General features: G+C 50.1%; 1 protein-coding gene across 3 annotated transcripts; it reads right to left on the reverse strand.

Annotated features, from left to right (window-relative positions):
- Window positions 1-12,634: 12,634 nt before the first annotated feature.
- Window positions 12,635-116,267, reverse strand: KIRREL1 (kirre like nephrin family adhesion molecule 1). Of its 3 annotated transcripts, none has more exons than XM_061120439.1 (15): window positions 115,949-116,265; window positions 35,118-35,267; window positions 33,174-33,323; window positions 27,816-27,973; window positions 25,518-25,668; window positions 24,405-24,510; window positions 24,097-24,245; window positions 23,792-23,919; window positions 22,936-23,110; window positions 22,740-22,840; window positions 20,967-21,165; window positions 19,374-19,481; window positions 19,102-19,241; window positions 18,456-18,533; window positions 12,635-18,187 (listed from the first exon to the last, which is right to left on the reverse strand). In XM_061120439.1, exons 1-15 carry the CDS (start codon window positions 115,998-116,000, stop codon window positions 17,711-17,713), a joined length of 2,322 nt encoding a protein of 773 aa, XP_060976422.1. In that variant the 5' UTR covers window positions 116,001-116,265; the 3' UTR covers window positions 12,635-17,710. The 3 variants fall into 3 exon arrangements, with proteins under 3 accessions (XP_060976422.1, XP_060976423.1, XP_060976424.1); XM_061120440.1 differs by having other exon boundaries at window positions 22,936-23,062; window positions 115,949-116,263; XM_061120441.1 differs by lacking the exon at window positions 33,174-33,323 and having other exon boundaries at window positions 115,949-116,267.
- Between the last annotated feature and the right edge of the window lie 26,745 nt (window positions 116,268-143,012).

Genomic DNA, 143,012 nt, shown 5'->3' on the forward strand with positions numbered 1-143,012 from the left:
TCCCGCCGCCACACTCCAGCAGAAGCCATTACAGAGAACAAACTACCTTCTTGTCTCCGAGATGGGTCCCCGGGGCGGAAGGCAAATTGCCTGCCTCGTGCATAATAAACCAGGCGTGGAGAGGCGCACGGAGGAGGCCCCGGCTGCCGGCGGGCAGAGGCAGCCCCGCGGTGCCCACCGGGTCCGCTGCGCCGCCCGCCCCCACCGCCCCCGGAGCCTGCAGTCCCTATCCCAGCGTGGCTGGCTGCACCGGGTGCCCGAGAGGTCAAGGGCGCATGGGGATAGGTCTGGGAGAACCTCCAAACTCTGAACACCGGTTTGCACCCGTATGCGCATCTGCATCCAGTACACAGACAAGTTTTTGAATGTTGGCTGATCCCAGGGAAACGACACCAAGAGCTTCTGTCTTTGTCGGGTCACTTGCTTCTGCCTGGAATGCCTTTCTGCTTTTGAAAAAGCAGGCTTTCTCATCCTCCCAGTCCCTGTCAGAGGGCAGCAGTTCTCACTCTGAACCCCCCACAGTTACTAGCAATGGCTTTCTTCTTTGTGCTAAGGTGGCACTGTGTTCAGATTCCTGGTATTTGGCAGTTACATCACATACTACATTTACGTGCATACAGGTCTCTGTTATTTGACTGCACATTTCTGAAGGGCAGAAAGCTTTATTTACTTATCTGTATACCCCAGAGACTTAGCCCTGAATCACTGAATGAAACAATGAATGAGTGTAAAAAATGAAACTAGACATCCAAATCAATTTATCACAGGTTCTTTTCCGCCAGTTACTATTGGCTTCCTGCAATTTCTGTTCTGCCTTGAGATTCTATATAGGGCAGAGGAACTATACATAGATGTTACATATTGGGTGAACTTGAAACAGGAGGGAAGCGGGCAGGGCACCATCTTTGGGAGAATGACATAGCCACAGAACATGACAAAAACTGGTTGGAACCAAGTAGGTCCAAGATGATAGAAGATTTGACTTCCAGTGGACATTGAGCCTCATCACATGCTCATTGTAATACATTAGCATGCTAAGTGATACACCCACCAGCACCATGACAGTTACCAGGAGGGCCATCAAAGATCAAAACACGAGCAGTGGCCCAATTCCTGGAAATCTCTGCCCCTTCCTTGAAATAGTTGGAATAACCCTCCCACCTATTATTAGCCTATGAAATTATGTGCGTGCTATGTCGTTTCAGTCATGTCTGACTCTTTGTGACCCTATGGACCATAGGCCACCAGGCTCTTCTGTCCATGGGATTCTCCAGGCAAGAATATTGGAGTGAGTTGCCATGCCCTCCTCCAGGGGATTTTTCCAACACAGGGATCGAACCCGTAGCTCTTATGTCTCCTGCATTAGCAGGCAGGTTCTTTACCACTAGTGCCACCTGGGAAGCCCAGCCTATGAAATTACCTAGCCCATAAAAACTAACCACCCCGTATGAGGGGGCCTCTCACCTCCTGAAATGACACACACTCTATAGATCTCTCTAAACAGATTGACTTCTTACCTATCACTTGTCTTTCACTGAATTCTTTTCGGGCTGAGACATCAAGAACCTGAGTTTCAATAGGTCCTGAGATGAGGTGTGTGATCTCAGTTAAAAGACTGTGGATTCAAGTCCCAGTCTGAGTTACATGATCTCAAAACCTCCCCAGGGAAGATTAGCCAGTCTCAGAAAGTGTGTAGGAAGAAGACATTGAGAAGGGAAAGGGGTACGTATGGAGCCTAGGCCTTGACTGCAAGGAGCTCCCAGTCTCACGAGGAAGCCACTCAAATAAACAGTGACAAGCCAATGTGCCAAGTGCATAGAAAGAAAAAAGCAGGGGAGCCAGAGTTTTTCCTGAGATAGGCCAACAGTCACCAACCTGCCTGTGACTCTGGCTCCAGAGATGGGGGCACAGGAAAAGAGCACCTACGAGGAACGTATAACAAGACAGTGCAGGAGGAGAGAAAATCTCCAGGCAGGAGGCAAAGCCCAGGGGTTAGCTTAAAAAAGGTCAAGGGGGATAAACAAGAACAAGAGAGTTCTCTCTCTTTTCCAAGGAGAGAACCCATTCGAAGGAGGCAGGAAATGGCGTGGCCCACATGATGGGGAGCTGTAAGTAGACTCACAAGTGTTCTCCTAAAACCCTAGAAACGGACTGAACCAGACATGGGGCTCGACAGAGAGGGCCAGTTCATGGAGCCCTCGACTGACTTGTTAATGGGCTTAATTTTGTTCTGACCTTGACAGGGAGCCATTGTCAATGCAATGGGCTGGGGTTTGATCCCTGGTCAGGGAACTAGATCCCAAATGCTGCAAATAAGACCCAGTGCTGCCAAATAAATGAAACTTTTAAAGTGACACTATAACAGAAGAAAATAACTGAAAAGTGACCATTGGATCTGATGACTAGAGCAAGATCCGTTTGGAAGGTTTGGCAGGATCAGAAGATAGACTGTCGTGTGTTCAGGTGGTGAAGTGATAAAAGTGGGAAACCACAGGCCTTGGATTTCCCGAAACTTAGCTGGGAATGTAAGGAGAGAGTTTGGCTATTAGCTGGAGGGCACCATATTATGGAAAGGAAGAATTATTGTTTTGTTTGTTTGTTTATTTGCAGCTGGCAACACAATTCCTTTTTAAAGTGTCAATACTTTGGTAAACTGTGCTGGGTATAATAACAATGACAGAGGCACAGATGGAGGGGAGTGTATTGGGGGGGTGCTTCAGGATGACAAGCAAGGATCACTGATTTGTCATAGGAGTGGAGGTCTTCCCAGAAGAGATAACTCCTGATTTGAGTCTTCAAATATGAGTGAGTTGTCTTTTTGTCTTTTCTTTTCTTTTCTTTTTCTTTCCTGTGATTATGGAGGCCCAAGAATCAGAAATGTTGCACTAAGTCCATGCCAAGTATGAAGGAAACAAGTTCTGGTGGGAATTCTTTTTTTTTCCTTTTTCTTTCCTGTGATTATGGAGGCCCAAGAGTCAGAGATGTTGCACTAAGTCCATGCCAAGTATGAAGGAAACAAGTTCTGGTGGGAAAGACTTAGGGTCAAAAAGCTTCCATTCTTCCTCTTGCTACCACTGTGCCATAAATATTACACAGGAGCCAACGGTTCTGAATGGAAAACTGGAGAGGAGCATTTGGAAATGCACTGTCCTGAAAATCAGGTTGCTTCATTGCCACTAAGTTGGTATCCCTAGAAGATATCAGAATCATGGAATCCTAGTTGTTAGTTCTTAGAAGCAAACTCACAATTCAGTGGTCCAAATTCCCCCTGATTTTTCACAGATAAAAAGTGTGAAGATGTCAATGTCATCATCATCGACGGATCCCAGTTCCCTGATTCAGAGCACAAGCAGCCCACATGCCTGAACTCAAATATTAGACTTTTTGTCCACAACCTACCAGAATTCCCAAAGTATCTACATCTGCCCTAAGGTTTATCTACCTCCATGGAATTTTCTTTTTTCTTTCTCTCTCTCTTTTTTTTTTTTTGCCACATGGCTTGTGGGATTTTAGTTTCCTGACCAGGGATTGAACCCTGGACCCTTGGCAGTGACAGTGAAGAGTCCTAACCACTGGACCACCAGGGAATTCTCTTCCTCCCCATGGAGTTTCTAATCCAAGACAAATCTTTGCCCAGCACTGGGGGAGGCCATGCCCTCCCATAAGAAAGGGACAATTCTTGGGACTTCCCTGGTGGTCCAGTGGCCAAGACTCTGCAGTCCTAATGCAGGGGGCACAGGTTTGCTCCCTGGTCAGGGAATGATACCCTACACATTGCAACTAGGAGTTCAATTGCTTCAACTAAAGATTCAGCAAGCAACAGTGAAGATCAAAGATCCCTCATGCTGCAGCTAAGACCTGGTACAGCCAAATAAATAAATATTTTTTTAAAAGAGAAAGAAAGAGGTGGTTTTGAACAATGAGGTCTGTCTCTCTTTTCCTACCCTAGAGAGGGGCTGCCCTTTTAAAGGATGATCTGGCATTCCAGCTTCATTCTGTGACATGTGGTCAGACCAAAGGGACAGGCATGCAAAAAAAAAAAAATATTGCTTTAATAAGTGAAGAGACTGTTAATAGCCCTTTAGGTTATTAGAAGGAGAGAGCTGGAGGCCTGGGGGCTCTGAGGCTGGAAGTTTCTTGGGTTTATTTGCTGATCTTTTCTGAGCTGGCCCCGTGGGACCTGGGATGGAGAATGGGGAATTCCCTTTAAGGGTTGACTTCCAAGGCCCATTCTTCTGAACGTTGCATGTAATCACATTTATGAAAGTGTTTGGCACATTTACTTAATAAATGTTAGCTTCTTCACTACCCTGGTGGCTGAGACAATGAAGAATCTACCTGCAATACAGGAGACCAGGGTTCGATCCCTTGGTCAGGAAAATCCCTTGGAGAAGGGAATGACTACCTGCTCCAGTATTCTTGCCTGGAGAAAGCCATGGAATCCCTGCTGAGCTACAGTCCATGGGGTCACAAAAAGTCATACACAATTGAGCAACTAACACTTAGACTTTCCCTATCCTAAGCATACCCCAGGTAGTTTCTGGTACCCCAGAAGTACCCCAGCGTACTTCAGGTAGTTTCACTGAGAAAGGGATCCAGGGATCAAGAGAGCAAGGCTGGTGGAACTAGAGTGGTAACCAATCAATTGAGGATGGAGGTCGGCAGGAGCCAGGTAAGGTAGGGCCTGTTGGAAATGAGAGTGGATGCTATTCTAAGTGGAATAAGAAGCCACAAGGCCCAGAGCAAAGCAGTGAAGTGATGTGATTTACATTTTAAAATGATTACTCAGGTTGCATAATTTTAGTTAAAGTCTAATTTTTTATTATTGATGGTGAAACTAAGAAGAGATTCTTTTTCTCCCCAAGTAGGGTAACAATGGCTTCCCTGGTAGTAAAGAATCCACCTGCAATGCAGGAGACCTGGGTTTGATCCCTGGGTCGGGAAGATATCCTAGAGAAGGAAATGGCAACCCACTCCAGTATTCTTCTCTGGGAAATCACATGGGCAGAGGAGACTTGTGGGCTACACTCCATGGGGTTGCAAAGAGTAGGACATGACTGAGCACGCATGCATACAGGGTAACAGTTCCCTAGGGAATCACTGTCAATGCCCTGCTGCGGAGAACGGAATCTAGGGACACAAAGAATGGAAACAGAGAAAACATTTAGGCACTGCAGGGGTCTGGGCAGTGCTGAAGGACCAACTAGGGGATAGCAGTGAAGGCCAGGCCTCATGGTGGGTTTGGGGAAACATGCTTATTTAATATCCCATTGTGCTAGCTCTTCCCTCAGCTGATGACATAGGATCATTATTCCCATTTTATGGATAAGAAAATTGAGGCTCAGAAAGCTGCCATAACTAGACTTGAACCCATATCTCCTGATTCTCAAACTGAACACAGAAAGGAAGGGGACAGGGCACAATCTTTGAAAAAGAGAGAAATGACATAGCCCAAGGACATGACATGAAGTGATTAGAACCAACTAGGTCTAAGATGGCAGATGAGTCAATTTCCACTAGACCTTAAGCCTCAGTGCATACTCATTTTAACACTTCAGCAAGCTGACGCACCACAGGTGCCAGGACAGTTCCAAGACGGGCCATAAAGGTCAAAAAGTGGGTGGTGGCCCAGTTCCTGGAAATCCCCACCCCTTCCCCCAAATAGCTAGGACACTCCTCCCACTCATTAGCCTATGAAATTACCCGCCCCTATAAAAACACAACCCCATGCCCTGGTGCTGCTCTCACCGTCTGGTCTGGCCCACACTCTGTCTGTGAGTGTTTCTAACCCACTTCTTACCTATCACTTTGCCTCTGAATTCTTCCTGTAAGGAGACCAGGTGTGTGATCTCAGTTAAGAGGCCATGGATTCAAGTCCCAATCTGAGCTTCACGGTTTTGAAACCAGACAGCTAACAGATCTTAAATCCTAGAAGCCAAGCCTGAAACACTGTGATGCTAGCCATTAAAAAATTCCAAGCAGGCCATTCCAAGAATGTTGGCATTCCACACAGAGCATTCCAAGTTTTGGGGGACCCTGAAGAATCTAGGTTGAGGTGCCAGGCCTGGGAATCCCTCTTATTCCATCTTCTCGGGATTATTGTCTGAGAATCTGGTACTCTCACTGCAGTGGGGGGGTAGGACTCAGGGTCACTGAAAGGTTAAGGGGCCTCCACTCTCTTTTGGGGAAGAGTCAGGAGATACTGTCTGTACTTATTGACTGTAAGGAGGCGAAGGAACATAGAGAAACTTACTGGGTTGAGGTTGGGAACTGTCCCTCAGACTAGTGGGGCAAAGTGGGTAAGGTTATTTTCTAGCAGTTGTTCAAAACTCACTCAAAAGGGCAGATGTGGAAGAGTCAGGAAACCATATCATAAGAGAAAATTAAGAATCAGAAATATGTAACTTGGAAAAGAGGTATCTCGGAAGAAGCATGACATCCTGACAACTGCATTTCAATACCAAAAGAGTTGTTTGGGAAAACGGGGTGGTGAGTACAGACAGCGGTGCCCTAAAGGCAGAATTACAGCATTGGGAGAAAACTGCAAGGAGGCAGATTCGTGCTCAGTGGAAGGAAGAAATGTCTTTTAATTAATACTGCTGAAATAATAGAAAAACTTGGTTTCCTAAAAAAGTAGTAATAATAAATTAACAATACTGCATGAGGAGCCTGGCGGGCTACAGTTCATGGGGTTGAAAAGAGTTGGACATGGCTTAGCAACTAAAGAGCAATAGCAATGTTTACATCCATTGGGTTGAACCATATAAAATTGCTGATGTTTGACCATTGCTGATCTATGAAAACAGCAATCACATATGGCTTGATTTACTTCATTTTCCATCTCAGAATAATTTCCAAGGTCCTTTCAATGGCCTCCAAGTTCTCCTGGATCTGTTTGACTCCATCTTTCTCTCTGACAGGATCTCCTATCACCTCTCTCTACTCTCCCTGGACAGACTCCTTGCTGAGCCTTAAATCCTTTAAACTCATTTCTTGCCTCAGGATCTTCACAGCTGCTGTTCCCTCTGCCTAGAATATTCTTTTTCCAAGTTTACCTGTCCTCTTATAGAGGCTTTCTCTGACCACCCAACACAAAGTCCATCCCTCATGATCCCCTGTACTCAGCTCTGCGTCTCTTCAGAGTACTTACCATTATCTGACACACACTTCTCTGTTTATTGTCCCTTTCACATCATTAAAACATAAGCGCCACAAGAGCAGGGACTTTGCAATGTTCCATGCTGTAGCCCCAGGGTTTGAAATAATGCCAGACATATGGGGAATGTTCGATAAATATTTTTTGCATGAACGAAGGAACAATTTTTATCAGTGAGGAAACCGAGGCCCAAAGAGGTCAAATGATTTTCCCAAAGGCATCGGGCTGGTGCCTGGAAAAGCTGGAGGGAAGCCCAAACATTCGGATTCCAGAGCCCAGACTCCATAAAAAGCCACCCTGTTTTCCAGTCCCCGGACAGCCTTGACGCAAAGCCTGCTTGTCTCTGAGGCAGAATAGCGGCTCCTCCTTTGGGTCCGTAGTTGGCCCCAGAGATGCCTTCAATTTTTGAGATTCTCTTCTCCACAGGTAAGCATCTATTTTTGTGAGGGCTCTGAGAAGAGCAAGGTTTTGGTCATCCCTCAGGCTACAGTATCACTGAGCAGCCAGACTAGGAGGTTTGAGACTATTTGCAAAGAAGTCCCAACCTGTGTCTCTTCTGGGGAGATGGAACATTTATCTGAGCCTCAAAATATGAAATATTTCCCAGTTTGCAAATGAATGCAGGATGCGTTTGCAAAGCTACCACCAAGAGAGCAGTATTATGTGGAGAGGAACAAAAAGAAAAAGCTCTGGGTTCAGTTCTGGGAGCTGATGGCTCTGCTCTCCCCAGGAGGTTGCCTCTGTGTAGTTAATTACAATGAGTAAAGGAAATGGGAAAGTGAGTGCCATGAAGTGATCTCTCTCCTCCCCCAGGTTTCTGCTTTGCAGAAGGTTCTAGAACCTTGGGGACCATAAAGACGGGCTCTCTCGTCCCAGCTGGATGGGCACATGCTATCAATACCAGTATCTTGTGCACAAGGGTAGGGGCAGGGGTATGGTTGTAGGAGCAAGGTGTGTGGCATGCATGCTGCAGACAGTGGCGATGGGTGGGAGTGGGGTGCTAGAGTGTTAATCTACCCAAGTAATCAACTCACATTTGAATAGCTTTTAGCAATTTACAAAGGGTTTTTGTGTACCTCATCTCATTGAGTGTTCACAACATTTTACAGATAAAGAAAAGGCAGCTCAGAAAGATGTGCTGACCTGCCCTGAATCAGAGTTCCAGGAGACACTGCTGGGATGTTAACCTAAATCTTCTCATTCCAGAGGCCATGGTCTTTTCATAACCCTTTGGCAACTGTTGATATCTTTTGTGATATCTCTAAGGAAAAGGGGCAGAGGTGAAAGGGGTATATGCTCACTGCTCCCCTTTCTCTAGGCTAATACAAGCTAACATTTACTGAATACTCACTTGCTGGGAACTCTGCTAAGTACTTTATATGGGAAAAGGAACTACTAGTCCATTTCACAGGGAGAAAAGTGAGATGCAGAGAGATAAAGTAACTTGCTGTAGGGGAACAGAATTTGCCACCCTAAAATATGTTTTTGGCATCTTGTTTTAATCTGGGTGTTTTCTGTGAAACAGTAGACTTGGGAAGGGCTCTAAAGGACGTAGGAATTGCCCTATGGTAAGAAACCGTCCATGGGGTTGCAAAGAGTCGGACATGATTGAGCAGCTGAACAACAACAAGAAACATTTACACTTATAAGGGAAATCTCCACTTGTCAGAAAGTCTCCCTCCCCTTACTGCGAAGAGTAGGATGACCAAATCTCTAGAAGTTCTTACCAAGGAAGAAGACAAAAACTTAAACCTGTATCATAATCACCCTTGTTTGCTGGGTGACTATAACTTCCCATAACTGACTCTCCCCACCCTCAACCTCCTCTTTTGTCTTTAGCTGATCTCATGGTATTTGAGGATGGTATTTAAGGAAAGGGCTTTGGTCAAGTAAGCTACTCAGTTTTCCTGGATCTTTACCCTGTATACATGCCACTAATTTCTGGGTGATGTGCTCCTATGCCTCAGGTCAATTTAATTCTTAAACAAGTCAGGAGAACCTAGAAGGGTAAAAGAAAACTTCTTCATCCCCAACATTATCCAAGATTAAGCAGGAGCAGACGATGAAGCTCTGTACCAGTCAGGACAGGGCACAACAATGCCGCAGTAACAAACAGCTCCAAAACGTCAGTATCTTAACAAAACAAAGATTCGCTTCTCCCTCAAACTGCAAAAGGGTTCTGCTTCACATTATCACTCAGGGACCCAGGCCGAGAGGGACTTCCACTGAAGTTATACCATCTGGAATAAATGAGCTCCCGTTCCTATGGCAGGCAAAGAAAGAGCTGGAGGGTCTCACTAGCAATTAAATGCTTTGGTCTGGAAGTGACATGTCACTTCTGTTTACAGAACACTGGCCAAAACTAGTCAGGCTGGCCTTGCCCAATAGCCAGGGGACTCAAATAGAGGACTCAATATTAGTGAGTACTGGTAATGTCTGTCAGCCTGGCAGACTGACTTGAGAGCCCATGTTTTAATCACCATGCAATCCCACTTCATCAAAGATGGACTGCTCCAGGGTAAATTTCTTTTATGCATTATGTTGGTGCGTTGGGTTCCCTTCTCTCCATCCCTGTATTCCTTTAGCACATACTGAGCAACTATATGCCAGGGACTCTGTTGAGTGATAAGCATACTAAACAAACAAACAAAAAGATATAGGATCCCTGCCTTGAAATGCCCTTATTTTAAGAGGAAAATACTGATGTGTTATACACAAAACCCTGTGATCAAAGCAATCGGTCACAAATGAGATCAGTGAGATGTAGCCACCTGTCCTGAGACTTCCCAGGAGATAGAGAAGGTGAGCACATGATAAATCAGGCAGGGCTTCCTGGGAGAGATGGCCTTTGAGCTGGGCCATAAATAAAGGTAAAATTTGCAATAAGAAAGTCAAAGGACAAGGGCATTCCAAGCAAAAAAGGAGCCTGGACAAAAGCATAGAGGAAGCAAAGTGCAGAGGTTACTCCAAACGAGGCATGATTCCGTTAGACTGTGTTGAAATGTTGGGTAAGTGGAAGGGAGGGCTGAGTGATCTAAGGTGATCTTGGAGGACTTTGAAGTTCATGCTTTCAGTGTGAAAGTACAGACAGGAGCAGGTTTGTACCAAGGCCAAGAGCTCCTGTTGTGAGGCAGGAGACCTTTCAAGGAAAGAGGAGCCTATTAAACTCTGCAGACAGTGGTGGTAAAGGGGCTGTTGGTGTCATTCCTACCTGTCCTCAGGCTGCGAGTGACTTGAAGAAGGGCCTGGGCCCCTGCATGGGAAAAGGTCTAATACAGGAGACAGGCTCCTGTGGCCTAGATATGAATGGATTCCCCCTAAGACCGAGTCCCCCTGCCAAGCTTATGATTAATCTCGCCATCTAACACCTTATTCCATTTCTTGCCCCACCCACCCCTTTTCCCTTAAGGATTGAGGGATATCAAAGAAAAGGGGGACTTGAAACTGAAGAGGACCCTGCAGGACCCTCCTAGGGGCCTGTGTCCCCATTTCTTATTTGTCCTAGGGCTTCTCTGGGTTCTGAAGAGCAGACTCAAGCAGTTACTAATTAGGGAAGTGAGGGGATGTACAAACACAGGGAAAGCAGTCAAGAAACAATAGTTCAGTGATCAGAGTCCTAGTTCCTCTGGAGGGACATAGCTAATAATCAGACACACTTCTTTGAGTTGTTCTGTGAGAACTACGACCCCCCACCCAGGTGGAAGATGATGACTACATGCTGACCACAAATCCACAGACCCCAGACTGGTTGGAACCAGGAGGCTGGTGATTAAGATTCCTGAAACACCACACTGTCATCTACCACCAATCAAAAAGAAGGTTATGACCCCTACCACCCTCATTCCCCCCAAATCTTACACCTCAGCCAGCTAGTAAGATGACCCGAGACAAACCTACATCTCCTAAGTTCTGGGATGGTGTCTTCTTTCTCTGCTCCAAACTCCAGCATTTCAGTTTGGACCTAGCGCACACGAACTGTGGTGTGACAAGCAGCATGTGGCACCCTATACAGCTCCCAGACTTGTCCCCATGTGCCTGCTGACCCTGGGGTTGGGCTCTGGGGATGCAGAGACAAATAAAGTGCATCCCGAGCATACACACAGCACAGGAGATACCCTGCCTAACACTACTTAGCCTAACAGAATGCACTTGGGCCTCCATGATTGCATAAACTTGCTTCTCTCTCTCTTTTTTTTTTTCCCCCAACTCTCTTCTGTTTACTTCTGGATCTCAACTATCATGCCATATTTTACCTGTGCCAGTTCAACTTACCTGGCTGTAGACTCGAGATTCACACTGCCTGGGCCTCTCATCCTCACCCAGGTTGAATGCCCTGTGGGCTATCTACAGGCTCATGGTCCAGGATACACTGAAACTGCAGTCCCCACTGCATCCTGCCCCTCCCTCTGTAGTAGCTCTTGGTCATGCTCTACAACCTTCTTGGAAATGGGTTGCACTCTCTCAAGTATTTTTTTCAGCTCCTACGTCCCTATCTGTCTATGACTGTGTCTGTGTCCCTTGTGTACAAATAGGCTGCTGTGGACCATCTTTAGTTTGCTGGTCTCCTAACTGGATGAGGGAAATGTGTATGTGTTAGCTGCTCAGTCATGTCCGACTCTTTGCGACCCTATGGACTGCAACCTGCCAGACTCCTCTGTCCATGGGATTCTCTAAGCAAGAAGATTGGAGTGGGTTGCCATGTCCTCCTCCAGGGGATCTTCCCAACCCAGGGATTGAACCCAGGTGTCCCGCATTGCAGGCAGATTCTCTACCGTCTGAGCCATCAGGGAAGCCTGGATGAAGGAAATAAACCATTGTATTTCTTTGTGATTTATAGTTTTCAAAAACATTATCTGAAAACAATTTCTTTTTCTTTTTTCTTTTCTTTTTTTTTTTGCCAGTTATCCTCTAAGACTGCTGTGAAAAGAGCAAAGTAAAATCTCTGCAAATTCTACTAAACTTGAGGAATCCAGAATTTCTCACCAGGATGGTCTGTGTGTGTGTGTGTATACTGCTGCACCATCTGTTTTTTCATTCTGTCTCACTTCAAGTTCAAAGGGCTGGTGACCTGGCGATTTTGAACTTTTACCCAAACCACTGCATTTTTAAATAAATGAAATCAGTCCTGTTCACCCTCACACTCCCAAGTCCTTTGGGATTTGGATCCCAGATTCAGTCTCCCCTTCCTATCCCCATAATCAAATTTGGCACTGAACATTTGGATGCTGTGTTCCAAAAGCAGGGAGCCTCTGGCTGTTTGTCCCTGAACTGCCATAATTGGCCTCAGGCTTTTGCGGCACTCACAAACTGGTGAATAAAATGTGTTTGCCCCACGGCCTGGAGGTGACACAGATAAATAGTCTCTGCCATCTCAATCCAAAAATCGATCTTCTCCTCCAATTCAGATCATTTCACCCCAAATCAGGCAAGCTTTTAAGTAACTAGAGCTGCTTGTACATTAAACACCACAAAACATAGTACTTTTTAAAACATTTATATTTATATATATATAAAAAAATTAAATATATATAATATATAGTGTGTTTGAGACTAAAAATATAGTACATAATATTTAAAAAAAAAGGAAAATGAAAAAAGGCAGAATAGGAAAAGGTGTGAGGGACACACAGATACACATTGCTAAAAATCTACGATGGTTTGTCCTAACAAAAATAATATTTTTTTCCTCTTAATTATCATCATGGATCCATTTATTATCGGGGCTTGGGTGGAGAAAATTTAACTGGAGCCAGAAATGGAGGCTGTAATCCCAAGAGTGGGGTTAGAAAATGTGACTGCCGGGAGCCCTGGACCTCATTCTGGTGTGACTGGAGGCAGCCAACTCTCCTGGGTCACTATTGCTAGCAAGACTGTGTCAGAGTTTGACTGTATTGGCAACTTGGCTGCTCTCTCCCGAGTCAGGGGTACTCCCAGGAGACAGCATCTAAAAGTCTCCAGATGAGAAGAGAAGAACCCATTGGCCCACTAACACTTGCAAAGGCCAGTGGTTGGGGACAGCAAAAAGCCAGGATTAGGGGACAGGAGATTGGTAGGAATGAGTGACAGACAGCTCTATGCAAACGGAGTTATTATCATTACTGTTATTATTTTTAAGGGCAAGCTTGTACCAGAATCGCCCAGTATGGCCTGTGACTTTTGCGCAGCAATTATTCCTCCAGGGACAGGGCCTGGAGCTCCCTCACAGTGATGCAAGAAAATGTGATTCCCCCCCACCCACCCCATTCTGAAACCCTCCTGAGCTACACATCCTTCCATCCTCTCCAGCAGCCCAGAGGTGGAGTGTCAGGACCCAGCTGAAAAGTAAGGCCAATGCCTTTCAGAAACCAGGCTGGCCTCCAGGAAAGGAGCAGCAGTGATAAGGGGAAGGCCAGGAGAAGGGGATGGGATATTTAAATGCTAATTTTATAGCCTCTTCACAAAAATAAATGCCTTTCCAATTACATCGCTTGGTCTGCGCACTTCAGTGTTCTATTATCACCTCCTTACTGGTCCCACCAGGGTCGGAAGCTTCACTAATGCCTTTCAAGTGATTCCCCGCCATGCAGAAGGGCCTGGAGAGGCACAGAGTGGGTGACCTGGCTCATGGCACACAGCACTAAGCTGGCAGAGAAGCCAGGGTTTCTGAGGCCTGAGTCCTTCGCATACAGCAGTGGGGACAGAATCACCCTCTCAGCAAAGAGTGAGGAAGTGATGTCACTGAGCCAGTTCAGCACAGCTGGGGTAGGTCTTGTCTTTAACACGGCTTTCTCCAAACCCGAGTGGCCCGTGTACAACGGCAATGCACATGAGCCAAATACACTGAGACACCATCTGATTCCATCTGAGAAAGCCCAAGACATGTGGCTCCAGACAGCCAGCCACCCATTTAATGAGAGGGTACCAGGGCAAAAGAGACTCCAGGGCAGTGTGCTCCATCCTGTCAAGCAGAAAAGGCTGCCCTCAAAATTACCGGAAAAGCAGCACCTGGACAAGGAGAGGGCGCAGTGCTTGGAGACGTGAAGGGTTGGGGTGAGATCAGACTAACCTCTGTCATCCCAAGCAGACGAGGTATCTGTGTGAGCACTGCGCCACTTTCCTTTCTGACTTATGTTGGACTTTGCTTCATGCAAATATTGTGCCTAGACTTTGGTGGGGGATCCCGGATTTAGGATGCAAGCTGAACCCTCCACAAGGAGACGGTGGGTCACCCAGCATCACAAGGACCTCTTCAAGATGCAGAACTAGAGTCAATAACTGCTGGACTCCCTCACTACCACTTGCCCTTCTGAACTTCTCCAGAACAGACAGGTCAGTTGTTCTCACACCTTGCCCTCCAGCTCAAGATGCCTTAGCCTGAAGGCTTCCCCTTACTCTGGGACCAGCTTTCTGGGCCATGGGAGTGCTCCAGCAGACTGGGGCGGAGTGTGGCTGCTTTCATTTCTCCCCAAAGGTTACCTGGAACCTGGGGGTACAGTGAAGGAAAGTCACCATGCCCTGCCTTGGCCAGAGACACCTTTACAAACCTGTCAGGCTTCTGACTGGGGAGCAGCACAAGGTCCAAAGGATAATCCCACATCAATTTCACCGAAGTTTAGGATATTCTTTTTGCTTCTGTTTGACATTAAGGGGTTTTTAGTGGAAACTCATTCACAACACTTCTGACAAGAGGATGAAGTCCACAGTGAAAGCTTCTTTCAAGAGAAGAACCTTTCAATTTCCCCCCACCCATCCACCTGCTGTTACCAAATCCCTGCCAGGAACGGCAGGCCCTTCCACCTCACCAAATGAAAATATGCAAGAGTGGGACAATCTGAGGTTTGTACAATTCTCCCTTCTCATCTTAAAGACTAGAAAATAGTGGGCAATGAACCTAGAGGTTAGGCCAAGGTCACTCAGTAAACGGCAGCTTCAGAACTGGGTCCCAAGTCTCTGGATGCCTCGCTCTTCCCACCAACACCAGAATGTCGAAGGCAGTCAGGATCACCAAGGTGACCACATCAAGGGCCGAGGCACCATGCTGGAGGATTCTAGCCTTAGGTAAAAACCGTCCAAGCTCAAGGGCATCTACCACGCCCCAGAAAGGCAATTCCATTGGCTTAACAGGTTGGTCCCCACTCAGATTCTGATCAACCCAGAGTAAAAAGTGCACAGTCTTGAATGCTCACATCTCCCTGCGCCTTGCACGGTGCTCACTTGATACCCAGGTAATGCGTTAAGGAACAGAGAACAGGGAAATAACTATCTGGCTTCTGAAACCCATGGTCCCTGCAGTGTCAGCTGGGTTACCAGTGACCTCAGGGCCTCCTCCCCTCCACCAACAGAGTAGACCCAGGACTAAAACCAAAAAGGAGGAAACGAAAGAACGCGGCCAAACCCCAAACAAAAGTCAGTTGGAATGTTCCTGTTTAAAAAGCCACCATCTGTAGATTTTAACTGTTTAGATTACCCCATGGCTCCTGTGCAAATCATCAAAATATGCCTGAACAGGAACCCGCATCCTTATTAGACCTTATGTCACCAAACTCACAGAAAAGGACTGTGCAGGAGGGAGTCAGCTTCCAGGGGTAAGGGTGGAATAACTGCGAAACTAAATGAGGCCTCTGAAAGGGCCCGTTCATGGGACTTGCCCGTGCTGAAGTGGAGGAGGATGCAGATGCCGCCTGAGAGGCCAGAACTGGAGCTACAGGGTATGCGCTGTCCTTACTGCCAGGGGATGGCGAGGAATGTCACCCCACAGACCCATCTGCAAAGGTGGCGATGGCCCGTGGCTGATGAGCATGTAACTCATTAAAGCGAACATGACTAATGAATGGCGACCACGAGAAAGGGCAAAACGCATTCTGGGAATTGCAACAGAGGACCCTCCCGTTAGGGCTGAGCTAAGGAAAGAGCAGACCAGGCTTCTTGGGAAGGGAAGGCCGGGGCAGAGGAGGGAGTTCTCTTTGGAGCGCCCGTTCTCTTTGGTCAGGAGGTGGCGGCTGAGCATGTGGAATGCGTATGTGGGCGTGCGTGCAGGTGTGTGTATGGAGGTGAGGGTGGGCATGGGAGGCCTCATGGGCCGCGGCTGCCTGCAGTGCCTTTCCGTGTGACCTTACCGGGTCAGCCCTTTCTCTTACTAGGTCCCCTCGCCCGTCTGTCGCCTAAACTCTGCAACGCTCGGCAGTGAGTTTGCGCTGATAGTACCGGACCCCTATGCAGCCACCCACACAGGGCCGGTCAACCAAAGCCGTACACTCAAGGCACTGAAAGCGGAAGAAGCAATCTGACTGGTCCGGGGGGAGAGGGGGGGAAGCTAGGTAACAAACGAAAACCCGTCTAAAGAGAACATCTCCCACAGATGTCCCCCAGAAGGTGGCCTCTCTAACCAGCTGGTCAGCTCTGGGGTAGGACAGCAGAGCCTGACAGCCAGGCCCCCTTCCGGTCCGATAGAGCCCATCGGGTGACAGGTCTCATCACCTGAATGTTTAAAAATGGATTCAAAGTGCTTCGAGATTGAAAGAGTAATGGAAGGTACTGGAAATCTGATAGAGAACAGGTTCCCCCTTTCCTTTCCACTGGGACTTGTATTTGGGTGGGGAGCTCCCTACAGCTTCTTTTTATTTTTTTTCCCCAAGTGAGGTTTTTTTTAAAAAATTATCTTTTGTTGTCTTTGAAGAATAGCCAATAGCACCCCCGCTTTCACCAACACTCCCCAGGCAGGCTCATTAAAGCCAGGAAGTGGGGCCTGCTGGGGAGGAGAGGGGGCTTGGATGGGCTCCCTCTAGCGTGGGTTCTGGAAACTGCTATGTAGCGCTCTGCTGTCTTGCTGGTGACTCAACGTGGTTCCTGACCTTTCCTTCTCCATCACCACCCCCTGACCTACCGGCTGGCGCAGCACAGAGGAGGAGGAGGAGGAAAGGGCAGCGCTAGGGGAGATACCTGGGTCCCTCTGCAGGCAGAGAGACAGGTGTCCACAGCGGGCAGCCAAGATGACTTGGCATTTTAATCCCAGCTGAGCTGGATCTGAACTCGGTGCCAGGGCTAAAAAAAACAAATCCAAGGTCCCTTCTGCAGTCCCGAGGAGGGAGAGACGCACCCAAGGTATGAGGCGGACAACAGATGGGACGGGCCAGGCAAGCTATCTGTACCAGAGCCACCCACCCCGACACTCCGTGTCCCCTGGGCCAAAGTTTGCTCCTCCCCACGGGACCCCCCCTGTCCGCTCACGTGAGACCAGAGGGGCGGCATAGAAAGGGAATGCTAAAAAGTGTCCCCTCTGCTCTCCGCAACCTTCACTTTCCCAGTCCCCAGACTAGGGCCAGGCAAGAGTGCAGGTCAGAAGAGACACATCCTCCCGAAGAAGAGGGAAGGGCAGGCCCAGGAGGCTGGGGCATGCGCAGAGCACCATCCTCGGGACGGGGTGTTTCCGGGAGACCTGCTCCCTGCCTGCCGCGGTGGGAGGAGGAAGGCTGGTCCAGGACGGGAGCAACAACGGGCAATGTCCCTGAATATCAGGGAACAGCTGTGAGAGCCTTCTCCTCTGCCCCGCAGAGACGCCCCGGCCAGGCGCCGGCCCTACACATGCGTCTGCATGCGCTGCTGGAATCTCTGGCCGTAGTCCGAGTGCTGGGAGGTGTAGGAGAATCGCGTGGCGGTGGCGTACTTGCCAATGGGGTCGTATGCCTCGTACGGGGTCCGCTCCAGGCCGGATGGTGGGGCCTGGGGGTAGCCCAGTCGGTAGGTGGGGTACCCTGCTGCCCCGGGGAAGGGATGGGAATTGAACTTCTCATAGTTCTCGTAGGACAGCTGGCTGGCGGTGTCGTTGCCAGCGGGGGCAGCAGGACCAGGGGGCGTGGGCTCGGGGCCGTAGTCGGGGGCCGGGGCCCGGCTGTAGGTGTTGAGCTGGGCGTAGCCGCTGGAGTGGGAGAGGCGGGACGAGGGGCGGCCGTCGAAGCGGGCAGGGCCGGGGGCACGGTAGTCAGCATAGAGCACTGCCCTGGAAGACGGGCGGTCTTCGTGGGCACGCACGTTGTAGTAGCCATTGGTGGGGTCCTGGGTGGCAATGAGAGAAGAGGATGAGAAGGTGGGTCCATCTTGGGGAGGGGTGTGGAGTCTCATCGAGGCCCGCTGGGCCTCCTTCTCTGGCTCTGCCCGGGTTCTCAGCCAATAACTCTTCATCTCCTCTGTTCCCTCAGGAATCTCCTGACCCTGCCTCCGCACACCTGCCCTCACCTCCACTCTGCCCACCCCTGCAGCCCGCGAGCCATGCCCCGCGCCCCTCCAGGGGACCCTTGGGCGCTGGCCCTTCCCCGATCCGCACCTTCATCTCATACTCCTCCCGCGTGTCGATGGTGTCACAGCGCAGATCCTGCTTTAGGTCCACGTCATCCTTGAAGGACTGCAGAGGAGCAGGGGCTGGGCATCAGGAGACGGACGCCTGCTCTTGCCCGCCCTGCCCACCCCATCCACACACCCAGAGGCCGCCTGTTAAGAGGAAGGGTCTGGGCCAGGGGCAGACTTGAACCCTGCGTCCTCTCCCCGCAGAGACTCTGGAGTATAGTGGGAAGAGGCCAGAGATACGGGTTCTAGCACCAATTCTGTGATCACGCGCAGTGCTTGTGTTATATCCCTGTCCCTCTCTGCGGCTGTTCTTCATCTGATGGAGCACTGAGGCAGTTGGGCCAGAGAACTTCCAGTTGGGTCAAAAAACTCTTGACACGCTGTTGCGGGGAGAATGGGGTGAAGGAAGCCTGAGGTCCCACCCGCCTGTCCTCAAGAAAATTAGCCTGGGGAGCGTGCGCATGTTTATGGGTCTGTATGTATGAGAGTGAGTGTGGGGTGGAGGGGACAGGACCAAAGTAGGTCAGCTGAGGGGGCAGAGAGTGGCAGTTTTAGTGACCTGGGGTGGGGCTGGCCCCAAGAGTGTGAAGAAGAGGGTAGGCCGGCAGGGGGGAGCGGACGCTCACCGAGTAGATGGCCTTCATGACACGGGTCGCCGTGGAGACGCTGGCAGTGTCGTCCTCCCGGTCAGAATGCATCGTGAGCGGCTCCCGGTTCACGGTCTCCACTTTGATGTCCAGCTTCCTCAGGGTCACGTCTTTGCGACCTGGGGACAAGGGCCACAGCCTGGACCTACCTGGCCTGGAGCGCGCAGCTGCCAAGCCCTCCTCGCCCCTCCCCAGCCCTGCCTGTCAGAGGCCCTCGGGAGGGCCGTGGCCCCAGCAGGGCCCATACTCACTGCCTTTGCGGCGCCGGTAGAGGAAGAACACCAAGGCGATGAAGAAGAAGATGAGCAGGATGCCTGCACCAATGGTGGCCCCGGCGATGATGCCCACGGGTAACACCTCTTCAGATGGGGGAAGGAAAGGAGGAGGGTGAGGATGGGGTCACAGTGATGGCTGAAGCTCAGAGCAGCCGAGCTCCAGGCCCCTGGACTTTGCACAGGGTTATGTTTCAGCTGAGGTCAGTTAAAGTCAAGGTGGCATTTGAGAGGAGGTCTGCACTGTGTCTGGATTTAGACCTTCACTTCATCAGAGCTGGGATCGACTTGTCCCTGGCCATGGCGGTCTGTCTGTCCCTCTCTTGCAGCCCACCTGCCTGGGAGACTTGTCCCTCCTTCCTGGGCTGGGGTCTTGTCTGAGGTTGGCTGTCCCCAAACTTTCCCACTGCCACCTGGGTTTCCACCTGTCCCACTGCCTTCCTCATCCACACCATTGTGACTGCTCCATCTGCACCTGTCCTCCCAGGGCTCAGGCAGTGCTGGTTGGATCCCCCTGCTCCTTGGAGATGAGAAGGACCCAGGAATCCTGCCTCCAGTTTTCTCTCCCTTCCTGTCTGTCCTGGATGGATCAGATCCATGTAGGGCTCTTCCCTTTCAGAAGTGTTTCCTGCAGAGTCCTCCTCACTCTGTCTCCTCTGTTCTTTCCCACCAACTCCTTGCTCTTGCTGGTGCCCTTAGCTAACTAAGACAGACCTCCTCCCCCGCTCCACCTCCCCCCCAGTTATTTCTCCCCATCTCTCACATAAAATAGCTAGTTCTTACTTAAAAAAAAACCTCTTTTCCTCATCAGAGTTGGGAGCTTCCAAGAAACTCAAAAGCATTATGTCTGTTTTATCAGGCTAGAAATGCCTTAAGGGAGAGAATATGTGTCTCCTATCAGACTAAGGATTTATGAAAAGGTGTGTGTGTGTGTGTGTGTGTGTGTGTGTGTGTGCACTCGGTCATGTCTGACTCTTGCAACCCCATGGGCGTAGCCTGCCAGGTTCTTCTGTCCGTGGAATTTTCCAGGCAAGAATACTGGAGTGGGTTGCCATTTCTTTCTCCAGGGGATCTGCCCAATGCAAGGATCAAACCTGCATCTCCTGCATTGGCAGGCAGATTCTTTACCACTAGCGCCTCCTGGGAAGAGGTGGGAGAACCAAAGCTTCCTATGCTATTCCAAAGTACTCCATGAATATCTTCTCATTTAATCCTCATACCAACCCAGTGAAGTATGGAGTGTTAGTGCCTTTACAGATCATTTTATTTTTCTGCATCTGAAGTCATTTCCTGCCACTCTCTAGGTCCTCCACTAAACTGAAGGTTCCCGGATGGCAAGGATGGTGTTCATTTACATCTGTCCCTGCGGTTCCTAGTGCGGGGCCTGGCACAATGCAAATGCTCAATGAATGTTTAAAACAGTGAGTGGTTTCCCAGCTGAGCACCGAGACCAGGCTGGGGTGCGCAGGCCCAGGAGAGAGCAGTGTCTCTGAGCCATGCCCCTGGAGAGAAGAGGGAGCGGAGTCCCCAGGCTGCCCTGTGCCCTGGCGACACAGCCAGCGCCGCGGTTACCTCGCTCTTCCAGCTGGATGATGGCCGTGCCCGGCCCGAAGCTGTTCCAGGCGGTGCAGTTGTAGTGGGTCTGAAAGTCGGCCTCCATGACATTGTTGATGGTGAGCGTGGACAGGACCCCACTGCCCGAGTTGGTCCTCTCCACCGTGTAGCGTTCCAGGGTCCCCACCTCCAGGAAGTTCTCCTTCCATGCCCAGGCCTGGGGTGGGGAGGGCAGGATGGGATGAGGAAGAGGCAGGTGGTGGAAACACCTGACCCAAGGCAGACTCATAGCCTCACCCCGTGTGCCCTCCGGCCCAGACCCACACTCACCCTACAACAAGCCCAAGCCACACCTGCTGCCTCCAATCCTGGCATCAAACCTCCAGTCTAGGAGGAGCAGCAGCTCCCAAACGTGCTCGAGACACATGCTGTGACCATTCAGATAGGCGTAGGGACACTCTTTCACATGAGGATTGCTGGGGCTTAGCTCCTAAATATGACTCTCTAGGGCACAGGCCCAGGAATCTCTCTATTTGGTGGTGGTGGTTGTTGAGGCAAGGGAGAGCAATTTGATTCGGAAAGCCAGCAGACCTGGAAGATGGCAGACCAGTGTCCCAAAGACACATCATTCCCAAGTTAGAACTGAGGCTTCTCTTATGGGGAATCGCTATTTTTGTAACAATCCCAGCTGATCCAATGAGCCAGCAAGTGGGAACAAGTCCTGGCCAGACAGCCAAGAAGCCTGGGCTCTTGGCCTGGTCCTCCCTTTGGGCCCTGGGTGGCCACCCTCTTCCGTCTCTGGGCCTCAGCTTCCTCACCTATAAAAGGAGAGGACCAGGCTAGTGTAGATGGTGCTCCGGCTTCCCTCCAGCTCTGATAGTCTGAGACTCTAACTAAACCTAACTTCGGCCTTGCCTTTCACCACCCCACAGCCAGCCCCGCATGAACCCACCCAGGGGCTCTGGAGACCCATCCACAGACCCTTATAAATGAGTGGGCCTCTCCCGGGCTCCTCCATCCCCCGTCCCCCAGGCTGGGGCATGCCCCCTCCACTGTGTCCCCTCCCTCAGAATGGAGCCCCAGGGAGAGGGAGCCGCCGACAACTGGCTCTTTTCCAGGGATCAGTCCTCCTCGCTCTGAAAGCGAGGCCCCCCGGGAGCCGAGCCGCCCGCTGCCCACGCGGCCGTGGTAATGAAGTGTCCCTGGGCAGCCCTGGAGTTAGCCAAATGGTCATTAAATGTGATGAGGGGTTTGACGGTTAATGGTCACGGAAGGAATTAATGGCTCGTGGTGTGGGGGAGAGGGAGGGGTGGAGAGTGGCGGGCGCGGTGCTGGTAGGAGGAGGAAGGCAGGAGAAGGGAGGGGAGTGGACGGCTGGGTGGGATGGAACTGATGGGGCAGAGCTGGGGCAGAGGGCAGGGGAGGGGGCAAGGAAGAGATGGGGAGGCTGAGGAAGGAGGAGGAGATGAGGGAGAGGACAGAGCACGAGGGAAAGCCCAGGGGAACGAGCAGCGCATCCAAGGAGACTTCACCAGGACTTTCACACCTGTTGTGAAAGGCAACAGCAGCCCTGTTCAGTAGGGACCACTGCCCCCATTTTATGGATGAGGAAACTGAGGTTCCAAAGACCAAGTAACTGGCTCAGGGTCACCCAACAAGGAAGAGAGGAGGTGGCGTGTGAGCAAGGGGAGGAAGAGAGTCAGAGGATGAGAAGCACAGGGCCTAGAAAGGGCCTGGGGAGAGCGGGAGGGGAGGCTGAGGCAAGGCTGGCCCGAGGCCTGGCCCACTCACAATGCGGTCTGGGGGTGGCGTACTCCCGATGAAACACTCGACCTTGCCGCCGTCGCCCCTGACAGCGTACTGCACAGCCTCACTGGAGATGATGGGGGGCCCTGCAAGCAAGAGGACAGGGCCAGGGCCAGCTGGAACCTCCAGCAGCCTGCCCCCAGCACCGCCCCCCCACCACCGCCTTCATCAGGCCCCTCACCGTTCACGTAAAGCGGCACCTCCCGCTCAGCCACTCCGATCCGAGGCACAATGGCCCGGCAGGTGTAAGTGCCGGCGTCGGCCTGGGTCACCGACTTCAGCAGCAGCTGGTTGCTGTTACTCAGGACCTGGGCAGAGAGAGCAGCCTCGGGTGGGGAGCCAGGAGGCCTGGGCCCCTAGATCCGTGTGGGCCCCCGCATTGGAGGTATTGGAAAGAAAGCAGGAAGGGCCACAAGTGAATTCCCAGAAGGGAAGCAGAGTCCCGAGTCTATCTGGTCCATCCCTTGATTCTAAACAGGTTAGCATTTAGACACAGCATCTCTGTAAGAGTGGGCAGACCTGGGTGGAGGTGCATGAGGGCAGGTGAAGCTGCCGTGATTTTTAAAAGAGGACGCAGCCACTGCTGGTGGCCTCTCCTAGTGCTTCTCTTGCCAAATGAGGAAGTTTCACTCTAAAATCCCTCTTTCTGCAACTTTGGCCCAAACTGTCCCCTATCGGTCTCTGCAGAGCTGTAGAACTCAGCCTTCTCCCCTCTGGTGCACCACCCCAGCCACCCCGCCCTGCTACGCAGCATTCACCGCCCAGGTCTCTCGCTGCAGCAGCGGCTCCACTCCGGCCCCCCTTCCCCCTCCCACCCACAGGTCACTGTCCCTCTCACTGCCACGGAAGCAGCCAGCTGTCTGCCAAGGAGGGGTGGGGTTTACTGCCAGCACCGTCCTTCTCTTCCAAATCCAGAGAACTTGGAAATATCCCAGGTTCAACTTGAAAAAGAATGCTGTGCCTCCTGCGCCCCCTCTTCCCAATCCAAGGCCAGGCTCCTACCACCCAGTGTCCAGGAGAGGCGGAGAGCTTCTTACCATGTTTGAGTCCTTTTTGGTCCAGGTGAGGGTGAGGGGGGGATTCCCAACCCAGACACAGGTGAGGGTCACATCAGAGCCAATGTCTGTGGTCGTGGGTTTAGGGTCAACTACAATCCGAGGGGCAACTGAGGTAGAAAGGGACAAACAGATCATCAGGGTCCTGATCTCATCGGGGCCGGGGGTGGGGGGTGGCAATTCCAGTCCTCCTCCTGCCTTGCCCCCTCTCATGTCTCCTCAGCCCCAGAGAGCCTCCCCCAGCCCACTCCAGGTCCTTTAAAGCCCTCGCCCCTGCAGCTACTCACAGTGGACATTGACCAACGTGCTGACATTGGTGCTCCCCACTTTGTTGTGAACCTCACAGGACACGGGCTCCGTGAAGAAGGAATAATCGACATTTGTTTCATAGCGACTCTCATGGGCATCTTCAATCAGGAAGCCCCCCTTGGCCCACCTGGAGGAGGCAGCAGAGAGCAGGGTCAGGCCTTGGAGCCCTCTCTGGGACATCCCGTGGCCTGTCCTCCCCAGCGCCCCCCGCCCCCCAGCTCCGGATCTCAAGGGCCTCCCAGTATCCCTCCCCTGGGTGTGCCCGCCCCCGCCCCTCCCCTCCCACCTGTAGCCCAGGATCTCCGGGTTGGCCGTGGCCTGACAGGTAAAGACGACGCGCTCGCCCTCCTGCACCGTCTGGGGCTCGATAGACAGGGTCACTGTAGGGGGGTCTGCAAGGCAGAGGACGGCAGGTCAGGGCCTTTTCTGTCCCTCACATTTCTTTTTCTCTCTCTAGCACATACACTGAGACCTCACCCGTGTGGTGATCTGGGAATTTGAGTTTGCAGTGTACCAGCTCCAGTAAATAAGCTTTCCTCACCTTTATTCCAGGAGCCTCTAGGGGCCGGCTAGGGTGAGGACCAACGATGATACCAAAGGGACAAGTTAGGCAGACCATGTAGTGACCAGCTGTGACCACTAGGCGTCAGTGTGGGTTCGCCAGGCTCACTAGCCGGGATGGGGGTGGGGCGCCTCTCCAATTGCTGCCCACACTTGCACCCTTCCCTGGGCAGTGGGGATTTATTGAGCACTTACCCAGTAGCATACTCCATGTGAGATGCTCGTATACTAGATCTCACTTAACGCTCACAACCCTGAGAAGCAGGTACAGGCCATCACAATCCCTTATCTGAAACCCCCGGCATTAGATGTGTTTCAGAATTTGGAATTTTTCAAATGTTAGAAAGGTTATGGTGACCACAGACCATTTACTGTGCAAGACCCCCAGCAGAATCTGGGCAACATCCCATAGAAACACGCATTAATATATCTGCAGTGAAATGTACAGCTATTCCAGTTGAGTTATTAAATAAAAGACTACAAAGAGCTTCCGTTCAGGTTTTGCCACCCAATCACTTTTGGTTTGGAATTTCCGATAAGGAGCTGTAGGCCTGCGTTTTATTTTCTGCACATATTCAGAATTAGAAACTACGGCTCAGAGAGATTACGTCATTGCCCAAAGTCACACGGTTTAAACCCGGGAACTGCCTGGCTCACAGCTGATGCCTCTTGTGCCAGCTCTCAAAGCCTACGGTTCAAAGCAGGGAATCCAAGAGGACAAAGAAACAGAGCATCTGTCCTGGGGCCCCAGGGGATTCTTCTGTGCTTCCCAAGGGGTGCTGCCCCCCCAGGGTGCATGTTGCCCACCCCCTCGCCCCCACCCCGGGACCCTGCTCACGGTGCACATCGAGCTCAATGGACGTCTCCTTGCCACTCGGGATGGCCTCGTTCACGCTGCGGCAGGTGAAGACACGCCCAATGTCCAGGTCTGTAGGGTTGATGAGCAGCTGGCTAATGGTGGTCTCCCTCTTCCCATCCTTCAGCAGCTCCTGGGGTGGGAGGATGAGGTGGGGAATAAGAGTGGGAGACACGGTCAAGCTCAAAGCCCCTTCCTCTGCTCTTGGGGTGATCCACACAGAGCTAGGCTTGCTGGAGGGGCATTTAACCTGAAGCTCTGCCCTTCCCCTAGCCCCTACCTCCTCCCCAGGTTTAGGTTTGTTTTTAAACTAATAGACTTTATTTTTTAAGAGAAGTTTTAATTTTGCAGAAAAACTGAATAGAAAATACAGAGAGTTCCCATATATCCTCCTCCCCAACCCCAGCTCCCTCTATTGTTAACATGATGCACTAGTGTGATCCATGTTACACCTGATACATAAGACAAGTGATGCACCAACATTGATACCCTATTACTAACCAAGGCCATAGTTTACATTAGAGTTCAATCCGTGTTGTACAGTTTTCTCCATCCTTTTAAGTCTCGTTCCTGGAATTCCCTGAGTCCAACCCAAGCCCGTCCTTCTCTGGAAAGTCTTCCTTTGCTCATCCCAGCTCTCAGGACTCTCGCAGACTGAACCTGTGGCCCTCACAGGCAGTCTGTCCTCCGCACTGCCCTGGTCACATCGCCTTGCCGCTTAGGCAGCGGGCCTGTGTCTCAGGGCTGGGCCTCTCCTGCTAGACCATAAACTCCTTGAGGGCAGGGAAGGGAGTCACTGGCTCAAACTCTCACAATGGTACCCAACCAGACATGATCACAGCACCCTTGGGCTGTGGCCCACGGTTTAACAGCAGTACAAGCATCTTACTAGGCCTGATGCAGTGCTGGAGCAGCACCAGTCCAGTGCAGTAACACTGGCTTCCTCCTGCTGCTTCAGAGCTCCATCGTCTTCAATAAATATAAAAAAAAGGAAGGGGCAGTAGATGACAAATGGCCATTGACCAGTCAGCTTGTTTGGTTGCCAAAATACTTCAAAACATGTAACCACAGAGGGGAGAAGTGAGAGGGTTCTCGGTGGTGAGAAAGTTAAACACCACCGAAGCCAGACTGTTTGTCAAATGGTGAAATGAAGGCCAGAGAGACGTGAATTGTCCAAGGTGACACAGAGTGTGGAGGGCAGAGCAGACCCAGGCATTCCCTGGGGCCATACTCCAATGCGCACAGGTGAAAGGTCTCTCCCCTCAATGAGAAGTGTCTCCTGCAGGATCTAGCAAGGGGGGCTGGGTACACCTGTGCCTGTCCACAGCTGGCAAGAGGAGCTCCAAATAGGACCCCTAGATTCTAACTCCAGCTCCACCTCAACTTTGCCATGTGATCCTGGGCAAGTCATTTGATGTCCTTCTCAGCAATAGGTTGCTGCTGCTGCTGCTGCTAAGTCACTTCAGCCGTGTCCGACTCTCTGTGACCCCATAGAAGGCAGCCCACCAGGCTCCGCCATCCCTGGGATTCTCCAGGCAAGAACACTGGAGTGGGTTGCCATTTCCTTCTCCAATGCATGAAACTGAAAAGTGAAAGTGCAGTCACTCAGTCGTGTCCGACTCTTCGCAACCCCATGGACTGCAGCCCACCAGGCTCCTCTGCCCATGGGATTTTCCAGGTAAGAGTCCTGGAGTGGGGTGCCATTGCCTTCTCCCGGCAATAGGTTACTCATCTATAAAATGTCCACATAATCGCTGCTTACCCAAGCTCTTAGTTGTGCTGACTGGGAACATGCACCAGCTAGAGGATGGGGGAAGAAAGTTGAGAGGCTCAGTAGCAAGAGACTACATTCTGATCCAGGTATAAACCCCAGCTCTGCTGCATGTCAGCTGTGTGTGACCCTGGGCAAGTCACTCAACCTCTCTCTAAACATCAGTTCACTCTTTCTGAGTTGGAAGTAACAGCTAATTTATGAAACTCCTGTGAGGATTAAGAGACTGTCCATAGAGCTTAGCATGCACGGTGCCTGCTACACTGTAGGTGCTTAATGAGTGTAGCTATTCTCATAATTATTCTTACTCTCTGCTAACAACTGAATGGCCCTGAGAATTCTCGTCTGGACCTCAATTTGCCCAACTATTTAATGAGTGGATTGGACCACATGACTTCTAAGGCCCCTTTCCCCATCTGTGTCCCCCCGTCTGTGGTCAGATCCATGTGGGAAAGGAAAGGTGGCCTAGAGGGTGGCCTTCGAGGAGCTGGGGGGCAGCGGGGTCTCACCGTGCTGGCTACAGCACCCTCCTGCTGCGTCCCGTCCCGGAACCAGATGATGGTGGCGGCAGGCTTGGCGTTGAAGGCACGGCATGTGAGGTTGTGGGGGGTGCCTGCCTGCAGCAGGATCACAGGACTGCCATCAATCCTGGTGTCCTCTGGGGGGACTGTGGGGAAGAGCAGAGCAGAGTCAGTCCGGGATGTGGCCAACAGTGCCCTGATGACTGAAGCCCCTGCCCCTGGAAGCAACTCTCCTAACACATGTCCACCCTTTGCTGGGGCAGTGCCATGCTTACCCCCTAACTTACGATCACTGAATCTGCTGCTCCTGTGGTCTGGGGGACCTGGCACAGAAAGGTGGCTACCTCCAACGTAGCTTCTTATATCCATTCCCTCCTGTCTGCTCCTCCGCCCTGGAGCAGCTGGATGAGTGGGTCTATCACAGCAACCTCCCAAATAGACTCCCTGCCTCCAGCCCCTGCTGGCCTCAACCCATCCATCATGGCTGGCAGGTTACTTTCTCTACAGATCAGCCAAGTCTGTACCACTTCCCTGTTCAACCACCTTCCATGTCTACCAGCTGCCACGGGCACGAGTTGCAAGCCTCTCGACCTGCGACCAGTGTTCCCCAGGTCAAGTCCTGTACTTCCCCACCTCCTCTCATTTCTGCTCCCTTCCCTCACAGCTTCTCTTGAGCTGCTGTCCATCCTGTTCACATCCCAGCTCCAGCACTGGGCCTTCCATGCCACATCCCCCTCAACCGCCGCCTCTGTGCGTCCCAGCCAGTCACTCGAAGCTCCAAGCACCATCTATCAGTAGCTTGTCTTTGGGTTACTTATGAGGGTTATCTATGTCCCCTCCCCAACAAAACCATTATCCCTGGAAAAGCAGGAACTCCATCACATTAATATTTATATAGTCTCCGGTGCCTAGAACATGACCAAAGCAGGCTCTGGCTAAATGCTTAAGGAATCGAATCAGTCAGATGTCTGAAATATTAATAGGAAATAGTTCCCTGTCCTATACCCACAGGCTTCGAAACACTCAGGTGAACCAGACTGCAAGTTCCCTGGGAGCAGGGGCTGCTTCTTTTTTCTCTTAAAGCCCTAAGATCTAGTGCAGAGGCTGGTTGATAACTCATCCTTGGGGCTATTAGCAAAATAAGTGGTTGATGAGATAAAGACGGAAGGGTTTTGATTATAATTTTGATATATGGTCTACCTCATGCTCATCAGCCAGCAATGTGAAAGGGTTTCGTTTGCTTTTTTGCTGGGAAGACCAGAGAAATGCAGAAGGGGCTTTCCAAGGGAGCCCTTGAGAGAAGACCCTGGGACGCCCACGGGGCCAGGCGTGGGCAGGGCTGTCCTGGAGTTTATGAGATGACGGCCTCCATTTTCAGGGTTTCCGGGGAGAGGAACCTCTTGCAGCCCATCCCAGCATTTTGCTCAGCTGGTGCACGCAGAGTGGGAGGGTGGGGACAGCACAGGATATAGAAGCAGGCTGCCCTGGTTTCAAGTCCCGGCTCCTGTATTCATCTGTCAAGTGACCTCGGGTGAGGCTGTCAAGTCAGTTTCTTCAACAGGGGCATACGATGCCCATTCGCAGGGTCCTCGGGCAGGCTAGATGAGGGCGGAAGAGGGGCTGTCACGTGCGACACGCGCCTGTGTTTACGTTAGTGCTCAGACAAGAGCCATCAGTGTCTCCAGCTCCTGGCTGGCCCGTGATCTGCTTGCTGCATCCCGGGATCCTCCTCTTTGCCCGCTAGTGCACATGGTTCCAGGGCCAGATGGATGCAGATTGGCACATGGGTGGGAAGGAGAGAAAGGTGCAGAGAAATGGAGCTGCCACTCAGGCTGTCTTGGTCTGTGTAGGGCCCCTCCGAGGTCACGCAGCGCTATCATACCCCAGGAGGACAGTCCTAGGTGGGCAGAAGAGGGTGAAGCTTCTTTTCCCATCAGCTTTCCCTTCCCTTGTAACATTGGTCCTCACCCTTTACTTAGGGAAAGACTGCCCACCTGCTGCCTTTGTCACTAGCCCACCTTCGTACCTAGGGAGAAGCAAATATGGCCGTTGAGGTGTCTTCTAAGCTTAGTTGGATGGCATGTGTCCCGGTGGTTCTTTTTTTTTCATCTGGCTGTTGTTGTTCAGTCTCTGTCATGTCGGACTCTTTGCGGCCCCATGGACTGCAGCACATCAGGCCCCCCTGTCCTTCACCATCTCCTGGAGTTTGCTCAGATTCCTGTCCATTGACTTGGTGATGCCATTCAGCTATCTGATCCTCTGCCACCCCCTTCTCCTTTTGCCTTCAGTCTTTTTCCAGTGAGTCAGGTCTTAGCTGTGGCATGCAGGATCTAGTCCCCTGACCAGGGATAGGACCCAGGCCCTCTGCATTGGGAGTTTGGAGTCTTAACCACTGAACCACCAGGGACGTCCCCATGAGTGTGTTTATGAGCACATTTTTAGGATTTGAAACTTAAATTTGTATATCAATATTTACGTGTCTGAGGCCTCAGTTTCCTTGTTTGTAAAATTTCAAAAAGCACATTGCCATCTGTTCCCCGGAGTTCCTACTGGGAGAATGAAAGGAGATCAAGGGTGTGAAACTGATGGTAAGCTGTAACATGATCAGAGCATCTCCACCACTCACTGACCGCTCACCAGGTGTCAGGTCAAGCGCCTCGTGCATAGGATTTCATTTCATCCTCACCACAGAGTATATTTCACTAATCCTTTCGTGGTAAATACCACTGACTGCCCCCCACCCCCCATTTACAGACAAGGCACTGAAGCTCAGACAGGCCAGGCCAGTGTGCTCAGAGGCAGGAGGCTGAGCTCAACGGCACGGCTGGGATGAGGACTAGGCCTGCCGACCCAGAGCTATGCTCATCACCACTGCACTTGAGGTTATTGCCGTGAGTAATGACGGTTAATGCCATGGGTCTGTAGATCTATATTATGTCTGTGTCTGTCTGTGAGGGAGTGGGAGGCAGCTGCTCGGAGTTCTGCAAGGCCATTCTGTGGCCTGGGCTGGTCTGGGGTCGAGGATAGACCGCCAAGGGGTATAGCTGCGAGAGAGGGGAGATGATGTGGCTGGCCATGTGCAGGGAGGCCGATTCCACACCCTGAACACAGCATACTCTCCACTCGGTCCTGCCCAGACTCTGAGCCCCGAATGAACAAAAGCTGTGTACAGGCAGGTGAGCAGAGGAGGGTGCACAAAGTGTCCTGCCTTCTCACTGCCTCCATGTGGCTGCAGGAGGCAGGGGGTGTGAGAGCTCCAGAGAGACGAGGAGGGGACAGAGTGAGGGGAAAGGAGTAGACGCATTCATCTTCCATCTCTTTTACTCTTGGGGTCTCCTCCTGCTCCCCTCATCCACCTGAAACACCCAAATAGGCTACAGAGGTCCACATCCTCAACACCCTCCAAATAAGCCAGCCAGCTCCCTGCTCATGTAGACCTCCCTCATTGACTTGAAAGCTTTTTAAACAAGATACTTCTCTACCAAGGGTTCCCACTGATATTCTCCTCTGCCAGGAAGCCTTCCTTGATTGAACCAAGTTGCAGGATGTCATTACTAAGTTCCTGTTATATCTAGGGTCTTGGCTGGCCTTTATCCATCTTTCTCTATTTCTCCATCTCTATGCTGGGGCAGGAGGGGGAAGGAACAGTTTCAGGACCCCCTCATTCAAATGGCAGTCTCCAGTCTGGAAGCAGCACCTTCCAGAACTTAAGCTGAGGCAGTTAGAGAGGAAAAAAGAAGAGATAAGGTCTCCTAAGTATCTCATGTTCCCTTGGAATGCCTGGTCCAGCATAGGGGCTCATACACTCTCCAGTGAGGAGGGGAAGTTGATGCCTTAGCACTCCATGCCTACCCCTGGTGGTCAGCTAACTCCTGCTCCCTAACCTCCATCCTGCTCCATGCTAATTCTCCCCATGTGTCTTCACCAGAGAGGAAAAGTGAGTCATCTACCAGCCTGGAGTCCTTCAGGGCCTTTACATCCAGAGAAACAGACTGCCGGGTCCCTCTGGTGCTCACTTATTCTGACACCTCACATCTGCCCAGACCTTCACAGTTTACAACTCCCCACTCAGGGAGCAGCAAAGTGGCAGTTGCTAAGAAGAGGCCGGCATCATTATGCCATGTTACTGATGAGAAAACAGATGACCAGAGGTCATGACCTCTTCAGGGTCACGGAGCCAAAATGGTCCAGGCCCTGCCCTGCCACGCCCAGATGGCTAGTCACGTCCTCACCCTTCTCCCCCAGGTAAGAATCTTCCTTGTGTCCAGACTCACTTAGCTCAGCTCCCCGCTCCTTCCTCCCATCCCTCCTGGGGGCATCCCGCACACTTCAACTATTTCGGGGTTGGGGAGAGAAAAGAGAGGTGGCAGGACAGATCAGATGGGAGCAGCAAGAGAAAGGGAAGGAGCAGATGACAAAGGGGAAGGAAGAGGGTCACAGGCAGACAGAGCCAAGCCGGAGACAGGGGAGCAGAGGCCCAAGCAGAGCACCAGAGCTTGAGGGAGACAGAAAGATGGATGGAGCTGGAGGTGCTGCCAGGAAAGGGGTGGGGGGTGAAGGCGTGTCAGAGCTGGCCTCATTCAGGCGCTGGGTCCTGCCTGTGTGCAGGAGAGGATCCCCTCATTATGCAAATGGCCCCGGGTGTTACCATAGAGGGACATCTGCTCAGTGCCCTGTGGGCGGCAGCCAGCACGGCTTCTTCAGAGACAAGTCCTCCTCCGGCTGCAGCTCCTGCCGACTCAGCCAGGACCCCTGCCCCAGCCCCTCCCCGTTTCTCAGCCCTCAAGGCCTGATCCCTCCAGTTCTGCCCCCCTGTTCCCTGGGGAGGCCAGGAGGTGAAGTGGAGAAGGTGGGGTGAGTGCTGAGGCGGGAACAGAGAGAAGGGGAAGAGGGGCTGAGCGGAGGGGAAAGAGCGAAGGGAGCCGCCGTTTCTGGGGCAGCTGCGAGGGAGCGGAAGGGAGAAGTTTCCAACAAGCCCTCTGCCAGGAGAAGCTCTCTATTGCCCCGCCAAGGCCCCACTCTGGCGGGGGCAGTTTATGTTCTGAAGGCGGAGCCTGGGCACAGGCAGGGCAGTGAGGATGCCAGAGAATGGGTGCCCACGTGCCCATTTTTTTCTCTTCTATCTGAACTTGGCTTTGGAAGGAGTTTAAAGGATTGGGGGAGGGAAAGCGAGGGAGATAGTGGGGATAGTACCTGAGGCCAGGATCAGAGACAGAGAAGCTGGGAAATGCAAGAGGACGCTGGGGAGGCAGGGAACAGCCAGGACACCAAGAGAAAGAGACAGGAGGAGGTGGCGGGGTGGTGAGGGTGGGGTGGGGGTGCATGCGGGATGTTGGGGGTCATTACTGAGCACGGTGAGTTTCGCTCGCCGGGAGCGCAGGGCGGCCTCCGTGGCCTGGCACTCGTAAGAGGCATCGTCAGAAAGCTCGGCGTCTGTGATTTCCAGGTTGTACTGCCCGGCCTCCGCAGAGCCCACGACGCGGTAGCGTGGCCAGGCTGCAGGAAGAGAAAGGGCTAGCCCAGGTGAGCCCAGCCCCAACCTGGGGCTCGCCTGGACCGCCCTGCCCCCAAGGGCACATCCTCTCCCCACATCAGGGCCCAGGGGTCCCACTGGGAGGCAGCACCCCTCCCTCCACCCTCTCCTGGGACCCAGGGGGCCCTCGATGCGGATGAGGTCCCCGTGCAGGCACTGTGATGTCACAGCCTCCGCTGAGGCGGGGAGCCACAAAGCAGAACGAGATGGGGGAGAGCAGAAGGGGGAGCTGAGCAGGAGCAGATGAAATCTCCGAAGCTGTTTGCAGACAAATGTCTCTCATAATAATAGGAAAGAAAAGGCGAAAAAAAAAAAAAAAAAGGCAGACAGCAGGGAGAAAAGGAGAGGAAGAGGGGCGGGTGTGTGGGCGCTAGGAAATATAGGCCATTGCAGCTCAGACATGAGCTCACTGGGGCCAGAGGGAAGCCCAAGGCGGCAAAGGTCTCGCCCTCACTCACCAAGAGAGGGATGTGAGAAGCAGGGTCCTGCCCGCTCCCCCCGGAGCCCCTCACCTGCAGGAGCCTCGCGCTGTGGCAGGCGCACCTCTGTGCTTGTCAGATCCAGCCTTCTCCCTCCTGCCTCCAGGCTGCCGTCCACCCCTCACATGCTGTCCCCGCTCTCGTGGTCCCTACCCTCAGCTCCCTCCCACTGCCCACTGCCTGCCTGTTCAGAGGCTATCAATTCTTCTCACTCCATATCTATTGATCTCTCTCTCTCTCCCAGTTTCTTTCTCCTTCCATCATCAATAGATCCGCCAGCCCCTTTCCTTCCTTCATAGAGATTGCTCCATACAGACAAATTTCTCCTACCTGCTCTAATGCACGGATCCCGCAGCAAATAGTCTGAAGCCCTGGATAACAATAAGAAGAAAAATACACAATCCCTCCTATGCTTTTACCATTACACTGCTTGACAGCGAGCAGTGTGTTTTCACATAGTCTCTCGTCTGGTTCAAAACTCACAAACACTTCCATAAAGCTGGCAGACCTGCAACTACCATGTCTATTTTACACAGTGATAAACTAAGGCCCAGAGGTGAAGTGGCTTTCCTGAGGTCACCTAGCTGGAAGGCAGCAGAGACGGGTTCTGACTCCCCATCCACTCTGCCAGGCGGCTTTTCCAGAAGTATCTTTACTTGCTTTGGAATAAAGGAGGGCTCCCCCTGTCCCCACGTTGGCACATTATGTTTGTTTCCAAAGCGGCTCCATGGTGCTGGTTAAATGAATAAATAAGTGCTTAGGCTGAAATGAAAATGAATTTGTGGCCACAGAACAGACACTGCCTGGGCAGGGGGCGAGAGAGAGGCTGGAGCAAAGCCAAGCAGGCAGGAGACACTTGCGGGACGTAGAAGCTGCTGTGTCCTCCCTCGGCCCTTGCAGGGGGCTCTGGAGCTTCCCAGCCCCTCCTGCTTGGCCCGGCTGCCAGCGGCTCCTCTAACGGTGACCGTCTGCCTAAAGCTGTCCTGTGTAAAGGTCTTTTGGTCTCCCTTGATTCCTTGGGCTTCCCGTTGGCCCTCTGTGAGACAGTCTGCAACCCAGGAGGAAAGGCAGAGCTGTGGAGTTTGGACAGCAGTAGAGAGAGAGCTCGGGACAGGGAGACAGACCGACTCACACGGAAGTGGGAGAGGGGAGGCCAGAGCTCAGAGACGGAGCGTGGTGGGAACGAAAGGATGCTGAGTCCAGTCCTCTTCGTTGGTGGGGGAGGGAGGCCATGATGGGGCCGTCTGGGCGCTGGGCTGCCCGCGCGGCCCCACTCACCTTTGAGGCCCTGGCCCATGCCCAGCGCCAGCCCATCCTTGGTCCACTGCACGATCCCCGAGTAGTTGAGCAGGATGCAGGGGAGCACGGCCCGCTGTCCGGCCACCACGGTCTGGTCGGCTGGCTCCTGGCTGAAGCGGGTCTGGGTCCCTGTCAAAGCCAAAGTTGGCACAGGGTCAGGAGATGAGTGAGGAGGGGTGCACCAGGAGGCCATGCCTCCCAAGCTCCCGCCCCCACCCCACGGCGGCCCGAGAGAGATTGAGAGAGAGCCGCAGGCCAGGACGGCGGACCCTCTGGTCCCCATGCCACGTCAGCCCCAAACCCTTCCCTCCAAGAAGCCATGTGCTTGCCCTTGATTCCTCCTTCCCTCCGTGGCCCATGGGACTGGCTTTCAGGAGCTGAGGCGCTCAGCAAGCATAGCAAGTGGTGCAGTGTTATGTGAAGGCCTCAGAGACCAGGCTAGTCCAAACCTCTCCTCGTTCAGACGAGGACCCTGAGGAGAGGAGAGTCACTTTCCCAAGGGCTCCCAGCGCGTTCAGGACAGAGCAGGATGCAAGCCTGAGCCTGAGCACTTCAGGTCCTGGGCTCCACCTCAACCACCGGGACCAGGGCTCCCCCGTCCCCACACCAGGTCACTGGGTGACGAATCCACAACACATGCCGCTGGTGATGCCACGGTTGCCCTCAACCCCTGAGAGGTGAATATCCTGCCATTCCCCTGCTTGGACATGTGTCCATGAGCCAATGTAAGGTGACTCACGTGTGTAACTGCGCCAGGGGCAAGTCCCCCTTGGATGCACCCAACGAGCACATAACGGCATGTGCCGTGGGACAGTCACGTCCCCCTGTATGTGTATAAATATGCTTCCTGGGTGGCTGGTGGCGGATCCCAAGCAAAGTAGCTCTGAACCCACTTCCTGTACATGTCTCTGGTCCCCTGTGTTCACCCCGTTGCCCCTGAGCTCTGAGTGCTTACACACGATGGACACACCAGCACACACCCAGCCTCCCGGCCCGTGGGAGCTGACAGGGCCACGTGACTTTGTCCCATGTGACTTTGTTCCACTCTCCCTCTGGCTGCCGGAGCTACACATGGCTGCCCGGCTGGCAGCTCGGCCGGGAGCATTTGATTACAGAACTGCAGAGTAATTGCCTTTAATTGTGGAGCCTAAATGGAGCAGGGAATTGGATTTCGGGTTTCTTCGCCCCCGCCACCCACTGCTCCCACCCACCCACTCCAGCCACCGCTGGTTGGCCCGGTGATGGGCAGTCCTGGGCACTGTGCTGTGACTGTCGGCTTCCTGCGCTGGGCCCCAGGAGACGGAAGGGCTGTGGGACAGCCCAGGGAGAGGTCTGGGGCTTCCCACGCGTGTCCCCAATCTGTCACACTCAGTAACCCAAATCAATTTTCCCCTGGAACTCTGGGGACTCCTCCCCGTTCTTCCCCTCCCCAGCTTCCAAGTCTTTTAGAGACAACAATCCCCAGATCCAACTCTTTCCTAACTCAGCTTTCCAAAATCTCTCTGATCCTCCATCACTCCTATGAACAAGCAAAACAACGGTCCCCCGCCCATTCCAAGACCTCGCTCTTATTCACCAGGAACAGGACTCTCATCTTCTCATCCCTCCCTTCTTCTTTTTCTTCCTCCAGCTCCATTTCTCACCTTTCCAAAACTGCCTCACCTTCCCGCCTCTTCCAGGAAGTCCTCCTGGATTGATCTTTTAGTTCCCTGGGCAAACACAGCTTGTCCTACCTTTCGGTCCTGCTGTCACAGCTCTATCCATGAAATTTCCTCTCCCAAGCTCTCAGAGTCTGCATCCATGCTTTTGTTTGGGGGTAGAGGGCAGCTGTGGGTGGCAGTCTTTGCACTACCTGTTCCCTTAGAATGGGAACCTCTCCACAAGGCCAAAGCCCAGGCTGTCTCTTCTCTCTGAATCTCCCTGGACATTTGACATCCACAGTGGCTGTTGCATATCAAGGAGACCAAGTGAGAAAGGGGCAGAGCAAGGGTGGACTGATGGCCAGCATATGATTTACTACGACCAAGTAGCCTCTCTTTGTTAAGTGTGTAAACCCAGTTTTTTGAGTCTGCAGGGTGTCAGGAAGTTAGAAACAGCAGCTCCCCAACTCTCCTGATCTGACATCCCATCTATGTCTTCTAAGGGGAAAGGAAAAGGCTCACCCATATTTCCTGGGATTAGGGTGGCAGGTGCTGAGATCCTGGGGGAGAGGTGGGTCAGGTGAGCAGCTGGTATTATTAATTCAGGCATTGCCCTCATTATTATTCAAATTTATTCATATCATTGCGCATTTCTCTAGTGCAGCTACAGGCTGCAAATTCTCCACACTCACGTTTCTCCTTCCCACGGCCCCCGGAGCCCAAGTCAAGGGCTTGCAAGTAGAGTGGCCTGTGCACCCTAGCTCAGAGATGGAATTTATAGTCACAGCTTTCCTGCACGGGGCCTGGACACCCTGGTCTCCTGTTGAAGTCTCCTGAGGACAGTGAGAAGCTGGTTTCTTGTCCACTGGGAAGTCAAGGAGGCAGCAGGATGGAGGCGAGAGGCCCTGGGGGTGCGAGTCAGAGATGGGTGGGCGTCTCACCAGAGGGAGTGGTGTGACCTTGGCCTTGTCACTGCCCCTTCCCGGCTCCTCTGTTACAATGACAAGTCTGGGCCAAGGACCGCAAAGTCCCTCTGAAGAGTAGAGGTTTAGGAAACACTGAGGTTTGCCTAGTACCTCTGCCACTCACTTCCTACCAGTGTGACTGTGGCCAAGTTATTCTGAGCCTCATTCTCTTTACTGGTAAACTGGGGTACGATGACACCTACCTTGGACTGCTGGAGAGTTAAGTGGGAAGAGGTGGATGATTTGCCTGGTACATTCCCTGGCATGTGCACTCTGAATGGTAGCTATGAGCTTATTTATCCTGGGCAGTTAGATAATCAGAGGGACGGATGGAAACCTGAGCAGTGACATGACAAACATGATATCTGTCATTCTGGGGTTTTTGAAATACAGTTCCCTCTTGGTGTAGGCTTGGTTGAAGCAATTTAGTCTGGAGACAGGGGGATGGAAGCAATGACTCCCATGAGAGATCACAGAGGAGGAGAAACAAAGGGTCTCAGGAATTTAACTCAATGGAAAGGTCCTGTAGATCCTGAGCCTGCAAAAGTGACAGGAAATGTTTGCTGGACCCCAAACAGCCTCTGCAGCCAAGACAGTATCTAAGCTATAGTCCAGATGCCCGTGGGTTGTCCTGACCTGGATCATGATTAGGAGGAAGCCCTAAGCCTGCCGCGCCATGGCCAAGGACCACTCACTCTTGTTTGCACACTCCAGGCTTCTGTCCTTGTCTCCAGGTCCTTATACAGGCCTTTCCTGGGCAGAACACTGCTCCCTCCCCTTCCCTCAGAATTCAAATGATCACCTCCCCTGTGAAGTCCTCCCTGCTTGCCTGCATGGCCCCAGAGCCCTCTGTACTCACTTCCCACCTCTGCTAGTGGGTGAGTCCACGCTGCACTACCCACCCCTCCCTGCCTGGGGAGAACTCCTTATGTCTGGACTGTGTCACTCAGAGCGTCAGCCCCATCACCCAGCACAGGGCCTGACTGCCAGGCACACAAAGGTGTTGTGAATAAGTCCGTTGATTGATGGAGTGAGAATGAGCAAATGCCTGAATAAACAGGGCTGCCTGTGCAACCCCATCAGGGAAGGAGGCAGATGCCCCGTTCTCCTGGCCAGGCTCACGGACTGCGGCAAAGGCAGGGAGGGCAGAGTGGGAGGGGAGGACAGGGTTCTCCCTGCAGGCAGAGGAGTAAGAGTGCGGGGGCAGGCCTCGGGGGCTCCCTGAAGCAGGGAATGTGGAGCAGAGGGGAACAGAACTCTGGAAGGTTCTGGTGCAATGATGGGGGTGAGTGAAGAGGGGATATGGGGATTGCTGAGAAAAAAAGCCTAGAAAGTGAGCAGAGAGATATAGGCATCAGATAGGCACAATAGGAAGGGCAGAAGTCACTTTACAACCGAAAAGGAGGTACTGGGTATATGTCAAGAAGGCACCAAGAACTGGTACCAGCAGCCTCACAAGCATGCACGCAAATCAGAGAACACACACGTGCCTCGGAAGTCCTGGCAGCCTGGGTCTCCCACTGGCTGGGACATATGTGACATAGGACGGAGTCTGCATTGGGACTGGGTGTGGGCATGGGGGTGAAATGTCAGCCCCATCCCCACATCTACACCCTACTTCCAGGAAATACTAAAAATGCAGGGGAATGGTTTGATGTGGGATGGGGAGCCAGGTGGGAGGGGAATCAAGAAGGGCCTGAACACAAACAGAAGGCTGACAATAGACCAGCCTCGAAAGCAAAAGCAGTGCCATCGAATAAGCAGCCTCTCCTGCCTGGCAGCTCCAGTCTGGGGCAAGTGCAAAGCCCGACGTGTGTGTCTAAGTGAATTCCCTTCTGCTTTCAGCCTGCTGCTTCCCTGTCTTCAGCCACTGGCAGATGTTGGTGAGCTCTCAAGCAGCCATTGTGAAGGCAGGCAGAGAAGAAGTGTGCTGCTGCACGGGAGCTCACACTCACAGGCCAACAGGGAGCCTGGCAGGGGCGCCGGTGACGCCGGGAAGCAGAGACAAAGACAGACACCCACCCGGCAGAGGGAGAGAGAAAGAAGGGAGGAGAAGCGGGAAGGCAAGAGGAAGAGGAGATCTTGATTGGAAAGAGCCCAGGAAAAAAGAAGACATGGGCCCAGGGCAGAGACACAGAGGAGACAAGCACCAGCAAAGATCTAGTGATACAAAGACCCAGGGAGCCACAGAAACCCAGGCCAAGGCAGGAGAGCAGGCAGGCTGAGGACGCAGAGAAAGACAAGGACAGCAGGGCGGGGAGGTGATGGTGAGTGCGGTCACAGGGGGCCAGGGCCTCATCTCCAGATTGGTTCCGTCCTTTAGGCAGGAACCAGGAGGCTGGGGCATCTCAGACTCCAGGTGCCCCCTCCCCAGTATTGTCACTAGGATAGGAGATTCCAAGGAGGCTCAGGCAGGGACTGCAGGCAGGTGAAGAGCTGAACAGTGTGGGGAGGGCAAGGGGAGCACAGAGGGACCTTGGGAGAAATGAGAAGAACGAAACAGGGGTGCCATAGGACAGAGGCCTCTGGGCTCCTCCCTGATTTCCCCCCAGCCCTCCTTCCTTCTGAGTTAACCCTGGGCCTCGCCACCCTACCCCATAGCTCAAAGCACCTCTGGCCTTCATCTTGGGATGGTTCCTCCCCTATTCTTCCTCCCCATTGTTTGAGCTTCTCGTTTTAGCACTTATCACAGCCTGCTTTGGATTAAAAGTTACTCATGTGTGTGCGTTTCTGCCTCTCCCACTCTCCTGGGAGCCCCTGGAGAACAGAGTTGCTTGAATTTTCCTTTCTTGTGCCTTCAGACCTAGCAACGTTCCTTAGTAATGCTAACTCCCGGTTAGAAGATGCTGCCTATGTGCTGGGCTCCACTGCACATGCCTTAGAGACACTGTTGCTGGTATTGTAATATTGTAATCCAGGGCAGAGTGGCGGCTACGGCCTCCATGCCAGAGTAAAGGGAAATGAGGAAGGGGCAGAGACGAGGATGAACTCAGGACTTTTAGGCAGTATACTCCCTGGGGCTTCCCTGGTGGTTCAGACAGTAAAGAATCTGCCTGCAATGCGGCAGACCCTGGTTCAATCCCAGGGTCAGGAAGATCCCCTGGAGAAGAGTGGCAACCTACTCCAGTACTCTTGCCTGGAGAATTCCATGGACAGAGGAGTCTGGTGGGCTACAGTCCGTGGGACTGCAAAGAGTCGGACAAGACTGAATGACTAACACACACACACCCTGCTCTTGGTACCATGCTGTGCCATTAAGAATATCCAAGAGGCATTTCCTGAATGTATGGGACTCATGTCACCACCCCCGTCACCCACCACAACCACCCCAGAGAAATTCTGGTGCCCCCGACCTCTGCACTCATGTATTATTCTGATCTCCCCCCTACACTCAGACCTGCCTCTGAACTGTGTTTACCTCCCGGAAGGGCAATGCCCCCCTCCTCAGATCTGGCCTGTACTCTGTAACCACTCAGGCTTTGCCCCACATGCTGCCACCATCCATCCAAGGCTTGGTGTAAATGTTCCTACATGAACGCAGAGTGGGTCCAAAGCCTGGCAGGCCTGTTAACAGCACCTAGAGGTTTCAGTCGATCACAAAATGCCATCCGTTAAGCCACCAACACCCTGCAGCAGGAGTCGGGGGCTCATACAGCCTCTGCTTCTGAAGGGCCAGTCATGGTACCAGGTACCAGTTTCAATGCACATGAAAACTTGATATGGAAGGTACCATTATTATCCCTAACAAGGGCATAGGTTCAAAGAGATAAGCAACTTCCTTCCAGGCACACAGCTGGTAAGAGTCTGGGCCAGTAAGCACAGTGAGGGTCCAGGACACCGGCTCCCCTGGAATGCCAGCTCTCCAGCCTGGCCACTGCTGCCTTTGGCCTCTCACCATCCCCTAGGCCTCTCAGTTCACACTCTGGCCACTGTGCAAACTGCGGCCTCTCCATCTCCCGTTGGCAGGGTCCCCTCTCTAGGACACCCTCTCCTGTCTCTCAGCACCACGCCACCTCTCCTTCCCCACCCTGAACTTCCTGGGGAGACACTGCTGTCCAGCCCAGCTGGCTCTCCACCTCCCTCCTCCGCACAGCACAGAAGAGGCCACCCGTCCCTACCTCTATGTGTGAACACATTTGCTCCCACTGGGTGCTCCCAGGATTGGGGACCAGGCTTCCACAAAGGCCTGGTGAAGACAGTGAGATCCCATCCCTTTAAAAAAAAAATTTTTTTTTTTGGCCACCCCATGTGGCATGTGAGATCTCGGTCGCCTGACCAAGAATCTAACTCTGTGCCCCCTGCCTTGGGAGCAAGGAGTCTGAACCACTGGAGACGTCCTTGAATCTCATTAAAAAAAAATTGTTTTTTTTAATTTGCACTGGGTCTTAGTTGTGGCATGTGAGATCTAGTTTCCTGATGAGGGATCAAGCCCAGGCCCCCTGCACTGGGAGCTCGGAGTCTTAGCCACTGGATCACCAGGGAAGTCCCTGAATCCTATTTTTGACTGAAAACTAGGAAGTTACCTCTACATCTACCGCAGAGAGGTTGCAAATGCTGACAGATTCTCAGACACAGTTGTGTACTTCTTGTGCACACATGTACATATAAGTACATATGTTCACTTGTGCCCCCCCCCCCCACACACACACAAACACACACACCCTCTTGCACCTCTGCATTCAAGTACACTGCATGGGCGCCTTTCTGCACCCACGTCTTGGCACATGGACCTTGGTGGTCATGTTCATAGAGCCTTGCCCGCCAGGCCAGCTGGGAACCAGAGAGGAAGTGGGGCCAAGCACGGGCTGCAGGAGATGGGGGTGGCGGAGGCCAAGCCCTGTCTCCCCGGATTTATCAAACGAGCAGTAATGAACCCCCTGGGCCGGAGCAGTCCCCATGCTCACCACTCCAGATCGCTGCTGGTTCAAAGGGAAGCCTTTGATTCGCACCGACAGCTTTCAGATGGAACTAAATCTCTCCACACTCCACTCTTCCTCCTGCCACCCTCCCTCTCTCTCTCTGCCTTCACATCTTTGCTCTCCCACCCTCCCTCTGGCTCTCTCCCCCTCCCCAGCCATCCCCTCTCCGCTCTATGAAAAATACAACAGCCAGAGAGGGCCCCTCCCCTTGGTTGGATTCTCTCATGGAGAAAAGAGGATTGCGATTCTCTGGGCTAGGCCAGCAAAAGGGAGAGAAGAAAGAGAGATTTGCACTTTTGATAGAGGAGGGAAGACGGGGTGGGGGGGGAATGGGAGGAAGGGGAGTTGCGGAGAGAGAAAGTGCAAGCAAGAGCATGCGCTGGCGGGGCAAAGACATGGAACATAGGAGAAAAGACAGAGATCCTGGCTGCCCCAGAGCGGAGATGTAGAGGCAGGGAGAGAAGCAGGTTCAGGACCCTTGGAAGAGAAGCTGCCAGGAGGGAAGTACCACGCCATCTAGCTGACTGGCATGAGGGGTGTGGGTCTGTAGACTCTGCTTTATACAGGGCCCAGCCTAGAATCCAAGTGTCCAAACGTGATGTGACCCAGTGACTGTAAGCCCCTTCTTGGACATGTCAGGGGTCAGGGGTCAGGGGTCAGAAAGCTGCATTGACTTGCTTCCAGCAGGTAATCTCAGGCCTGGCTGTAAGTAGAGGTCTGGTGATATAGATATCAGATAGATGCCCCATGACAAGTTACTAAACATTCAAAGACTATTATCGCCCTGACCCTGCTGCCCACCAGCATTTACTATACCAAAGTACTATGCCCGCACTGCACAGTTTGAAGTGAAAAAGACCCAGTGGGCAGCACGGCCTGAGGAACAGATGCCTCAACTCCAGCTTCACCCTCTTCCCTCGTTTGGTCCTTTCTCGTCCCACAAGGTCAAAGCCAGAGCAGAAGAACCAGTTTCTCTTCCCTCCCTTCACAACCAGCTTGGCCAAGCCACCCTGATGTCTGTCTCCAAGGCTGGGGTTTGGTAGGGACAGCTGAAGGGGAATCTTTCCAGGGACCAGATGGGCTTTTACAAGTGGCCACAATCTGGCCTGGTTTCCCTGCATTGAACAGACCAGAGAGACTGGCCGCAGGGCTGGTATTCATGGAGACAGGACACAGGAGTTTATTGGTCTGGGCCAGTGTGTTAGTTACTGAAAGAGGCAAGAACAGAACCTTGAAAGAGGCCAGGGGGACTGGCCCAGCACTGCCTGCTGGGGCGGACAGAGGATAATGGGCCAGAAGTCAGGAGGCAGGGGCTTTCAGGTTTTGCCTCCACCCCACCCAGCAGCACGACTTTGCGGGGTGGGGAAGAGGGGTCACTTCACTTCTCTGGGTCTCAGCTGTTTGTAACGAGAAGGGGGTAAAGTACTAGGCTCTGAAGGACCTCTCTGGCTCTGAGGTTCTAAGATTCTACTGCATCCCCTGCTCTTCTGGGGCTTCAGGTGGACCTTGCTGACATTTCTAAGGACTCAGCCCAGTGTTCCAGACTGTGAGAGAGTCGGCACACCTGGGGCCATCCTGGCCTTTCCTTCCAGCAGGCGTGTGGAAGGAAGGCTGCAAGTTTATGACATTAAGATAGTAACTGAGAAATGCCAGTCTTTGTTTTCCCTGTAAGGAGCTCCCCATCAAGAGTTCCCTTCCAGTAGGTTCATGGTGGGAAAAAAAAAGAGAGGATAAGAGGGCAGGCAATCCTGGGTCTCCAAAGTGACCTGCTAGCCCAGACCCACTCATAAGGATGTCGAACTTCTGAACTAAAAAGACGGGCAGGTGCAGCTGGGAACACTCCCCCCACCCTGCTATATTTGGCCGTCCAGCCCCCTCTGCCCTGCCAGCCTGAGGCACCTGGGCCAGACCTGATCTGACAACTTTATGCAAATACGCCCTGGCAGGGGACCCTGAGAATGTTCTACGGGAAGGACAACAGCATTGCAAGCCCAAGTGGGGTTGGCTGGAGCAGGTATGACAGGCGGGAGGAGAAAGTGGGGAGGGTGGCAGGGGTGGTGGATGGTCTGCTGAAAAACTAAATTTCAATCTGGCTTCAGTGGGCGAGGGAAGGGCAGTGCAGGAGAGAGGAGGCAGGTGGCCAGCAAGGACTTCGCTCAGAGAGAAGACGGAGGGTATGCAGAAAGACAGCAAAAGGCAGGCAGAGGGAGGGAAGGAGAAGAGACAGCCGAAGAGGACAGTCACAAAGTCAGCGAAGGGACAGAGGACAAGACAGACAGAACAGAGAAAGAGACGCTAAGTTAGAAAGAGAATCTGAAGGCTGGTGCTGGAAAGGACCTTCATCACCAATTCAGAACCTTTATTTTGAAGAAGCTTGGGGTCGGTAAAAGGCAAAAGGTATTTGAGGGAAGCATGCCCCCCAAACTTCTGGTGGCAGCCTCCAAGTTACAGAGGGCTCCTCTCCCCAGGGTCAGGGTGCAGCCCCAAATCTCCCCATCCTGCGATGATGATGGGGGCAAGATGGGGGTGGGGGGGAGCGGTGGTCAGGAATCTTTACCTGGGCACCCTGCCTTCCCTAAAAGAAGTTGGGGAAGCAGCAAGGGAGAAACTGGAGAAGCTGGGAAGACGTCATTTGGAAATGGGGGGTGAGAGTCAGGAAAGGTGTAAGGGACCATCTGGGAAAGGGAACCTGGGAAGGAGATAAGAAATCAGAGAAGGGGTGGGGGCAGTAGAAGCCCCTAGGGGCTGTGCAGGCAGATGGGCGGGGAGATCTGGGGCGGATTACCACCCTCTGGCCTCATCAGAAGGTCTTGAGCATTTAGGTCAAAGTAAAGGAGTGAAATCCTTGAGAAATGGAAGGGATTTTGGAAAGGATTAGCCAAGGTGGGGGAGGAGGAGAGGATGAGGTGGGCTGTATCTGAGTAATTCCTAAGGCTGCCCATGGAAGGCCCTGGTGTGTACCCACGAATGAGATGGGGCCAAGTCACTGCTCCCCCTCAGCCCCGTCCCGTAGGAGCCCCCAGGGGGCTAGTGCATCCTCGCTCTGGGTAGCAGTGTGCCCACCAGGAAGGAAGCCAGAGTGTCACGTGTCAGCCACCTACCAACCCCAGGGAAACAGGAAGTCCATCCTGGGGTCTGACCCCATCCCCTTCTCCCACCATGAACCGCTTCCCTCTGGCTCCCCCCTCAGGCAGGGAGGCACAGCAGCCTCCCTGTTCCAAGTTCCGCTCTGAAAGCTCCCTAGGCTTGCTTTAACATTCTTAGTTACCCTGTTATGAATACGGCTTCAGAATACAATCTGAGAGTGTGAGAACTGCACCCCTGAGGCCCCCGGGCAGGCTTGAAGCCCAGGAAGAAATGCAGGCTGGTCCCCAGACCGTCTCCATAGAAGTCTCCTGGCACTTTTAGGAACAGACACCAGAATGAAAGTGAAAGAGTTAGTCACTCAGTCGGGTCTGACTCTTTGCGACCACCATGGACTGTGACCACCATGGACTGTAGCATGCCAGGTTCCTCTGTCCATGGGATTCTCCAGACAGGAATACTGGAGTGAGCTGCCATGCCGTTCTTTAGGGGATCTTCCTGACCCAGGGATCAAACCCAGGTCTCCTGCATTGCAGGCAGATTCTTTACTGTCTGAGCCAACAAGTTGCCAGAATATATAACCTTAACTCTGAGAAATCCGGAAACGTGAGGACTGGGGCAGCAGAAAGGAGGGCATTCTCCTCTTTATCCGGGAACCAAAGAGCCAGAAGGAAATATGGGTCTTCTGAGCCCCAGTTCAATTCCTGGGTCGGGAAGATCTCCTGGAGAAGGGATAGGCTACCCACTCCAGTATTCATGGGCTTCCCTAGTGGCTCAGATGGTAAAGAATTCACCTGCAATGCAGAAGACCTGGGTTCGATACCTGGGTAGGGAAGATCCCCTGGAGGAAGGCATGGCAACTCACTCCAATATTCTTGCCTGGAGAATCCCTATGGACAGAGCAGCCTGGCGGGCTACAGGACGTTGCAAAGAGTCAGACAGGACTGAGTGACTAAGAACAGCACAGAGACCGGACCGGAGCTCCTATGGACACTTCTCCATTGCTACGTTTAACGAGCTTTGTTATATTTTTGCATCAACTCATACTCCACCCACCTCAAAATTAAAGAATAAAAAAGAAGGAAAGAAATAGCAGCAGGTCAGATCCAGGTGTTAGACCTTAATCGCTTCCCAGAGTCAGGAACCCTTCAGCACAGGTGACTCTGCAGATTCTCCAGCACTTCCAGATGGACTACCTGACTCTGAGAGCCAGGTAAGCAACTCACCTGGGAAGGCATGGGGCTCTGACGAGTGGGCTTGACCTTGGCTCCACACTAGTGCCTCTGAGAAAGGCTGCCTGGGCAGACATGCGTCACACCCATAACAAAGGCACATCCCCAGGCTCCATCACTGAGCCTTCCTTACAAAGCCCTAGAATGGACATTAATGACTGTGGCTCCCAGGGGAGCAGATTTTTTTGTTCACATAAGAACCTTTTAGTAGCACTTGGCAGTGAGCTCCTTGTCACTAGAAGTATTCAAGATAAGGGTGGATGACTACCAGCCAGCAATGTTCCAGAGGGCTCTGGATACTATTTAAGATCCCTTTCAATTCTGGTTCTTTAGGATTCTATTCACACACCTCATATCTTACTTTGGACACACACCTATCAAATAATCAATTTGTAACAGTTCGATCAAGGTGGACTGAAATGATTTGCAGAACTGAAGTTTAACAGAAGGAATTCTAAACAGAGCCATCTGCAGGGGGGGAAAAAAAAAAACAGTTCAAAAAAATCATCTAGGCTGGCAGTCAAGGATTAAGTAAGACTTTGGTCCCATGGCAATTAACCATGAAACTTCAATGTTTCGTGTAGTTTGAGACCTGCAGTTTAGTCTGTAACTAACTATATTGTATTTTATTCTCGCTCCTTTTTCACATGAAGAGATTGCAAACTCCTTGAGGTGACAGATATGATGTTGGTTGTGTTTGTCCCAGAATGTGCTTTGCACACAATAGATATCTGAATTAATGGATAAAGCACCTGCACCCAGAGGAAGTCAACTCAATTCAACATTCATTCATTCATGTAACAAGCATTTTAGGGGTGTCTACTACCAACCAGGAAGTACCCTGGGCTCTGGGATGCAAAGTGAACAAGACAGACCTGTTTCCGCCACCACCTAGCTTCTGCTCGAATATCCAGGCAAGATGGCATGATGAGGGTCCTGATGGAGTGACGTCAAGGAAAGAGCATTACATCAATGAATTTTTCTCATGTCTGACTTCCACCCCGGTCTGCCCTCGGGCTGAGACCCCTGTCTTGTTGCCCTTTGTTAGTCCTCAGTCCTTTCTACATCGTACTGGTTAAACATGGTAGACCTTGCTTGGCACACAGTAGGTATCCAATAAATACTCATTTACTGATTAGAACTGCCTTGAGTCTTGAGGACAAGATGGATTTCAACAGCCAGAGTGCTGGGGGAAGGGCATTCCAGACAAAAGGAACAGCGTGAGCCAAGTCATGGAGACATAAAAGACCAGCAAGCAGTTGGAAGTGGCTGGAATTTAAGCAGATAAAGAAATTAGAACCAAGGTCATATCTCTTTAAAAATTAAACAGTTTCTCCTTCTGGGCATTCCTGTCTCTGCCCTCCAGAAACTTCTAGGCTGTTGAGAAAGACTGGGGGCATGACATAGAAAGAGGGCCAGATTCAGGAAGACAGAAGTAGAAGTTGGGGCTGATCCAGGCCACACAGACTCACCCTGTGTCCACCTGGTAAGATCTGGGGAACAGCTTAGAAGAATCAAAAGGCCCCAGGTGGCTATTTGAAGGTGGATGGTGTGTGTGAGACTGTGTGCTCTCTGTGTCCTCGTTTGCATTCATGTGTCTAGTGAACTTGTGTGTTTGTGCACATCTACACACAAGTGCTGGCACGCAGCCACCCAAACGGAGAATGGGGCACTTTCTGCCTATAACTAGGACATTCGGGGCTTTTCCAATTAATCTCCATTAAAAAGATTTCCCGCAAAGGCGCTTCTAGAGGCCCCAAGTTGGGGTCATCTGGATCAATCCTGCATAAAGTAAAAGCAGCTCCGACCGGCGGCTCAATCGATCCATCTAACTTGGTTCATTCTACACGTGCAAGGGGCACGGAATGTTAATTTGCTGCGGGGAGCTGAGGGAGCCCAGCAGCGGAGCCTCTGTAATTAACAGCTGGAGGAGCAGGGTCTCAATATGGTGGTATTCAATTGCGGCACCCAGCATAGGGGAGGGAGCACTCACGGTAGGTCTTGAGTGTTGATGAACACTGTCTGTCTGCTCCTGATCTTTTTTGTTCTGCCTGACTCAGTTTGCCTGCCAAATGAAACACAAATGCCCCGAGAACAGGGAAACCCAGGAAAACCAAATCATTCATCTAACTAAGGTTGGAAGTTTACAGAATATTGATGGGGAGACCTGACCAATTGGGAGTCCAAGGCAAGAGTCCATGGAGAGACCTACTCTTCTAGGCCATGAACACCAGTGACTGTTCCCCAAAGCATGTGAAAGCCAAAGCAGCTCTTTGGTCTTATTTCCATGAAGGAGGCAGGAATTCAGCAGAAAGGGGAGAGCACCCTGCATGTACAGCCACCCCAACATCTCCTAGCAGGCCAACACCTGCTCCCATTCAGAGTCTGCTACAAATCTTTCCAATTCCTATTCTCCAGGCAGTCTTCCCCGAGGGGTTATGAAGAAAGTATTGATTTTCCTCTCTCATCCCTTCCAAACCAGCCCCTCTGGCCAGTGCCCTCATCAGCTTCTCCCATGTGCTCATGCCCTTTTCAACTTTTCTGCTACAAAATTTCTGTAAGCATTTCCTGTAAGCATGACCTGGAGACACCCAACCCTGCTCACTTGTCTCTCTGTCCTGTGTTCTGTGTCAGCCTCAGGACAGCCCAGATGCCAGAGGAGAAGCCAGGAACATGCCTGATGGATGCACAGACATCCCTTCAGGTACAGGAGAAACCCTGAAGAAAGCAGCCTGCTTCTCCCTTCACACTTTCTCTCCACATCTCTGATTCTTCCTTTCCCTTTTTGATCTTCCTGTGTTGCCCCCCAGGGAAATGGGAGTTGGAAGTGGGGGTGCCCTCTCCTTCCTCCACCTATGTTGTCCGCGGTCTCTGCAATAACCTAATGATTTCTCATTTAGCTGCCCAGCCCTCGATGGGGAGAGGCGCCCTTTGATTGCTTGTGACACCAATCTCACAACAAATTTAGCACCTCGTTTCCTGGACGAGCCAATATTCCTCCTCGATTATCTCCCTGTGAGGAGGACAGGGTGCTGTGCATTCCAACGAGTAGCTTATGCCTTCCCCCAGTATCAGAGTCAATCAAGCTCACAGCTCTAGGAAGGAAAGATGGAAGGGTGGGGTGGGAGAAGGTTCTCATGGGAGCACAGGAGAGCTCTAAGAGCAAGAAAAAGACAAGGAGGATGATGGGGAATAGAGAGAAGCCTCTGGAAACCTGGCTCTCAGCAGCTTATGTGCAGCTTCTCTGAGATGGGGATGGGAGTGGTGTGACCTTGACTCAGATAATTCTGGAACTTCCTTCCTAAGCCACGCCTGAGACCCTGGCATTTCATCCAGCCACCCCCTAGATCTTGGTGTGGGGCTAACGGAGGGAGGAAAAGGATACCCTGGAGTCACCCTATTTCACCTTGGAATGAATCAAGGGAGGAAGAGTCACTTCCGGACCCCAGGTCCCCCATTCCAGCATTCCTCAGCCCCTTGCTGTCCCATGGAAATGACTTTCCTGAACAAAATCACTTGCTCCCGGCTGGGATCTGCCCCACATGACTGATGAGGGGAGATGAAAAGAAATTTCTCCAGCCCAGGAGGCAGTGAGTTGGAGGGATGGGGTGGGAGATTCTCTGAAAGGAATCTACGGAGAAGGAAGGGCAGGCTGAAATCAGGGCCGCAGGAGACTTCTGACAGGACCCTAGAAAATGGATCAAAAGAGAAGCAGGGAGGGGAGTCATGAGGAAATAGTGCTTCAAGGTAAGAGGGGAAACGAGGGGAGGCCAGAGAACCAGGAGAACCCCACTGGAGACAGAGGGTCCCAAACGTGTGCCCACAGAAGTGAGAGAGCCTGAGCTAGGTGGGCAGTGTGCAGGGGAAAGGAGTGGGGTTGGGTGCATATGGCGGGGAGATGGGGAAGGAGGGGCCAAGGACAAAGATGCCCAGGGCATGAGCCCCAAGAGGACAGGAGTATCAGGCCCACCGCTCCCAGGAAGGCAGGATGCAGGACACCTGCCAGGAGAGGCGGAAGGAGGTGAAGAGGAAGGAGAAAGGGGCTGATCGCCAGGAGGGAGAGCAGATGGTTGCTGTCATTAAACGGATTCCAGTAAGTCCAGGATGCCTTAGACAGCAAAGACAGGCTCGGGTAAGCAGTGGGAGGGGGAAATCAAGGAGCAGAGCCTTGGAGGAAGCTCCACAACGACCTGTACGATAATACATCTACCCACATCAACCCTCCCGATTCCTCCTTCCACAATAACCTCAAGCAGGAACCCCTAACCCAGCATCAACCCAAACATTCATACCAATCTGAACCTGTCCTAACAATCATTCTAACCCCAAATTTGAACTAGAACATGAGCTTTTAGAAGGCAACGCATCTCGGATTCCCTCAGGGTCTGGTCGGCAGAAGTGATCAATAGATGTTTATTGAATACAGGAACACAGAAACCAAATCTTAACCCCAGCCCTTAATAGTCACCCCTGTTTCAAGCCTGACCCCTCCTGCCTCCCCAGGGCCCTGCTGCACACCAGTAAGACCCTGGCCCTCACTCTCTTCCTACCCCAATCCTAAAGGCCATGTTCTTAACTACAGTTTCACTTCATTACCTGTAATCTGCTTTCTTTTCTTTCTCCCTCCACACCTTTGGGTAGGTGGTTCAAATCCATCTGGGCAATCAAGGGGAGAGACAAGTAAAAGACAACAACTCCACCTGGAGGCCAAAACAAGGTGGGAAGGAGGCCCTGAATTCTCAGTCACGGATGTTTTCTTCTCTGCCCGGAACTTTCTGCCCCAGGGTCCTACAAAGTGGGATGGAACACAACTATGAGGTTCAGGGCAAAGGAGCCTAATGCTTGAGACCCCAGGAAGAGTGAGTCAGATCTGAAGAGGCAGTGTGAGCAGAGAGAAATATGTCAGAGAATAAGTGAATGGGCTCCAGGTCAGGAAGCAGAGACCCACCATCTATCTCCTGCTCACAGCTCCGACCCTGGGATCACTTGCCAGGACACGGGGCACTGGAAGCCTTCATGGGGTGTCCGTGGGAAGCCCCGCAGCAGGGAGGATGCCAGGATGCTCCAGAGACTTGGCCTATTGGCCTCCGACTCCGGAGCAAGGGACAGCTCCCTCTGGGCAGTCCCTCCTCCAAGGAGCAAGGCTTTGTCCATCTCTCAGGACCTGTCGTCGCAGTGCCTGGGAGAGGAGCTGAGCACTCTGTTCTGTTCTTGTTGCAGCCAAATCTGATTACTGGGACATGTGACGGACGAGCTGGGTTTGGACCCCCAGCTCAGGGAGTGGGATGATGGAGTTCATCTGTCACTCTCCCCAGGGGATGAAGCATCAGTCCCTGATGGCGTCTGGGATGTGTACGCCTCTGAGATGTCTCCCTAATCAAGATTCCTGGGAGGTCCGTCTCCAACCACTTCTTGACAGAAAGACCTCTGAGCACTGAAACGCCTGCACCAGCTCCCGGGGCTCTGCCGAAAGCCGGGTCGGGAGCCCCGGCGCGAGAATACCCAGCCCTGGGTGAGACCCAGTGCCTCCGGCCAGCTGCCGCCTCTGTGGGGGCCACTTTGAGGGAGGGAGTGGAAAAGACTGCCTCTGCTCAGCTGGGGCCTGCAGGCATCTCTCAGTGACAGCCATGGGCCTTGGAAGCCTGGGGCAGGGCAGGCAGGGAGGAGGGAGAGCGATGGTACAGAATAATAATGAAGGATTTTTAATAACTCGTCAGCTATGGTGTCAGCTCAACAGCAGCGGCAGCACAACCCGTTGGGAAAACTTTGTGAGGAATTGTCTTCCTGGGAAGTGAGAGGAAAGTCACAAGGGCTGAGGGCGAGGAGAGCGCCCTCCTCATCCCCGGCCACACAGCGCGTTCGGTTAGCATCCAGCCAGTGGTGCAGGGTGAAGTGCAAACAGACTCACAAAGCCCCAGGCCTGGCCCTCTGAGAGCTTCCACTCCGGGCCAGACCCAAGGGTCACGGCCGGGGCTGAGGACAGGAGCAGTCTATGAAGTCACTGCAGGGCACAGGCAAGCCTCCCTCCAGGAAAACACAGCCCCCAGCTTAATTTCTGAAGTCAATCAGCTGGAAGGCAATTACACACTTACCACAGGGCTCCTTCCTTTACCTAATAATTCACTAGGGGATTGTTTGAAGTAGGAGTGTCATCAAAGACACTGTTAGATAAAGCCCTGGTGAGCATCTTCCCCTCATTCTTCAGATGAGGACGCTGAGGTCCAAAGAGGTTGCAAAGACAGTTGGTGGCTGCGCAGGACTCCTTGAACTGAGAGATCCAGGTCTCCAAAAAATAAACATGATTTTATAAAAATAGAATTTCCTTATATTTTTCCAGGGCCAACTGCTACAGAGAGGGCAGTACCCTGGGACTCCAGTGTGTCAAGGGCAGCTACCTTTCAGGTGGGAGCCATGGGGGAACTTGGGGGAACCCAGCATAACGATTATATGCCTTCTCTTTTCCTCCGATCATTCTAGGAAGGCTTCCTGGAAGCAGTGGCTATGGATGTGGGCTGGGAAATGCAGAGATTTCTCAAGCCCTTGCAGTGATAGGTGCAAAAGGGTTTAGTGACATAGAGGGGAATATTCGAGGTCTATAAAATGCCCTGGAAAGGAATGAAAAGATGAGCGTACTTATTAAACACATGTGAAAAGCACAGGGGCTGACGTGTGAGAGCTCAGAACAGTTCCAGTCCTTAGGAGGTCAAGGACCCTAAAAGTTTATTGGCTCTGAGCAGACCACCAAAGACAAGGCAGGGTTTCCCCTCCAAGCCCATAGTGGTGAGCTAGCTGGACTCTCCTGGAAGCTGGAAGCCCTGGTAGTCTACAGAGAGCACCCCACACTTCCCTCAACTCTAAAATCCAGCAGAAGGGTGGATGGGTGTCAAACCCTCAGTTGCCTTCACTTTAGGCCACAGTGCTGGGAGTGGGGGATTCACACCTCTATCCCATCCAATCCCAAGAGCCCTGGAGACTGTAACATCTCTTCATACCCAGACCAGGCACACAACAGTCATTTAACCAGGGCTTGATGAATGAAGAAAGAAGTGCTGGGAGCTTCTGATGATATGGTAAATAAAGGTCTGGAAGCAGGGGGTGGGGTGTGGCAAGGGAGGGCACCTCCACACCCTTGCAGAAGGCCAAGGCTCTTTTAGAAAGAGAAACTAAGGCACCAAGGAGTGGACATGTGTTCCAGATGAGAAGTCCTGAAATGAAACCCGGCAGCCAGCCCCACAGCCCCAAGCCCAGGCTGCCAGCCCCCCTGCCCAGCCAGCCGTTCTGCAAGATGTAAAGTGCTATCTAAACGTGATGCATTATTAACACTTTAGAAATCATATTTCACAGTCGCCTGGCTGAAGCTGGGAAATGAATTCTTCCTCCTGCTCTCTGGCAGGGGAATGATCGCTGGAGCCAAATGGGACAGCAGTGACATGTGACTAGGGGCCAAGGGAGGGCAGCGGGGGGTGGAGGCCATGGGCACCCATGCCCGGCAGGTCCTGGGGGCTCTTCTTCTGCCTGGAGCCTCGAATCAAACACTCTACCCCTGCCCAGGCAAGGCAATCAAGCTCACCCCTCCCTCTTCCACCTGATCAACCTTTCAGATCAACCACTCTGCCAGGAGTCCCCGGCAGAAGGCAGAGCCTGTGACCCAGCCCCTCACCCCACGACGTGCTGAGCACCTCCTCAGGTGCAGGAGGAGTTACAGAGGGTGGAGGATGCTCCAGTCTGATGGAAGAGGCAAGTGCTCAGCATGGACACGCAGGGGCAGATCTAGAAGGACGACGGGCCCTAAGTCACCACCACTGCAGGGGCTTCATGGAATAAGAGGGCTCAGGGCAAGTGGGGGAAGGAGTGCAATGAGGAGTTTGGGACGAGTGTCCTGGGTGGGGTGAGAGGCCTCCAGGCAGTCTCAGAGGTGAAAAAGAGAGGCGTGATGACAAACAGGGAGGTGTTTCGCCCAATTGGGCTGGAAGGAAAGGAGTGGGCAGGATGGGGGGGGTGGGAGGAGTGTGTCCTGGGCAGAAAGGAGGAAGCAGGCAGTGAGCTGCATCCTGTCCTTATTGGAGAATCACGGGCCATGAAATGGGGAGGGAGGAGGGGGGATGAGGGGAATCCTGCCTGCAAAGACCAGTGCCTACTCATCAGTAAGAAACCAGAGGACCTCCCAAAGTGAGTGTGGGAGGGGAGAAGATGTCGAAGTGACTGCCATTCCCCCATCCCAGGACCCACCCTGGTCTTCCACAAGGGTGCTGGGCTCCTGCCCATGTGCTCCATTAGCCATACACGCAGCTTGTCATTAGGCACGGGGAACAGACAAACCGATTTTCAATTAAAACCTTATCTACGGGGTGCAAAGATATAAAGGCGGGTGCGTTTGATTCTTTTCTAAGGCAGCCTTCAATATTCGCAATGCTTGGAAGGAGACGAAGGGAGGGTGCCCAGGCAGCCCTGGCGACATATAAATTCTGCTCATAATTACATGACTTTCAACACCATGAGATGCCAATAAAGTATTTGCAAGGCACACAAATTAATGGCGTGTTGGCATTCCCAAGACGGTGCTTGGACGGCCAGGGCACCGGGAGGGGCTGCCGCTCCTGCCTAGGAGTTGGAGGAGCCAAGGTTACTGACACAGACCCCCTCCTCGGTCCTTCATCAAAGCTACCCGCTCTTCAGGTCCCCCAGAATGGCCAGTTTCTCTCTCTTGGAACCCCCCCACCCCCACCCCAGCTCTGTTAGGGCTGCAAGCATAAAGGATTTAAGTTGTGTTTCTTCCAGAAGGAAGTGGACGAGAGCCTGAGGGGGCGAGGCGAGAGGATCTGCGGCGCTGTGAACAGCTGCTGGGGTGACAGCAGACGTCAGGTTCTCACAGCTCAGGAGCAGTTCCCTCCCATCCCTGAGCGTTGTCTGTTCCTCAGCTCCCCGCTTCTTCAGGTGGGCCAGCAATAGACTACCAGCCCCTTCCCGCTCCCTGCTTCTCATTCATCAGAGGGAAAGGCAGATGGCACGGGGGCAAGTTCTTGGGGCTTTGCTTGCAGTGAGTGCCAGCTCAGAGCCCCAGTTTCATCAGTGGTCAAACACGGACAGCGGGTGGACCGGGAAAGGGGGCAGCAGGAAGCTCCCCCTGAATATCCCCCTCCCTCGCACCCCACCTCCACCCACAATTTAGGCAGTAAACTTGTCAGCACGAGGAACTTCATCTTCCCCATCTCTCTCTCGTTTCAATATTCCCTGGCATGGCCTGCTCTGCAGGAGTGGAAATTCAATAAAATAAATATTTGTTGAATTGAACAGAATGGAGGAAGATAGATGAGGAGGAACCCTCACAGCAGTTTGGTGGAAGCAGGTTTCAGTAGCGGGAGTAGCAAAAAGTGCACCAGCTGGAAATCAGAAGAGCTGGCCTGAACTCCAGCTCTGCCGTTTACAACCAGGGAGACGGTGGTGGAGCCAGCATTCCTGTCCAGGCCCCCGGATCCTCATCTACAAAGAGCAGGTGTTGGACAGAAGATCTGCAAGAAGACTTCCAACCCCCGAGATGGCAGGAGGATGGGGAGTGGGCTCTAGAACCTCTGTAGGAAAATGTCATGAGGAGTTCCTGGCATGGGCCTGGGTTGGCCCTTGGCACATTACTCAGCATTCAGCATGCTATTTGGAATAATCAAAAATTAAATAATAGCGATAATGATGCTTCCACAGGCATCCACGGGCAATTTGTTGGTGAGAAGTCCTGTTGATAACTTCTGTGGAAGAATTTCTGTCAGGTTGAAGCTGTCTGCCCCTGGTTTCACCCTCACTCACCCTCAGCTCCAACCCATGCCCAGCACTCTGACTGGGGTCCATGGGTCACAAAGAGTTGGACATGACTGGATGAGGAGGGGTGGAGGTTGGTGATCAGGAATACTATCAGAGGTGATATCACTTAGACTAAGATTTGAAAAATGGGAGGTGTTTACAAGCAGATCCAGAAGATCCGCTGGAGAAGGGATAGGCTACCCACTCCAGTATTCATGGGTTCCCTTGTGGCTCAGCTGGTAAAGAATCCACCTGCAATGTGGGAGACCTGGGTTCAATCCCTGGGTTGGGAAGATCCCCTGGAGAAGGGAAAGGCTACTCACTCCAGTCTTCTGGGCCTAGAGAATTCCATGGACTTTATAGTCCATGGGGGTCACAAAGAGCCGGAAACCACTGAGCAACTTTCACTTAAAAGTAGGTAAGAGGGGCACTAGGGTGGGGGTGGAGGAATTCCTCCAGGCAGAATGTAAAGGTGAGCAAGGGCTCAAAGGCAAGGATTTTTGGTGAACTCTGATATCTGCAACTGGTCCTTTTTTTCTTTTTGACCACACTGTGTGACTGAGGCATCTTAGTTCCCTGACCAGGGATCGAACCCATGCCCCCCTGCAGTGGAAACATGGAGTCTTAACCACTGGATCACCAGGGAAGTCCCTCTGCAAGTGGTTCTGATGAGGAAGGGAGACAAAGAGAGAAAGAGAAATGGGGCAAGGGAGGCAGGCTGGAGCCAGATCATAAAGAGATTTACCTGCGGGACCAAGACTGGATTTTAACACAGTGGGAGTAAATGAAGAATTAGATAAAATACTCTGCCAGTCATAGGGGAGGGTGCCACAGCAGGGAGCTGCAGCACTGCTCCTGGAGAGGAATTATAAGGATGTAAAACCAAGACAGTGGATAAAGAGAAATGGAATAGATTGGAAATACATTTGAAATACATGAAGTACATGAAGGAGGTAGCATCAGCAGGACTTAATGGTTGGGAGAATGTGGTAATGAAGGAAGGGAAAGGGAAACCAGACAGCGGGTGAAGGCAATCATGGGAATCCTGGTGGAGGTGGTGGTGGTGGGGATGGCCTGGCAGCCCTCCAAGGTCATTCTAAGGGGAATGAACCTGACCCTGCTGATGACGGGGAGCCACCGAAGGGTGGATTTTAGGGAAATGACTCTTGCATCCACCTCAGGGGAAGAGTAAGCAAGAGAGGAGAATGAGTTAGGAGAAGGGAGGGAAAAGAGAGTCGGCTTCCACTCTGCATGTCCCTCCAAAGAGGAGATGAGCAGAAGTCAAGAGCAGTGACAGTCACCCTAGTGGTCGGCATTATTGTGGCTATGATTTGTTTACTGGTAGTGTCAATAGTTGTGAGGATTATATGAGGTATGCATGCATGCTCAGTCGCTTCATTCATGTCTGACTCTTTATGACCCTTAGGACTACAGCCCCCCCAAGCTTTTCTGTCCTTGGGATTCTCCAGGCAAGAATACTGGAGTGGGTTGCCATGCCCTCCTCCAGGGGACCTTCCTGACACTGGGATAAAACCTGCGTCTTCTGCACTGCAGGCAGATTCTTTACTGCTGATCCACCGGGGAAGCCCCTGTATGAAATATATACACACAGTAAGTACTTTAAAATATTAGTCATTGTTATTATTTCGTTAACATCAACTCTGTCATCCATGGATATTTGTTGAGTGGCCATGAACGAATAACAGTAGAAGCTCATCACCTGTGATTGTAGATGACTGGAGCTGAAAAGAGGAGCTGAGAGTCAGGTTCTCACGTCTCCCCTGGCTTCAGGAAAGGTCGCGGGAAGGGGAGAAAACAGAATGAGCACAGGCTCGAGGTGGAAGGATCAAGAAGGCACAGTGTGTGAGCGAACTTTACAGCCGCCACGGGCTGCCCACATGCTCCTTGCTCTCCACTCGCCAGGGCCTTCTATCATCAGAATAGGTGAAGGCACTCTTTAGCCAACATTGAAGGCTGAGAGGAGGGAGCCTTTGTTCAGAGCAACAGTGAGAAGATGTTCATTCTCCCCAACGAGGTTTATGCTGAAGCAGGAGAAACGGAGGGCAGACATGAAGAAGGACTTCCTGCTCTTGAGTTTGCAAGAATCAAGAAAAGGCAAGATTTCAGGAAAGTGTAGATAGTGAGGCCAGGGAAGGCTCAAATGGGCAGCAGTTATCTGACTGCATTCTTCAGAATCACAGAATTTTAGAGCTGGAAAAAACCCACATGAGCTGATCTAATCCAATCCTCTTATTTCACAGATGAAAAACCTAAGACCCGAAGAGGTGAAGTGAATCCTCCAAAGTCAACAGCAAAGCCAGGACATAAACTCCGGTCTCTCTAGACTCCTAATCAGGTGCCATCTCCACCTCTCCCCTCCCCAGTTCCAGTCACCATAGATTCCTTGAGCACTGAACACTCTGTACCTCAGTGCTGAGTGGCCTCTCAAGATTAAGTGATTCCTTGCTTTCATAAGCAACATTCTCCTGTTTTTCTGTGGGCCTCCAAGTCCTCTATCTGATATTCCTGACCTCTGGCAGAAGCCTGGGATGGAGGGAACTGGGACTGACCCTCTGTTCTCACCAGGAAGGCTGCCCTTGCCTTGGAGGGCAGTGCTACTGCCTGAGGTGCAGAAACACATCAGCGGTGCAGAAGTCCTTAAAACTCAGGAATCACTGGTCAAATGTTCTAGAAACGCTCTCCAACCATTCACACACACAGACAATCCCCCCCCACCCAAAAACCACCTCCAGACACTGATCTGTGGCTTTAAACCTGAAAAACTGCCAAGCCTTTGGTCTTCATCCACGGATTTCTAGGAATTATTCACCAGCACTTGAGACCAGTTCAGTCCTCATAAGCCGTGGACTCCGACCCTGGGTCACAAGCGAGCACTGACTGCTGTGATCTCGGCATCCTCTACCTCATTTCCTTAGGCCTTCTGCTCACCGATCCTGCTATTTCCCCATCCTCATCTAAACCAGGCACTCATCCCAGGCATTTTCTTCTCTCTTAGCTCATAACAGGTACCGCTCCTCCTACATAGGTCTCAATCCTACACCTCCCCCTCCATGCCGACTCCCTGTCTTTGCTCCCCAGGACTATTGCAATAACCTCCTAATTGGCTCCTCTGCTTCCAGCTTGCTCCCCTTAAATCCGTTCTCCACACAGTTGCTAGAACGATCTTTCCAGAAGACAAATCTGGTATCATCACCCTGTGTAAAACCCTTCGGTGACTCCCCAGTGACTTCAGATGAAGTTCAAATTAGGTTAGGTCCTGCCTGACCTAGCTGCTATTTACTTTAGCCTCATCTGCTCTCTCCAATGTGCACTTTACTTTCTAGAAATCTCAGATGCCAGAGGTTTCTGCACACTGAACCCTCCACCTTTGCACACTCCCCCTCCCCTACCACTTGCCTCACTCTTCGCGACCTTAAGGAGGTAGTTCGGGCTTCATGCCCCCAGGAACTTACCCTAACTCCTCAGCCTGGGCCTAGACCCCACCCCGAGCTCCCATATTGCTTGCACACCATATGACTCCATGAAGCACTGAATTACAAGCTCCTTGAGGATACTATATTTTTTTTTTATTTTAATGAACTTTTATTCTTCAGTTATTAGGTGTACTGTTTTATAATTGTCAGTTTCTTTGGGGTGGTTGGTGATATTTTTCAGCTCTTCTCTGCTCTGTTTATTTATTTACTTTATTTCTGACTGTGCTGAGTCTTTGTGGCTGTGTGTGGGCTTTTGTTTAGTTGCGGAGAGTAGGGGCTACTCTCTAATTGTGGTGCATGGGCTGCTCATTGGCATGGCTTCTCTTGTTGCAGGGCAGAGCCTTAGAGCCTGTGGGCTTGCTCCGAAACATGTGGGATCTTCCCGGACCAGGGATCGAACCCATATCCCCCGCATCGGCAGGCGGATTCTTAACCACTGGACCACCAGGGAAGTCCAAGGATGCTGTGTTTTTAGTTCATCCTTATTATGATCATCGAAGTCTGGCTCTCAGATGCTCAACTAACAGCGGCTGAATTCAAAAGGCAAGTTTCTCCTCCCTTTCCACTTCCCACACCACCTTGTCTTACAAATATTTTATTCATTCTTCCCCATCCCTTGCTAATCCAAGTGTTTTTTCCTCTCAAATGCAACCCAAAGGTCCCCTCCTCCAGGAAGCCTTTTGGAGGAGTCCCACCTGACTGCTTCTCTTAGTATCTCGGAGCTCAGCTTGGGCCACATCCTTTAGCATCTTTCCCTTACCTTCTACTTCTCCCTTAAAAGTAAGCTCTACTCCTTCCAAACTGGACTGCTTGTCCTTTCTCACAGTTTAACACTTCACACTCTCTTGGCCAACATCATACTATTTCTTACCCTTGCAACTCCCCCTCCAGCTGAGGGTGGCAAGGACATTGAGCCCTGCCTGGGGCAGCACCCAGCCACAGATTTCCTACAACAGGTACTTGGCTGCAGTTGTCAAGGGCCTGTGTTGAACTGCCAACTTGTATGTTTTATGTTATTTTTGTATGTGGGCAAAGGTGTGTGTTCCCTTTTCCTTCGGAGGTGTTTTGCTTTGCCTCCCCGTGTCCCAGTTTGGACAGCATCTCTGAGATTCTCCCCACTTTGATGCTCTGTGATGCTGGAGCTGTGAGTTCACTGAGGGCAGGAACTAGATCTATTTCTTCCCCCGAAGCTTCAGCACCATGAAGGCTCAAAAAAGTTCTGCTGAATGAAAGCGAGTTTTTGAGTCTTTCTTTCTCTCCTCCTTTTTCCTGTTAAGGGAGGCAGTAGGGTACATCTGCTCAACATGTTGACTCAGTAACGGTCTCTGCTGCTCAACCTGGGGCAGCGGGCTTGCTTTCTCTGTGCCTCAGTTTCCCCACTTATAAAACAGAGATAATATTAGTATTTCCTCATAGGTAGTAAGCCTGAGGTAAGCTGTTGTTATCATCATCATCATCATCACCGTTATTACTATTATCCTTACCCTATCCTTCTTCCTTCCATCCTAACATTTTTTGGATATCTCACCCTCTTTAATTGTTTGGATGCTATTGTTACTGTTGTTCATTTGCTAAGTCATGTCCAGCTCTTTGTGACCCCATGGACTGCAGCACAACAGTCCCTCACTATCTCCTGGAATTTGCCCCAAGTTCATGTCCATTGAGTTGGATGCTATAGGTCTCATCAACACCAGAGGAACCCAAGGACTGCTGATCCAGGAAGTCAAAAGAATCTTGCTTTAAGCCAAACTCTTGAGTTTCCAGAGATCTCCTGGAAGTAAGAGAATGATGATGCAAGAACAAGAAAAGGGGAAGGGTCAGGGCCAGAGGGGAGCAGCAGGAGAGAAAGTCCTGGGCAGAGGACAGGAAACTGGCGTAAATCAGAGCAGATTATTTTTTGTGGGAAGCAGACTGCAGAAAGCTCCAAGAAATCAGGGGAGGGGGCACGGGTTATGAGACATTTCACAAGAGACCCAAACTCTGGCGCCAAAGTCCTTCCATGCGTGGGTCAGAGCAGGTTATACTAAGCAAGGCTGAGCCCTTGGCAGCCCCGGGAAGGGTGTGCACATTGGACTGGGGACTTGTGAACTTGGTTTTGGCCCCAACTCCATGCTTAGAATAATTATGCAACCTGAGGCAAGGCTCACATCTCTGAGCCTCAGTTAGCCTGATGATAAAACAGGGATAACAGAACGATGTTGGCAGAGCTGTTTTGAGGATTAAATGTGCTCTGTAAATGATAAAGCACCACCCACCTATCAGCCATCATTTTTATTAAGGCTGTATCTACATGGCCTAGTCATCCAGAAAATGTACCTGATAACTGAGGCTCAAGTACCTTTTTAAGCCTCATTTATTTAGGCCAAATAGGTTCTCAGTTATCAGGAGACAGAAGATCCTCGGCGAACATTTATGATTCCCCTGCCCGGCCTGACCTTTCCCTGAACCCCCATTCCCTACCCCGGACCCCTCCCCAGTCAGATACAGGGGCCCTCGTCAGCACTTTCCACACATATTATTAGAACTGTCAGCCTGTGTGGCTCTCATCCACTGGCCAAAGGAGCTGAGTCTTCCTCACACCCTCCCTGGTGCCAAGGCCAGTGCCTGTCACAAAGCAGGTATTCAACACTGATTTTCTTTTTTCAGATTTTTTAATTTTTAAAGTTTTTATTGTAGTATAGTTGCCTTACGATGTTGCAAAGTAAAATGCTTACTTGTCTGTACAGCAAAGTTAATCAGCCATACATATATCAGATATATGTGTATCCTCTCTTTTTTGAATTTCCTTCCCTTATAGGCTCAACATTTTGAGCCATATAGGCCATACAGGCTCAACATTTCTTGAATGAGTAAATAAATGGGGACACAGAATTCTTATTGAGGCTATGCTACAATCCTCTTTGCAGCTTCTAACCCTCAGCTCTTCTCTCTGGAGTCACATAAAATGAATCTAATTCTCTTCCATATGACAGTCCTTTAAGCACGTGAAGAGTTATGACATGCCCCCAGAGTCTCCTCTTCTCATGACCAAACATCCCCAGTTTCTTAAACTGCTATTTCCTCTCCACGGGCATCTGCATACAAATGGGTTACATTCTCTCCCCTTTTAAAAAACTCTTTGGATCCCACACCCAGCTCCCTTTTTCTGGTGGAATTTCCTTTAGAGTACCTGTAATGCACACTTCTCCCACTCTGTCATGAACTCACACCAGAACTTTTCTGGTCAAGGTCACCAGCAACCTCCAAGTTGCTACATCCAACATTTATCTTCCTCTTAGCCCTTATCTTGCTTGATGGATCAGGAGCAATTGTTACAGTTACCAATTCCTCCCTTAGCTTGCAGGCCCCCACACTCTCCTGATTCCCTTCCTGTTCCCCAGTCCCATCCATAGTCTCCTTGGCTAGTAACTCCTCATCTTTCACTGGGAGTCACCAAAGGTCCCACGGGCCTGTCCTTGGCTGTCTTCTCACTCCATTCACCCCCCTCAGTGAACTCATCCAGTTATATAATTTAAAATACCATCTCTACACTGGTATTCTAGCAGTTCTGCCCAGCTCTGATCTCTCCTTCACACTCCAGCCACACCTGTCAAATCTGCTTACTTAACATCTCCAACTGGATGTATAATTGGCATCTCAGACTTAACATGTCCAAGACTGAGCTCCTGATCTTCCACTCCCAAACCCGATCCTCTCAGTAAATGACAACTTCATTCCTCTGGGTTCTCCAGACAAATTTCAGAGTCACCCTGCACTCTGCTCTTTCTCTCTCCCCCTGCACCCAATCCAGCCGTGAATCCTGCTAATTCCAGAGAAGGACCGCTCCATGAGGCCTCCGTTGGTACCACTTTGGTACCATTGCCCAAGCCATCATCTTGTGTTTGGATTACTGCAGTAGCCTCCTGAAGGGTCTCCTCCCTCCACCCTTTCCTCACATAGTCTTCTCTTAACATAGCAGCCAGAGTGACTCTGTTGAAACAGAAATGATAACATGTCACTTCAGCCTAAAACCTGCCACTGACTTTCCACCTTATTCAAAGTAAAAACCCAAGTCCTTGGGATTCCTTCAAGGTTCTTGTCCTGTAATAATCTGTCTGGTCTTTGTCTTGGGTTCCTGGGACAGGGATTCTAAATTCTTGGGATTTCCCCAAATGATAGGGGAGTCTTTGTTATTCATAGTGGACATTTGGACCCTACCTGGCTTTATGCTGATGAAGTGCCTGATTCTGGATGGGGCTGGTCTTGCTGGAAAGACCAACCACGTGGGGCTTTGGGCCACTGATATCAGCCGGACCTGACCTGCTCACCTCCAAGGAGAGGGTGAGGCTGGAGACTGGAGCAATATTAAAAAAAAAAAAAAAAAAAACACCAAAAATTCTCTGGGCACTGGGGAGTTTCCTGGTTGGGGAATACCTTGATGGGAGGGTGTCCTATCCTCTGTCAGGAGGGTGATGGCTTCATTCCGCAGGTGGAAGATGCAGGTCTGCACCTGGGACCCTCTCAGGCCTTGCTCCTTGTGTCTCTTCATTTGGTTGGCCCTGATTTGTATCCTTTAAAAGTAAAACTGGGGACTTCCCTGGTGGTCCAGTAGTTAAGACTCCACACTTCCACTGCAGGGGGTGCAGGTTTGATCCCCTGTCTGGAAACTAAGAGCCTACATGCTGCGGCGGCCAATAAATAAATAAAACCCAAAACTCTAACTAAGTATGGCACTTTCTTGAATTCTGTGAGCTCTATCAAATTACTGAAACTGAAGGAGCTGTGGGAACCCCTGAATTTGTAGCCATTTGGTCAAAAGTATGGGCATTCCATCACTTCTTTTAGATCTTTCTCAATTATCACCTTCTGACTAAGTTCTTCCTTTAAAATTCTACTTAAAATTGCACCACTACCCCAGCACATTCTGGATTCCCTTTCTCTTGCTTTATTATCCCCATAGCACATATCAATACCTAACTTACAATGCATTTTACGTACTAACTTATTTATTGTCTCTCTTCCTGCATGAACCTTATAAAGGCCATGAGGGCAGGAATTTTTGCCTCTGCTTTGATCATTGCTGTTCCTCACCCTTTTAGAAAAAGTGCTTGGTACTTTAAAAATACCAAATGGATAAATGAATCTGTTTTGACTTCTAGAAGCTTTACCACTGTCCCTGAGGGAAGCCCAACATGTCCACTTCCCACTAAGTGGGTGTCCAGAAAGGATGGAAGCTCTTCTGGCATGGACCTCCCAGTGCAAGCAAAGGACTGTCCCCTCCTCTACGGAAGAGGTGACAGTAAGCCCTGAAGCAGCAGGCAGGGGTATTACCTCCCTGCCTTTCAAGGCAGGCAGAAGTGGGTTTACCGCCTGTTCTGCCACTTTTTTTATATCTGCCTTTTACATCATGCTTCCTATATATGGCACTTACCAGGCCTTGCAGACTGCTTGTTTCCAAAAAGGTAGGGTCCATGGCCACTTTGCTCACTTTTGTAAATCGAGCATATAGCATATCCCTGGCATCAAACTGGCACCCAGTTTACATCTGCTAAATGAATGAATGAATATTCAAGACATCAAGCTTGTCATTTTGTGTGGGTTGTCTCACTGAATCCTCAACAGCTACCATTATAAAACATATTATTAACCCCATTTTACAGACAGAAATGTAGAGTCTAAGAGAAATTAAGCAACTTGTCTAATTCCTAACTTGTCTAGGAATTTGCAGTGCTAGGATGGAAAAATAAAATTAAACACTGGCTCTTTTTGGCATCAAAGAGCAAGGAGCCCAACCTCAGTGCTATACTGCCTCAATGGTAATATAACTGTAGACAAGTGAAGTCAGCCCTCTGAATCTCAGTTTCTTTTATCTGCAAAATACGACTGCAAAGATTAGAGAAACTGAAAGTATGGGAAGTGCTTGACCACACAACTGCTATGTAGATGGTAGCTGTTAGTAACAATTATGACTAGAAAGTGATGTGAAGTTGCCTTAGCCCTTTCATCATCCACACCGAGGCCCTCCATTCACCTTACGCTGGTTGGTCATGGGCACCTTCCCTTACCTGGGAGTGAGTACAAGGGGTCCTCACAGGAAGCCCCCGCCCCCTAGGTGCCCCCAGAGCTGGTACTGGCAGAAGGATGGGGGCGTGCAGGGGAAGCGCCTCCCCTCCCACTGTGGCTCCCAGCCCCAGCTCCGCGGCACTCTCCAGAAGGCACATTTTCTGCTCTGTTTCCTCCTCTCCCCCCTCCCTAAGCAGGGACCCAGGAAGGCAGGAGCCTCACCCACAGCTCTGGGAGCAGCCCTGCCATGGGGTATCCAGGCCAGGGGAAGAGCATGAGAAGTGGCAGTGGGTGGAAAGAGGAAGCATTTATTTGGGGAGCCCCGTCTGACTTCCCAAAGCCACCCCTCGGGCTCCCCTGAACTATCGGTGTTCCCAGATCCCAGACACAGAGGCCTTTATGCCCTGAAAGGGAGCAGCCAGGCAGAAAGACAAAGGCCATATCTGATCCCGGCTGGGGCGGAGGCCACAGGTTGGGGGAAGGGAGGAGTGCAGAAGGGGCCAAGCAAAGGGTGGAGGTGAACAGGAGCGTGGAGGGTGGAGGGGGGGCCTGGAGACAGTATTCCTCTTCCTCCTGCTATGAGAGGGTAGATGAGATGCCAGTTGGTTACCAGGATACCTGGCAATTGTGTCCCCATGTTTATTTTATTTATTTGTTTAGAAATCTTTTTGGAGTATAGTATAATTGATTTACAATGTTGTTAGTTTCAGGTGTACAAATGAGTCAGTTACACATATATCTGCTCTTTTTTAAGGTTTTTTTCTTATATGGTCCATTACAGAGTACTGAGTGGAGTTCCCTGTGCTATTCAGGAGGTCCTTAGTAGTTACCAGTTTTACACACACACACACACACACACACACACACACACACACACGTCCCTTGGGGAAGGGCCACACCATCACACATCCGCTCGCAGCCCCGGGTTTGCCTCTGGTCTCTGGTTTCTGAAGAGCTTTCTTCCTCTTCCTGGTCCTCACCCCATACCTCCCTGCTGGCAGCTGGAGCTCTGGGAGTGCTGGGTAGTACAGCAAATTCTCTGAGCTTCTGTGAAGGCCCTTGAACTTTGTTCTCACTTCCTTCCCCTGAAAGAAGCTCTGAAACTGACCGACTGCCTAAACCATCCCATCTCTAGCTCTCCGAACCCATTCCCTCCAACTATCCATTCAGCCTGCTGCCCACAAGGATGACGGCTAAAATCCTAACACCAGCCTAGGGCTTCATAATGTACAAAAAGCACAGTAAGAGGTTGACTTGTTCGCTGTCCTGCACACGTTAGGTAATCTGGTTCTTCTGGGAGAGGATTAACATGCGGAATCTGAAGAGGGAGGAGAGGGAGGCAGAGGGAAATCAGCCCCCATTCCCCGGGGTTAGGTTCTAAGACAAGAGAAGACATATGCCGGCCCCCACACTGCAGTTCCTGCCCAAGGTGAGTCTTCTCTGCTCACTCCCGCCAGGGGCTCTGCCACCATTCCTGCCCCTTAGATTGGAGCCTCAGAACCTTCCTGAGGGACTGTTCCCTAGAGAGGCTGGACTCCTCCTCCCTCAATGCTTACCTCAATTTGATTGTCAATTCCAACTCCAGAATACTGTTTTGGAGGTAAACGCCTCCTTTCCTGATTTGTTCCTCCCTTGGTTCTAACTCATAGTCTCTGCCTCACTACCAGGACCACCTGGTGTGGTTGTCTGCGTACATGATACCCCCGGGCACGGTGCCACATAAGCACATCCGTGCGGGTGAAGGAGGGGCCTTGTCCACAGTCATTAGGGTTGGCTGTCCCTCCTTCAGGCCTCCCAGGACCAGGGCTGCTCTCCAGCAAAACCCTTGCCACAACTTGGTATGTTACCCATCTCCCTGTCGCCTTCAGGAATCTATCTTTGTATCCCAGTGCTCATAGAGTGCCTGGCACATAATAGCTGCTCATTAAGTGTTTGTTGAATGACTATTAATATATTCTATATTCTCTCCCAGGCCCACACTCACCCCACTTCCATACTGCCCCCTAAGGTTATTACCCTAGACACGAAATCGATTTATATCCCGTATTGCTTAAATACCTCCATCATGTCCCTGGCTCTTTGCAATATAATTCAAAATCTTTTGCTGGACACCCAGGGCCTTCCAAAACCAGATCCCTGTTCTCCTCCCCATCTTATCTCTGCCATGATCCCACAGCACACTCTGGCCTTCTTTCTTTGAAGAGGCCAGGCCTTTATTTGTTTTTTGGGTAGGGGGAGAGGGGGGAATGCCACACAGCTTGTGGGATCTTAGTTCTCCGACCAGGGCCTGAACGTGGGCCCTTGGCAGTAAAAGCGCAGAATCCTAACCCCTGGATGGCCAGGGAATTCCCCGAGCCTTTTCCTTACAAGGGTCGAGTTAAGGAAAGGGCAGTTCCCACTTTCTGGAATGTTTTTCCCCTCCATCTCCACCTGGGCAACTGCTCTCTGTGCTATAAGATCAAGCTCAATAACCACCTCCTCTGTGAAGCTCTCCTAACTTCCCAGGCAAAGTGAGACACTCCTTTTATATTCTCCCCAGACAGGGAAAAGAGGGATCCATAATTATAGGGTTCTGACTACATATTTGTTTGTTTGTTGTTTAGTCACTCAATCATGCCCAACTCTTTTGCTACCCCATGGACTGCAGTCCACCAGGCTCCTCCGTCCATGGGATTCTCCGGGCAGGAATACTGGAGTGGGTTGCTCTTCCCTTCTCTAGATCTTCCCTTCCTTCTCTAGAAGATCGAACCCATGTCTCCTGCATTGGCAGGCAGATTCTTTATCCAGCTTAATTTTCCCTCACAGCAACCTTAGAAAGTAGACATTATCACTTCACTGAACATGGGCTCAAGAAGGTCACAAAACCAGCAAAAGCTGGAGCCAAGATCTGAGTCCCAGTCTCTGGTCTTCTCCATCTCACCACCTCTTACTTCTACTGTGGGGGTCTCCATCCTATGCTTTATCGCATACGTTGTCTCCAATTCTGTTTCTCCCTTTAGACGTACAGTTAGAGGCTGGGTCTTATATTTACACTCACTCTCGGCAGGCCCAGGAGTGGTTTCATAGAAGATCTTCATTAATATGGCTAACTGAAGAAATAAATAAGTGAATTAATGAATGAACTGAGGATTACATCACTCCCCCAGGCAGCAGCAGCAATAGAGGAACTGTCCAGGGTACAAGAAACACACGGGACACCCAGTCTCATGCTCTGAGCAGGAGAACCCCTTGTGCATCAGCTGCCTCCTCTCTTCGGAGTTCTGCCCTATGAGCGAGTCATCAGCTCTCAAGGAGATGGCATGGTTGCCAAAAAACAAAACACCAAACACATCAAAACAAACCAAAAAACATAACAACAACACCCAGAGGTGACAAGCACAGCTCCCTATAAAGGATAAAGACAGACACATCCATTGCCTTCTGGGACCTCCCTCTGAGACCGGCACAATAACACAGGTAGCAACATCTAGGCCATTTGGAAAGGAGGCCTCGAAATAGAAAATCAATACATAGCCAGACTGTATTTACATCACTGGCCCATTAGGAGATGTGAAGGAGTGGGCAGGCAGGGGAACACGACGCTCAGGTGCAATCGCAAAGACAGTGGGTCCAGAACCATCGGAGCGGTCGGAGGAAAAACAGCTTGATGACTTGGTGTGGGCCTGGGATGGAAGGTTGTAGGCATATGGCGACGTGAGTGCGCGCTCGTCCCAGCCTCACCACCCCAGCCTGGCTGGCTCCCGCAGCCCACTCGGCACTGGCTGCTCTCCTGTCCTCAGCCCGTGTCTCGGGCCAATGCCACTAATTGTTTTCTCCACTGGCCAACTGGTGGGAATGAGAGGCCATAAAGGAAGCAAACAGCACATGCCGTGCGTCCAGCAATTTTACTGCTGGCAGCTTGATGCAGAAAAATAAAACAGGGACAGAGCTGCAGGGTCAGGGGAGGGAAGTCTATTTTCAGGTGATTTTCCCTTGTAATGTGGAGCAGTCAGGGCTTCTCTTTGTGGGCAAATCTACTGCAAGCAAGGCACAGGCATTGTTACCATAGTCCAAACATTTATGATGCAGGACAGGGCAGGCTGGGCCTGGAGAGAGGTGGCGACAGCATAGCAGAGTCTCAGTGCTGGAAGGGACAGTGAAGGTCGCTGTGCATGCCCGTTTCTCCATCAGAGGTTCCCAGTCTGGCGTGCCCAGCGTGTGGTCAGCCTGGCTCATCCTGAACCCTCCCGGGCTGCGGGGCTCTCTGCCTCCTGAAGCAGCCCTTTTTTTATTTGCTGGACAGCTCGGGCCGTAAACTTTTTTTAAAAAACAAACAGTCTATGAAGCTCTTTCTAACTGTGGTGCTGGAGAAGACTCTTTAGAGTTCTTTGGACAGCAAGATCAAGCCAGTCCATCCTAAAGGAAGTCAACTCTGAATATTCATTGGAAGGACTGATGCTGAAGCTCCAACACTTTGGCCACCTGATGCAAAGAGCTGACTCACTGGAAAAGACCCTGATGCTGGGAAAGATTGAGGGCAGGAGGACAAGGGGATGACAGAGGACGAGATGGTTGGATGGCATCACGGACTCAACGGACATGAGTTTGAGCAAACTCTGGGAGACAGTGAAGTGGAGCCTTGCTGCAGTTTACGGGGTCGCAGAGTCAGACGTGACATAGCGACTGAACAACAGCATGAATCTCTTCCTCTCTGCAATGTCCACTTCCATTAATCCCAGCTCAGCCCCCTGAAGCCAGACAGTATTTACCGAGAACCTACTACATCCCACTACTCTAGATTGTGAAGTTAAAGCAATGAAGGAAATAAAGTCCCGTGGAATATTTAAATTGAGTGGGCCAGTTAACTGTTTGCTCCACATGAGACAGGATTTTCCCCTTCTCCTCAGACCCTGTGGAACCCTATTTGTGTTCAATTTTCAGTTTGTGAGTTCTCTGAGAGCTAAGAGCAGTTTCTCCTGGGAATTCCTGGGAAGTCTGGCAGTTAGGATTCCATGCTTCCACCAAAGGGCATGCGGTTCGATCCTTGGTCAGGGAACTAAGAACCTACAAGCCACTTTTAGCCAAAAAAAAAAAAAAAAAAGAGAGAGAGAAAACAGTTTCTCCTATTACACAACTCCTTGAATGAGGAATGTCAGAAAAAGCCTGGAAGATGTCAGCATTTTTTGTGTCACCCTGTTAATTTTCTTCATCATGATGTTTATTAATATGTTCTTGTTGATTTACTTATTGGACTCACTCTCCCAGCCGTGAACCAACTCATTCCAGACACACCAGGGCAGAGCCTCACTCACCTCATCACTGCTGATCACCAAGGCCCAGACACGCCAGGCACACAGCAGAGACTCATGCCCAGACCTCTACCCCCTCAGGCAGCATCATCTTCCTGAGGAAGAAACAGCAGCCTCCCACCACCCAGCCAGCCAGCCGGAGGCGAGGCCAGCCCCAGGAGAGCCTCCCAGGAAGGTCTGCAGCCACAGAGTCAGCCCCCAATTCAAGCAGAGCTGTCAGTGGCTGGCTTGCTGGTCTGACCTGGTGTCTAGCTGACACAGAGCTTGGGATGATTTCTTGGAGAGGAAATGGGAGTGAGTCACAGGGGGCCAATCAGTCAGGCACCCCCAGGTTCAGCCCTGAATCCCGCAGGCAGGAATCTGCTCTGGGCCTCGAGGAGAGAGGTGGGGAGAAGAGGAGCTAGGCCCTTGCCCTGGAGACCACGTTTCTAGGACACTTAGGACAACAAGCCAACAGCTACCTGGGGACCCAAAGTTCCCAGGTTCAGCCTTCAAGAGCACATGAGTCCTGTGCACCTAGTCAGAGAGCCCTTCCTGGAAGAGGAGTACTGCAAACAAGGTTTGGAAGCAGCAAAGGGGCTTGACAGCTAACAATTTAAACTGATGTCCATTTTAACACTGACGTACACTGGGCACTCTGCTAACCACTTTATAGACACCGATTCATTTAATGCTCACACCAGCCCGAGAAGAAGATATGATTAACTCCTTTCACAAGTGGAAAAACAGAGCTTAGAGAGATGAAGTGACTTGGCTAAGGGCCAACCAGAATTTGAACCCAGGTGTCAGGGACTTCAAATGTGAATTCATTGCTGCTTGTCATCAGAAGACCCCACGTCACCAGAAGGCCCCATGTCATTAGCAGGCTTCGTGGCCCCAGTGGTCTCTCATGCTTCAGTGGCCCCGTGGCACCTTTTGGGACTTTTTTTTTTATCATAGGAAAGCCAACTCTCAAGGGCAGAACTGAGACTGTACCTCCCCAGGACCCATTAATGTCCAATGCTCACAGAGGTCCCCTGCAGATCTGCCAAGGCTCCTCAGACACCTGACAGATCAAAGCCACACCATCTAGCCTGGGGACCTTCACCACCCTCATCCCCGGCATCCTTGCGCTTGTTTGACCGCCTTCATGGGTCTGCTGTTCCAGTCTTTCTCGTCCAGTCAGCCTGCTCTCCACCTCAAATTGCCTTCTCTTCTCCCCTTCCAGCCTTAGACCAGGGCACACGAAAGCCATCAGGAGTCCTCGGCATCATGAGACAAAGCCCTCACTGGACCTGGAGGACATCAGCCCTTGCAGGCTGACCAAGGTCGCACCAGGCTCCATGAACTCATCTCCTTCACACAAGCTAGCTGCACTTCCTGTGGGAGAACTTACCATTTTCTGCTCCATGAACCCTCTTACTCTCATTCTTGCAAGTTTCCATTCTCTGTGCCCCTGTTATCAGCTGAATTGTATCCCCCCAAATTTCCCCACCTGATGGGAAGAGCCGACTCACTGGAAAAGACCCTGATGCTGGAAAAGATTGAGGGCAAGAGGAGAAGGAGGTGACAGAAGATGAGATAGTTGGATAGTACCTTTGACTCAATGGACATGAGTTTGAGCAAACCCCGGCAGATGGTGAAGGACAGGGAAGCCTGGCGTGCTGCAGTCCATGGGGTCGCAAAGAGTCAGATACGACTGAGTGACTGAACAACGACAAAATTTCCCGTTGAAGCCCTAACAAGACCTCAGAATGTGACTGCTGTTGAAGACAGGGCCTTTGAAAGGGTAATTAGGCTAAAATGAGACCATGAGGGTGGGCTTTAATCCAATCTGACTGGTGTCCCCATGAGAAGAGGGAATCTGGCTATGCAAAAGCTACGCCAGGGATGTGCCCACAGAGGAAGGACCATGTGAGGACACAGCAAGGAGGCAGCCTTCTGCAAGCCAGGCAGAGAAGCCCACCCTGCTGACACCCTGACCTGGGACTCCCAGCCTCCACGACTGTGAGAAAATGAATTTAAAGCCACCCAGTCTGAGGTATTTTGTTATGGCATCTCTAGCACACCATTATACCGCTTCACCATTTGTAAGTACGGGTTACCCAACAGATGACCTTGTTACCTACGCATGAAGCATGTTTCATCGTGCCCAGGTCTGAAAGGGAACTGTGCATTTTTCATCCTAACGCGGCTCCCTAAACCACCTAAACTATCTGCCACAGCCCCTCAGCACCTCCAGCTGATACGTACACTCAGCACTACATGTTCAATGCTGCATCCGTCTCAATGAGTCAAACCAGAAAATAAGTCTGGAACAATGATTCATAAGTGAATGAACACATATTTTGACATTCTGCACTCCAATTCTATGCTCCAGGGGGAGCCCTCTGCATTGCAGTCTATGTTATTTGTGCCCCTTGTCTTGCAGTGTCAAGGCCCAAGATTTTTTCTCTATTAAAAAAAAAACAAACTTGGAATCTGAAAAAGAATATATAAATATATCTGAATTACTTTGATATAAACCTGAAACTAACACATTATAAATCACTTATACTTCAATAAAAACAAACAAACAAACCACAACATTTTTGGATTATCCCAGTATCCCTTGGTTATACTTGGTTATAGGGAGAAGGGGCTTCCCTGTTGGCTCAGGAGGTAAAGAATCTGCTTGAAATGTAGGAGACCTGGGTTTGATCCCTGGGTCAGAAATATCCCTTATAAAAGGGGAATGCCTACCCACTCCAGTAATCTTGGCCATTCCATGGACAGAGGAGCCTGGCGGGTTACAGTCCATAGGGATGCAAAGAGTCAGACATGACTGAGCAACTAACACTTTCAGGGAAGTATCTCCCGACACCTTGGGTCTCTGAAATTTTTGTGCAGGCTGGCAGTGTGTGTGTATGTGTGTGTTTGTGCGTGTGTACACTCTGTCAAAGCGTAAATCTATCCCTGGGAACCAGATCTCCTTGGCGGTGTGTGGTTCTGTAGGGCTCTATAGATTTCTGGGACACTGGGGTAGTAAAATGTCTTTTTAAGGGCGAGAAGTGTGTTCTTCCCAAATTATTAGCACTATTGCTTCAGGATACAGATTGTGGCTAAAGCATCCAAACATCCCATTCCAGTTATCAGCCTGTCTCCATTTAGCAGGGACAGGATCTGTCTCCTTCATCAGAGAAGCCCCGAGAAAGGATGGACTGGTTCAAAATAACCAGGAACCCTGGGCTCAGACAGGTCTTGGTTTGAATTCCAGCTGCACTCTCACCCAATCGGGCCTTACCACCTCACCCAGAAAATAAAATTACCTAACAGGGTTCCACGAGAATTAAATGAAATGGGTAAGTAGAATATTTAGCAGATTGTCTAGGGCAGAGTGGGTCGACTTCCCTGGTGGCTCAGATGATAAAGCGTCTGCCTACAATGCGGGAGACCCAGGTTCAATCTCTGGGTCGGGAAGACCCCCTGGAGAAGGAAATGGCAACCCACTCCAGTACTCTTGCCTGGAAAATCCCATGGACGGAGGAGCCTGGTAGGCTACAGTCCCTGGGGTCTCAAAGAGTCACTTTCTTTCTTTCTAGTGCAGAGTAGGTACTCATTATGCATTACTTCTCTCTTCCGGATTTCCTTCCTTCCTCTGTATCCACCCACCTAGTGTGAAGGTCAGAGTCCTCTGGTCTCCCTCCTGATATCCTTGCCCCTCCACTGATGGACGAAGGATGTCAGAGATGGGGGCAAACCCTCTGCAGTCCTTGCTGTCAACATGTGCGCGTGCAGTCACACAACGGTCATCAGCCACACAGACCTCCCTTCTCGGTGACACACACTGCCCGGGGCCCCTGTCTCAAGGGGGCTGTTCTAAACAGATTTCCTTCCTTAAGAAAAAAGAAACTGACGGATGGTAAGTAACTGATCCCTTACAAGAGGCAGGGAGGCCGCCTGAATAGCTACCTAGCCAGGAGGCAGGAGCGATGGCTCCTACCAGCTCCTGCTACAGTTCGCAGATCCTAAGAGATGATACATAAAGAGACAGAAGGAAAGGATGCAAGAAAAACAACACAAAGGCAAAATTAAATACAACACACACACAGTTCCATATAAACGTTCGCTAGGTGGAAAACACAGAATCTAACGTTGACTTTCCCAAACATGCCTCAATTTCTTCAATGAAAAACTATACTCATTTATATGTGGTAGCATGAGAAACAAATGGGTGATCTGCAGTAATAACTAAGCAGCCCCGCATTATCTAAAACATGTCTACTCTTTAACTACCCAGCTTGTGGATGATCCATAAAGGCCTCTGGTCTCTTGACCCCTATAGACTGGATAAGGGACAACAGGACTAACATAAAGTTACCAAGAAATAAAAATCTCTTCCATTTGATGAACAGCTTTATAATTCATAAATCATTTTCTTTTTACTTTTGAATCACAAAAACTCAGCCTTGGGAAGCTGATGATTAAGAAGGTGATGCCCCAAGGTCTTACAGCTAGTAATTTGAACGCACATATCCTGACTCCCAAGACATGCACTCATAACATTTACATGCTTACGCACATGTGTACCACAAAGTAAAATATCCAGGTAACTAGATAACAGAGATCTGACAACAACTCTTCTATTTTAGGCATTGCTCAGGATCCTATTAGAGCCCGGGGGTTCACAGACATGAAGGATGTCAACCACTTGGCTATGAAATAGAATGGAAATTGGGAGAGGAAAAATCTATGGGAATCTGAGGCTCCGAGAAGCAGAGACGAGAAGGATGAAAAAAACCTTCATATTCTGTCCCTGGAGCATCAGCTCCATAGTCCTAGTGTCCATTTTTCAAGGGCCAAACAAGAGAAAATGGATTCTTTCTGCAACAGCAGGCTTTGAGACAACGATCAAACAACTTGCTGATTGGGGTGGTGGTAAGGATCAGCAATAAAGTGAGCTGCAAAGCAAGGAAGAGGAGGTATGGTGGAATAATGAGACCAAAAAGCTCACCATCTACCCTGGGACCGGGAGGTGGTAAGTGAGAAGAAGGCAGGTGACCACTCAGAGAGAGCATGATGCTTCCTGTAAAGGGGAGTTATAGGAACAGGGATGAGGTACTCCAAAAAGGGAGCAGAGACCCCCACCCCCCACCTCCTATCCTTGGCTGGGATGATTTGTAGAGACTGGACAACCAGTGAAAGGGTGCTTGGTTGGGGCTGGGGGACCCTTGCATTTGGTAGAGCAGATGGATCTGGAGTTAAAGAAAGGGATATCCAGGGACTTCCCTGGTGGTCCAGTAGCTAAGACTGTGCTCCCAACGCAGGGGGCCTGGGTTCGACCTCTGGTCAGGGAACTAGATCTCATATGCCACGATTAAGAATTTGCAAGCTGGACTTCCCTGGTGGCTCAGACGGTAAAGAATCTGCATGCAATACAGGAAACCTGGGTTTCATCCCTGGGTCTGAAAGATCCCCTGAGAAGGGAATGGCAACCCACTCCAGTATTCTTGCCTAGAGAATTCCACGGACAGAGGAGCCTGGTGGGCTACAGTCCATGAGGTTGCAAAGAGTCGGACAGGACTAAGCAACTAACACTTTCACTTTCTTACTTTATGCTGCAACTACAGATTCCATACTAATACCCAGAGGAGCCATATAAATAAATAAATATTGTGGGGGAAAAAAGAGAAAGGGACAGCCAGAATTCATCTCTCCTCTCCTCAGACATGCTGGGAAGGCTCTGAATGGACTTCCTTTTCCACACTCCACCCTTTGCATCCCATTCCTAAGGAAAGCAATTTAAAAATTCTGTCTTCAATACCCTCCTGACTCCTACTGATCCCAGAGATAATGGATGAGGTCCTAATGCCCTAACGGCTCATCAAATCCAACTTCATACATTCATTCGAGTACCTACTATTCATCAGGCACTGGGGTGCTAGGGGAAAGTCAATGGTGCCCTCAGAGAGCCTCCACTACACAACCAGCCCCTTGGTTATACCAACCTCATCTCCCTGTTCCTGGTCCCCACTTCCAGCTTCAGCCACACAGACCCAGCCTCCACCCCATCCTCTCCAGGCCTGTGTAAGGGGCTTTCTTCCCATGGCAAAAAAAAACCTGCCCCCTCCCCTGACTTCTCCTTCCTACTCTAGTTTCCCAGCCGCCATTACAAGCCAAGTATTTAATACTTATTTTTACCCTGTCTTGTTCTCATTTCCATGTTCTTAAGACTTTTCGGGCTTCTCTAATCTTTCCTCCAATCAAACAGTGTTAAGTCATTCAGTCATTTTCAACTGTTTGTGACCCTGTGGACTATATCCCACCAGGCTCCTCTGTCCATGGAATTCTCCAGGCAAGAATACAGGAGTGGGTTGCCATTCCCTTCTCCAGGGGATCTTCCCAGCCCAGGGCTCGAACCCAAGTCTCCCGCATTGCATGCAGATTCTTTACCATCTGAGATACCAGGGAGGCCCAATCAAATGGGAGCCTTCAAAATGGGACTGTCCCCTCTGGTTCTTTCCTCTCTGCCCACAGGGAATGACCAGTAACCAGGAATTCACTGCGAGGCCACAAAATGCTGCCAGGCGCTGAGTCCTTTCGACTCAACAGACTATCTATTGAGTACCTACTGCATACCCATGGGACTCAGATATTCTGTACTCTATCTTCTGATAAGAAAACTAATGGCTCTAAAAGATTTATCAACTAATCCACATTGAACATGATGAGTGACAGAAAGGATTAGAATCTGGGTCAGGTAGAGTCTCTTCTCATCCCCACCCTGGCCCCAAACCTAAAGACTAGGCTACCTGGGAAGTACCACAGTCCACTGGGCAGTCTAGGACTGTGTGTGTGTGCGTATGCATGTTGAGTGGAGAAAGAAAGGAATAAAGAGGAAGGAATATGAAGCCAACGGAAGCAGGAGGAAAGGCGTCTGCTGTCAAAGGCGTGGCGCTGGAAGCAAAGGGAACCTTCCTACATATTATTTTATATTACCGGAGACATCCTACTGTTTGTTTCCCATTACTGCCTTCAATTCCCTTCGCATTCAGGAGACCTGAAGCACAGAACTGGCTTGTTGATTGGTTTGAGTTTAATTCATTTGTGTAACATCCCTGTTCAGAATGATATCTAATTAACACTTTTGTTGGGGGGAATAAAACCTCCCATAATCATTAATGAACGGGGGAAGGGATAGGAAGCTTTCCCAGGCAGCAGCCTTGCGTCTACCAGGCTGTTTGCGGCTCCATGTTACAGATGTCTTAACAAGACATGTCTTAATAGTGGGATTATCACTCATTCTGGACCAGAACAAGCAGATGGAGCTGAAATTTGATGATGGGATGCTCAGAGCTACATGAGTCAGCACTCACACCTAGTTCTGAGGACCTCAATTCTGAGTGCCAACTCCAGAGAGGGCAGCATAGCTAGTCAGCCTCCACCAAGCAGAACAGGCACTTCCCAAGTCAGTGTGAAGTTCCAAGTATGACTCTACTTTCTGGTTGTGGCAGTTCCTCCAGGCTTTGCGAGGAGAAACAATACTTAGATTTGTGTATAATCTCACAGTTTGCAAAATGACTTTATAAGTGTTAGTAGCCAACTCACTGGGAGCAGAGAATACCAACCTCATATAATAGTTGAGGAGAGTGAAGCTCAGAGAAATTAACAAACTTGTCTAAGGTCACAAAGCTAAGGCATACATGGCCAGGAGTTGAACCCAGATCTTCTAACTCCAGAACCCTGGGCTTTGAGGGGAGCAGTCTCTGCAGGTTACTGGGCGTGTGCCATTGCTCTCCAGAGAAGTCCCATGAAGCTAACACCCTGTTAAGGATATAAGGAAGGCATTATGGGGAGGGCTTCTACAGAAATCACATAAAATTATACAGGAGAATCTGAATGGCATTGCAGGGGAGGTTAACAACTTTCATAAGATTCTTGAAAGAGTCTCTGACCCCAAATCACAAGATGCAGCACCTTGCAGGGGCATATCTGACCAAGCCTTCTGGTGTGAAATGCAGAGAATGAGCTGGGTTATTAACAGGAGGACCTGGGTTCTAATTCCACCACTTTCAAGCTGCTTAACCTCTCTGGGCTTCAGTTTCCATTCCTAACAAATAGGGATAAAAAAAACCCTGTCCTGCCAACTATACAGAAATTCTGAGGATCAAACTACACAAGGAAAAGGGAAATGGTGGCTAGAAGGCAACAATGGGAAAGAGATTTTCAGTTTACCTTTTCACATTAAAAAAAATGTTGTGCCATGTGCATTATCTGCTAAAAACATATTAAAAAATTTAACAAAAATACGTTTGGCCTTCAGGTTATAGAGTGCTTTATACACACAATGTCACTTATTTCTCTCCACAGACCTGCAAGGCAGAGATAATTTTCCCAATTGCACACAAGGCAACTGAGGCTCAGTCAGCTCAGATAAATTGCCCAGTGTCATGAATGTGACTAAATATTAGCAGGTCTGGGATTAAAATTCATATCTTTCTGATTTCAGTTTCCCTCCTTCCCTCCCTCCCTCTCTCTCTCTCTGTTCCCTACATTACAGGTGCTCATTCCATCTCATAAAAGCTCCCGTGCTAAGAGATAAACTTGATGTATATTGAAGGAGAGTAAATTTTACTATATTGCTACAGGAGGGCTAAAAGTTTCCCCATCATTATCTAAATATAGGACTCCCATAACTACTTGCCTTACAACCAACCCAAATTGTGCACTGGCAGCCTGAAGAATTATACATGTGCAGACACACACACACACACTTTGTTGTAGCAAGAGGAGAGAGAATTAGGATGGGGATTGAAAAGGCACTCCCATGGTCTGGTACTGTGGAGTACTGCCCAGGCAGCTTGGCAAGCGTTGTTCATCCTGTCCCACCCCTAAAACGTACTCATCCTTGCCTCGCACAGTCTTTAAATACTTTGCTGTCGATTCATGTTAGGTTATTGTTTTCATCCTGCTGCCTACATGCCCTGTACAGGCTTATCCATGTCAGTGCCTGGGCATAGATTACAGGCCCCAGAGGGCAGGGGCTGGGCCATATGTATCCCTTTGTACCGCATCCACTCCAAGCCAGACACAATTATGTGCTTAATAAAGGTTTGAGCAGATGACCACAGAGATAAAGGTCATTTATTCTAACTTAAAGAGAAACGAAGCCTCCGGGTAGGGTAATTTTTATGAGACGGTGCTGTGCTGGGGAACACGCACTAGTACCTGGAGAAAGAGCCCCGTCTGCATCCTGGCTCTACCTGACTCCGGAGAAGGAAAATCTCCTCTCGTGGTAACAGTTTGTCCACCTATAAAACGGAGATGATACCTACTTCACGGGTCTGTAGTGAGAACTGAAAGAAGGGCCTGTGAGACAGTAAACCGAAAAGTGTCATATATCTGCTATTTAGGAAGAAAGAGAGAAAAATGAATGAAAAAATGTCATCTGAGCTGACCCTGAGGTTCCTCAGGGGAAAATGCCTCCCGTGCTTTCCACCCCCCAGCCATGGAAACCCTCTTGTTCACTGGCTTCCCTGTGCTGGCTGAAGGCCTGGCACATCATTGGCACATGGAATACACCAGAGATCTTTGCGATAGCTAGTTGCTACAACGACAAGTTGGACTTCTATCCACCTTTGCAACAGCTAAAAGAAATAGCCCAAATTAACCCTCAATTCATTTAAGCTGCATTGGGCTACAGTCCATGGGGCTGCAAAAGCTGGACATGACTTAGAGACTAAACCACCACCAACAACGCATTTCTACTCATTCTGGATGGGACATACATACACACGGTTAACTACACATTCCCCAGGGTTAGGGAGGGGTTGTTCAAGCAATAGACCAACTACCGGACTTCCCTGGTGGTCCAGTGGTTGGGAACCTGCCTTGCAATGCAGGGGATGCGGGTTCCATCCCTGGTCGGGGAACTAAGATCCCACATGCCTCAGAGCAACTGAGCCCATGCATCCCAACTGGACAATCTGTTCACCACATGAAAGGTCTCACAGGATGCAATGAAGATCTGACACAGCCAAATAAAGGAATAAATAAATTCCAAAAAATAAAATAAACCAACTAGTGCAGATGACCATGTAGGACACGCTGAGGGGCCCAGGCGGAAGAGACCCCGATCAGCAGACAAATCAAGTCACAGTTCTTCCTGGGGTGCTGTGGCTGGTTTTGCAGGTGGTGAAGGTCAAGGGTAGGCCGTAGAGTGAGGGAGAGCACTCCAGGCAGTGACAACGGTGGCTTGTTCCAAGCCTAGAGGCAAGAGTGAGCCGGCCTTCTGTTACGGACTTGGCAATAGTTGGGGGTGGGGTTGTGCAGGGGAGTAGGAAGAAATTGAATTAGTAAAACCAGCAAGGGGGTGGAGTGAGAAGGCAGGAGTATTGGTCCTTTTTGAAGTGGTCTCTGGGTTATCATTCCTTCCCTGGGGGGTACCCCTGCCCTGCCCCTACGATTGAACTCCTATTAATTCTGTTTGATGGTTAAGCTTTCCCAGAGCACCCTAAAATGAAGTCAGTTGTCCTTGCTCTGAGCTTTCTGGCTCTGCTACTCACACGGCAATATAGCATCTACTGCCTTGCTACAACAGGACACAAAGGTATCAAGGACCTAGTGTGTGCTAGATGCTTCCAACTGATCCACTCCTCCCCACAGCCCTGCACTCAGTTCATTATCTCCATCTCAGAGAAAGGCCTTAGAGAATGGTAGGTAGTTGGCAGCAGGATCTCCAGGCCAGACGGACTGCAATTGCAGCTACTCTGTCATGTCTTAGCTGTGAGACGTTGGACAAGTCACTTAACTTCTCTGTGCCTCAGATTCCTCTTCAGTCCAATGGGGATGACAAAAATACCTGGACAACCGAAGATCATTAATGCATAAATGTACCAATGTTGTTCAGAAAGGTGCCTGGCACATGGTTCATGCACAAGGGAAGGGATGCTCGGAAAGTTGCTCAAGACCTTAAAAGCTACACAGCTGGAATTCCGTAGAGTGCTTCACTCCCTTGGATTTCCCTAAGTATACTGTCCCCATCTCTCCCTGGTTTAGGTTATAAACCACTCAGGGGACACTGGTAGGCTCCCATTTGCAGCCCCGTCCTCCAGGGCACCTAGAGGGTGTATGATACATGAGTGCAGATAAGTGAGTCCAGGTGTTGTACATGAAACTCGGCTCCTCTGATAACCAGCAGGACAGGAGTGGGGGGTACACGGGAGCAGCCTGAGGCTAGAGTTTCACCTGCCTCTGATTCACTTTAGTGCCTTTGAGGTTTGAGGCAGAGCATCAATACCAGGCAGTGATACTGGACAGAAGAAAATATCCCATGCTGGGGAGAAGAAACCCCTGCCCGCAGTTCCTCCCCACTTCTCATGAGGTCTTTGGCTTTCTTAGCACATCCCCAAGAGGACAGCAGTCCACAAGGCCAATTGAGATAGGTGTGCCTCCTCCTACCACACCACCCGGGTCTGGCAGTGTACCCACCCACCACCAGTCCGGGGGAGGCCTGATTAATCCGGGGCAGGGGCGCCATCTGCCACCCTGCCCGCTCAGCACTCCTTCCTGCCCCTGACCCCAGCCTGGCCTCCTCCCACCCTTCACTCCACCGGCCATTCAGCTGGGTGAGGGCATTTCTTGAGCCCTCCTGACCTCCTCCTGTCTGGGAGGATGGAGGCATAATTAGTGCACTTCTCCTGGGGAGTGGGAGAGGCAGAGTGGCTCATTAAACCAGCCAGGAAGAGTGCCTCTTCCGCGACTCCCTCCCTGCCCTCTCCTCTCTGCTCCTGGTTCCCTCTTCGTTCCCCTCACCCCTCTGGCCCCCCCTCCTCATTAACCTCCTTGCTCCTTTTTCTCTTCTGTACCACTCTTGGCTGTACCTCTCCCTCCTCATCTCACTGTTTCTCCTCTTCTTTCTTTGGCTATTATGCCCCCTGGCCTTTCCTTCCTCCCATCCCCCAAGATCATCTTCTCTTGACTCTGGCCTCCCAGCTTCCGGTCTCAGCCGATTTCTCTGGGCCACCTGCCCCCCCCCCCCCCGCTACAGGCTCAACCTCAGAATCTTTATTTCCTTGCCTCTCTTGTTCTTTTGGGCTTCCCTGGTGGCTCAGCTGGTAAAGAATTCTCCTGCAGTGAGGGAGACCTGGGTTTGATCCCTGGGTTAGGAAGATCCCCTAGAGGAGGGCACAGCAACCCACTCTAGTATTCTGGCCTGGAGAATCCCATGGACTGTAATTCCATGGACTTTGTGTCCATGGGGTCACAAAGAGTTGGACATAACTGAACGACTTTAACTTCATTCGTTCTTTTGCTCCATTTCTTTCTTCTGCTTTCTTTATTTTCTTTTATTTATTTATCTGGTGGCATCAGGTCTTAGCTGGGGTACTCGGAATCTTTGATCTTCATTGCAGCATGCAGGATCTAGTTCCCTGACCCAGGACCAAACCTGGGACCACTGCTTTGGGAGTGCAGAGTCTTAGCCACTGAACCACAAGGAAGTCCACGTTTTCTTTACTTTTCCACTCACCTTTCTTGGTCCACTTCTGTTTCTCTCCTTCCCCTTTTCTTACTGCGTTCCCTTCCTTCCAGCTCTCACTCTCCCCCTGTCCCACTCAGCGCATCTGCCACACTGAAGGAAAGGTGCGTTTTGAGGAATTTGTATACGTTCTGTCCTTTTTCTGGTGGGGAGGAGAGAATGGGGGGATTCTCGGGGGAGGACACTCATGACCTGTCTCATCCTAAGTGCTCTTTTCCATTCACAATCCACTAGTTAGTTCCCAACATGAAACACAGTGACAGGGAAGAGCTTGTGGAGTCAGGACCAAGGAGAAGAGACCCCACGATGTCTTTTCCGCCCAGAGGAGGCAGATACAAAGGGGCTTTCTGGAGGAGTTGCCACAGCCGCCTTGGTGACAGGCTATCTGCCAGCCACACCTGGGCTGCCCACAGCTGCTGGGAGGACCACTTTTTTTGGTCTTGTTTCCTCAGCTGAGGGCAAGCCATTCCAACCTTTGAGGAATCACTGTCTTAGTTTTTGCCACACCGCCCTCTCTCCTAAAAATACAGCTGGTGGTGAGCTGCCTTTATTCTGGGGTCAGGGTGGACCCTGCAGAGCCTTGGAGGGGATACTTGCTTAAGGAAAACATCCGGATTTCGTCTGCTAGGTCTGTTTCAAGTTCCTCTCTACAAACCCTTATGATTTAAGCACTGGGTCCAAAAGCCTTTCCACACTCACCCTCCAGATCTGCCAGTTCCCTCGCTACTTATTTACAGTATCTTTTCAAAACACATTGTCTCAGGACTTCCCTGATGGTCCAGTGGCTAAGATTCTGCATTCCCAATGCAGGGGGCCCAAGTTCAATTCCTGGCCAGGGAACTAGATCCCACATGCCTCAACTGAAGATCTTGCATGCCACAACTAAGTCTCTTGTGCAGCCTATTTAAATAAATAAATATTTTAAAAGGCTATATTAAAAAAAAAAAAATCCGTGGTCTCCATTCTCTCCCTCCCTCCACCCTTTCCCACCTGCTTTTTCCAGATGATACTACACAGCAGGGATACCTTTTCCAGAACAGTAACTTTAATATCCCCCCCCCCCCCCCAATTTTTCAAACAGAGAAATTGCACTTCTTCCAGAAAGTCTTCCTGGATTGACTCTTAAAGATGGAAGAGAACTAAGAAATTATTTAATTGCCCTTCAGTTCAAATTTGGTAAAGAACTCACCTGCCAATGCAGGTGACAAGAGACACGGGTTTGATCCCTGGATTGGGAAGATCCCCTGGAGGAGGAAATGGCAACCCACCCCAGTATTCTTGCCTGGAGAATCCCATGGACAGAGGGGCAGAGCTGCCAGGCTACAGCCCACAGGGTCGAAAAGAATCTGATATGACTGAAGAGACTTAATACACACACACAGTTTAGAATTAGGACAGAGTGCCAGAGCAATTAAATGATTTGCCTGGTGCACACAGTATGGCAATGCAAAGAGAAGACGCCCACGTTTCCTAACCCCTCCTCTTGTGTTCTTCCATTGTCCTGAAGCTGCCGTCTCAGAGAAGGCAGAATAGTTGGCCCGGTCTGCTGGTCGGGGATTTCCATAGCTGTCCCTTGTTCTCTATCCCAAAATACCTTTCCCTGTAGTCAGTCTCTGCTTTGTCTGAGATATGTGTTGTTGGTCTTAAATAAAAATTTACTCAACTGTGTGCCTTGAAGGCAAGCAACCATATTGTATTTATCTCTGTTTCCTCAGCACCAAACAGTGCCTGGCACTCAATAATTGCTTGACGAACTGAAACTAACTGAAATGAAAACATACTATTGACCCTCTGAAACGGCGGAGCCCTCACCCTCAGTAAGATGATGGAGGTTTTTGTTGACCAAGATGATAAAGCACAGCCATGTCCATTTGGGGTCAGCCCCCTCCTGTCACTCCCTATCACTCACAAAAGGCAATGGGGATGTAAAACAATCACTTAGGGGTACAACCTGCACCTTCTACTGTTTTCTGAGGCCAAAAGAGAAAGGCATGGACTTCCAGGCCAGGAACTTAGCAATTGCTTGGCCCACTTCATGGCTGCAGGCCAAACCTGTGGAAAGGAAATTGTGGGAGCTACACAGGGCTCCAAAAAGAACTCCAGAAGACACCTGTGGACCCTAGCATCCTCTAGGGCGGTCACTCCTGGCTCCTCCTGGGCCAAGCCCTAGGTCTCTCCTCACTTGCACCCGCGCTGGGTACACCTGGATTAGAATCCACAGGATGAAGAAGCAGCCTGGAAACAGGGCCCATGGCACTTTAGCAGAAGGCTCGCAGATGTTCTCACATTCTTCAAAGGGATACAGATGTGAACAGGCAGGAGAGGAGCCCAGCAGAGCAGTACTTGCCTGAACACTTGGATCCCCTTCCTCCCTTCCGATCAAGTTCTTGGGCAATCGGTGCTGGAAGCTGTGTGGGGAGTTTAAATCTCAGAGCCTGGGATTCTGGCAGCTGGCAAAGGATTTGGGGCAAGTCCTGACTTTTGACTGTTGGGGACAGCCCATCGTTTGCAGAGCTCCCAGGGTGTGTTAAGGTCACATAGTCTAAATTCAGAGGAACTCCTCAGAAGCTATGTCAAAGTTAATAGGGAAACTGAGTTCAAGAAATTTGGGTGGTACTTAGCTGTCATAGAAAGAGCACTGGAATGGGAATCAGCATTCGAGATTTCCAGCCCTGGTTTCAGCAGAATCAGCTTTGTGGCACTGGACTAGTCCCATCCCTTATCTGATCTTCATATTCTCATTCATGGACTAGGCACCTCCAGAAGTGACATGCCAGAACACAGGAGGTGCTTAGCACAAGCTAAATGACTGAACCGATATAATTCTGAGACTCCCTTCCTCCAGATACTTACAAAGTTTCGAACACTGCTGGCATCCCACTGATCTCATTTGGATGATAATGGCCCCTTCAGCATCCTCCCTGCTTCTGACTTTCCCCACTTTCATTTGCCCAGAAATCTGACTGCCGCCTCTCAAACTTCATTATCTTGACCCACTTCTCAAGAACCCACAATAGCTGCCTATGGGAATCCAGGTGCACAAGGCTTTAATAGCTGCCCACCAAGCCCCACCCCCAACGCGCCCGCCCACACACCTGGACTGGATTTCTTTCTCCCCTTGCAATCCATGCCCTGCTTCTTCCTTCTGAGCCCTGCTCCAGACTTACCTTTTTCAGGAAGGCTGGCCAAACTATACCATCTATAACCACACCCAGTATTATGTCCAGTCCCTTCAGTATTTAACGCCTCAGGTTACATTATATTTATCCGTAGTTTCTTATATATATATATATATCTCCTGGTATATAATTTACCCCTGAAACCTGACCAATGAACAGAAAGAACTAAAGAAAACTCCCTTCATAAAGACCCCTCTCTCAGAGGGCCCTCTCTCTCAGTCTTCCCACAGGTAAGGGAAAAAAGTTAAAAGCATAATAACTTTATATATAGACACAAAAGCAACAGCTAAAAAGAGCCTCTGCTTTCACCTAGCCCAACTTCCTCACGTTGCGGGAGACTGAGACCCAGAGAGGTTAAGCAACTTGTTCAAAGTCATACAGCTCGCTCAGTAATCAGGAGGGAAACCCAGACAATGCCGTGTGCACTGAGATCCTTCCACCAGCTGACCCAAGTATCCAGCCCAAGGAGTCATTCTGACCTCATGCAGCCCGCTGAACTGTTTGGTGGAGAGTCCACATTCAAGGGCCGGGAAAAGCCTGCACTTGCTACCCAGGAAAGAGATCTGATGACAAAAGGGGACGTGAGGGTCTGAAGGAGAACCAAAAAAGCTCCCTATTTCTATCCCAAGAAAGAGTGCAGCAGCCCTAGAAGGAAATCCAGGATACAACACTTTCGACTGAATTGTTGAGGTTTTACTGGAGCTACTTCCTTGATGCCAGCCCACTGTGGCCATTTTTAGGTTGCTGCTGAGGGCAAGAGCACCCACACTTAGTGCCCTGGACAGATCCCAGAATGCACGGCCACTGAGAAACTGTAATTACAGAGGCTGAGGGCCACGCCCCTGCTCCTCCACCCGCGAATCCCACTGCGGTCCCAACCATCAGTGCTGGCGTTAAGCATTCACATCTCAGTTATTGGTACCACTGAGGAAGACTGGTGCTGTGGATAATGGAAAGTCATTTCTTTTTGGCTTTGGAAAGCACGATAATGAATTTTTAGTGGCACCTAATTATGTTCTACTGAAGATAATATTAAAAAAAGTGTTTGCATTCTCTGAGCACATATTAAGTGATAGGGAGGAACAGAGTGGTTAGCTGGAAGAGGAACCAGATTTTGAATTAAAATTTCATTATGGGGACCTGCCAATGACCAGAATATTCATTCAACAGCTGTGTGTGTGTGCGCACGTGTGTGTGTGCGCGCGCGCGTGTGTATGCGTGTGTGTGCGTGTGCGTGTGTGTGCGCGTGTGTGTGCACGTGTGCATGTGTGGGCTTGTGCAGGAGGCACTCTGTTTGGTGCTGGGGAGAAGAGGGAACTTACAAACAGGACCAAGACACACTCTATCCTCCAGTCTGGTGAGACAGGCAAAGGAAAACAACTCACTATGATTAAGACAGAATATAACTGCCACATCAAGAAATTCAAGCAATTTGCTTTAGAAGCTCAAAGGAAAGAACAGGTTTTTGGAGGGAGCAGAGAAGACGACTTAAGAGAGGGGCACTAAAAGTGCATCTTGGAGGCAAATCCAGATTTTAGGGAGCATGGGATGGGAAGAGGGGTCACTGGTCTGAATGAGCCTGGAGGCTGAGAAGATGTATGAGCAGTGCAGGGAACAGTGTGAGGAACAGCACTGGTTCTCCCCTCCCCACCCAGGGCCGTGGGAGGAGACCTGACTGATCTCCTCCTTTGAGCAAAACGAAATTCTGTAAACCCTCAAGATCTCTTTCAATGTTCTCCCTGCTCCACCATCATTTATTTCAACAAGATGGTTCTTGCTCATGCCCTACTAAAGCAAGTTCCTTTCCACTAGTTACTCCTTAGAGCTTTAAAAAGAAAAAAAAAAAAAAAAAAAAATCACCCTGGGAAAAATTCCTGTCCCAGTCCACAGCAATCTATTTTCAACCTCAGACTTACACAATCCAGGTCTAGCATCTCTGGGATTCCCAGACCTGGAACTTTCCTTACAGGAGACTGTTATGCTGGGGACCTCTCTCTTACCCATCAGCCCCACTAAACCCTTCTAATTTGCTGCTGCTTTAAAAACTGGGGAGGAAAAAAGATGGAGAGGACGCCCTCTCTGCCTCTCTGCCTCTCTCCCTTGCTCTGCGGTTACGCTCAGCAATGATCCTACAAGCCTGGAATTTGAGGAATTTCCTGCCCTGTGCTCCCTGGAAGAGCTGAGAGAGACCTAGCAATTAGGCCTGGAGTTTCCACTCCTGCCTCCCTCCACCCAGATGAAGTACCCTGAGTGAAGAGCTCGCTCTGAGGGGGCCACGTGGAGCTCAGTCTGGGATGTCTCAGTACCACAGGAACGTCACCCCTAGAGAGTCACCCCCCATTGCCACCACCTCCCTCAGTCCTTCCCAATCTCCTAAAGAGTGTCTGCCAAAATGATCTACTTCCTGTCCTTTGCCCACCTTAAATTGTAGCCATAATAACACATGGCATATTGAGTTAATTCCCTCCTAAATCCATCCTGTTCTCCAACTGTCCCAGGGTAACTCTGCTCCTTTTTTTTTTTTTTTTTTTGGCTTTCCCCCATCACAGGAGGAGTCAGGAGCCACACTTTGCCTCAGCAATTTTTCCTTCCCCTTCCAACCTGCCCCTCCCTGCCCTCCTCTCCCCTTCTCCCCTTTGCCTGTATGTCATTATTACTGACTTATTTGATTTGTGCCCTTGTTCAGTGTCCTTTCATAGGCTGAAGGTCTTAGCTCTGCTCCCAGGCCGCATGTCTGTCTCTGGAACTTTCAGAAGGCAAGGGAGGAGGCTCTGGGCCTCTACTTCTTTGTTCAAGTCAGAGACCTGGGAAATGGGAATGGGGAAGATGGTCCCAAGTCATTTATGTAAACCTTATGTAACCTCTTTTTTTTGCTGCAGCAGCCAGAACTGCTGAAGCAAATTTCTCTTCCTAATCATGTTTTGTTCAGGCTGGTATTAAAATTGGTTCATATTCCCTTGTCACACATCAATCGATGGCTGGATACCAGGTGCTGGAGCAAAAGCAGCCTGGGATTTAAACACTTGCCACAAATAGTTCTCGGGCTGCCCCATCCACCAGCATCAGCGTGGCCTGCTGGGAAGGTAGGCATTTACACGGGTTCCTGTCCTCTTTTTGCACCTTGTTTTTGTCGAGGTGTCCAGCCTTGTGGTTTCTTCCTCATTCTAGTCTTCTCATTCCTGACACTCTTTCAGTAATGCCCCATGTCACCCTGCTTTCACTGTTCCTCAATTCAAAGGACACTTGTGACTCTAATGCCCAAAACCCTAGAGAAGCTATGATCTGCCATCTCTGTCCACAGCACACACCCTCTCAGCTTTCACTCACAGGTGGGCAGCCGCCTCTCTCCACCCCAGTTCCAGGACAACCCTGCCCTGGGGCCGCCCAGCTGCCCACAGATCTCTCCTCGGGCTTCCCGTCTGTTCCCCTGGTCCTCCCCGGCGTCTCGCGCTCAGAAAGCATGAAGTCCAGGAACAGCAGTGCAGCCTTTGGGGGCCTGAGATTTCAAGGCCTGGATTTTCTTTCCACTCGTCCCGACTCTGACTCTTGACAATTCTCAAGCAGATGGCATTAAAACGGTAGTTTCCAGCTTCTCTTCCCTTCCCACCACCTCATTTCTTCTCAGCATATTCTAGTAGCCTCAGAAGGAGAAGACTCTCTGGTTAAAAAGGAAATCAAAGCTATTCCAATACTTCAGTGGGAATGCTCACTATCTCCAGATTCCCTTCAACCCTCAAGATATTTGCCTTTTGAGGTTGAGAGTTGCTAGTTGCCAATTCCCTCCTCCTCCCCCTTCACATTCCCTTCAAACAAAGCTTTTCTGTCAGGTTTTTGACCCTGATGAAGATTTTTAACTGGAATCCCTTTTTTTTTTTTTTTTTGCTTTCCCCCCTTCCTCTCTAATTCTGAAGGATCTTTTGTCTTTTGAGCAAAAGAACTGAGAGGCTGGGAGGGCTGCTTTTTTTTTTTTTTTTCTCTTGTAAGTAATTGGGAAAGAGTTTTTTAAAAAAAAAAAGAGAAGAGAAGGTAGGGGAAAAAGCAATATAAAGCCATTTTATTTCTTAAAATAATTATTTTAATAGAAACAAAAGAGAAAGATCTTGAAAAATGTAAAAAGAACTTTGAAAGATCCTGGAATGGTAAAAGAGAGAAGGAGGGAGGGCTGGAGAGAGACTCGAGAAAGAAGAGCTTAAAAGGGACTTAAGAAATGCATGCGCAGGAGGGGGAAAGGAGGACTATGCTGAGGGATTGGAGGTGCTCATTTCAGGACTGTGTACTCACTGGACAGCTTCCCCAACTCAAAGGTAATAGAACGAACCAGAACCTCACCCTGAGGCCATAAAGAGAACTCTCCTCGCCTTGCATACCACGTACTTAGCAGTGCCTAGCATATAGCAAATGCTCAATAAATGCAGGGCTGAACAAAACAAGTTGGTTATGGGTGGTTGTTTTTTGTTCGCTGTGTCTGTGCTTTCTTTTTCCTCCAGGACTCAATGAAAGGTTGACTGGGGGGAAAAAAAGGGCCAGCCTCACATGATAGAGATCAGGTTGCGCCAGGCTGATCTCGTTGACACATTTTGTCAACCGCTCCTGGTCTCACCCTACTATCTTCCCTGGGCTTATAGTTCTCACCCTCTTCTGACTGGGCAGTCATGCATCCAACAAAACGCTATCAGTTCTCCATTACTCGCATATAGGCTTCTCACTCTGGGGATTATCCATGGAAAAATCTTAATCCCAAGCAGGTTGATTCCTTTTGCCACCCAGAATGTCTCGGTTGTCAGTCTTGGGGTGAGCAGGGAATTAGAAACTCATTTAAATGGCCGTCCAAGTCAACTCTAATAAGCAAAGTAAATCTGATTATTATCATCATGAGCACCACCAAGATGCATCCCAATGTTAAAAAAATAAGAGATTAAAAAGAAACAGTGGCTGAGCATTATCTCTGTCAAGGCTCTTCCTCTACTGGGTCAATTGGGAGTTAACTGTATTTACAGATGGACTTTAATCTGGGGGACTCAGCTCTCCACAGCCTCTGCTCCATCTTTATAGCACCTCTAAAGGGAAGATTACAGACAACTTATATTATTTGTTACTTAAAATAGTAGCTGACATTTCAGTAGCTGCTAGCTTATTGTGTGCCAGGCACTATGCTATATATGTTTATATATTTTAACTCATTTCATTTATTCATTACAATTAAGACTTGAGGCAGCACACACAGGGTCAACTATGTAAACAATAAATTGGGACTTCCCCGGTGGTCTAGAGGCTAAGACTCAGCATTCCCAACACAGGGGGCCCAGGTTCAATCCCTGCTCAGGGAACTAGATCCCACATGCTGCAATTAAGAGTTCCCACACTGCAACTAAGATCTGGTGCAGCCAAATAATAAATAAATATTTAAAAAAAAAAAAAAAAAAACAGTAAATGAAGAGTAAATGAAGAGATGACCTAAATGAAGAGATGACCTAAGACATGGTGGTGCTTAGGCAAACAGGGAAAGAGAGTAAGAAATAAAGAAATAGAGAAACAGGAGAAATAAGCTGAGGGGCAGGTGAAGTTATATACTAAATATTTGCCACAAGATCCTCAGTCTCTCATCAGAGATGAACTGCAAGATTAGCCTTGAGCTTCCAAGCAGCATGTGCAGAGGAAAACATTCAAAATTAGTGATGCAATTTACAGTACCCATAAAATAAAAACTAGCCGGTACCTTAGGAAAAGTACCACTACAGAACTTTCTTCTGTGGATCCTCATACAAGGTTCACTGTGATGTGTAGAACTATGTCCTGGGTATCCCTACCATAAATAAAATAAGGAATTGCACAGGGCTGCCCCTTAGAACATTCTTCAGTGCGAGCTGATGGCCCAGTGCCAAAGGCTCAGCTCAGTAAAAGCAATTCTTCAAGGGGCCCAAACCACTCAGTCTCGGTTTGCCAGGCTGGCTTAGCCTAAGGATAAAATTGAGAGTATCTGGAGGAATGGACTGGAGGTGGGTGATAACAGTGGGTGGCGGGGGTGAGGGAAGACTGTAGATATAAAACAGGACTCTTGCAACTTAGCTATTTTGGCCTTCAGTTCAGAACTGCATCCTGAGATGAGAGGAAGGAAAGAACATCACAGCCTTCTCTGATATCCAGGATTTCTTGGGAGGCATCTGAAGGTAGGGGGAGGCAGAACTCAAAAAAGTATTTCCCTGAGGAGATGGGGCAAGGGGCCAGCCAGTTGTTGTGATGTCTAGGGTGGGAGTGAGGTGACTGAGTGAGACTCATTTAAAATACAAAAAAGTACTTTGGCATTTTCTTTCTTTTTTATTTCTGCCGAGTATACCTAACCCTCAAAATATCAGCTTAGCTTTTGGCCATCTTGAAGCTTGGGGAGATTAAACCTGCTGGGAAAAAAAATCCTAAGGAGCATTCAAAGAGGAATTAGAGGTAGAATTAAATACAGTTAAACAGCCCCAGCAAAGCTCCCAGACTTCCCCCTCTGAAGGAAGAGCCCAGGCACCCCGGCATTTCAGAGACCCAGAGGATGACAGTCAGCACAGAGGTCAGCCTGCCTGTGACATCTGCGTCCCTTAACCTCGAAGTCCTCCAAGGGAAGAAAGTCCGCAACTTAATTATCCATCTAGCAATGTAGCATCCACAAGTTCTTTATCTGACCAAAGCCTTTTTTTGCTGTTTTCCCTTAAAAAGACTGTATTTTTCCTAATAGTGGAAGACAGAAGGCTTGTCCAGCCTTGGTCCAGGGAGCTGGCACTGCCGTGAGAGGGACAGTCCCCAGTTAAAGAGAATAAGGTTGGAAGGAGGGTTGGGGATCCCTAGCTGCTGCTTGGAAATCCTCTTGGCGAGTGAGGACAAGGATAAAGGCGGGGGAGAAGGAGAGGTAGAGCAAGCTGGCATCTCAGGCCAAGTCCCCTGACAATGGGCAGGAGTCTGGAACCTGCAGCCTGTTACTTAATTATCTCTGAATGGTTTTTGTTCCTGGCTTTAAACATTTACCCCTATTGGGTTTTCACGGCTTCACAAGCTCTCTATCTCCTTTTCTTTGCCGTTGCCATGGCAACGACTCCAGGCGTACAACTGCTCTCTGATTTTAAATAAAAGTTGAGGTTTCTCTCTCTCTTCCCTCCCCGCCCCTCCCTCCTTTTCTCTCTTAGGATGGATGAGGTTTCTCTCATCCCCTCCCTTCGTTTCACCTTCCTCTCTGCCCTGCTCCACCCCCACCCGACTCGGTTTCCTTATCATCACCCCATTCTCTCATCCCCTCCTTCCACCTGCCTCTCCTCTAAGCCCTCGCCCCTGTCATTGGGCTTCCTAGATGGCCCTAATCCCCTGGTTGCCATAACAGCAAGACAAGGCTCTATAGGAGAGCAGGGGGCAGAGGTCGAAGGATAAGGGCATGTTGGGGGGTGGGGTGTGATCTGTTGGCAGCCCTAGGAGCAGTTACCCAAGATTCTTTGGGGACCACCACCTTCCTCTCTGGGCCTCAATTCTTCTAGCAATTAATGGGCAATAGACTCCTTATCTACTCCCCACCCCACCCCCAGGCACCAAGGAAGGACTTTTGGATCTGTGCAATTGGGAATGGTGGGGGAGGAGACACGGAGGTCTGTGAAGATAAAGCAGTAGTTTTCCAAACTGCTGGGTGGCGTGTGTGTGTGTGTGATGTGTGTGTGTGTGTGTGTGTGTGTGTGTGTGTGTGTTGGATCGGGGGCAGGGCAGGGTGAAGGCGGAACTTCTAGCATCTGCTCTGGGGCAGTGAGTCACTTACAGTCCTGAGTCTTGGTTTTCATTGGCAACTTTCAAGGGCTGGATTAAATCTTTGATTTTTCTGTACTTTAAGGTGCCCAAGGACATCAGAGAAGTCTCAGCAGCTATAGCTGGTGGGGGTAGGGACCAGGGTGAGGAGGGGGGCATTTGAGGGAAGTGGGAGGTGAAACACGTGCCTGAGACCCAAAAGAGCTAGTCCTACTGTCTGGTACCACAGGGGTCTGCTTTTATCTGCTCAAGGCAGAGGTGGGGTAGACCTCCCAGAAATCCTCATCACATGTTTCTAAAGAAAGCCAGGGCCTCCACTCACTCCCCACCAATGGACTGTCCAAGTGGCTGGCTTTGCCAGCTACCCGGTCATTCCCTGGCCCCTCTGCTGGTAAGTCATGGTTTAAGTGGAGACTTAATCATTCCTAAAATGGTCTAGAGATTGAAATATTCCACTTGCTCCTCAACAACATAAACCATTCTCTCTTAATTGTATGATACGGGTCAAGGTTAAATACTTGGGTATAGGGAGAAATAAACAGCAGTCTGGCATTTTAGAGAAAGCTATGGACTGGGGGTCAGAAGACTTGATTTCCAGGGCTTCCCTGGTAGCTCAGCTGGTAGAGAATCTACCTGCAATGCAGGAGACCCCAGTTCAATTTCTGAGTTAGGAAGATCCCTTGGAGAAAGGATAGGCTACCCACTCCAGTATTCTTGGGCTTCCCCGGTGGCTGAGATGGTAAAGAATCTGCCTGCAATTCAGGAGACATGGGTTTGATCCCTGGGTTGGGAAGATCCCCTGGAGAAGGGAATGGCTACCCATTCCAGTATTCTGGCCTGGAGAATTTCATGGACAGAGGAGCCTGGCAGGCTACAGTCCATGGGGTCGCAGAGTCTGACACGACTGAGCGGCTTTCACTTTCACTTTTTCTCAGGGCGATTTTATCCCAGGGGGCACTTGGAAATGTCCAGAGACATCTTTTATTGTCACACTGGTGAATGGAGGGTGTGTTGCTACTGGCTCTAGTGAGCAGAAGCCAGGGACGCTGCTAGACATCCTACAGTACACAACAGCACCCCCTCTTCCTCGAGCGTGCACACAAACACACCCACACATGCAAACACACCAAACGTTAGCTGTATCTGTCTCAATCAATTCACTTTCCCATTCAGAGCCTCCATGTCCTCGTTCATAGATTAGTACCTTACACTCAATTATTTAGGTCACACACATTTCCTGAGTGCCCATGTCAGGCATCTTTCTAGGCACAGAGGGTGAAGCAGGTGCAAGATCAAGAGAGAAGGTCCCCCTGCCCCCAAAGACTTTTCATTAACTCATCCTCACAACTTGAAATGAAATTGCACAAGGTCACACAGAAAATCGGGAAGGAAGCTGGAATCTGAACCCAGGTCTTCAGACTACAAATCCAAGGGCTCTTCTCAACACTCCACGCCATAAAATATTAGGATTCAGCTCAGCAGTAAGAGCCATCACATACCACTTAAAGCATCTCAGATACCTCTTCCAAGCATTCTACAGAGATTATTTAATTCAGTCTGTGTCACACGCTATGAAGCAGATGCTGCTATTCTTCTGTACCAAGTGAAGGGACTTGTACAGGGTCACGATGGCAGCAGGTTTGGATCTGAACCCAAGCAGCCTGAACTCCAGATCCTGCCCTTTTGCTCAAAAGCTCAAGAGTACTTCCGGGGCATCATCTGCATCACCTGTGAGTGCCAAGTCACTTCAGTCGTGTCCAACTCTTTGCAACGCTATGGGCTGTAACCTGCCAGGCTCCTCTGTCCATAGGGATTCTCCAGGCAAGAATACTGGAGTGGGTTGCCATGCCCTCCTCCAAGGGATCTTCCTGACCCAGGGATTGAACCCATGTCTCTTATGTCTCCTGCTCTCTTATGTCTCCTGCCTTGGCAGGTGGGTTCTTTACCACTAGTACCTCCTTGTTTTATAGTTGAATAAACTGAAGCTCCAAAAATAGCATATCACTTGCCCAAGAAGAGTCAGGATGAAAATCCAGGTCACCCAATCTAAGATCAGCTTAAATATACCCTTGAGCTCTCAATGCCTATAGTCCTATTGGGGGAAGGCAGTGGGAGGTGCATTATAAGAAACAAAGTCAGGATCCCAGTCTGAGGGAAAGAGGACGTGGAAAAGTGGGAGAAACACCTAGTGGTCAGGAGAAAGGAAAGAGCTGTCTCCAGATGGTGAAGGAGATAGTGGAGGAGGGGGAGGAGAGGGACGGAGCTCAGAAAGAAGCAAGATGCTGAGCACAGAGGGAGGGGCCAGACTAGGAAAGGAGGAGGCCCTAGTGGCTCAGATGGTGAAGAACCTGCCTGCAATGCAGGAAACCCAGGTTCAATCCCTGGGTCAGGAAGATCCCCTGGAGAAGGGAATGGGTACCCACTCCGGTATTCTTGCTTGGAAAATCCCATGGCCAAGGAAGCCTGGCGGGCTACGATCCATGGGGTTGCAAAGAGTCAAACATGACTGGGCGACTAACACTCTTCTGAAACCTCGGGTGGCTTCTCTCCGTGCCTCACCACCTATCAGCTGGCTAGGCTGTCAAGACATCCAGATACTTAAAACAACCCTGTCCCTCTGGTCAGGGAACGAGAACTTAGAATCTGTGACCCACCCCCCAAGTCCCCAACCCCAGTGTCCAGGGGCTTCACTTGCTGCTTTTCCTAACAACCAGCCCCAGCCCTGAGGGAGGGGGACAAGAAGGACAGGCCTTGAGACCAAAGCACCCAACACAGAACGCAGCACCCAGGAGGCACCAGGACCTGCCAGGCTCCCTCCCGGCTTCCCAGTTCCTCCTGGAGATTCTTCCAGGCTCAGCTCCTCTCTTCAAATCCATTTTACAAATGAGGAAAACAGGCCCAGAAGCTTCTCTGGGGGCCCTGACCCTCACCGAGAAGGCCCGGGCATGACTTATGAAAGAGGCTGGGGTTTCTTGTTTGTTATTTTTGTTTTGTTTTGAACAAAACAGAATCCAGGGCCTTGGGGAACTTGCAGTCTGGTAGAAAACTGAAAGGTCAGTGCTTTAAAACTGAGTATAAACTAAGCCTGTGAAATGAGATAAAGGGAGGGTTCGTCAGAAAAGGCCCTTGGAGGAGGTAACCCTTTTGAGAATCAGATGAGGGAGGGGGAGGGTGAAGATGGAGAAGCTTACATAGCGCAGGCTTTAGGTCTTTACAGACTGAAATTCCTGGGCTCTGGCTCCTAGGAGAGGGCCCTGGTTTTCATTTTTTCCCTTCCCCCCACAGCTCAGCTCTGGTCGGCCTCTGAGATGATTAAAACCAAAAGAATTTTAAATGCCTGGAATTCACTTTTCACCACTGATGCCATTTGCTTATTTTCTCTCTCTCCCCTCCCTTCTTATAATTTCTCCTCTTGGGAGAGCTATCTGTTTGCCTCACTCTTTTCTTCTGGCCGAGTTTGCTCTGCGATGATCCCCAGTACCCACAGTTGACTGTTTTCATTGCGGGGAGGAGGAGAGAGGGGGTAGGGTGTCCCAGGCAGAGGGGAGGGAGGAGGGAAGGGTGGAGGGGCCTTGATCTTGCTGGTGAAAGTTCCCAGAAAAAGAAAGAAGAAATAGCTTTCAGGGAAAGAAATCCGCCAAATGTTTATGTTCCCACAAGACTCTGCGAAACCTTTTCACAGACCAAAGCTAAAGTTGAGGGTGAGATCAGAACACGTTTCTTAAAGAACAAACTCTTATCAACAGGCACACTCAAGCACCCACATCCTTGATCCAGGGTCCCCAGAGCAGGCTGGATCATCTCCATTCCCAGGACAGCAGACTCGTGTGTGTGTGTGTATGTGTATCATCTCCATTCCCAGGAGAGCAGACTCGTGTGTGTGTGTGTGTGTGTGTGTGTGTGTGTGTGTGTGTGTGTGCAGGGAGAAGGGTACTTCTGCTGTCCTTACCCAGAGTCCAGACCAGATCTGAAAAACGTATACAAAGTTTGCTTCCACCCTGGTTCCTAAACAAATAATGCTTCTCCAGGGGCACCCCAACTCTGGCTCTCTGAAATCCATACCTCTGGTTTTGGCTCAAAACCCAAATCAGAGAGATCCAGGGCCTCATTCAGGAAGAACCAGTCCTTTATGTGAACTCCCCCCAGATGGCAAAGAGTCAGAAAACGGTGCAGCCCGAATCTTGGAGATTATTACCCTTCTCATTTTATGATAAGAAAACAGGCTCAGGTCACTGCATAAGGCACACTTCCTGACAAGCAGAAATGGAGCTAAAATTCACAGCTAGACTCGCAATCCAGTGCTCCTTCCATATTGCCTCCTAAATGTAGACTTTCCTACATTCAGTGCCTGGGAAACCAGGAGCTGAGACAGAAGCCACAAACCGTCTGAGTGAGACTGGACACCTTTAACCCTTTGGCACAGGGCTCTGCTGCAGGTGCAGTGGGCAGTCTGAGGCATTGAGGTCAGCAAAGGGAGGATGTCAACCCTACCTGGAGCTGGATGCCAATAAGCTCTGAGCTGGAAGTAGACCTGTCGGAAACAGACACCTTATTTATGAAAAGAAAAATTGCACCAGGACAGAGTGACCTGGGTTGTCAAGGCTCAACAGCACATCCTAGAAGAGGCACAGTGTAGAAATTTTGTGTCCTCCCTTACTGAGGAAGGTGAACAAAACCACTCTTCCTCCCTCATCAGCTTTTTAAAAAATTAACTTGTTTGACGTGGTTTCTAAGGTCGTGGGCTAGGTGCTTCCACGTGTAGTGGTAATAACAATAGGAATAGGAATAGCAGTCAGAGCTACCATTTGTTAAACACCTGTCATATGCCAGGAACTCTGTTTACATATACCATCTGCAGTCTTTCCAAGATTCCCACTGACCAACCAAGAAACTGAGACTCAGATTATATGACAATTCCAAGGTCTCATGGCTAGTTAATGGCAAAAAGGTCGATAGGATCCAATTCTTTTCTTTTCTCAAGACCAAGCATTGTGCTAGGGTGAAGAAAGAAAATTCAATACAGACAGCGAAAGAATGGGCACCCCCCATTCTCCACCACGTCCTGCGGAGCAGCAGCCCTGCCCTCAGAGACAAGATGAACAGCAGTGGGGAACAGTGGTGAGCTGCCGGAACTTTGGGTTCCAGTCCCGCTCTGCGTCTAACCCTCTGAGTAAACTTCCACTGTCTCTCAGTCTTCTCAAATGCATCATCTGGGCATCTTCCTCTCTGTTTATCTTCGGGTTGGGAGCCCAAGGAAAGCCCCAAGGTTTGTGGTTCTGCCGGGGCTGAGGGCCCAGCAGGAACAGCGCTCTCTCCCTCCTTACCTCGTCTTCCCGGGTCACAGTTTTCCTCCTCTCTGAAATGGAGCATATTGTCAGCTCCTGGCACAGCGTCTGAAAGGTGTAAGTCTAAGCGCGAGGCCTTCCCCCTCTTCATCCAATCACCATTATGGAGTGGTTGTTCCCTGAGTGGGCTTCCCAGGTGGCGCTATTGGTCAAGAACCCGCCTGCCAGCCTGGGAGACTTAAGGGACACAGGTTCGATCCCTGGGTCGGGAAGATCACCTGGAGGAGGGCATAGCAACCCACTCCAGTACTCTCGCCTGGAGAGTCCCATGGACAGAGGAGCCTCATGGGCTACGGTCCACAGGGTTGCAAAGAGTTGGACACAATTGCAGTGACTTAGCACACATGGCCATGGGATTCAGCCCGGGTGTGGGTCCCGCTCTCCTCAGAAAACGTTCCCAGGCCAAGTCCCGGGTCCTGACTGGGTGGTGGCCCTGCCCTTTCTTTCCCTCTCATCCTCCTCACCCCTGCTGACTTCACTTCCCAGCACAGGGTGGATGAACTTCACTGGGACCATCTCTTGCTCCTCATCAAGTGTCCTGGTCACCAGCCTGTGCACACTTCCTGCTGTACCCCACCCTACCTCATCCCCCCACACCCAGGGAGGCCAAGGGAGCCAGCGATGCGCCAGCTCTGGCCGACCAGGTGGAGCCTCCCCCAGGGAGCAGGACCACCAGCAGAGCCTCCACCAGCCGCTGGCAGACCAGGGGTTCTGGGCCCGTGCTCCGCTCAGCATTCCACGCACCCCCTCAGTGCTGCTGCCTGACGTCCCCTTCTTCCCCTCCCTTGGTCTCTGCCCCCACCTCCCTCCAGCATCTCTCTTCCCACTCTCCCCTCCTCTCCCGCTTCCTCCCCTCCCCCCTCTGCTGCGGGCTTGGAGCAGGAGGTTATGAAAATGAGCTGCGTGCCCAGGAGACTGTAATTATCTGCTAAGTGTGAAAGCCAGAGTGATTAATTAAGAGATAATAAAAAGAAAAGGAGGGCGAGAGGGGGGCCTCACGGCTTTGCTTTGATGATAGAACCTGAGGTGAGCCAAGCAATTAGGGGAATCTTTATCGAGAGTTAGCTATAATCCACAAATTATCAAGCACCAAATGCTCCAGGAGCAGGGCACATTTCACTCCTGCCGAGTGACAGACCGACAGACAGGGAAGGACAGCGGGAGGAAGGGGCCCGGGGAGCATGCAGCTGGGGGCAGGGAGAGGCCCGGCGCAGTGGACAGATCATCCCGTGCCAGGCCTCCGGGCGGGCAGCACTTCCAGGCCCTCGGGCCGTGGCTACCCTTGAAACAGGGTAGCAGCCCCTGACAAAGACAGGCTGCCCCCCAGGCAGGCTCCACAGCGCAGCCAACTCGCAACGCCCCCACTGTCTCCTCCGGAAGGACCAGAGAGCCAGGCTCCCCCCCAGACATGTCAGCTCCTCCTCTTCGAGGACTTACATTCTCCTCTGTCCTCAAGGGACCAGGAGCTGCTGAAACACCATTCCTCTCCCTGCCTTGGCATGTGGGAATGTGTCACGCGGCTGGTGCGAATGCTGCAGGGGCCACGGCTCGACAAGGCGACACGGCAGCTCCCAGCTCCCAGAGCCAGCAGCCCACGGGGCCCTAGCTGGATAGCCGTCCCCCGGCCTTCTCCCACCCTTCTCCCACTCAACCCTCCTGGAAGGACAGTCTCTTCTTTCCCACTGGGTCCTGCCCTACCAGTCCTTCCCACGGGGGTCCATTTTTCCTTCTTGTCCCCTCCTGGAACCCTTCCCTAACTGACCCCACAGCTCCAGTATCTCTTTCCAACTTCTCCTGGGCAGAAGTACAACAGGGTTCAAAATCCACCCCTTATTTAGATGATCTTTGTGTGTGTTTAGACCCCGAGGAAGATGGCAACCTGTCTCCTCTATTACAACTAGCTACCTGACAGCAGAAGCCAAGGCTCCACCCTCAAGTTCAAGCTTAGGGCTAAGAGTTTGCACTGATTGAATACAGTCTGGTATCCTAGTCCACACCCCATCAGATTAGCAGATCTCCAAGGCAGACACCCTATCCCTTTCTTTCTCCACCCACAGTGATGTCACTTGGGATCCACCCTGTCCACCCAGGCACGGCTGTTGAGGACATCCCTGTGTGGCTTTCCTGGTGGCTCAGCAGTAAAGAATCTGCCTGCCTGCAATGCAGGAGACAGGGGTGCAATCCCTGCCCTCCTCCAGGGCATGGCAACCCATTCCAGTGTTCTTGCCTGGAGAATCCATGGACAGGGGAGCCTCAAGGCTACAGTCCATGGGGTTGCAAAGAGTCGGACACAACTGAAGCGACTTAGCACGCACACACACACACACAATATGTGATTCCAAGAGGAAGATATTCCTGCTCTGAAGCTAGATCAGGTCCTGCCTGTGGCCTCGGCTCACCTCTGCCATCTCCCTTGCAGGCCCCACTCTCCTCCAGGTACCCGGCGCTGCCCCAGATGCCAGAGCTTCTCTCAGCCTGGCCCCCGAGGAGGGGGAGGAGGGGCCCCCAAGCCATCCGCCAGAGCCCCTCAGCCTGCAGCTGCTCTGAGCCACCGAGGAGGGGAAACTGGACAAGCAAGGGCATGGTGACTCAGCCGGGCTCCTGGGAACACTGCTCTTCTGGCCCTGACTGGGGACACTGGGAAGACAGATAGCCTTGGCGGTTCGTTGGAAAGTAGACCTGCTCCTTAAAGAGACAACCTGCTCGACCTCAACTGAGGCCTCAAAGACAGTGTCACCTCTGACCTGTCTAGCCTTGCTTCTCTATCACAGGGAACTCTGCCTTGCACTGAGAGAAAAACGAACCTTTTAGGGGAAATGTTATTTTTCCAGACATAAAGAATACTGGACTCTTACTCAGTTATAGTCTCAAATAAGACAGTTTTTTTTCTTTTTTTTCCATGGAAGAGCAGGAAGGTTTGGGGTTGGACACAAAGAAGAACTTTCTGCTTGCCAGGGATTAATTGATATGAAGGTGAAGACAGAGCAAACGAAATTCCTTTCTCTTCAGAAAAAGGACAAACACTGATGCATCCAGGTTGATTCAAGTTAGTCCTGCCTAAAGAGAGAGATCTTGAGTGTCCAAAGATGTTCAGATTCTTCCAGAATCATCTCTCCACCTTCACTCCTGACCCTAGGATCTATGTTCTAGGAAGCCCGGTCTGACTGACCCCACCTCCTTCTTCGTTTATTCTGAAACTCCTCAGGATGGATGTGTGTAGTTTGCACTTGGAGATGGCTGAAAGTGTAGTCAGTTTTCTGGGGGTTCTTCTTTCCCCTAGTGGACAGGATTCCCTAGATAAACGGAGCAAACTTTTCCCATTTTATCAGAAAACTCTGAGGGCAGAGGCTCTCTTCTCTGGCCTGTGGACCTTCCTCGACAACCTGAGGCTCTGCACCCAGATCACAAAGGGAAGGAGAGAGAGAGTTAGCTCATCACGTTGCCTGAATAACCATTAGGGCTACATGAGTGTGAGAAAATGACCTGCCCAGGGGTGGTTCTCCTTCCCTCCCTGAAAACCACGACCCTAAGTAGGTCTGTGATCCACCTTCCTTCCCAGATCTCACTTTGCTCATGATCAAACTTTCAAGCCAAAGCCAACAAGGCCCAGACCCTGGCTAGCAGCTCAGTCAAAATGTTCCCCCCTAAAACCCCACCAAATGAGAGCTGGGTTATGAGGAGTCACTCTTTTCATTTAAAAAAAGAAGGGAGAAGGCTGACAGATGACTGACTGGCTCGAGCATGGAGGCATGTCTCCACCAACACCAACAACTGGCTAGTTGCTTTTCAACTTTGCAGCTGGCAGCTGTTGGCATGAGTGAACACTTGGTGGGGTGGAATAGAGGTGGCTGGGAGCGTGGGAGGTGGTGGGAATAAGGCTGGGCAGGTTAGGCTTGGGGCCGAAGATGGGCACGCCGGCACACACTGCCCCCTCTCCTGTCGCACAACCTGCTTCTCTAAAACAAACATATCGATGGTCCTGAATCAATGACCCATCCAGGCTCCGTTATACAACCAAGCCGGCTGAAAAGTGAATTCAGGTAAATGAATTCTATATTTTCTTGCTTCCCATTAGAACGTTGAAGCTCTATTTCCCTACAGGAAACACATCCTCTAACACTTCAGAGTGTGGCCCAAGGGCCAGCAGCATTGGCATCACCTGGGAGCCTGGTGCCAACACAGAAACCCCGCCTGACCCCAGATCTTCTGAACCAGAATCTGCACTTTTTAACCAGATTCCCCAGGTGCTTCACAAGCATGTTCAAGTCTGAGAATCACTGTTCTAACATACTGAGTTGAAACCTTGTGGAGAGATAGGGATTTAAACCTAAACCTTCTGGTCCTGCTTACTGTGCATTGCCCAAGGAGTGATTTCCCCGGGCTTAAAGTAGAGGTAAATGGTTGCTATCACTCCATTTAACAGATGAGGAGACTAAGGCTCACAAAGATGAAGAGCCCACTGAATCTTCAGAGCCAGGATCAAACCTGATTCTGAAGCAGGGTGCCTTCTATTTGCTGCCATCTCAAAGCTCCCACTGCACGGCACTCCAGAGACCATAAATTCAGGGGTTACCAACATCACTGGCATGGTTCACATAGACTTATCTGTATTTGCACCATTATTTGTTCTTCACTCATCCTACTGATCTGCTTTGGACTATGAGCTATAAAAAAGCAGGCAGTGTGCAATATGATTTACTGAAAACCAACTGTGCTCCAAATACTGCTCCTTCACATAGATTCCTTCATTCAGTCCTCACCGACCTGCTAAGGTGGGTCTTACTGTCTCCATTCTATAGATGAGAAAACTGAGGCTCCAGTGAAATGACCTGGTCCTGCTCACACGGGTGGCAGCCTCTCTGGCTTTCCCATAGACCCTCTGGTCAGGAGGTCCCAGGGCACTTGAGGGGTTGTCCAATTCCAAGGGTGTGTTGAAAGAGCCCAGTCTTAGGACATGACCCTGGTATGAAACCAAAGGCAACATGCACAAACCAAATCCCTGAGATACGGGCCGTATGGGCTCCTCTCTCAATTTTCTGCACAAATGGAGAGCAGCAACAGTGCAGATAATCCGGAAGTCATTTCAACTTGCTTTGCAATGCGTTAATTTGTTTTTTCCCAAGTCAGATTTTTCCCTTCTAATTATATTTGGCTCAAACTGACATTAAAATGAATTTGTATTCTCACTTCACCGACGGCCTGGTGAGGGAAGAAGTCCCAGGTGTGTGCAGGGTGATAGGCACATCAGTGTAGAATCAAACATCATCCAGGCAGTAGCCAACTGGGGATGGAGGCTGGAGAGCTGTCAGCGCTGGCAGCAGGATTATGTGTGTGGGAGAGGTGATGGACAAAGATGGAGCGGGCTTCAGGGGCTTCTGGGAGTCCCCTCGAACCATCCCCACAGTGAGGTCAAGCTGATAGGTTTCCAAGGAGGTAAGGGCCGGGGCACAGACCAGCACACAGGGTTTGCGGTCAATTGCTCAGAGTCTGGGATTAAAACCCAGGAGTCCACTAGGTTATCACAATGAAGAAAACCCCAACTTCTCTCTGGGGCTTCACCTTACCCGTCTGCCTGCTCCCGCTCCCTAGTCTCTCTCTCTCTGCCCCCATCTGCCCATCTCAGCTTCTTTCATTTTAATAACCTCCCAGTTAAGTGAATCGAATGGGAAGAAGCAGTTAAAAGCACCTCATGGCTTGACAATGCTGGGTAATGGACCGAGCAGGGCCCCAGGCTGTTGCTGGGAGAATTCAGGAAGGAGAGGGGGGAAGGAAAAAAAAAAAAACTCAACCAAGGACAAAGTTAATTTAGAAATCAGCTCTGTAGGGTGGGGGGAGTAGGGATAGGGAAGAGGGAACTGGACCCAAGAGGTTGGGAGATCTGGGGAAAGCACGCTTTATATAAACTGCCTTTGTTCCTGGAAATCATAATCCTTGGGAGGGACCTCGCTCACTCCTTCGGATTCCTCAGCTCCTTCCATCCGGAGCAGGGGGCACAATCAGGGATTGTCCGGAGCCAGGATACCTTCAACAGCGCTGCATTCCAGAGGCTCCAGCCGCAGCCCCGGCCTCACATCTGTGGCCGTGCCCTCCCCCTGCCAGGCGGCCTCTTCCACTCCCCGCTCTCTCCGATAGCTAGACTTCAGCATTTTTCACATACCTCTCTTCCAGCGTTTATCTTATAGTATTGTCAATATGTGTTTATACATCCATCTCCCACACCCGCCTTGAGTGGCTCAAGGACAAGGACCAAATCTTACTTACCTTTGGATCTCTGGTGCCTCCATGCAGGCCCAGCCCAGCCCAGCCATTAAAAACACACCAGCTTAGTGGGACACTGGCCCTCACCCCTGTGGCTCACTCCCCTGGTGGGAATCTTCTTCAAAGGCTTCCATCTGAAAAGCCAGAGCCAGCTTCCTTGAAGAGGTTTGAAGAATCTCCTAGGCTCAGCCCCTAAATGCACACACATCTCTGGCCACTGACCAGAGGAAATGGCCCAGGATTGACCCTGCAGGGACTAAATAAATCCAGATTGGCGCTCTGATGAAACCAGGTGGTTCCCCTAGAGTCTGGGCAGTGCAGACCCAGCCCAGGTTCCCAGAGAACATGGGACAAAGAACCTAGGTATCCACCAAGCTGCAGGGTTCACCACTGAACTCTGCCTGTGGGCATCTTTATCTTATTAGACCTGAGGATTCGAAGAGAAAAAAACATCTCATCATTTCAAGCCTCCCCAACTCTGGTCACAGATCTGAGACTTCCCAAGGCAAACTGATTTTCTCTTAAGTTTTTCTGCTCACTTCTACCCAGTCAAACCCCAACCATCTGCCCATTTCATTTCATTTTTTTTCCCAACTTAAAGGGCTGTAAACCTCAACAGTGGGCTTCCCATGTGGCACTAGTGGTAAAAAATCCGCCTGCCCATGCAGGAGACGCAAGAGATGGGTGTTTGATCCCTGGATAGGGAAGAACCCCTGGAGGAGGGCATGGCAACTCACTCTAGTATCCTTGCCTGGAGAATCCCACGGACAGAGGAGCCTGGCGGGCTACAGTCCCTGGGGTCACAAAGAGTTGGACACGGCTGAGCGACTGAGCGCACACGCACACAAACCTCTACAGTGGCTCCAACAGATGAGGAGTCTAAGAGGAGGGGAGGGTTTGGTGAAGAATGAAGTAGGGATCACAAAGTTTTTAACACTTCCTTTGATTTAAAAACAGAAACCCCTGTCTCTTCCCTCTTACAGGAGGGTCTCAGGCCTGGCATTTCCAGGCTTTTTTGGGTCAAGCCCCAGACTACTGTTCCATTATTTCTCCCTAACCCAAGTCCTCAGCCGCCACCAGCCTCCATGGACCTTGCGCATTCAGGCAGCCACACCTTGACTCGGGAAGTTCAGCCGGTCTGGTAATGCTCTCCCTCTTCCTGCCACATCCACATCCTGTCCATCCTTAGACCCGCTTCCTCCATGGAGCCTTTCCTGGCCTCTTCAGCCCACAGCAAGCTCCCCAGCTCTGACTGCACACTGGCGCCAAATACACCCAGCCTAGCATTACCTGGAATCTTTGCATATATAGGCACATCTTAGTTTCTTAAAGGGAAGGGACCATATGATATTGTGGGCTTTTTTTTTTTTTTTTATTCTCCATAATGCCTACATAATGTATGTTTCATATATAGTAATATACATTTGCTGACTTGGAAAAAAAAACAATTCTCCCCATTTTATGGAAGAGTAAACTGACACCTACGGAAGCTAAGTAATTTGCATCTAAATCACAAAGTGAGACCCTTAAAGGCAAAGGTAGTACTTTATTCTTTTTGCAACACTGGTGCCTGGAACATAGTCTAAGCACACAACACATCTCTGTGGGATAAAGGAACCAGGTCCGGACTCTCTTCCCACACAGTGAGGATGGACTCTTCAAACTGCTTCAGAAGGAAAGAAGAGGCAGAGAAGAAAAGCATCACATGGCCAGTTGGGAAGAGGGATGTATGACTCCTGATCTGGCCTGGAGTGGGACAAGCTACAGGCACAGGCCTGCCAGCCCAGAGCACTCAGATACCTGCTGTCCCTTGCTGCCTCCAACCCAGTCCCCATGGCCCTCTGGGAGATTCTTCCATCACCTTCCCAGAGTCAGGCCACTGGAGGAATGAAGCAGCAGCAGCATCTCCCGGGGAAACTAATGGAATTTGCTAGGGAGTACTACAGAGTTCCACCCTGGATTTAAGACCCTTAATCCTGAGGAAGCTGGCTGGCTACAAGGCCCATTTATTTCAATATGATCCCAATTTTGTTAAATGGACTCAAGGAGGGCAGAGAGGAATGAGGCTTCAGCTCCCTGAGACTACAGAGGTTAATAAAAGTTGCTGGAGAAATTAAATGTGGAGGGGGAGAAATTGGGAGCTTGGAGAGAGTTGATGCAGGGTGGGGGAGAGCAGGATGGAAAAGAAAAATGCAATCTTCAGCAAAAAAGAAAGTCAGCTTTCATCCCGGGAGCTCAAAGAACTCGGTCAGGTTGCACTGTCTGTGAATCAGTGGGAGGGAAGGTGTCAGAACTGGGGCTGCAGGATGGAGAGGGACCAGAATCACACAATGGGGAAGCTGAGGGTTCTAACTTTCCAAACCTTGGAGTGTGTGCATCTTCAGAGCAAGACAAGACAAAAACTGGTGTCTTCAAAGACTCTTCAAAGGATGGCTGCCATAGCTGGCAGGGGAATGGTACATTAGAAACACGGCAGGATTCTCTGGCGAATGGATGGGCCAGGGGAAAGGGAGAGATATCTGTTCCTAGGTGCACGCGGGTGAGAAGTGGCTGCATGTGCAAGCGCGCAGGAGATCACGAGGGAATCTACACGTGTGCATGTGGACACACACACTGCACAGTGAGACTTGCATGCGGCAGCAATGTGGAACGGGTGGGTGTGCCCATCCATCTTCAGGGGCTTCCCTCTGGAACCATTCCTGCCTCCCACTCCAACTTCCTGCTTGGGATCCCGTCCTGGCTCTGTCACTACTTAAATATATCATGTTGGCCAATCTGCTTAGCGTCTTTCTTTGTTTTTCTTTGTCCACTCACAAAATGGGGATAACTCCTAACAGGTTATTGTTGGTACTTAAGAGAAATTTTTTAAAATTTATTTTTATTTTTGGCTGCACCGAGAGGCATGTGGGATCCTAGTTCCCCGATCAGGGATTGAACTCATGCCCCCTGTATTGGGAGCACAGGGTCTTAACCACTAGACCACCTGGCAAGTCCTTACTGTTGGTATTAAATGAGTTACTAATGCATGCAAAACACAAAGCGGGCTCTCTGCAAAAGAGAACCACCTTCTCTCTCACTTAGAATGGACTCATTTTCTTTCCTGACTCCTGAGACAGCCTCTCTTTGACATAACATTTCAGAATTGAGGACTTGGCAGCCTCTTTCTTCTTTCCTGCTGACCACTGCCTGCTGCTCCCCCACCCCCAATCCCAGCCCTTTCCAGGTCAAAGCATCTTCCAGGACAGGGCCAAGTAAAGTGGCCTGGAGGCCTTGAGAAGAAATCAGGCAGGAGCTGGTAGGTGGGGAAGGGTCACAGCCTTCCCAGCTCTGGACGCATGGATAGGAATGTCCCTATCCTTGGTTGGAAACCATCCCAAAAATTGGGATGATGGAGACATTCGCCCCCATCCCAACCTCCGCTTAGAAGTCATTTCAACTCTCTAAGACGGCTTTATTATGTATTAAATGGAGGAAATAATAACCACACTGCCTATATCATAGGACAGTTGTAATATATCTACCAAATGAGATTGTACATGTGAAAAAGTTGCTAAAATCGGAACACACTATATAAATACAGGACTTCCCTGGTGGCTCAGTGGTTAAAAAAAAAAAAAAAAAAAAATCTGCGTGCCAATGCAGTAGATGCGGCTTTGAACCCTGGGTGGGGAAGATCCCCTGGAGAAGGAAATGGCTAACGACTCCAGTATTCTTGCTTGGGAAGCCCCATGGACAGAGGAGCCTGGCAGCTTACAGTCCATGGAGCCACAAAAGTATCTGATGCAACTTAGTGACTAAACAATACAAAGTTAAAAAGACTCTACAGGTGGGAAGAAGAGATCTGTGGTGTTACAAACCTCCTGCTCCTAACAGACAAGGAGTTCCCATCCCCACTAAATAAAACAGATGGTCATCCAAGCAAGACAGCAAGATGCAGGTGGGCTAGATGTCTCGGCTGGGCCCTGGGGGAGCAGGCTTAGCCAGGCAGCAGGAGGAGCCTGTCTGTCACCGTGGGAAGGAGAGCAGGAAGACGCCCTCTGTTCCCCTCCAGAGCCACTCAACCAAAGGGAGGCCACTGCACAGGTGCCTCTGCCGTGGAGGGTGCCCAGGGGACCATGGGCTTTGTAGTAAAACAAAGAGTCTGAATCTGGGATCTCATACTCCAGGGATGGCCCTGAGCAAGCTAATTAAAGCTGGCTTTGGTTTCCTCATCCTTAAAAATGGGGGTAACATTTCCTTCACAAGTGTTGTTACAAGTGAATGTGAAGAGGGTAGAGTAGGGATTTGACAAGAAGTCATTTTGATGCTTTGGTTGGGAGACCACCTCTCCTACAGTCACTTTTCCCTACCCTAGGGCAGGCAGGGCCTCCCAAAGCAGATGAGAACACCAGACCCCGGCCTCTGTGTCCGCCAGGGACTGGGCTGAGTGTCTTGGTTTTCTCCCCAGGCCCGCACTCAGCACCCCACCCCTTGTATGACTCTCCACAAGTCAGTCTTGCACATTACAGGGGCAGTTTCCAAGTTTGCAGCTCATGGACCTGTAAAGGCTGTGTAATTTTAGAAACCAACACAAAGTTGCAAACCTTTTCATTTGCTAAGTAAAGCGCTTTGTACAGACTTCCCTGGAGGTCCAGTGACTAAGACTTCCTGCTCCCAATGAAAGAGACCCAAGTTCAACCCCAGATCAGGGAACTAGATCCTACTTGTTACAACCAAGACCCTGCAGCAGTCAAATAAATACAAAATATAAACAAACAAACAAAAAATCAAAAGTCGTTTATGGGCACTGTTATATTACCAAAGAAAATCCCGTTCAACACCCAAAAATGTAGGACAGAATCTCAGAATAAAGGATGGTTTTAGGATTTTGAATGAATTTCCATTTATGAGCACTTGCTCCTTTTTCCTCTTAGTTCTCCTTCAGCTCTGGGTCAGGAAGGACCCTGTCCTGGCCCAGCATCTGTCCCTGCTGGCATGTGGGATCCCAGTCAAAGGAAGGTGGGGGCAGTATTTGAGGGGAGCTGGTTCCCCAGCCATTAATACCATCAAGATGCCCAACCTGTCCAAACCTCGATTTCTCAGCCATGAAATGGGGATAATTACAGACCCAATCTCAGGAGGCTGCTGTACAGATTAAATTAGATAATGCAAATAAAGTAGTTAGCACAAGGGCTCCATAAATGATCCATATGATTTCCAGACTCTGAAACGCTGCCGCCTCGGGGCTAGTGTTCCTCCTTTCTCATAAGAGCTTTGGCTCCTTCTCACTAGAATGCCAACCTCTTCCACTTGGTCCTCTTCTTCCCCAAACCCTTCCTGAGGTCTCCAATCAAGGCTGGTTAGCTTCCCCTTCTGGGTCCTCCACAACCCAGTTCTCTCCACGAGAGATACAAGACAGAGCTGCTGGAACCCAGGACCAGGAATCTGGGCGGCTGGAGCCGAGAAAACAGAAAGAGAAGGAGGAGCTGGAAAGGAAGCAAAGAACTGGGCTGTCCATGTCCAGCCACAAAGTCCTAACAGAAGCACTTACAGGGCATGTCTTTCCAGACACTGTTCCATGCACCTTATATGGATTAACATGCCATTGCCACCCTATGAAATGTTATTTCTATCCTGACTGTACAGACAAGCAAACTGATTCACAGAGAAAACACACAGCTTGTTCAAGCTGACACAACTATCCAGTGGCCTGGGGGGAAGGGTTTAGCCAGGGAGCTGGACAGGAGTCTGTGATTTAAGCACCATTTAATACTGCCTCCTTCCAACATCATAGCACTCTCATCGAGTCAATCAATTGATCAGATATTTAAGGGCACTTATCTCACGCTTAGCACTGTGTCAGAAAGTGAAAGGATAAAAGAGAAATGAAGACTTAGTCCCCGAGGATATAAAGCTCTACAGGAGCTTCCATCAGAGCACTTGGTTCTCAGGTCAAGATGGGGTGAGGGCCAGGGACAAGGCTGGGCTGCTTCGCCCCTACCCCACCAGAGAACCAAGGGCAGAGGAAGACAACCAACCATGGGAGCCAGCAAAAGGTGGGAGGCCTTAGATACCCTCTCCTCCTCTTCCTGATCCAGGATCTTCTGGGATCCTGAGCTAGAGCTGGAGGTAATGCTAGGCCCTGAAAACCATTTACACCCTTCTCCTTGGGTCTGAGCAGAAGTCCAATCAAGGTCAAGGAGAGGGACCAGGTATCCTGATTTCTGCCATGTCTCCCCCTGCTCTTCCCCATCCTCAAGATCCTGCTTTGGGTTAGAAATGTGGGCCATCTGAAGTATGTAGGGGGGAGGAGGGGGCATGGTGAGAAGGGAGTCCATTCCCAGCTACTCTTCTTTCCAGACTCTTGCTCTCTATCAGGATGTAGCTGTACTCAAGCAGTCGAATACTGGGAATTTAGGAGGCCCTGGGGCCTCTTCCCTTTATTCCTCACCACCCTGCCAAGTGGTGGCAGGGATGCCCAGGGGACATCTAGGGGCTGGAGGGACACATTTTCCCCCTACCCCCACCTCCACCCTCCCCTGGAGGCAGCTCCCGCCCCGAGCCGGCCTGTCATCCCACATTGCTCTGATTAGCTATAATCTTTCTTTTTCAATTTCTCCTCCCTGAGACTGGGGAGCGAGAAAATCTCCCAGAAAATGAATAAATATTTCAATTTTCGGCGCAATCAGTCTGAGGAGCCAGCGCATGATGGAAACGGGGGGAAGGATAATGGTTTTCATTTAGATAAGATACAGAAAATTATTTAGTGAAAAATGAAGATTGATGAAGCCCATTGAAATTCTTTAAAACGCGATTTTTATTTCTCTGCCTAAGCTGTACGTTCCCTTCCTCTCTCCTCTCCGCTCCCCTCAATTCAACTGCCTTCTTCTCCCACCTTCTCCGCACTTGCCCACCACCCTCCCTCAGATGCCTGGTGACTCCCCCCTCAGGTTCCTCTCTCACTGCCCCAGTCCCTGCCTACAACTCCTCCTTCCTAAGGATGGAGGCTGAGGAGGGAGGTCCTGCCACCGCCCCCGCCCCCCTTGTCTCCCGCCCCATCCAGAGAGCATCCCAGTCTCCCCAGGTCCCCACTCCTTCCAACCTTGCCTCCTCTCCAGTCCCTGCTCAGCCTCGCAGGAACACTCAGGAGTGACTTCCTCTCCCCTCTGCTCTAACCTCTCCCTTTTGCTCCCTTTGGTATCCCCTCTCCCACCCCCAAATACTTCTGTACACTTTCATCAGGTCTTGCTTTCACCCCTGCAGGAGGATGGGCGATGGAATCCCAGCTAGCCCCTGACCCCTCCCTCCCCAAAACAGAAAGGCACACAGCACTCCTCTCTTGGACCATTCTGCCCTGCTTCAGTCCACATGCCTCTCCTGTTTGCGAACTGCAGCTTTTGTTCCTTAAAGCTTGTTCGTATCCATGTTGCTGACACATTAAGGCTGCAGGAAAGGGGCAGACAGACGCTTGCCCCCAACACATACCAGTACTGACCCAGCTGACCCCTCCCCCACCACCGTGGGCCCTCCTCCCCTCCCCCTCCTCTAGCAGCCTGGCTGAACAAAGTCAGAACTTAAGTCATCCTCCCAACTTTCTGCCAAGTGTCTGGCTTGGCCTGCCAACCCCAGGACCAGGCCTCCTTTCCCCCAGCACCACTTCCACCCCACTCACACTATGAACGTGGGCCCTACCCAAATGCTAAGTATGCCTGTGTGTGATGGAGGAGGGTGGGAGCCTTAGGGGACAGGATTGGAGACCTGCCCCCACCAACTCAGCCAGGCTTGGCCTTCAGAGCCCCGGAGGGCCCAGCCAGGAGGAGAGGGGAGGGGTCCAATACAACATCCCTCCCCTAAACACACACCCACCAGGCCAGGAAGGGAGCCGAGAGCAGGGCCCCGCCTGAGGGTGCTCTCCGCAGAGTAACTTTCCTCGTCCCAGACCCACCCTCCCAACACCACCCAAGAGGAGACCCCCTCCTCCATTTCGTCGTCTGTACATCTCCATAGGTATCTGCCTATAGGAATGTCTGTTCAAGTTTCTTTGTTTGCTGGAGGGTTGGTATTCACAGAAGGGTCTCTGTGTGTGGCTATGTGTTGTGTCCTTGTAAATGCCCGACTGCACACATGGACTGTGCCTGTGAGTTGTGGTGCGTTTGGGGGCGTGAATATGCCCGCGTGTACCGATATGGGGGAGGAATCTGTCTTCCTCGGATGTGCCAGCGTCTTTGTGTATATGTGTCTGTCTCCGTGTGGGGAATGCTCGCGGGTATGTCTGTCTCAGTAGGTGAATAGTCTGTCTCAGTGTCTAGGGCTGGTTTTTTGGTGTTTGTATGTCAATTTCTGTGTGGCAGCTCCATCTTGGGGGTGGGGGGTGGAGTGGGGGGGCGGGGCGCGACTAGCTCAGCAGGATTAAATCTTCCTTAGAGTCAGATCCGAGAGACAAGAATCCACTCAAACAGACCCCAGTAGAGGCTGAAGTCTGGGCCCTCGGCTTCTTCAGTTACCCTGCCGCCCCCCAGCCCAGCCTTGGGATACCCTAACATCCTCATCTCTTTCAACCTCTCCCGCATCTCTCAACCTCTCCATCTCTCAGGCTCTTCCCCGCCGGTCCCAAATAAAGCCCCAACATCGGTACTTTTCTGATCCAAGAGGGTGTTAGCCGCCCCCCACTCCCGCCGCCCCAGCAAGTGGCCACTTCCATACCCAGCGGGCCCGAAGCTGCCTTTGGAACTCCACTCCCGACCGGGAGCCTCCGCGGGCAAGGGTTCAAATCCCCACCAGAGGCCCCGAGGCACCCCTCCCTTCCTCTGGAGGGGGCAGCCCCAGGCAGTCTGGAGCCGCGGCTCGGACTCAGCCCCGCGAGGGGCTGGGCTGAAGGAGGGCCGGGATTCCCTCCCGACATCTTCGGGAGCCTGGGTCCCCCGCTTTCCGCGCACCTCCGCCCCCCGAATCTGAGATCCCACCCTCTCCCCAGCCTTCCCCCCGCCGGGACCCAGGCGTCCGGACTCCGGGTCTCGGAGGGTGGAGGTGAGTAGAGCTGCCAAAGGCTCCGGAAGAGACTTTGAGCGGTCGGATCCCTTTTCCACTCCGACCCCCGGCCCTCGCGGCCCCGATTCTCGGTTCTCCCGCGCAGCCAGAGGAAACAACTTGGGCAAATCAACGGAAAACTCCTCCTCGCCAGCCCCCCGGTACTCCGCGCGGGGACCCAGCCCCCACCTCGTGGCGTCCCGAGCCCCTCGGCGCGCCCCGAGTTGGGGCGCACACTCCGGCCCCGGGGGTCGGGTGGGGGCAGCAAGGGCAGGCGCGGGCGGAGCGGGGGGTGGGGGAGCTTACCTTGGGAGAAAGTATCGGAGAGAGTGAGGATCCAGACGAGGAGGCTCAGCATGCTGTCCTTCCGCCGCGCGCCCGCCCGCGGCTCGGGCCCGGAGTTGGCGAGGGAGCGAGAGGAGCGGGCTGGGGAGGAGGGGAGCCCGGGAGCCCGCCCCCCGCCCGCCCGCGCCCGCCCCTGCACACTCACACGCACACTCACTCGCGCGCACAAACTCACTTCCCTTCCCTCCGCTTCTTTTATCTCTCCTTCCTCGCGGTCCCGTCTCTCTCTCTCCTCTCTCTCTCTCTCTCGCCCCCCTCTCCTTCCCCCTCGCCCTTTTATTATTTCTCGCCTCGAGCTTTATCTCTCCGGGTCTCTTCGGCTCTCCGCTCTCCCCTTCTCCCCCCTCGTCTTCCTTCCCTCTCTCCCTCCTCCCTCCTCCTGACGTCTGCTCTCCTCCGACGGCCCTCCCTCCACAGCCCTCCCCTGCCCCCCCAGTGCGCGCGCACACACACACTCACACCCCTCGCTGCAACTGAGATGGACGGAGCGCCAAGAGAGAAAGCGGTGGAGGGCCAAAGGGTAACAACGGCGAGTCGCGGGCGCTGGGGCAGAGACGGCGGGACCCCTGCCCACCCGCACCTCCCTCCCATCTACATACACAGCCCTGGTCCCAGGCTACCGAACTAGGCAGTGGATTGGGGAGGCGGGGCATGGGCTGAGGACCGGCTTTTAGCCCAGGGGATGACTGTGGTGGGGAAGGGTGTGTGAGTGTTTGTGTGTGTTTGGGTGTGTGTAAGCATGTTTAGGAGAGGAGGGGGTGGGCAGGCGGTGGTTCATGGAATCAAAAAGCTTAAAATCCTTTTTTTTTTTTTCTCTTGTTAATTCCACACCCAAAATCTAACCTCTGGATTCTCAAATTGGGAATTCTCAATTGACTAATGAATGCTGGAGGTGGGGAAGGAATCACTCTTCCCACCTCCTAAAGGCAAAGCTGGAGAATTCAGCTGCTTCCTGGATTGGCCTGAGGCCCCCGCCAGGGGGCCTCACCCAGCACACAGTGGGGCCAGGCTGTGTTGGGAGTCCTCAGCTGGTGGAGGACAGGCGTAAATGACTCCTTCCTTTGTTCATCTTATCTTCCCATCCGGAAAGAAGTACTCAACTGGAGGGCTTCAAATAGCTAAGAGGAGGGCAGCCACAGGAGGATCACCAAGCAGAGTTTGAAATCCTTTGGGGTTGAGGGATCTGGGTGCTGGGAAGAAGGAACTCCTGGTGAGACTGATGAAGGCATTCAGTAGGGGTCTCCTTTTTCTTAAAGAGACCAGCTTAACAACTAGCCTCTCTCCCAACCCATAACTAGACGCTTCTGCTCACAGGACCGGGGGTGCCTGAACCTCTGGGTCCTAGGCAATGAGTTGAGGATACATAACAGAAATCGCACAGGAATTGCACAACTTTACAAAATTGGTCTAGAGAGGTCTCCACTTCTTTCCTCCCAGATCTTAAGTCTCCTGGGTCCCTCATTACCCGCCAAGATTCTGGATTTCAGCCCCCGGAGCCAAGGTTCATAGCTCTCTGGTGCCCTCTGCTGGTTTGAGGCAGTTATGATGACTCTTTCTTCCACACATACTGACACCAGGCTGAATGGTCCGGACACATCCACATATGAGGACACAGAAATAAACTCACATCCAGAAGCATACTATGCACAGACCAGAGGGTCCTTCATATGTTCTAAAACACAGGTGTATGGTCAAACACACAGCTTAAAAATAAGGAGCGTACCTAACCCAGAAAAATAGGAATATAATCACAAATACATACAAACAGCCACACATCAGCATGCAGACACATAAGGGCTTTTAATTTACTCATCATTAATCTTGCATTTTGCAGATATTCTTGCACCTTGCATTCTTCAATGTTTGCTTATGTTCCAGTCACAATTCTAGGCCCTGGAGCCATAGCAATAAAAAAACAAACAAAAAAAAAATTTTTTTTTTTTTTTTTTTTTTTTACAAAATCCCTCCCTCAGAGTATTCTATACTGGAGAGCAGGAAGAGGCAGTAGAAAAATAATAGAAAACACAAGGTTGTAGTAAAGGCTATGAGAGACAAATAAAGCAGGGTACAATGAATAGGGAGTGGAAGGAAAGCAGAAATTGCTACTCTTACCAGAGTCAGGGGAAGCTGCTCTGCTAAAGTAACATTTAAGCAGATACCTGAAGAAACTGAGAGATTTAGGTTTTCAGGCCCGCATCTGAGGGGAGACTATAGCAGGTAGGTGGAAACAGCAAGTATAATAGAAGGGCCCTGAGGAAGGGATGTTCTTGGAATATCGGTGAGACAGCCTTTTCTCCTTTTTATTCTGCACAGAAAGGAGGCCCATGGTGATGCGATTTAGGAAAATTTTCGAAGAAAAAGTCCAGAGCCAAGGAAGAGAATATTCTTAGCTTAGTGAATGCTTCCTGTCTACCTTCTGCTATTCAGGTTTGATGGTGATTCTCAATGTGAGGAGGGACTGGGTTATCAGAGCTTACCTTTCCCTTGGCCTTTTATCTCACCTTGAAACCCTAGCAACAGAGAAGCCAAATTTCTCTAGATCCTTAACAGCCAAAGGAGTAATCTCATTCCCCTCTCCTGGTCCCTTAACTTCCCACCCCGCCTGCTCCCTTTAATCTCTGATTCTTACCAGCTCTGTTCACAGCAAACACAATTCTCCAGACTCCCCTCTACAAAAGCCAGTCGAAATTCCAGATGCCAGAGTTTAAGACCCCATCTCCAGCCAGGGGTCCTCAACAGCAGCTGTGTATTTGAATCTCCTGAGGGGCCTTTAAAAACCACCAGTGCTTTGGCCTCACTCCCAAAGATTAATTGTTCTGTAGTGAAGCCCCAAGCATCAGGATTTAACCTCCCCAGGTAATTCTGATGGGCACCAGGGTTGAGAACCAGGAAGCAAGCCCCTGCTTTCCAGGCATTGCCCTCAGCCAGGCCACACACACAGGGTGCTGTGCCCTCTTCCCTCCTCCAGCCCCTCTGCTTCCTGCTAATCCTGCTTCTTCCTCCCCTCCTTGGAGGGAGGACCCCAGTCAAGCTGTCCCAACTTTCCTCCATTCTAATCTTCACAATTCTAATTGGATTAACTGAGTCTACTGGAATTTAATCACCTAACTTTCATCAAACTGGGGACATCGTGGGGCTGAGTCTCCAGTATCTGATGGATGGTCCTGGAAGCAAAGCCTGTGTCTTTTCCATCAGACTAGACATAACCTCCCCAGGTCAGGATATCTGCCTCCCCATCAAACTTGGGGCCTTTGGGGCAAGACCTAAGCATGTCCTCTCAGTCTGGAGCTCTCTGAGGGCAAGGAAGAAGCTGGGAACCCCTCTCCACAGCAGAGATGCAGCAGAATATTTGAAAGCAAGAAATAAGGAGCGTAGAAGCATAGAAACCACCCAAAGCGATCCTAATCCAGGTTCTGCCCCTTACTTTTCGTGTGACCTTGGGTAGCTTATTTACCTCCCCTTTCTAATCCTTGATTTCTTCATCTGAAAGCAGAGATAATAATAGTACTTGCTTTATGGAGTGGTTGGGAGGATTAAATGGGTCAATATCCACATAGCTCTTACAACAGTGCAGAGCAACAAGTGAGAAGTAAATGCTAGCTGTGATTAATTTCAGTTTGAGAGGTCCCCAAAGCAGGGGCCCTTCCAGTCTTCCTCCTGCTGGATTAGTCTTCATCCCCATGCACAGGGCCCTGCCCACAGAGAAGTGTGCAGGCGTGGAGGTAGAGGAAGTAATCCCTAAGGATGCTACTTCACCCTGAAAAAAAGGAGAGAAGCAGCCAGAGGTTGTATATGGAGTTAAGAGAAATAGTAATAATTTTTTGAGCACAAAAGTAAAGAGATCAAGAGGTCAGGGAGTGAGAGGAAGGCAAATTACGACCATCAGCAGCAGAAGCCACCCTGAGAGACGGAAATGAATTCTTTGTCTCAATGAGGGCTAAGAACAGCAGAACAATTCTATAAATTGTCCTCTTTCCCCCTAGAGGGGGTGGAGGATTGTGTTCCTGCTGCTTACCAGAAACTCAAAAGGGAAAGGCCAAGATCCTGATTTTCAGCCTGGAAAATAACCCTGACCAAAAAGGAAACCCTGAGTCCCCAAGAGTAAGGAGCTGCTGGAGGTCACCATGTCTCTCCCGCTGCTATAGTGACTACAGCCCAGAGCAGTGAGAGAAGCACCCCTTCTTCCAAAGTACCCCCAGCAAAGGGGCTTGCTTTCAATCCTGCTCCAGTTCTGTGTCTTAGAACCCAGGTAATAGTGTAAGTTCTTCCAGATATCAGGCCTTGGGTTTTCCTGCTGCTATACCAGTCTGTTTCCTCTTGTTCTCCTTTTCCTTAAGATGCCCAGCCTTTTTCAGTCACTCAGTCATGTCCAACTCTGCGACCCCAGGGACTGCAGCACACCAGGCTTCCCTGCCCATCACCATCTCCCAGAGCTTTCTCAAACTCATGTCCATCAAGTCAATGGTGCCATCCAATCATCTCATGTTCTGTCGTCCCCTTCTCCTGCCTTCAATCTTTCTCAGCATCAGGGTCTTTTCCAATGAGTTGGCTCTTTGCATCAGATAGCCAAAGTATTAGAGCTTCAGTTTCAGCATCAGGCCTTCCAATGAATATTCAGGACTGATTTCCTTTAGGATTGACTGGTTTGATCTCCTTGAAGTCCAAGGGACTCTCAAGAGTCTCCTCCAACACCACAGTTCAAAAGCATCAATTTTTCGGTGCTCAGTTTTCTTTATGGTCCAACTCTCACATCCATCCATGACCACTGGAGAAACCATAGCTTTGACTAGATGGACCTTTGTCGGCAAAGTAATGTCTCTGCTTTTTAATATACTGTCTAGGTTGGTCATAGCTTTTCTTCCAAGGAGCAAGCGTCTTTTAATTTCACAGCTGCAGTTACCCTGCTTTGAGATGTATGAAAACTGGAGCAGAGACAGGACAGGCTTAATGGTGATGAGGAGAGATTCAGATCTGCACTGTGAGGGATGAGGGAGGGGGCCGGTGGGGCATGAGGAAGAGCAACAGCAGCTGAAGTGTTCTGACCAACCCTTAGTGGTCCCTTCGGGGAGGGTGCACCAAGGAATCGGGCTCCTTGGATGAGGCATGGGTGTCAGAGGTTATCTGAGGGGACACTGCTGCTATGGAAGCAGAGGGCTAAAGACTAGACCTCAGGAGGGACCATCTACTGAGGAGGAGTGTCCAAAATATTTGAGGAGAGATTTGGATAGGCTGAAGCTGCTCTGAGGCAGGGACATAGAAAGAATGACCTTGGCAAAGACAGGCTCCCAGGGTGTGTTTACCACGCACCAGCCTTGCCTGTGAGCAACTGTGATCCGCTCCTTCCCACCCATTTCAGCCCCCTCTTTCTCACTGCATCACATCCCAGCTCCAACATGGGGAGACAATTTGTGCTAAATGGACCAGTTATCTCTTATTAGGTTTAATGAGGATTTCATTGCCTCAGCTCACAGGGATTGGAAGATTCCTGCTTCAAATGAGCAGCCCATTTGAGGAGATCAGCTCAGAGAAAGAGGAGAGAGCTAGGGCTCAGGGGCCCTGGGCAGGGGCACAGAGGCGGGGAGTGGGTGGGGGCGTGGGTATTGAGGAGGGGAGAATGGGGAATAGATTTAATTAGGAAAAAATGGAAAGAAATGTCAACTAATGACTCACATGTCAAGCTCCAGAACTCTATGAAGCCTCAAAAAACATGAGGCCCCTTCTCCCTTGAAATGGTGAAACGACAAAGCAAATTATAGTAGAGTAAGATAAGACTGGGATCAGAACCCAGGCCTCTTGCCTCTTAGGCCAGGATTCACTTGCGTATCTTGTTAACTTCAGCTCCCCATCCCTGCACTCCAGACCCATTCCAAGTGCTTTTATCAGCAAAGTCAACCCATAAGTCCAAACAGCTCTGGTCATAGCTCCGTAGCGCTGGTCTCCTGTAGGTACCTGAAAATCAGAGACTCAACTAAGCAGAAGGGGGAGTTACGAAGGAGAAAGGAAGCGTCTCCCTCATCTACCTTTGGCCCTTGCTTTTAGTTCCCTTGGATCCTATTCCCAAGTTCACAGTCTCCTGATTTTTAGCATTCCTTGGTGCTTCTTTGAAGACCTAAAACTTCCCATCATTAGATCTATTTAGTATCAGGACTGGCTGTGAGAATTGTGGTTTATGCTTACATTCAAGCTAGACATGAGATCAAGCTGGTAGCTAAGATTATGGTCAGAAGTTACCTTAAGGTCACTGGACAACATAGGAGGTTTAAGAGTGAAGTTGAATAAGGTTCACACAAGTGGAAATATACAATTAGGCTTACATAACCCTCATTATGTGCTTAATCACTCAGTCGTGTCCGACTCTTTGTGACCCCATGGACTGTAGCCTGCAGGAATCTAACCCAGGTCTCCCGCATTGTAGGCAGATTCTTTACCATCTGAGCCACCAGGGAAGCCCCATCCCTTATTATGTGTGTGTGAAAGTCACTCAGTCATGTCCGACTCTGCGACCCAAGGGACTATACAGTCCATGGAATTCTTCAAGTCAGAATACTGGAGTGGGTAGCTGTTCCCTTCTCCAGGGGATCTTCCCAACCCGGGAATTGAACCCAAGTCTCCAGCATTGCAGGCAGAGTCTTTACCAACTGGGCCACAAGGGAAGCCCTACCCTTATTATAAGAGGCGTCAAAGCACAACCCTTAACTATGTCACTCCAGGAAGGAAGAATTAGGAGTTGGAGATTAGCTGACACAAACTATTATACATAGAATGGATTAACAACAAGATCCTACTGTGTAGCACAGGGAACTATGTCCAATACCCTATAATAAACCAGAATGGAAAAGAACATGAAAGAGTGTGTGTATATATATATATATATATATATATATATATATATATGTATAACTGAATCACTTTGCTGTGTAGCAGAAATTAACACAACACTGTGTATCAACTATACTTCAATTAAAAAAAAAACAAAGTTGGACTTCCCTGGCAGCGCAGTGGGTAAGAATCCATCTGGTAATGTAGGGGACAGCCCTGCTCAGGGAAGATTCCACATACCTTGGAGCAACTAAGCCCATGCCCCACAACTACTGAGCCTGAGGTACAGAACCCAAGAGCTGAAACTAGTGAGCCTGGGTGCCACAACTACTGAAGCCCAAGTGCCCTGGAACCTGTGCTCCATAACAAGAGAGACCACCGCAGTGACAAGCCTGCTCACCGCAGTGAAGACTAACCCCCACTTGCTGCAACTAGAGAAAGCCTGAGCAAAGCCACAAAGACCAAACACAGCCAAAAAAAGAAAAAAAACATTCAGGATATAGCCAAAGCTGTGCTTAAAGGGAAAATCAATAGTGCTAAACAATTTAATCTTAACTAATAAAATTTTTAAAACACTAAAAAAAAAAATGTCACTCCAGCCCTAATAACCCCAATAGAGGCTTGCTTGCAAAGGGTTTGTGTTAAGATTAATTAATTGGTAATCAGTTTGCTCACCCATTCATCCATCTCTTCATCTCGCAAACATGTATTAAAAGCTCACTCTGTGCCCAGGTACGAGGCTAAACACTTAGGACACAAAGATGAATAAAATGTGCCTTGTTGAAGCCACAGTCTAGTGGGAAAGACCGACAGATAACTACAACGGAGTTGGGAGGTGCAGAGACAGAAACACGCCCATCTCCTTAGGAGTGCAAAGCATGAATGACTGCACTTAGCTTGGAGATGTCAAGTAAAGCTTCCTAGAGTTGAGAATTAGGATCTGCAAAGTCTGAAATAGGGCCTTAAATAAGATGGTTCCCCTCTCTGGGCCTCATGTCCTGTAGCTCTGACAGCCCTCCGTTACAGTTAAATGTTTGTTTATACCAAGGCGGCAAAGGCTGTTCCCTAGAGATGCCTGCTGAGAGGTTCCATCGGGATATCTACAAAGTTGTTCTAGAAATGCTCCCTGTTTGAGAACTGCTTCTATTCCTCCTGAGATCCAGGGTCAGAGACCCATCTCCTAACTCCTTACATACAACACAGTGGGCCTTCCTACATGAGACAGCCATGCTCCAGGCCAAAGTATTCCTCCCTGATCCCACTAGCTTCCCAGCTTCTGTGCCAATGAACAGGCCTAGCAGTGACTGCCAGGCAGGGTCTGGCTGCTGGTTTCGGTGGTATTTCCTAAATGGACAGATGGAGAATGTTGATTTAATGTCCCTCCAGTGCCTCTCTTCCAGCTTCCCAGACACAGCCAGCAATAAGGCCCTGGCATCTAGTCCTCCTCTGGCAGGCACGGCCGTGGCCCTCCTCCAACAGCCCCATCCCTGAGCCTCCAGCTTCCTCCAGCCCCATCCCCAAGTCCCCTCAACACAGAGCTTGAGTCCAGGCTCTGGGAATAGGTCTTTTGTTGTTGCTGTTGAGTTGCTAAATCGTGGCCGACTCTTTTGTGATCCTTTGCACTGTAGCCCACAAGGCTCCTCTGTCCACGGGATTTTGCAGGCAAGAATATTGGAATGGGTTGCTATTTCCACCTCCAGGGGATGTTCCTGACCTAGGGATCAAATCTGTGTCTCCTGATTGCAGGCAGATTCTTTGCCACTGACCCACCTGGGAAGCCCCACGGTCTAGGGAAAAGCAAATCCCGATGAAAAGTTTGCCACCGATGAAAAAGGACAAAACAACGGAAACCTGGCTCCTCCGTCAGTGGTCCTTCAAGGGGTACCACCTGAGAGCAGGATGCTGTTTGTCAGGGGATGAGGATGGGGAAAGGAGAGGCATTAGTCAAAAGGTACAAGGTTTCAATTATACAAGAGGAGGTGATCCTAGAGAGCTGCGGTACAGCTTAGTGCCAGGAGTTAACAATGCTATATTGTACTCAAGCATTTGCTAGGAGAGTAAATCTTATGTTAAGGGTTCTTATCTCAAAATAATAATAATACATAAAAAGAGGCAGAAGGGAACTTCCCTGGTGGTCCAGTGGCTAAGACTCTGCACTCCCAATGCAGGCAGCCTAGGTTCAAACCATGGTCAGGGAACTAGATCCTGCAACCACAAATAAGGGTTCACATGCCATGACTAAAGATCCTGAATGTCGCTATGAAGAGCCAAGATCCTCATACCACAGCTAAGACCTGGCACAGTCAAATTAATTAATTACCTTTTTTTTTTTTAAAGAGGCAGAAGAAAATTTTGGAGGTGATGGATATGTTTATGGTACAGATACAGTGATAGTTTCCTGGATGTATATTTATTTGCAAACTCAACATGTTGTATACATTAAATGTATGCAGCTTTTTGTATGTTAATCATCCCTCAATGATGTGATTAAACAAGAAAAAGGACGGGCACCAGCTTCCATCCTGTTGTTTAAACCAAAGACCTGCTGCACTTGACTGTTTCTCCTTTCTCCCCATCCATCCCCAGTCTGTCTCCAATTCCTTTCGGCCGCTGTAAGTTATATCCAGTTCCTTCCACCTCCGCCGTTACTGCCTCGGTCCTCTCCTGCCTGGGCCACCAGCAACAGCCTCGGTGTCTGTTCAGTTCTGTTCTCTGCAGTTCTGTATGTCTGCAGCCCCGGTGGTCTTACTCAAGCTTAAACTGGATCACCTAATTCTCCCACTTAAAACTCACTGGCGACTCTACAGCCCCATGGATCAGACCCAGAATCTTCCCATCAGCTACCAGATCCTGCCTGGGATGGCTCTGCCTTGCCTCCCAGCCTCACTGATTCTGACACTCCCTCTTACCCCCTATACTGACAGGCTTCTCCGAGTTTTTGGAACTGGCCACATATGGGTCATCATCGGGGCCTCCACGCGTCCTCTGCCCTACCTCATCCCCTAGACTGAGTCCTGCTCATCTCTCAGACCTCACACTGCATGTCACTTCTCCATGGAAGCCTCTCTAATTCCTGCAAACAGGTGAGGTCACCCATTATTGCCCTCAAGCACCCTCCGTTTTCACTGGCAGCATTAACCACACCTGTAATTAGGTATTCAGCGTCCGTCTCCCCTGTTGGATCCTAGGCCCTGAGCCAGTACTGTTCACTGCTGTCGACATAGACTGAGACAGAGATATGTTCCCTATTTTGAGTTCTGGAAAGGATTTCTGGGAGTAGGGAGGAGGCTAGTTTCCAGGTAACAAAGTAGAGCGAGAGGGCTAGCAGTTAGACTCCAGGAGGAACTTCCCCACCAAGTAGGCATTTAGCAAGTTCCAGGAAATCATCCATGCAAGGCACCAGAAGAAGAGCAAAAATGGCATGTTAGTTTATCTTCTCTTGTTCAGAGTGAGTGTGTGCGTGGGAGACACATATTATCTCCGATGTGAAAAAAAAAAAAAAAAGAAAACCAGGGAGCAGTGAACAAAGCTATAAATACAGCCGAGCGTGGAGTGACATCACCTGAGCACAGTGCGGCGATTTATGGGCAAGTCACACGGCCCTAAAGTGTATTTATAACGGTGTAACTCACTAGTACTTCTCTCTGCCTGCCTGCCCTCCCTCGTCCTCCTGTTCGATGGTGGCCAAAGTCCTGCTCTTCTCTTGAAACAAGATGGCTGGGCCAGGCCCCTGCTTTGGCGGTACTGAGGACTCGGGAGTTCTCTCCAAAACCATGCATTCAATAATTTGCCGCGGTTCCCCATTTACTGATGAACTGTGGACACTTAAGACATGCCAAGCCTCCTTGGCCTTTGCCTATCTTTGGGCTCCATGTATGGCCCTGGCTGGGGAAGAATGCTTGGAGGAGGGCATGGCAACCCACACCAGGATTCTTGCCTGGAGAATCCCATGGACAGAGAAGCCTGGCGGGCTACAGTCCATCGGGTCACAAAGAGTTGAACAGGACTCAGCCCAGCACAGCACAGCTTTATTCACATTCGCGAATGTGTCCCGTCTTCACTGAGTTTCCCCAAATAGCTCCTAGGTGTTCATCCCTCCATGTATTTGCCCATGCGTTCCCCTCCATGTGTCGTGTTTTTCTATAAATCTCCAGTCAAAACTGTTCCTTTATTAGACCCAACACAGATGCAACACTTTCACTGAGATGCCCAATGCAAGATGCACCGTTTGGTTCTCTCCTCCCAACACCACTGACTCTGCATTCTCTGCTCCTTGAGGTCACCTGTTCGCTATGATAAACTTGCACCCAGACATGTCTTGTTTCCAACTCAAATGGGGAGTCCCTGCCCCACACATCTTAGTTCCTTCCTCAAGGTCTGCTCCAGGTCCTGCCACATGGCAGAAACTCAGAGAATGTTTGTTCAAATATCTGTTTCTTCTGTGAACCTAGTCCCGCTTGAACATCTGCAGCCATGTCCAGTTAGAAGCTCTACTGGCACAATTTTCAATCCTCACATGACCAGGAAGGTGTCAGCATCCCCTCTTCTGTGTAAGATGGTTGAGGCAGAGACAGGTGAAGTAGCTTACCCAAGGTATACAGCAAGTAAGCGTGACCGCAGGATTCTCAATCAGTATGTCAAAATCTACCATGTTTTTCCTATTCCTGGAGACCTTGGGCTGTATGGTCTACAGTCTGGTTTCTATCTAATATCCCCGGATATGCATTCTCTTCTTAAAAGCACTGCACACAGCCAGCTAATAACCTGCCTCTTCACAACTGGTTCCAGGCTTGTTTACCCAGGTGCTGGAGTCATCAAATTGAAGTTTCTTTTTTTGGGGGGGTGGGGGGCACTGCGCTGAGTCTTCATTTCCACACACAGGCTTTCTCTAGTTGAGACTTGTTGCTTTTGGCCTCTGGTTGCTGCACTGGGGCTTAGTTGCCCCTTGGCGTGTGGGATCTTAGTTCCTGGAGCAGGGATCGAACCTGTGTCCCCTGCGATGGGAGGCAGATTTCTTAACCACTGGACCACCAAATGAAGTGTTCTGAGGGGGCTTGTCAGAAAATCACTGCTTTGAAAGAAGAAGCCCCAGGGCCTTTTTCTGTCCTGGGGACCTATCCCTCCCCTACCTCATTTACGTGGGGGAAAGAAAACTCAGAGACAGCAAGAGAGACTGTGAGATAAACAGCCACCTGGCAGCCAAACCACCCACTGCTCAGGACCCTGGCTTTCCTCTGCATCTCCCCTCCTCTGCTTCTGGGTCTTCTTGGATGATTTTACCACCACCTCTACCCAGAGTCTAAATGGAAAGAGGGACTTTCCTTGGGGGTCCAGAGGTTAAGACTGTGCTTCCAGTGCATGGGGCATGGAAGCCCCATTGATCTCAGGGTGGGGAATTAAGATCCCACCTTCTGAGCAGCAGGACCAAAAAAAAAAAAAAAGAAAGAAAGAAAGAAAAGCAATGGTGAACTGAGATTCTCTTTCTCCCAAACAAACCATCAAATGTTTACCTCAGGGAAAGTGGGAACTAGAAATTACCCAAGGTGAGTGGGGAATAGGGTGTTGGTGGTGTAGTTCAGATAGGCTGGGATCTGAGTCATGATCTTAGGCAAGCAGAGGTTAGGAAGCAGAGACCGGGAAGTGTGGGCAAGTGATTGTAGGGGAAGCAAGCCAGAGCAAATCAGAAAAAGTATATGTCTTCCCAACTCATGCTCAGCTAGGTCACCAGCATGTGGCTTAAGGCAGTGAATAAAATGAAAAAATATTTACCAAGCAAAGTGATTTTGCTAAAAAAATTCTATTAATATTATAAATAATTCTTATCTCTTCTATTATTGCTCAGAATTGAAAAGTGATTAAAAATGATGCTGAGTTCCTATAAGTGTTTCCCCCAGCTCCACCTTCTCACATAGGCTATTTGCAATCCCATATTTGGCTGCAGAATCCAGCACATTCATTCCTCACACAAAGTGTGAAGTGAAAGAAGTTTGTCTTTGATGATCCGGTATCTTTCTTGAAGCATTATTCCACAATCTTGAGAGCTCTCTTTCTGCTCTAAACTTTCCCTGGGGAATGAGCTTATGCTAAAATGTGAAGGACTCCATATCCTCCCCCTGACACCCAAGATATTATATAACATATATAAATTGTAACCACTGGACCACCAGGGCAGTTCCTGGGGCAGTGTTGTAACCGAGGAAATGTGTATCTGACAGTGTAATTATAGACATTTTTATACTTGATAAAGAGGCATTTTGGGGGTACTATAGAGAAACCTTCTAGAGCCCATGAAATTACAGCTCACCCAATAGTCTACAAGCAGAGGGAGAATTACCATGAAGCTAATGAAGCTCCGTTGCTCAGGACCTTCCAAGGCCCTGGGTGGCACCCCGTCTGTGCGCCAGTGCGTTCATGTGGTTCTGCATAAACAATGCAAGAGTAAGATACTGTAATCACAGTTGGTTACGTCTGCTGTTTCTTTTCACTCTTACTTTCCTCCACCTCACTTTCCCTCAGGTCAGGAGGTGAAGAAGCCATGGACATTCTGCGAGCCTGGCTAAAGGGAGATTGAGTAGGAAGTCCATGCAATACAGCTCATAATCACTTGCATGTATGGTTATGCTAACCCTCTGGTATAGGGGTGGATTCTAGGAATGCTCCTGTGGTCGCCAAGCTGACTCAGGCAGCATCGGGGTGTGTAGATGCAGAACAAGAGGGTCGTGGTGGTGAGAATATGTCCTCTAGGACTCAGACCTGGAGGCACGGAAAGCAGAAGCTAGTCCACGGAAAATTTTTCTAATCACCTGACATGTAACGTGGCAAGTGTTGGGTTTGGTTCTCACTGATGCTCTGTCAAAATGGTAGTTCTTTCCTGTCAGGAATATGCTTAAATGATGTTGCGTATAAATTATAAATATGCCATACAAAAATGTTTCCTGTGTATTTTATATGAAATGATTAGATAGAAATTATTCTGACATTAGGAAGGGAATTGTAACACAAAACTAAGTTTATCCCCAAAGAGATATTGCACTAAGAGGAAAAGAATAGTTTTTTAAAAGCTCTGGGATTCTTTAATATCCCAATTAATAAAGAGGGTATCGGAATGGAGAAAGTTTTCAATTTCTTGGTGATTTGATAAAGATAACATAATAGATCACTACAATGAGGACAAGCTGGTTGATAATGACTGGTGTCCTTTATAACAAATACCTAAGATTAGTTACAATACTTTGGCCACTTGATGTGAAGAGCTGACTTACTGGAAAAGATCCTGATGCTAGGAAAGATTGAGGGCAGGAGGAGAAGGGTGAGACAGAGGATGACATGAAATGGTTGGATGGCATCGCTGACTCAATGGTCACGTGTTTGAGCAAACTCCAGGAGACAGTGAAGGACAGAAAAGCCTGGCATGCTGCAGTCCATGGGTTGCAAAGCATTAGACAAGACTTAGTGACCGAACAACAACATAAAAAAACCCAAACTGTCCTGATATCTTACAGCTCAATTATTTTTTTAAAAAGTGTACAGATTTTTTGTCTTCCAAAAATAACAATTCTAAAATTACAGATGGTATTATCAATATAATGGTCTTCCAGGGTGCTGCTAGTGGTAAAGAACCCACCTGCCAATGCAGGAGACGTAAGAGATGTGGGTTCAGTCCCTGGGTGGGGAAGATCTTCTGGAGGAGGGCATGGCAACCCACTCCAGTATTCTTGTCTGGAGAATCCCATGGACAGGGGAGCCTAGTAGGTACAGTCCATGAAGTGGAAAAGAATTGGACATGACTGAAGCAACCTAGCATGCATGCATATATTAATACAGCAAGTTTAAAGTTGAAAGACATTTTTAAAGACTATTGATAATAAAAAGATAAATTTTGATTAACCATGCCAGAAGAAAACAGAATTATCCTTCTGCTCTCTCTATAAAAAACATTACAGAATCATTATGAGGAATCAATCAAAGGGTATGCAGCCAAAAAAGTAGCAAAAAATATTAATGGGTGTGTCAGGCAGTTAATTAATAAAAATGATCGTGTTTTTTCCTGGATTTTAATGATTTTGATTTGCCAACTTTTTAAAAGTTGTAACTTGTTATGAATCCTTTATTCATTTTTAAAACAAATGTTCACTTCTTATCTACTTTTGTATTTATAATTTTGTATTCTTTCCCTTTATTAATGGAGCCCCCCCAGCCCCCCAGCCCCCCAGCCCCCCCAAAAAGCAAAATAGCATAAACCTCAGGACCCCATAAAATAGGATTCATCTATGTCTACAGCATTGGTATTTTATTAAGATAATGCTGAATGGCAACACTTTTCCTAAAGTTTATTATGTGCCCGAATTATTCTAAGTGCTTTACTGTGAAATTATCTCATTTACTCCTCTCAGTAACAACTTGTTTCCCTCATTGGAAAGTACTTGTTTTCTCCATTTTACAGATGAAGGAACTAAAGTCCCAGAGAGGTGAGGCAACCTGCCCGCAGGCTGCTCAGCTGGGAGGCTGCAAAGCCTGGATACGACACAGAAACTTACTTCCTGTGTTCGCTGACCTAAACCCTGGTTCCCTCGCTCCCCTGGCCCCAGAGTGGAGAGAGAAGCTCCCAGCCTCCCCCGCTCGTCTCGCACTCGCAGCGGCCGAGTGTAAAGCTGGAAGGCGGGCGGCCGGCCGACGGCAGGGCGCTCAGCGTTGGCCGCAGGCTTTCCCCTGCGCTCGCTCAGCCCGCTTCGCCGGCCTGGGCCTCGGCCTCGCGCCCCGGTGGGCGGGGTGCGGCTCGGGCGGCCGACGCTCGGCAGGTGGGCCCCGCAGGCCGCCGGGGGCCGGTGGGGGCGCAGGCTGCCGCCGCGGGGAGGAGATGCCTTCAGAACTGCGGCGTCTCCAGGGGCAGCAGCCAGCACGCAGCCTCCTCCCCACTTCATTAACTGGAAAATAAACTGGAGCCACAAAGGCCTGGAGAAAGGAGAGGGCGCGCGCCCAGCTGCCGCGGGGCCGAGGGGCGGAGGTGGCGCGAGGGGGCCGCGCCAGCTGAGGCCGCCAGCGATCCCCGGCCGCCCAGCCCCCACCCGCCGGCCCCGCCGCATCCCGGGAGCCGGCCCCTCTGCTCCCAGCGGCCCCGGGGGAGCCCTGGGAGCCGGGGGCCTTCCCGGGCCGGGGGAAGGTGCCCCTCGGAGTCACCCCCACGCTGCGCGGGCACAATGGGGCGTCAGATGGCGGGGAGGGGCGGGCGGCTCTGCACTGGCCCCTCCTCGGAGCCAGGCCTTCTGCTCCCCGAGCAGAACAGAGGGACACTGAGAGTGTGGCCCTGGGGAAGGGCCGGCTCTGGGGAAATGGGATTTTAAGAGAGAGAAGTGAGAGACCCAGTGCCCTCCGCTCACTGCCCACCACCCCGCAAACACGCGGAGACACGCAGGGCTTCTCCTTCCTCTCTTCAGTGCTCTGCCCCTCTTCCTTTTCTCCCAGGACCCCCCCAGAGCTGTGACGCCCTCAGCACCATCCCCCCTCACCCCCTTGCCCCTGCTTCTCTTCTGAGCTCACCCCTTAGCAAAGCTGTCCTCCTTGCCCGCCGGGCCAGTTCCCTTCTGTATCAGTTTGCTGCGGCTGCCGTGACAAAGTGCCACAGCCTGGGTGGTGTAAATATTTCTTCCTAGCTCTGGAGACTGGAAGTCCCAAATCACTGTGCAAGACTGGTTTCTTCTGGGGCAGCCCTCCTTGGCTTGTGAATGGCCGATTTCTCCCAGTGCCCTCCCTTGGTTTCCCTTGGTGCTTGTGTGTGTCCTAAGCTCTTCAAATAAGGACACCAGCCATGTTGGATTAGCGCCAACCAGAAGGATCTTATTTTAATTTAATTACATCTTTAAAAAATATAGTTTTGGCTATACAGGGTCTTCCTGGCCTTCTCTGGTTACATCCAGGACTACTCTAGCTGCAGTGCCCTGGCTTCTCATTGCAGTGGCTTCTCTTTCTGCATAGCGTGGGCACTAGGGCGCAGGCCTTAGTAGTTGCCCTGAAGCATGTGGAATCTTCTTGGACTAGGGATTGAACCTGTGTCCCCTGCATTGGCAGGTGGAGTCTTAACCACTGGACAACCAGGGAAGTCCTATTCGCTTCTTTAAAGACCTAATTTCCATATATAGTCACATTCTGAGGACCCTCAAACATGGATTTTGGGGAACACAGTGGAGCTCTTACCATCCTCCTTGTCCAGACCAGCCTACCACCAAATCTTGCAGATATCAGGGTTATCTAGGTTACCCTAGACTGGACCCTGTAACATTCCCACACACAGCCCCACAAACACATCCTAACACATCCCTCACTTTCCTCTGAGACATTCAGGACCTCACAGAAGTATCTGGTCACACAGATCCTAGTTAATATAACCTAGCACACAGGAATATCGCCTTCTTGGTTGTGAAATCATATCTGGCTTGTCTTTTTTCTGTTCAGTTTGGAGGCTGCCCGTCCCAGAATCACAGCTCTTCAGTTTGGTCCTTTAGGAATCTCTTCCCCTCAAAATGTTTCAGTACCTTTATTTATTCATTTATTTCACAGTTTTGTTGAGATATAATTGACAAATAGCACTGTATAAGTTTAAGGTGTACAGCATAATGATTTGGCTTACATACATCATGAAATGATTACCACAGGACTTTTAGTGAACATCCATCGTCTCATGTAGATACAGCATTAAGGAAGTAGAAAAATTTTTTTTTCCTTGCTCAGTACCTTTAAATAATTTATTTTGAACAGGTTCAAAGGTTTATAGAATGGTATAAAAAGGAGTATATTGAGGAGTCTCATTTTTACCATCTTCATCATCCCTGCTCTCCAACAACCCCCCCCCCCCCCCCCGTCCCATCTCTTATAGGAAACTGGATTAATTTGCTTTTGTTCTGTCTTTCCAGTGCCTTCACAAGCCCATACAAATGCATGAGTTTATAGTCTTCTTTTCTTAGACAGCTTCCCTTATGGCTCATCTGGTAAAGAATTCACCTGCAATGTGGGAGACCTGGGTTCGATCCCTGCATTGGGAAGATCCCCTGGAGAAGGGAAAGGCTACCCACTCCAGTATGCTGGCCTGGAGAATTCTATGGACTATATAGCCCATGGGGCTCAAATAGTCAGACATGACTGAGTGACTTTCACTTTCAGTTTTTCTTAGACAAAAGGTAATATGTTCAGTGTTCTACCCCTCTCTTTTTTCACCTAACAATATAGCCAGGAGATTTTCCCCATAGCTCTAAAGATGGCTTCCTCCCCCGCCCCCCCCCCCCCCCACTTTAATAGCTTCATAGTACTTCCTTATGTGGATATAACATGATTTATTTAACAAATCCTCTAAAGAGACACCCTTAGGATATTTCCAATGCTGTTCTCTTAAGAGGAGAGCCCTGAAAACCTTAACCAATTTACAGTTTCGTAATACCTGAGAAATGTAGGGGCCTGGAGGTAAGGCAGTGGGGTGGGCAGAAAGGATCCACAGGTGGCAGGAGATGTGGTCTCTGCCCTTGGGGATGTTTTGAACTCAGAGAGCTGTAGTTGTTCTTCTCTGTGGAGTCTTCTTTATGAAAAAGACTATACAGAATCTCACCCTGCACACATTTCTTTGATGCTACATTGCTAATTCAAGATCCCTTAGATTAGTGATACATTGCTGTGTAATCAAATACCACAAACTTAGCAGTTCTAAACAACATGGACTTATTTGCTTACAGTTCTGTAGGTCAGAAGTCTGGGCAGAAAGAAAGGGATGAAGCTGGAATAGGGTAATAGGAGTAGGTAATTACTAGTCCAGGAGGTCTAGAGCCCAGGATGTAGCAAAAGTGTCCCCGGAAGTCTGTGAAAGTGAAAGTTGACTCTTTGCCACTGTATGAACTATACAGTCCATGGAATTCTCTAGGCCAGAATACTGTGGGTAGCCTTTCCCTTCTTCCAGGGGATCTTACTGACCCAAGAATCAAATGGGGTCTCCTGCATTGCAGGAGGATTCTTTACCAACTGTAGGGAAGTCTGTAGGGCTTTGTCATGGAGACTGAACAGGTTCTCTGCTCAATTCCTTGTGGTTGTGGGACTGAGACAGGCAGCTCCTAGAAGCCAACTCTCTCTACAGGCCACTCACACTATGAATGTCCTCTTCTTTAAGGCCAGCAGGAGATTGTCTCTGCTGCTTTGAATCTCTTTTTCCAGAGAAGGCCCAGTTCCTTTATTAAGGGTTTTTTCCTGATTAAGCAGGCTCAGGATAATCTCCCTTTTAATTAACTCAAAATCAACTGATCTGGGACCTTAATTATATCCACAAAATCTCTTCACCAAGTTTGTGTCGACCTGCCCTCATCACTGCCAAATCTGGTACCAACCAAGTCTCTTCTCCAGATACCCTTCCTGCACACAGGCCGGGCACCCAGGTCCCATCCCTTCCCTCCTTAAATGTCTCAGAACACTGCTGCCTTGGGACTTTCCTGGTGAGTCAGTGGTTTAAGAATCCGCCTTGCAGTGCAAGGGACAGTGGTTCAATCCAAGATCCCACATGCCTCGGAGCAACTAAGCCCAAGCACCTAAAGCCCATGCCCTGCAGCCAGAGAACCCACTGCAGTGAGAAGCCCACATCCCTCAAGAGCAGTCCCCGCGCAATGCAACTAGAGAGACCCATGTGCACAACAAAGACTCAGCAGAACTGTAATAAATACATAAATATTTATTTGTATTTATTTATAAATTTATAAAATTTATAAATTTATTTATAAAAATAAATAAATTAAAAAAAAGCGTAGAGTGTATCAGTTCACCTTAAAAATATATATATATATATATGTTGCCTTGTCAAGCCCACATTATATCCTAGGGGATCAGGTCCAGCATTCACAGCGTCAGTGACCAGCACTCTCATGCCTCTCAGTCCTATTTCCTAATCATCCCTTAGAACAGAGGCTCTGGACCCACTTGCCTGCTTATTACTCTTCCACCTCACCCCATCGCCCCATTCCAGCTTGCACATCTTTATTTCTCCTGACCGCACTGCCTGGAATACCTTTTTCATGTCTCTCCACTGATTCTGCTCTTTTCCATTGCTAATATATTCACTTAGTAAAAATTTTTTTTTTTTTTAAAGAGACTTCTGAGTGCTCTGGGGATTCAGAGGTGCAAGTCATCTTCCAGGTCCTCAAGAAGTTTGCAGACTGAAGGACCAGATGAGCAAGCAATAACAAAGCACCATGGGACGTGCTGAACTACAGGTAGATGTCAGCCTAGGGCACAGTGGGGTAACAGAGGTGGAGTACAAAACCCAACTTGGGGGTCTGGAAAGGCTTTCTGGAGGAGGTGGCTCTTGAGCCATGTCTTGAAAGTTGACTAGATGTAAGATGGGTGAAGAGAGGAATTGGCTGGGCTTCATCTGGAGAGGAGCATGGGCTGACCTGGGTCTGTGAGCAAGGGGCATCTTGAGAAAGGCAGAATGCAGGTGTAAGGTCAGCTTTGGCAGGAACTGAGATTGGAGAGGATGTCCCAGTATCAAAGAAGTCATTGGAGGTGTTTGGATTTTCTTGATAGTGAGGGGGAGTTAGAAGGCTGGAAGCAGGGGAGTGATCTGGGTTGTTATAAGGATATTTTAAAAATTAAATAATTGATTTATATTTAGCTGCTCTGGATCTTTGTTGTTGCCCACAGGCTTTCCCTAGTTGCAGCGAGTGGGGACTCCTCTCTAGTTTCAGCACATGGGCTTATCACTGCAGTGGCTTCTCTTGTTGTGGAGGACGGGCTCTAGGGTACATGGGCTTCAGAAGCTGTGGCACACTGGCTTAGTGGCGTCTCCCCGGACCAGGGGTCAAACCCATGTCCCCAGCGTCAGCAGGCAGATTCTTAACCACTGGCCCACCAGGGAAGTACCTAATAAGGATATTAAACTGCAGACTTGTGGTTAGAGAGCTTACTGCTGCAGTGGGTTAGAGGTCAGTCTGTAGATAAGAATGGTTAAGCTGAGATGGCAACAGACCAGGTTCCAAGTTCTACCTTCCCCAGGAAGCCTTCCTGGGGAACCCTTCCCAGAATAATGATTGTGTCTGGTAGCAGCAGCAGTTGTACTAGAAGCAATAGCAATTTAAATAATGACACATCCATCCTTGTAAATGATAGCCCTGTGAAGTAGGCAGTAGAGTTATTATTATTTCTATTTTGCAGATGAGGAAAACAAGGAAACTTATCTGTAGCATAGAAACAGCAGTGATGGACCATGAACCCAGATTGTTACAATCCCAATGACATGTTATTGCCACCACAGCAAACTGCCTCTTGGCTTGTTTTGCATTTAAAGCCTTTTCTTAGTATCCAATCTGTTTAATAAATATATACATTGTGTCTGCTCAGTTGTACACAGTTCTTGCCTCTGTGGCTGCAATCAATCAGTGTGAGTTAATGAAGAATATGGTGGTTCTTGAAGGATCCTATGATATTCTCCAATTTTAATTCATGAAATGATGGAACATTCATTCTGTCTTCATACCTTCTCCCAATACCTAGTACAGTGCAAGGTGAAAAACAGGCATTAGTAAATTTGTGTGGAATGTAAATGGGTGATGAGGAATATCAACCATTTAAAAGGGAAGTCAGGACTGTTTGTAGTGACTCTGGGAGGGAGGAGGGGCTGGGAGCCAGACTGGGTCCATGGGGATGGGTTAGTGGGACCGAGAGCCACCCACCGATGGTCCCCCAGCCTGAACAGACTTGGCAGCCAAGTTGAGTCTAAGTAGCACTTTTCTATTAAGTGCTCTGTGGGGAGGTGTAATGTGTCTCTATTTAAAATTAATTTTTCAGAATTGGAAGCCCCATTCTGAAAGGCAGTGCTCCCCTGGTGGCTTCTGGCAGGATTGGAAAGCCATAACTTTGGAGAGAAACACAATAAACCAGAAATTTCCTCCCAGGTGAGCGAGAAACTGCCTCTCTCCTTTTGAAGAGAGCGTTTTCCAGAACTTTACTCATCAAGTAGCTAGTTTTCAAATCATTTCTTCTATATGTAAGTGAACTACATTCCAGTCAACTGTCTGCTCTCCTCTCTGATAGATGGGGCAGAGGCACAGGCAATCCACACACACAGGAGAACACAGAAGTAATTTCTCTTTGGCTTGAGGCTGTGTTTCTGTATTTACATGTGAAAGGGGTGGCAGCTGATGCTTTGAAAATGTGCAGTGCCTGCTGCCAATGGAGAAGCACCACTATAGTAGTGGTCCCACCAATGTTTGTCTAAGTGCTAGAGTTACAAAGATTTGTTCAGGTAGTCATCCAATATTTATTGAGTACCTACTATGTGCTCAGTATTGTACTAGAATTGGAGAAACAACAGTGATTAAAACAAAAGTGAAAGTTGCTCAGTTGTGTCCAACTCTTTGTGACCCCGTGGAATATACAGTCCATGGAATTCTCTGGGCCAGAATACTGGAGTGGGCACCCTTTCCCTTCTCAAGGGGATCTTCCCAACCCAGGAATCGAACTGGGGTCTCCTGCATTGCAGGCGGATTCTTTACCAACTGAGCTATCAGGGAAGCAAACCAGCTAACTAGGCAATCAAAAAAACCCCCAAAGCCTCTGCATTGATTTTGGGGTAAATGACAGTATTACAAATAAGTTATAGACAGGCACTTCCCTGGTAGTCCAGTGGTTGAAAATCTGCGTTCCAATGCAGGGGACGTGGATTTGATCCCAGGCCGGTGAACTGATTTCCCACATGCTGTGTTGTGCTGTGTGTGTGCGCTTGGGTGAGTCCAACTCTTTGCGGCCCCACGGACTGTAGCCTACCAGGCTCTTCTGTCTGTGGGATTTTTCAGGCAAGAATAGTGGAGTGGGTTGCCATTTCCTTCTCTAGGGGATATTCCAAACCCTGGGATTGAATCCACATGCCATGAGGCAACTAAGCAACAGTTAGAGAGAAGCCCAAAAGATCCCGAGTGCTGCAACTAAGACTGGGCACAGCCAAAAACAGATAACCAAATAAATATCATATTTAACAAAATAAGTTACAGACGAATATTTAAATGTAGCTAAGGAGATAAATGGGCTTCCCAGGTGGCACTAGTGGTAAAGAACCCTCCTGCCAGTGCAGGAGATGTAAGAGATGCAGATTCAATCCCAGGGTCTGGATGATCCCCTGGAGGAGGGCATGGCAACCCACTCCAGTATTCTTGCCTGGAGAATCCCACGGACAGAGGAGATTGGCAGTCTACAGTCCATAGGTTTGCAAGGAGTCAGATATGACTGAAGTGACTTAGCATGCACACAAGGAGATAAAGTAAAAAGAGGGAATAGAAAATGTTAGGGGAGGTTGCCCTGGCAAAAATGCATGGAAAAGATGACACATAATGAGGAACTATAGGAGGTGAGGGAGTTAGATGTGCAGAAATCTGGGGAGAACATTCTAGAGAGGGCATAGCAAGTGCTAAGGCCATCAGGTGGGCACATGTTTAATGTGTCTGAGAAACAGTGTAGACAGAAGAGTGTCAGCTTGAGCCCAGAGGGTGAGGAGACCCATCAAGGAACAGAAAGGAAAAGGTCAGAAAGGCCTCAGTGATCATTGCAAAGACTCCAAGTTTTAATATTGATATGATATTGATATTTAACATTGATATGATGTGTTGTGCTGCCAATGGAAGGTAGTGAGCAGAGGAATAATGATGATACGGCCTGACATATTTTCACAGGAACATTTTGGCAGCTATGGGGACATAGGCAGAAGCGGGCCGGCCGGCTGGCGGGTGGGGTGCGGCTCAACAATCACATAAGTGACTTGGGCTGAGGTGAGGGCTGGTGAGAGGGGTGAGAGTAGTCTAGATTTACTTTGACGGCAGAATGGACGTGATTCATTGACGGATTACATGTGAGGTGTGCGAGAAACAGCAGAGTCAAGGATGACGCTCAGGATCTGAGTGGCTGCAAGGAGGAGGTGCTGTCATTTCCTGAGACAGGGAAGAAGGCAGAAGGGGCAGGTCTCCATGGGGGAGGGGGAAGGGCAGGAGGGAAAATCAGGAGCTTGGTTTTACACATGCTGAGTTTGAGGTGTGTTTCAGACATCCAAGTAGAGCTAGCCAGTAAATAGTTGGCTAATGGAATCTAGAATTCAGGAGAGAATATTCTGAGCAGAAGATATAAATTTGGGAGTCATTAGCATATAGATGGTATTTAAAGTCATGAGACTGGATGAGATCACCTGAGATGTGAGTGAGTGTAGATAAGAAAAGAGAAGAGATCCAAAGACAGAACTGGAGGACACTCCAATGTTTAGAGGTCAAGGAGACGAAAGGGAGTGAGCAGAGAAGATTTGCAAGGAGAGTGGAGAGAAACGCAAGGCAGTCGGGTGTGCTGGACGCAAGGGAAGAAGGGATTTCTAGCAGGAACGAGTGGTCAACTGTGTCAAAGGCTGCCAGGAGGTCAAGATAATGAGGAAAATAAGGAAGTCCTGGCTGACCTTGATATCAGCCTTTTTGGTGGAGTCAGGAGGGCTGAGGCCTGGCTGAAGTGGGTTCCAGAAAGAAGGTGAGGAGAGACCCATAAGAAACAGTGAGTCCAGACAACTATTTGAGAAGTTTCACTGTAAAGAAAAGGAAGAATTCAGTGGTATCTGGAGGGGGAAGTAGGGTCAAGCTTTTTCCTTCAGACTGGAGAAATAAAGGTGGATATGGTAGAGTCTGTCCTCAAGTTGCTTTAATTCTAAAAGGGGAGATAGACACAGCAGCGAAGCCATCACTTTAGAGATGCTCACCTGCTTCCATAGCAATACTCTCTAGAAAAATCTAAAAGCTCTAACCGAATGTAGGCGGAAAAATTACTTTAAAAAGAAGTCTTGCATCAGGACCTACATGATAAATGGTCTTTATCTAGGGAAGAAAGAAGAAAATGATACTTTAGATAAAAAAAGGAAGAAAGAATATAAGTCAAATCATGGAAACCTGAACTGGCTGTGGGGATCACAGAGAGATCGACATTTCTGTCCTAGAAGTGAACTGCCTGGGTGTGACTCCCAGACTCTGCAAGATATGTGACATTGGGCAAATTACTAAGCTATTCTACGAATCTGTTTCCTTACCCATAAAGTGCGGCTGCAGTGGTATTTGCCTCAGGGGGTTGTCATGAGGATGAAGCAACAATAAGTGTGAAATGTTTGTTAAGTGTCTGGTACCTGATGTGAGTGTGTGTGCGCGCTCAGTCATGTCTGACTCTTTGCAGTCCTCTGTCCATGGGATTACCCGACCTAGGGATCAAACCCGCTTCCCCTGTGTCTCCTGCACTGCAGGCAGATTCTTTACCACTGAGCCATGGAGGAAGCACTTGGTTTGCAGCAGATATTCCATAAATACTAGCTCTTCCAATACGGGTGCAGACAACGATAACTGAGGTTGATACGATAGAAGATTGAAGACATCCCTAGCCAGACGTGAAGGGACGTGTATGTCATACTAAAGGTTTTGACTTTATTCTGGGGGTGGCTGCCATTGAAGGGTTTTAGGCTGAGGAACAGCACAACCTAATGAGTGTTTTAGGAGGTTCACTGGGGCTCCGGAAGACGCTTGTAAGGGGAATAGCAAAATCCTGGAGGCAGGATTCCCACGACCAGATTGTGTATCCTGGCTCTGCACTCATCAGTGTGTGAGCCTGTTCTTTCCTTGAGCCTCATTTTGTTCATCTGGGAAGCAAACTTTACAAAATGCAAGCAAAGGGCTGCTTTGAGGAGTAAATAAATCATAGAATGAAAGTACCTGACCCTGGTTCATGAAACATAGTAGATGCACAGCAAAAATGTGTTTGGTTTTGCTATGAGATGTATCACATGTGAGGAGCAAGAGCTAGTCAGTGTCCGTCCTCATCCTTATGCCCTGTCCCTTCTGGAAACACAGCATCTTTCTCACACTCTCCTGTCCCACTCTTCTCATCTCTGCAGCTGTCTGGTTCACCTCTGCTCAATGATCAGACCCTGATGGCCCTAAAGGGCCTGCCATGTCCAAGGCTAAGACAGTGTCCTCAGGGCCGGAAAGTGGGTCAGGAGAACCTCTGAGGTACAGCCTTTCCTTTTCCTGTCGCCCGTTATCAGAGGACTGTTCTTCTTCCATTGACCCTTGACGCCTGTAGCACATTTTGTCATCATCCCCCAGCACCCATGTCCCGGCTCCCCCGGTGGCTGACATGTTTCCTGGAGGCCCAGAAGATACCGCAGAGATGCCTGAGGCCCCGGCTCTCCCAGCACAGCCCCTCACTCAGCTGAGGGACTTGGTGTGGAATGAACTGAGTAAAGAGTTGACTGATGCTCCTCTGCAGCCTGCCAGCCTGCGAGTAAGTGTGAGCTGGTTGGATTGTGAACGATGGGAACTCATGTCTTCAGTTTTAGAGTGGAGGTAAAACCTTGAGCTGGCCCTGGACTATCTCAGGCAGGGTGGACAGGGCTATGACCTGTGGGCCCAGAATGATCGCCTTGATAAGTGAAACAACAGGCAGCTCGTTAGCCTCATGATCCCCATGAAAGTTGAAGAAGGCGCGGAGCCTTGGTGGTCAATGGCAATTCAGGGCCCTCCTTCCAGCAATGGAGGAATCAGCTTGAAACGGATTCTTACCAATCAGCTTGAAACATTCTGAGAAAACAGGCTGATTTACACGATCTTTTCCTCCTGTTGGCTTGGCACCCGCTTGGGCTGCTCTGACAGCCACAGGAGCAGATGCTTCTCCAGCCTCTGGGAAGGCAGAGGAAGCCCGCGCCACAACTGATGCTCCTCCCCTTCTCCCTGGGCCAGTGGGAACCCATTCACCCTTCAGTATTCAACTTCCACTAGGATGTTACTGATGCTGAAGCTGACGCGCCAACACTTGGACCACCTGATGTGAAGAGCCAACTCATTGGGAAAGACCCTGATGCTGGGAAACATTGAGGGCAGGAGGAGAAGCGGGTGACAGAGGATGAGATGGTTGGATGGCATCACTGACTCGATGGACATGAATTTGAGCAAACTCCAGGAGATAGTGAAGGACAGGGAAGTCCGGTGTGCTGCAGTCCATGGGGTCACAAAGTCAGACACAACTTAGCGATTGAACAACAGGGTATTACTACTACTTCTACTGATAATGGGAGCTGCAATAACAGTAGCCAACCAAGCTTCTGAGCACTTGCCATGTGGCAGGCAATGTGCTAAGTGTGTAACATGGGTGATCTCACTTAATCCTCCAAAAACTAGTAGTT

This window comes from Dama dama, chromosome 20 (assembly GCF_033118175.1).
Source record: "Dama dama isolate Ldn47 chromosome 20, ASM3311817v1, whole genome shotgun sequence".
Classification (NCBI taxonomy): domain Eukaryota; kingdom Metazoa; phylum Chordata; class Mammalia; order Artiodactyla; family Cervidae; genus Dama; species Dama dama.

What these genes read in the sequence shown, in the direction of transcription:
- KIRREL1 (XM_061120439.1), bottom strand. Translation starts at nt 116,000, where the DNA reads ATGCTGAGCCTCCTCGTCTGGATCCTCACTCTCTCCGATACTTTCTCC. An exon ending in CTCCGATACTTTCTCCCAAG is followed by an intron (nt 35,268 to 115,948) that starts GTAAGCTCCCCC and finishes TGGCTTTGACAG; the next exon opens with GGACCCAGACCCGCTTCAGC. An exon ending in CCAAAAAGGACTCAAACATG is followed by an intron (nt 23,111 to 23,791) that starts GTAAGAAGCTCT and finishes ACACGGATCTAG; the next exon opens with GGGCCCAGGCCTCCTGGCTC.